Source organism: Manduca sexta, chromosome 18 (genome assembly GCF_014839805.1).
Source record: "Manduca sexta isolate Smith_Timp_Sample1 chromosome 18, JHU_Msex_v1.0, whole genome shotgun sequence".
Taxonomy (NCBI): domain Eukaryota; kingdom Metazoa; phylum Arthropoda; class Insecta; order Lepidoptera; family Sphingidae; genus Manduca; species Manduca sexta.
Window position 1 is genome coordinate 9,939,978 of NC_051132.1, and position 135,750 is coordinate 10,075,727.

At 33.6% G+C, this 135,750-nt stretch overlaps 4 protein-coding genes, 1 long non-coding RNA gene and 2 other non-coding genes across 14 annotated transcripts in view; 1 reads left to right on the forward strand and 6 right to left on the reverse strand.

The window, feature by feature from the left end:
- Positions 1-13,903, reverse strand: part of LOC115439806 — a 14,077-nt gene extending 174 nt beyond the window's left edge. The window contains 9 exon segments of the mRNA XM_037439934.1: positions 1-437; positions 821-919; positions 1,936-2,031; positions 2,419-2,511; positions 2,513-2,535; positions 3,327-3,725; positions 8,182-8,198; positions 8,392-8,515; positions 13,616-13,903. The exon segment at positions 1-437 is cut by the window's left edge and continues 174 nt beyond it. Coding sequence (XP_037295831.1) covers positions 342-437; positions 821-919; positions 1,936-2,031; positions 2,419-2,511; positions 2,513-2,535; positions 3,327-3,725; positions 8,182-8,198; positions 8,392-8,515; positions 13,616-13,859 — 1,191 coding nt within the window. The 5' untranslated portion in view covers positions 13,860-13,903 and the 3' untranslated portion in view covers positions 1-341.
- On the reverse strand, positions 4,056-4,137 carry Trnas-cga. Its single transcript has one exon. It is a non-coding gene; the product is annotated as a tRNA-Ser (tRNA).
- A 6,915-nt stretch (positions 13,904-20,818) lies between the features above and the next one.
- On the forward strand, positions 20,819-52,366 carry LOC115439815 (androgen-dependent TFPI-regulating protein). Of its 3 annotated transcripts, none has more exons than XM_030163831.2 (4): positions 20,819-21,058; positions 49,174-49,314; positions 50,022-50,242; positions 51,038-52,366. In XM_030163831.2, exons 1-4 carry the CDS (start codon positions 20,840-20,842, stop codon positions 51,384-51,386), a joined length of 930 nt encoding a protein of 309 aa, XP_030019691.2. In that variant the 5' UTR covers positions 20,819-20,839; the 3' UTR covers positions 51,387-52,366. The 3 variants fall into 3 exon arrangements, with proteins under 3 accessions (XP_030019691.2, XP_030019692.2, XP_030019690.2); XM_030163832.2 differs by lacking the exon at positions 20,819-21,058 and adding an exon at positions 32,398-32,628; XM_030163830.2 differs by lacking the exon at positions 20,819-21,058 and adding an exon at positions 38,783-39,169.
- Positions 49,811-49,892, reverse strand: Trnas-cga. Its single transcript has one exon. It is a non-coding gene; the product is annotated as a tRNA-Ser (tRNA).
- Positions 52,367-52,523: 157 nt separating the features above from the next.
- On the reverse strand, positions 52,524-110,253 carry LOC115439814 (cell surface glycoprotein 1). 5 transcript variants are annotated; one of them, XM_030163826.2, is made up of 9 exons: positions 110,118-110,253; positions 96,461-96,542; positions 67,250-67,306; positions 61,390-61,526; positions 58,382-58,606; positions 57,204-57,337; positions 56,866-57,042; positions 56,364-56,438; positions 52,524-55,943 (listed from the first exon to the last, which is right to left on the reverse strand). In XM_030163826.2, the coding sequence occupies exons 3-9, from the start codon at positions 67,290-67,292 to the stop codon at positions 53,627-53,629; spliced, it is 3,108 nt and encodes a 1,035-aa protein (XP_030019686.2). In that variant the 5' UTR covers positions 67,293-67,306; positions 96,461-96,542; positions 110,118-110,253; the 3' UTR covers positions 52,524-53,626. The 5 variants fall into 5 exon arrangements, with proteins under 5 accessions (XP_030019686.2, XP_030019684.2, XP_030019685.2 ...); XM_030163824.2 differs by lacking the exon at positions 110,118-110,253 and adding an exon at positions 97,139-97,245; XM_030163825.2 differs by lacking the exon at positions 110,118-110,253 and adding an exon at positions 97,139-97,216 and having other exon boundaries at positions 96,461-96,596.
- Positions 110,254-114,270: 4,017 nt separating this feature from the next.
- On the reverse strand, positions 114,271-126,588 carry LOC115439785 (U-scoloptoxin(01)-Cw1a). 2 transcript variants are annotated; one of them, XM_030163774.2, is made up of 5 exons: positions 126,540-126,588; positions 119,499-119,621; positions 117,014-117,139; positions 116,360-116,470; positions 114,271-115,649 (listed from the first exon to the last, which is right to left on the reverse strand). In XM_030163774.2, exons 2-5 carry the CDS (start codon positions 119,586-119,588, stop codon positions 115,560-115,562), a joined length of 417 nt encoding a protein of 138 aa, XP_030019634.1. In that variant the 5' UTR covers positions 119,589-119,621; positions 126,540-126,588; the 3' UTR covers positions 114,271-115,559. The 2 variants fall into 2 exon arrangements, with proteins under 2 accessions (XP_030019634.1, XP_030019635.1); XM_030163775.2 differs by lacking the exon at positions 126,540-126,588 and adding an exon at positions 126,275-126,364.
- A 5,223-nt stretch (positions 126,589-131,811) lies between these two features.
- Positions 131,812-134,008, reverse strand: LOC119189704. Its single transcript, XR_005112557.1, has 3 exons — positions 133,879-134,008; positions 132,942-133,436; positions 131,812-132,286 (listed from the first exon to the last, which is right to left on the reverse strand). It is a non-coding gene; the product is annotated as an uncharacterized LOC119189704 (long non-coding RNA).
- Positions 134,009-135,750: the final 1,742 nt, after the last annotated feature.

Sequence of the window (135,750 nt, forward strand, 5' to 3'; positions counted from 1 at the left end):
ACGAAGAATCCTAATAATCGATTCAAAGAATCTTCAAAATCGATTCAAGGAATCTTAAAAATCGATTCTCGTCTAACAAATGGTCAAGCAATATTGCATTAAAATTGGGATATATTTTGTTCTTTATTTAATCCAACAGATTTTTATTCAAATTCATTAGTCTTCTGGATCAGATTAAATGATGTTTTGTGATAGCACAATATTAATTATTTTTAATAAATAAAGTACCTACTCAAAAGTATACTGCCGTTATTCAAAGTAACTGACAAATATGTCTGGTTTTTGGAAGTTTGAGCAATCATGGTCGGTATAATCTAACTTAGTTCTAAATGACTTGTGATCTACAATTTGGTTATGATCGGGTTGAGCTGCACGTTTCTCGCGTACGCTCTGTATGGGCTGTTCTTCACATCCACGTCCACTGAGACATCGGTTTCCTGCAACAACCATGAATACATAGTTTATATTATATTTTCACGCCTTTGTCATTGATGGTTAATGCAGAGATGCAGTGAATACATCTTCAATTCATTGGAGTGTGTTTATGCTGGGTTAGAGAGGTAAATAAGACTACTGTTAACTATTAAGACCTATTTTTGATAGTAACAGGCCAGGAAATACATACCTTAATGGTTAGTGTGAAGGTAAGTGCAATTTCACTCTAATGCAAAAAACCAGAAAGGTCGGGGTAATTTTTCATTTTATAGTCACAAGCATTGTAGTGATATAGAAAATACAAGGATAGAAATTGAGAGAAGACGAAAGGAGCTTTTTTAAGGGCAAAGTTCGGTATGTAAGCTGATAAAATCTGAGTATTTACCTCGGGCTCCATGCTCCTGGACCAGGGTCCCCAGCCGTGCTCGTGTTCGTCCTCGTGGTCGTAGTGATGCTGGTGCTGCGCGTGCTCGTAGTATATCACCTAGAAGTCAGACAATTTTTTATTAGGAAATCAGCATGATGCATATTATTCAAACTAGCTAAAGTATATTATCTGTTGTGTTGTACCCATTTTTTATACAATAAAGACACCTCAAAACATATCTCTTGGGGATTAATTGCTGTGTGAGACGCGATTTTAGTCCAACAACAAATCGTTGAAATATGACGTAGATAGGTTCGTTCTTCAACTTTGCAATTTGAAATACAAGAAAGTGAATAAGATTCTAACAAATAATTTAACGATATTACACAAATTCGTCTCTCAAAACAATCGCAATTGTCTCACGTTTTCTCCCATACGAACAATTTTATAAACCGATCATTAGATCAACTTTCATAATTCGATCCGCGTTTTCTAATGGATCTGCTGGTTCATCGTGCAGGTCGGCAGGCGAAAGTTGACCGACAGGTTCATGTCCGGCCTCGGTACTTACACACTGTAGGTACTAATTTATGGGATTTGATAACTGTTTATGGGTCATTGCCATTGTTATGTTTCAGAAATTGAAATTCCACATTCATGGTCATCATTAATCAACACAGATATCATTAACTCCTTATCTTACTTCTTCTTACTAATATTATAAAGGAAAAAGTATGTGAAAACGTTTGGATGTTTGGATATTTCTTAGTAAAGTAAAACAGAAACAGTCGAAAGGATTTGGATGACATAAGCACACGACTGGCCTGTGTCCTGGAAAACACATAGGCTGCTTACAGTCCTATAAGAAGTAATGTATTTTTTTATTTTTGAAATAGATGGCATTGGTTTTATGACACCAGTGTTTTAGCGTCGTTTGTAACGGGAAAGGCTATTCATGCGGGCGAAGTAACACCTAGCTTTTTATTTAATTTAATGACAGACAATATTGAAATCATTGCAGGTATTGTAGGTCTTATTAGTGGGTAGGTCTTATTGGCGCTACCCTACGCTCGTTCTTTGAAACATTCCTCCCACATAACTTGGGTATTTTAGCACTAGATGGAAGTCTTTACCTTTTGTGGTTGTTGGTTATGCTTATTCTTGATATCAATCCAGAGACGGGCTAAGTTGACAGCCAGTCCGAGCAGTGCTATAATGAAGAATTTCACCTGGAAAACATAATATTCTGGTTATGATCAACAATTATGGTAAAAAATCCTTTCACCGTAGGTTCTACAGAATTAATTAACGATGCGTGTGGGATGGTGTTTTTACGGTTTATGGGCGGTCGTATAGCTTACCATCAGGCGAAGCAATAAAAAAAAGATAGACTTCCTTTTTAATTTGGTACTCACTTCCCATATTACTTCAATGACCATAAGGTTATCACATTATTCAGATTTTTTTAGAATATGTTCGCAAGGTTTTGGAAACTAAAAAGATATCATAGTTTCTAAGGGTACGGAAGGTGATATGTGCATGATCATAGCCCCGAAATGGACTTGGAAACAGTTTCCTATGACAGATTAATAACTTGGTAGGTAACCAGTACTTACTTGCAACTTAAACGAGAGAATCTGCAACAGCGTGCCGATCTTGGCCTTCAACACAGCTCCGAGGATGAGCAGCTTAAGGATAGCCTTCTTTTTTCTTCTTCTTCTTGCCTCTTTGTTCTAGAAATTTATGAGATAATTATCTGGTGAAGAATGCGTTAAAAATCTCATTAACTACGATTTTATTTGACCTATAAGTATAATATACTATGGATGCATGACATTCGTTACAGAAGAACGATTTCATGCTCAATAAAATCTCTACAATATGCAATTGATTTAATTTTAATAACTCATGACTGTATGTTTATTGCAATACTTTTCTTGTTAGTAACTTATTTTTTTGTTTAGCTATTATTATTTAATTTTTCTATTTGTTATTTTTGTTAAACATGCCTTTTCGTACCATGCAAAATTATAGTTACAAAGAGCGCAATTATAAAAAACTATGGCACTCTAATAGAGGTTTTATGTAATGGAGTTTATCTTGAGCAAAAACTTTGCTAGTTAAATTCGAAAGATGCAGTATTATTTATAATATAAAGCGACTTTTCATGGTACATTAACTACTTATTGTAAATACTCGCTTATAAATAATATTATTTACCGATCTCTAATTAACTTGTAGTGACCTTTATGCATGCCTAATACTAGCAAGCCCTATAACACTACACTTTAAAATCATGCCACAAACATTTACGAAAATAGGAGAATATACCAATTCGGCTAGTTCTTGGAAGTGTTTAAAATGAAATAGCCCTTAAATGGCTAAAAATATGTTTAATTCAATTATTAAACAATTATATTGATGTAGTCTATATGCGATATTGTTTGTCTATCTGTTATAAAATTAGAAATTATCCTTCGAATTTAAGAAAAAAAAAACTAGCAAATTTGCTTCTGCCACCAACCTGATAGAGAACTTTTGTCAGCCACGCCATTGTCCAAATTCTCGCTCTCGACCGCATGCTCAGCCACAGCATCCAACGCCTCCTGGCCATAAGACCATAAGTCCGTCATAACACCTCTTCCTCTTCTCATTCCGCTTATAGTCTCAGTCGAGTCTCGGACCGTGGAGTCATTGGTTACAGTCGAGTCTTCTTCGTCAAAGCTTCTTTCACCAATAACCCAACTTTGGACCCTGCTTTCGCGACCTTTCTCTTGTTTTTTCTGCGCCTTGAGCATAATTGGATGTAGGAGATGTATTTTCGGTGGTTTTGGCTTCTTCTTCTTGATTTTTTTCTTTTCGCCTGTTGAGATGGTGATGCTGTCGATTTCGGCGCTTTCGTGCTTTTCTTTTCTCCAATGCCCTGATGATAAGATAAATTATTAACTGTGAAAAACTTGACATAAGGAGTCTGTTGTTTTATGATATTGACTCTATGTGTTTTCATAGTTAATGTAACTATTAAAACATAATATTGTGTTATTTATTATCGAAAACGATATCATTATTCATAACTTATTCATTAATTATTTTATATCCAACACAGACACGAAAAGCCAGTTAGTTTAATAAATTTTTTAGAGATCTTATAAATGTCGGGTAGCTGAATATGATAGAAATATGTAAATTTGTGTAAAACTTGAAGAACACTTGTTTCTAAGCACTATGTTAAGGTCAGATAAGTAAAAATATTCGCAGCCGGTAGGATTCGAACCTACGCTCCCAGAGGGAATCTGATTTCGAGTCAGACGCCTTAACCACTCGGCCACGACTGCTATATTCCACAAGCCAAATTAAACCCTCAAGTTTAGTTAGGTTGTGATTCTACTATAATCTTGGGGTTTTAAATTAAATATGTGTGTATACATCTCATATAAATTGGCGATAAAAGTCCAATAAAATTTGCTGGAGCTATACAGTTACTCGACCTTTCATGCTTTACTTAAGCCCTAACGTCTAAAAGGGTCACCTTTCTTCATTAAAAATATAATAAAAATTATCTCACGCGTGATTATACGTTTGCTTCGTGCAATGACAGCACGGGATTGTTTCAAGCAAGTAGTACATACGATGTAGATTAATGTTAGTGAAAGTATTATCTCAATTCATCAATGTTACTTTGTAACAACGGGATGTGTAGACTTGCGTTTTGGTTTGAAGCAATAATCCGTAGTTTTATTTTTCATTTAAGTACTGCCAAAGGCATTCTTAAGTGTTATTGCTGTTGGTAAAAGAAGGTTTATGCAGGACTAAAAACAATTTTTGTATTGACTTTCTAATAGATTTTGAAATTTTGCTTGATTATTAAGATTTTCTACGGGTCATCAAATTTTATTTCATAGTTATATGCTGTACACAATAATTTCTATAGCTTTTCTTGTTTGAAGTAATAATAAAGACGATTTATACGCTTGAGATGAAAAGGTGGGGAATGTTTTGTAAAAGAATGAACAAAAAACTCAATGAATTGCACATATTTTTTTTGTATTACCCGAGATCTGAGATTTACATCACTTTCTTTCACTCATGAATCTTAAAAAAACGTTTCGTACACTCTCTATTTAACAACATAACAAGGTAAAACAAATAAGAATTATTGTCAAGTATGTCCGCATAGTTTTAACAATCATAAAACCTGTCATATTATTTTTTTCGTTTATTTTTATACTGAATTCGGGAAGATTACAATATTTTATAATTTTATGTTCTAAATATAACTTATTTAGTACAGAACCCGTGGCGTGCTACTCATACGTATTTATTAAACTACAAATTCATGAGCGAAAATGATTTCATTTCACCGCATTTCTGAGTAAAAACATGACGTCTAAGATAATGGTCTTGAACATTAAACTTGTTTTTTAATGGCAGATGTACAGTACTTATTAACATAATGTGTACAACATAAAATTATGTTAGGTATAAAAATATACATTAAGATTTAGAAAGGTAATTAATTTAATTGAATGCGAGAAATGATGTTCTAGCTACGCTAACAATTTGCATTTATTGTCAATACAAATCTTTCATTATTTGAATAACATGTTCCAGTCTATTACGGTGACCATGAAATATGACCATGAAATTAAAATGTTAACTTTTTTCTAAAAACTGTAATTTTAAGTTTGTAGTTTCCGGTAAACAAACCTATTTTTACTACAGTAATTTACATCATGGCGACTTGGTATAATGTGGCAGGTTTGGCCGTCGTCGAGGGTGCGAGTTTCTAGGTAGAGGGCCGAGCAGTTTGGAGGAGGGCATAGGCTCTGGCTGGAACGTCACCGACTTACTGCTTTTGACAATAAATATACAGTAAGGACATATAAAATGGATGCCATATGTTTTTTACCTGAAGCTTCTGAGTACCTAAGACCCGACTTGTGTTAGGTCATAACCCTAAAATGCGTTTCCCAAAACAAGCCTCTACAGTCTACACGCAGTCTAATCACGATGGTTGCTATCCAGCAGAGGATTTCATAGTATTTACCAATATCAGATACATTTTCACCAGAGATTTGCTGTCATTATTGGATTGAATATTCATTAACGAAATATTTTTACTTTTACCTATTTAAGGAAAATGAAACCTCGGTCGCTCGCATGTCAATTATAATAAGAATTCTGCGCATGTGGGTCATATGTGAAAGCGAATGCGGTTCGATTCTCTGTCGTGACGCATTACGAATGTTTGATTCTCATGTAAATATTATTGCCTAACAAATGTCATCTAATTCAACATTACAATGGCAAAGAAAGGGTGTTACGTGACTAGATGATGTAGGCGAAGACGGTTACAAGTTAGGGTTGTCATAATATTCTGAAGCCTACTGGAGACAGTTAAGACTTTTGATGTTTTTAATTTTTTTTTCTTGCTCTGAATAGCGAGATGAGCTTGCCGTTCGCCTGATGGTAAACGATACGACCGCCTATAAACAGTAGATATACCATCCAATACCTTGCAATACAAAATATTGTTTAGTATTCCACTGCACTCGCAATCTTGAGACGTGAGATATTAAGTCTCATTATTTACATTAAACTATCAGGGGGGGGGGGGGGGGTCGCAGGGGGGTAGTAAAAGGTAGCGGGACATTTTAAAGGTTTACCGAGACGAGCAGGACGGACTTTATGAAACGAGGTTATGGAAAGTACATTATTTGCGAACCAAAGTATTTTTCATTAGTCACGATGAGTAACTTGACTGAGTAAAGGAATAAGATCAAGAATGATTCTCAATTTGAACATTAAATATAATTCATTATTGTTACGATGTTAATACGCAATATTTGAGTAGATGGTAGTAATTACCCGAATAAATATTTAAGCAGGAAGTTGTAATCACCCGTCTAGAAATCAACTGGTATAAGTATATCTAATTGTTTTCTATAGATACTAATTGTTTGCACCAGAACACAGATTGTTAACGAAAGCAGTGGATCATTTGTTTATTTACATGTTTTATGCAGTAGTGGACATGCCATTATCCGCATCTCGAGTACAACTTACCGTCATGTCTAGTTTTACAAGCTTTCTTTTTGCGTTTTACAAATAGACGCGTCATACACTAACAAAATGGCACATAAATACGGCGCACTATTTGCTATATTCACGTACCTGTACATATAATTACAAATTGGCTCGAAGAAAGAATAAAAAGATGCAGAATACATTCGTTAGAAAAGGATATATATACATCGACGGTTACGTAGCAACGTTAGTGCCGCACTCTGATTGGCCGTCAAGTCGGGCAATTACCTTACTTTCGTCTTGCCAGTATTGAGCTCGGACAACGTATCTATTTAATAAAAACATCTTAGCTTTCAACGACATACAATTTTATTACAAGACCTTGCCAAGTAAAAGTTTACTACAGAAAAAAACTCATTCCTTTGATGTTCGTCTTAAGTGCGAAATATTACGTAAGGAAGATCTTTTCCTTATAAAGTTTTCAAATTAGTAGCATAGTAAAATAACAACTAAACTACACCTCGAATTGATAACCTCCTTTTTTGAAATCGGTTAGAAAGAGACGTTTCTTTTTTTATTTTTTATTTATTTAGGATAACAAACGGTTACACATTATAAAATCTAAAAAAAAAAACTATCTGTAAATGCGCAACCACCACCTTTATCCACAGCATATATAAAAATAAAGACGTTATTAACTTGTTATGAATGAAGAAGTGTCACGTCCTTCAGAAATACTTCAAACTCTATTCAAACCAATAAAACATCAAGTATTTAGACGACAGAGGATGTCACTTTTTATTTCGGCACAATTGGTGTTATATTCCTATATTTAATGAAAGCAGATTGTTTAAACATTTCACTGTCATGCAGACAGACGGACAGACTTTCTAGTTCTTCATTGCATACAATGCTCAGGTTACGAGTGTTGCATATTGATTTCCTATTAGCATTACGATAGCATAACATCAATTTTATAAGGATTGATAACGGTAACAATGGTTGCCGTGTTATTTTAGCCTATTTTGTTTTAATATTTGTACTGGATTTGTTTAATTCATGATGCTTATATACATACTTATGGTATTTTCATAGATTTAAAATTCGAAATACTTTTTAAATAAATTTGCAGATTAATTGTACATAAATATTCCTGATAAGCGGTTTTCATTACATAAAACCAACAGGGGCCTTATTCTCTATCCCGCACGTTATTTTGACAGAGTGTAACAAGCACGTAACACAACGCATCATGTTTAGGACTATAGAAATTTGGCTTACAGAATACCATTCCACGCACATTTCTCGAAGATAACATAACACGGCCGCGTTACGCGTTTACACTATCATACAGAATAAGGGCCCAGACCTATACACAGAAACAAACGTTGTCTGCTTAGAAAATAGAAATTGACTAAAAAGACATGATTTGGGATTTTGAAAACCTTTAAATTCCGCAAGGACTTCGCATGTTTGATATCATTCTTATATTCGACAGTCCTAAGTTAAGGTTTAAATAAGATTTTGGACTATATTTTTTATCATATGACAGCATTAAATACCTCGATATCCTGTAACTAAGGAACTTAGTGAGAGAATTCAGCGTGTCTTCCACTTCTGCTCCTAGTTGCGACGGCATCTCGCCTATAGAGCGTCCCGATGTTACAATTTCTGCGTCAGCGGCAGCTGTAATGAAACAAATTTACACTAAATAAATGCAATAAATATAGACCAATTATAGAATAGTGCCAAATAGGTGTTTTTAGTTAAGTATTTTTTTGAATATATTTGTAAAATAACGATTCATAATCCAAATCAGAATTGTATGAAATTAGATTGAAATAGTCAAGTCTCAACTTTACCAGGGTAAAAATGTTACAAAATGCAACTGTTCAGGTTTTTCCATACCATGCCGTATTACGTATTACTCTTTTTGGATTCGTATGTACAAATAATAATAATATGTTATGCTATGTAAACACTATAGTAACTACAGTAAAACTGTAATTTTTGTAATGATCGACATTCGTTTTTCAAAAATTATAAAATAAAACTCCGAAATTGTATACTTCGGGACAAATGACTAAAAATAAATATTGTATGTGTGAATTAGTATATAAAAAGTTGTACAAAGAAACGTGCAATCCTAGTTACATAATATGGTGCGAACTCAAAACACACGACCAACGTCCGATGCTTTCACTACGAAAACGTAAGACAGGTTTCCTTACTTGCATCCGTCGTGCCACTGACCTTTTCCTTAATTCATTTTAATGTTTTCCAAAATTTCACTTCATTATACATTGACAAGTTAAATTATAAATATTTTTTGTAACCTTTATGCTCGGACTGTAGTGTCACGTAGGAAAAATCACTATGGAGACTTGGCTACGTAATAACATGATTTTGGTATAAATAAATATGCATGTTATAGAGAAAGGTAGAAGAAATACTTAGATTTAGGATCAGATTGTTTAAAAAAAGTGTCTCAACTAGCTTCCATGCGCCAATCCGACAAGCTCAGGGCATAAAATAAAATTAAGAAATGCTAAATTATTTTGCTCAATACACTCAAACCCACGACTTTTGATTTTAATCCGAATATAGGTGGTTACACCACTTTCTCATGTTGACTATTGCATGATTTAATTGTCATTGAAGACTACCTATTGACGTAAACACAATTACTGTTATTGAAGACTTGAATAAATGATCCGTGACTCGAGTCCAGTTGCATTTATCTAAAGTTTGAGCACCTCCGAGTGAAATCGTGAATGGATTCGGTTTCACTTTTACACTGTTTCGCGACGTCGTGTGAACAAACAATGTTTTGTCTTTTCATTATGAGTTATCTATACTTACATAGGAGACGAGGGAAACCTATAGATTTATATCTTTACATAATCTGTAATAAATTAGTGTAATAGACATGTGAGAAGTTCCAGGTGAGAGCATTGTATATAGTTAATGCTTAATTTACGGTCGATTAACTCATCACAAAGATGCTGATAATTTACTGACGAAAAACAATACATCATGAAACTGACGGTTGTTGCAGTTGCTGAAGCAGTTTCTTAGCAATAGTTGACAGCGTTTGCGAGGTGCCTAGATATTTTTTGAATGTTTCATCTCTTTCTTTTGGTTTGTTAAAGATAGCTTACTTAACTAAACACACATTTAACATTTTATGTAAGAAGGTGCTAATAAAGTATTTCTATTAAAGTCAAAGTCCCGGGCGACTGTGTAAACGATCATTATAGCCTACTGATACACAAACACACATGCCCACATACATGAGAGAGCGCACTCCGTTCTACATTGCTTCACCGCAGTTTCCTAGTCACGGCTATAACACCCTGGGGTATTAAACTTTTATGTATTTTCACAATTATAGATATTAAATATTTTAGGAATCAGAATTGGTAAAAAATGTAGTACGGTTGAGAAAAAAATGTTCATCAATAAAAAAAATATTTTATATTATAGTTTTTTCCCGACGTTTCGAAGACTTTAGAGGAACCGGTTAGTACTGCCCTAAATCTATCTTTTGCCGCCTTATTACAAAATAGCTTAGCACTGCGTATAAACCAAGACTAAAAAGTCTAGGTTTGTTACCGTACAAAAGTTAGTTTTCGGACTAAAATTCATTCTTATTACAAATCCAAGACTAACCGAGAATTATGTAGTACCGAACATAGCCCCTGGTTTAATTAGTATCCACAGATTATAAGCTTTGAAATTTAATGTTTTGAGGTTAGTACTGGAGTTAAACTAGGGGTCAGAGTGGTTTAACTTTACTACCATAGATAATCCTCGGATTAACGACAAACTCAGTTTCGAAATAACATTTTTTTAGTCTATAGTTTAAACCTAGTACTAAACTCGGTACTAGTTAGAATTCGTTTTGGAATAAGGCGGTTAAAGTGTATCGACGGCTTAAAATAGTTTAAATATTAATATTATGATTCATAGATAATTTATTTTTAGTAGGCATTTAACAATATTATTATAATCTTTACATCATTTTATGCGGCTGAATTATAAATAAAAAAACAGATAGGTAATATGTATAGATATTTAAAATATAACGAATAACAAATTCATCAATTGCACTTTCGAAATCACGAATCTATTGACCTGTGTAACGTTAATTTTAAAATCGAATTCACGTGAAAGTGAAAGTTTTGGATTACGTATATCGTAAAATTCTTATGTATGTTATGTGATTTCAAATGGATTTTAAATTCAAATTTCCTATGGATAATAATAGATGGAAAGTTATATTTTCTCCGACATTGGTTAAAGCTAGACAAATTTGGCAAATGTTTTGTAAGGATTTAATAATGCAGTACTGTAACGTCGATTTCCTTTTTGAGATTGATGATACAATTCGATTCATTGTCACTGATAACGTTAACTTAAAGTGATACTTAAGCGGTTATAGGTTAAGTCATTTCAAATTCTGAGACGAATTATCTGATACAAATTATGTCCAGCTCTTATAGAGAACTGGAGGCCAATCACCATTGTCGATTTCTATGACAATATCTTCAAACCAATATACCGGCAATATTTGTTATAGTTCTTATTTAGTTGTGTTAGTTTGTACCCGACAACTTTGACTCTTCACAATGACAAAGAGAGATCTAAAGATATAGATTGGAACTGTTGATTAATTTCTGCCGTTACATACTTAGATAATATGCCGACAAAAGCATGTTTTGGTCGCCAGAGGGTGTAAACGGTTCCAAGCGAATTAATTTTATGGGTTGTTAAGTTCGTAGGGAAAGAAAAAGTGTTCAACATATAAATATTTTCTTTAGCAGAAGCAGGGCATTTCAATTGTATAATACTAATTATCATAAATGGATATGGTTTGTAAATACATAGATAAGATTTGTTGCAATAAACAATCTACGGTTGTTTGACTAATATTTAGAGGAAAGTATAAGAAAGAAATTATAGAATCGATGATCATAGTTAAAACAATAATTTGTTGGCAGCAATATTTGTCGAAACGGCGCCGCGCACTAAACTAGTAAATAAATTAACGAATAGCTCCGCACGTTTACGATTCAAGTAAAAAGTTTAAGTTTAACTGTAAAAAGCGGTTTGCTTCACATGGCGTTAAATTACTGACAGAGTTGTGGCTAGAAAACAAGGAAATCTATTAACTTTGATTGTCGCCTCGTTGCGATAAACATCTCGGTGACATGATCCATTCTTCTACTCAAATCGCATTGTAGTAATGATAGTGTTCGGCAATTTTCGATTACATACATCTTTAAAAAGAATTACGTATATATTAACTGTATTTGTAAATTAGAATGATACATTATTTGTATAATTTGTTATTTTTTAAACTAAATCGTTTATTTACAGATTTACTTATCGTAAAAGATACACGATTTTACTTCGCACTTGTTATAAAATTAACCTCTATTTAACATTAAGTACATATTTACTTTTAAAAACCGGATGTATTAAACGGAGTCGTCTGTGTTTATAACCTAATTCGAGTGTACGCACATTACCCTCCTTTAGCATAGCCGGGTAAAAATAAGTTCATGATCAACGAATCAAGATACATAAGTGTTGTGTGAAAGTGCTAAGCGGGCGTGAAACACAGACACTAACACGCAGATCATATCAAAATGGATCGGGTGTGATAATCGCATATAATAGCCGGGAATCTGTACATTATGATATTTTTTTAATACGAGCACGGCAAAGTGACCCTTATGCACCTGATGGTAAGTGTGATGGGGTGCAAAAAAATGTCGTCTGACGAGAGGTGATTACCTCTTGGCAGTCGACATAATTATGCCGGCCTGTTGGAACTGGATATACATAGGCTGATCCCGGAACGCGACATTTAGGTGTTTGGGTTTTGTGTAGTTATATAGCAATATAATATAGCAATTTTAGCAACTTTTAATTTAATTGTAGTGTAATGTCTCTTAGAAACAAGTTGATATCGTCTGTGCCATTCCATGATCGCATCACACTAACTTTAATCTTTTAACTTTGCGTCCAATGTCAAACGCTACAAATCAATTATGAAATGTCAAACGCTTCAATGAACAATGTTGTTAAATTATTATGATAATTTGTGGTTTTTGCTACGCTTTGTCGTAAAATGATAATTATAATATTTATTAATGCCATTATCAACGAACCCAGAATAAAAAAACTGAACATATTCGTACCCTGAAAAGGTGGGAGCTAATGAGTGCACTATAATTTTAACTTACGGTCATTAAAATACGTAAATGTAATGTTGTTTAGGTTATTGTTTAATAAATATAAATTGTACCTATAGTTTGACATTTCAAAAAGAAAATAACGTTGACCTTTACACAATATAATATTATTTACTATCGTTATCATCCCTAGAAAATCTTGCATGTGATTTGTAAGTTTAAATTACTAATTTCCGAAATAAAATACTTTCTACTCATCTATAATTAATTAAATATTGATACCAGTGTAATTACATTTCGTCTATTTCGACAGTTATATGGTTATGGTTATGGTTATAGGCTCCTTTTTCCGCACTTAGCCCGTAAAAAAGTCGGGCCATTGTGCGTGACGTGCATGCCGGCTACAAAGCAAGCCAGCCTAACTCCTTCCAGAAGCGCAGTTTATTTCGACAGTTATAGAAAATAAAGTGTATTATTCTTTTTAGTTCTGTATAAGGTGTTATTTTTCCTCCTTACTGTTTCATTCATTTTGATTCAATTTTCTATATTAAAAATTTAAGATTGCTTAAAATTCGTCACTCACCTTGCCACAAACTCCTCTGAACGTTAATAGCTCGATCCCACCCATCCAGAATACTGCCGATCCTCTCCTTGGCACAACCCCACGCATCTTGCTGTCCCACACAATCCCAAATCGACATTATACTTGGTGCAATATTCTTCCCGAACCCCATGACGTACTCATAAGGGTTGTCAAAGAAACTGGCACATTGTACATTTTGGGCGAGGGCGTAAAATAGAAGGAGCAAGGTCAACTTTCGACACATTTTGTGGATCACAGTCCGAGGTCGCGAATGTACTGGGAGCCTGTGTGAATGATACCTCTTTTATAAGCTGCGAGGGGACTTTCTTTTTTGCCGGTTGCGTTCGACGTTACTCGCGGTGTGGGCTGGTGAGATACTGTGGTGCGTGTTATTTATTATTAAACACAAATGCAATTACAATTAAAGTTTTAGTGACCTAATTTTCATTTTTACGCCTATACAAATAAGGTATTTTTTTAATTATGGCGATGTCATATCGGCCGCCCGAAATTGTAAATTAAATTTTAAATAATAAAACTTTTCGTGTGATTTTAAATCATGCGGAACATCCTACTATGATAGAATATTTCACCGTCATGTAGATTACGTGTTATCATTAATGTGTCAAAGGGAAAACTATTTGTCAAAAATATACTATTGTATAACGAAACTGACCGATTCTAGTTATATCTAAGGGTGGATACAAAATTGTCCTTAATATTTAAATCTTTCTATTCTTTAATAATTAAAATAAAAGTAGATCTAAGTCGTCGCGCAGACGCGTCAACTTGACGCCAGTATCCTTACTGCTGTTACTGTCAGTCGCTGAAATTGCTGAAGTAATAAACATTTCGTACAATGACCATTTTTTTACATTTATTACAACATACATAGATAATTATAATTCGCATTAATATAACATTATAAATTTATAAATTAAATCGTTTAAATATTATATAATTTAAACTAGTCTATTTATAGATATGAAATCGAAAAATGCATAATGCGGATATTGGGGTCTTTATCGAATGTATTATATATATAGCTTGGTACATTTACCAATTCAAAACGGATCTGCTAGATTTTTTATATAACTAATATTCAAAAAAGAAATTAGTATTACCTAAATAAATTAATTCTACGAAAGCTGTTTAAGCATACTCTATGTTCGCGGCTCGGCCCGCGTGTAATAGTTTTCCTGGATATAAATCCTAACGAGTACCTTTTGGAGAAACGTAGCCTTAGCAATCTATTTCCATGCCAAATTTCATCGAAATTGGTTTAGCGGTTTGAGCGTGAGAACGCAATACACACACAGAGTTACTTTCGCATTTATAACGTACCTATATTTTGCATGCAATTCCACGGCTCCATGACTTTTTAATTGTTTTTCAAGATAAAAGTCCGCTATATATTTGCCAATGCCCTTCCCAAGGTCTCAAATTATTTCTATTTAACATTTTATCGAATTTACCGGTTTAAGCGTGAAAAAGTGCTAGACAGGCAAACATACCGATAGCTTCTTTCGAAGTTATAAGTATATGTGTAATACATGTGGATTATGTTAGAGTTTGACGATGCTGTTACAATAATATTATTCTAAATAAAGTTCTTAATCATAATATGATACTATGTTGGAAAAAATGCTCAGATTTTTATTAACATACCTAATTATTAACACTAGCTATTTTTCGCAGGACTGCTCGGGTAAATGTGCTTTCCTATCGTAAAATCCCCACTGGCCACGTTTACTAAATATATTAATCCAGGCCCTGGTCTATGTGCTTAATTTTAGCTAAATACATATAGCTGGTAATGGATTTGAACAATTACTATTAAGATTCATCAACCATTCTCATTTATATTATTAACTTATCTTGTTAGTAACTAGATGTAAAATGTAACTGCAGTTAATCCACCAAGAAACTAAATAATTGCAATAAAAGATGTTGCCAGTCCAGTTCTTTTCATAATATCTTGTTTCGCAGTTTGTATGCGACCAAAAATGCAGCATAACATATTTTTGTGAAATATAAATATTGCAAGAGCATTAACATATTACTTAAATTATTTAAAAAAAGTATTTCAAAATGTATTAATTCAGTGAAAGTTTGAAAATTTGGTGTACAATTTTATTTTCTTTTAAAATTACAAACTAAATCACAATTTACACTTGATAACAGCATTATATATGAAATGTGAGTGAGTGACATTAAATTTGATCGCTAGATCTCTAGAAGGTACGTCTCTTGATAGACGTAAATTAAAGGAAACTCGACTATAGATAATATTATATTAAAGTCTTTATTGTGGATCTGAATTAGTTACGTAAGGCCTGATGCAGACGCCTACGTCTTGTTGACGCGGACTGACTATGAAACGGATAGTTACCGGAACAACAGCCAATTTCGTAATGGTATGTTCAGTGACTGTATTATCCGATTTATGTACTGTCAATTACAAAAGTAGCTGCAAACATTCATAACCTTAAATAGTCTGTATATATCAGCAACTCTATATTATATACCTGTCCCACAGTTGGGCACGGGCCTCCTCTACTACTGCCTTAGTTCACCACGCTGGCCTAGTGCGGATTGGTAGACTTCATACACCCTCGAAATTCCTATAGAGAACTTTCTCAGGTATGCAGGTTTCCTCACGATGGTTTCCTTCACCGTTAAATCAAGCGATAATTCACAAAGAATACACACATAACTTTAGAAAAGTTAGTGGTGTGTACCCTTGGGATTTGAACCTGTGGACATTCGCCTTGACAGACCGTTCCACACCCAACTAGGCTATCGCCGCTTATAGTCTCTATACGTTGCGTTATATTTAATTCTTTTTTCTTTGTGTTGAGTAAAGTATTTTTTTTTGTAAGAACACGTGTGTACTGACGCCTAAATATGCATTAATAGCAGATTGTACACTACATTACTGACTCGCCATTTTCTGAACTACCCTACATACCTATATGCCAAGTGAAATCTAGCGGAAAACAGCAATGTAATTATTCAAAACAAGAAAAACTCGTATCGATAGGCTCGTAGAGATCGTGATTCTATTAATTGTAATTGAGAGTAAATAGCTTTTGCAAGAATTCGATCCGCGAGGTACTTGCTCAATTAATGCATGCATTTATTTACGTCGTTGAAAGAATGTTGGCCTTCTTCTGCTTGGCGCTATGCCTTGGTGCCAGGGTCCGCCTTCCTACTGATCCTTCCATTTTACCCGGTCTTTCGCAATTGAATCCGTTGGTTATAAACCTTTTATTCCTAGGGTCAATCTAATATGGCCATTTTATGCTTGGCAATTAATTATGTTTCCTTAAAATCAATCTAACCTCACCAAGCGGCCTAACAGAATATCAGAGCTGATTTATTGCCAGCATTGCTGAGTTAGAACCATTTTGTGGCAACTTTAATTTTAAATTTTACTTTATTGTCTCAAATAAACTAATTTTCTTTTCTTTCTTTCTCTGCAATTACGACGCGTTAAATCTAAATAAACAAACATAGAAACACTGACAGTTTACACTACAATATAAGCTACATTAGAAATTGTATTTATTTTGTTCATAGAAAGTATGAATGAATATGGAATTTTAAAAATGTGAATCTAGTGAATTTTGACGACTCAGTTCAACTTTACGTTGATTGCTTATAAGTGAAGCTGGTTTGATTAATATTATTTGACTGTTTTGTTATAGTAGTTGACGGGTATTAAGAAAAGAATGACGGCCACTAGACTTTTTGCCGTAAGAGCGGCACCACGATACAACTTAACATCTAAAATTAACACCTAACACGTTTCTTAGTTAATAGCTGCCAGTGATTAGAATAATAGTGACATTTACCCAAATGAAAACAACAAATATTGAAGTTAACCCCACTTTATTTTCCACTAAGCGACATCTGGTGGGATGAACAATTATTTCCTGTTTAGTATGAAATGTAGTTTTGGAATGGACATTAGTATTAATAAATTTTTGTATAATTAATTTACTGGTTTAAAAAATTCCACTAAATTGTATGCGGACTGAAAATATTTTCTATGCGCGTGGTTTGAATCTTTAGTTTCAAAGGAGGCGCATTGCTTGCTCCTGTGAAGTTAGTCCTAATATTGAAATGAAATGAAATAATTTATTTGAACCTGTAAAATATTATACATTATTTAGATTCCGTCATTATTAACTCTACCAGTTTGAAAAGCAATTTTCGTTCACTGCTTTTTTCAAAATCATATATCAATCAGAATATTATAATATTTTTAATAGTTTTGTTAACACATTCTTTGGTATTCAACTAATCTATTTATATGCCAGAAATGTTTATTTGCTGTTTACTACTAAGTACGAGCTCAAGCTACCTACTTAATAATAAATAAAAATGTTAATGTTAAATGTGTTTAGGTATATTAATTAACATCTTTAATTAATTATCATTTTAAGAGAACAATAAGGAAGGATATTTTAATGGTCATTTAAAATTGTATAAAGGCTTATGTAAAGTACGTTATCGACCTCAGACAGGCTACAGGTAAAATGTAAAACCCGAAAATAAGCAAAATTTAATGATTAGCGGTTATTAGCCGCTCCGTTGGGGTTAGTGGCTGCGTATTGGAGCTATGAAATGGGATGTCCAAGGCTCGAATCTCGCGGGGTAATACTTTATGAGGTTCTGAATACTGTTTACCTGGGACTTGATTCTATAAAGGCGAATGTAATCACCCGGATGATCGTAAAAAGTAAGCCAAAAAGTCTGTAAAATATCCTTGAAGAGGTGTTTGGGCCAAATCTACTTTAAAATTCTACAAAAACAACTAGAAGGACTTTTGTTGTGAATATAAATACCTAGTTACTTATTAATCTTTAAATTATGGAATACAAAGTCCAAGGTGTAATTGGCTCTAATAGGTTCATTCCAATGCCAATTACGTGGTCACCTGCAGAAAATTATGTATTAAGCGGCTGTTGTGACGTTAATAATATAGATGACGCAGAAATAATTATAGTTAAGTTTAATTAATAACAATGAATTATCAATTAGTACGTTTTTTGTTTAAGTAGAGCCATCTGTTGTCAATTTTATAAAGTTTCTTTAAGTTATATGTCTTAGATGGCGATGGGCAAATAAATGTTTATTTTTTTTCTTTAAGATACATATTCATTGAATAAAATATTTGTTAAAAGAGATTCGATACCAGTCATGTATTTCTTATTTAATTATAATAAATATATCTTCTATCTTCTATATACTTATAATAAATCTGTAGAGAGGTCAATTCTGTACATGAAATATATTTCCAAAATAACTATCAGGGGGTGATTAGGGATGGATACTGATGCCAAAAATGCAATTAGTAAAATTTTTTGTCTGTCTGTCTGTCTGTCTGTCTGTCTGTATAACCGTTATAGAAACAAAAACTACTCGACGGATTTTAACGAAACTTGGTACAATTATTTGTCATACTCCTGTGCTGGTTATAGTATACTTTTCATCACGCTACAATTAATAGGAGCAGAGCAGTGAAGGGAAATGTTGGGAAAACGGGAGAAGTTACTCCATTTTTTAATCTTCCGTCGCGTGTGCAACCTTAATGGTTAAAGCTACGCAGAAATCATGTATGACGGAAATGTTCTCCTTAAAATTATGTAAAATATATACCACGACAGCACCCCCTCCATTTTTGAAGTCCGAAATCCACTCGGGCGAAGCTGCGAGCGGAAGCTAGTAATAAATATATTTAGATTTATCACATAATTTAAAACGAAAATTCGAAAACCGAATAGATAAAATATGCTACTTGAAATATATTTTAATAGGCTTCGAAATCGGAGATTCAGCGACCAGCTATAGACCACCTCATATTACAGAGACGAATGATTGCGCTGTCTGAAATTTAATAACACGACTCTCAATTTTGGAGAACTAAAAGTTTCGAGCACAGATAACAATGCCTACTATAGGTACTTATAAAATATATATTAGTTGAAATTAAAATAGCGACATCTTTTAATAAATTTAGTCATGTAGAATCATTAGGAACAAGTTTTGCCAAATGGCTGAATATAGAAATTCCGGTTTTTGGCCGTTATATTATTTTTACTAATGTAACGACATTGAAATATCTTTTAATGTCTAGGTCTCATAGAATTAGCTAAGGCATAATTTATTTCTAGTTGGGGTTCAGTATGTATTTACTATCTAGTGTTTGCCTTCTTCTTTATCCAACCCTGTTTGGAACAGGCTGTTCTCATTATTCGGGGCACCGTCTCCTCACTAGTTGTCGCCAGTTTAATCTATCCTGGGTCATCTGGTTATGGGGCTATTTTGAGGTCTCTTTATATTAGGTCACCAGGTCGATGCCAGGCGGCCTCTCCCTCTTTTCTCTTCAGTCAGGTTAAACGCAACTATCTAGTATCTGTGTGTGGTCTACTATCAACCAGAGTAAGTGTAGTGATTACGGATTTAGGAAAGTTGGTGGAATTACCTATCTTGATTAGTGATCTAGTCAAGATAGGAAGGAACTGAGATATTATATACGATGACGTCATTATGTGTTAGTACCCTCAGTGAAAGAATCAGAAGTCTATATTCAGCAGTGGCATACTACTGGCTGTAAATGATAATGGCTGAGTGTCTAGGTCTTTTAGAAATGTATTGTTCCTTGGTGAAATAATTGTAGACATCGCGCAGACCTTTTAACTTTCGTCAAAACCACTACCTAGTACGAAATTGACAGTTACTGAAATTATTTAGCAACTGTCAGTTTCATAGTAACGTAGTGTTTCTCGGCAACAAGTTGACAGCGTCTACTTAAGTTATTAGTGGCATTATTATCTTAGCACTATAATATATATTTATACATTCCTACATAATGCTACACGTTAAGATAAGTAAGAATAGTGATTGCAACTGATTACAGATGATAGATGAGTGATCAACAATTTATCAGGTAGTTAATGCGGCAATGCGTACAACTAAATGTAAAAATCCGATTATAGTATAAATTAAATAAGCAGGAAAATCCCGTTTACCTCAATTACTGAAACAATGTTAAATCACTAACAAACCGGGACGTAATTAGAATATAAATCACTTCAATGACGATGGAAGTAAAGCATTTATTAAATTACATGGATTTAGTTATTGACACTACTGAACTCTAAAGTTATTCTGTAAGCCACAATACTTGTTTCTATTGGACGCAGCGGACGCAAAATGTGCGAATTTGTTATAAATGTGCCTACAGAATGCAAAAAATCCAGGACATTATTGTTCATAAGACTGTTTTTTCATATATTATGTGTGATAGTGTTTTATTCTGTGTTACTCTATGGTGCATACATGGCGTTGAGTATATCCGAGGACTTGTTAAAAGACCCTATGATAAGAGACGTGCGGAATTTCACGGCGTTGTTTTTAACAAATTGGAATTTTGTGAGTACTATTGTAATGTTACTAATGGTGTATTCAGAAACAGGTTTCTTTAAACGAAATAAAATTTTAAAAATACCATATCTATATAAGATAAAGTAACGAGTGGTGTGATAATTGTACGTATTAAAAGAGTATAAAGTTTGTTTTGCTTTAACAATTATAAGGCTTGAGTACCCTAAGAGATCCCCTACTACCCCCTATGTATGTTTCAGGTATGTATTTTATATCTTTTGCTTAAAATTTGGTAGGAATAATATTGCCAATTATGTGTGCATGTATGGCTATCTTCTTCTTATTAGGTATTTAAGTATAAGTACCTGAATACTAAAGATTAGTTCTAGTTGTAAAGATAAAATTATAAAGCCTAACTTTCATTCATGTATTGTGTGTACAATTTTGTTTGATGTACCGATCTACATGAGACGATGTTTACTAACTTATCTTTGGATTCCGGAAGTCATTTTAAATGACTGCACGGATTATTCTTTAGAGGAAAATTACTTAGAAATAGTTTGAAATTCCTAATTAACAAATCATATTCACACTGTTTACAATTTTGTTTATGGTATAAACCCTATTACGAACATTATCCAGGCATAAATGCATGACATTGTTAATCGATAAACGTATATCAAAAGGGATAATTCAGTTTAAAACAATATTGGATTTAAAGTATTGGGTCGAACTAACATGCCACTATATGGTTTCAGTTAGTTTAACGACCTACGATGCGAATACTGCCTTTTTAAGCCGCTTTGTAAGTAGGAATTGTCTTCGATATAAGTATTACATGGAAAAAGTTAATCTAACAAGAATATTCAAATACTTGACGAAGTGACAAAGTAAATATAGGTTTTTATTATAGCAGTGTTTCCGTTTACACCAAAAATACGAAAATCTAGTCATTTAGTAATATGTATATAATTATTTAAGTCCACACGTATTTCCTTGTATGTTATTTTGCTTTTAAGGAGATTAAGTGAGAAATAAATATTTTTCCGTCTAACAAATTAAAAATTGTTTCCAGTTCTTTATAAGATGGGTGTTTGTGCAATTCTCTTTTTAACACATACGGTCAAGTTCAATAGTGAATATTAATTATTAAAATCAGAGGTCATCCGCCGGCATTAATTTCTGGTAGGAACGTAGGTTATATATATTTGACTTTCCTACCTTTGCATGGTTTGGTTACGAGAACTCCGGCATTTTCCTTTATTTACGTAAAATCTATACCAATATTATAAGCGGAAAAGTTTGTGAGTTTGTTTGTATGGCCTCATCTTTGGCACTACTGAAAATTCTTTCACTCATAGGAAGCTACATTATTCTTGAATGCTACTTTTATCCCATGAAAATATTTATCGCGAAAAAATATGTTCATTCGAGCAGAACCGCGGGCAAATCTAAGCTGAAATAAACTATGAATTAAGGATCCATTAGGTTTTAAAATTGGTCTATTGTGAGCTCGGCCAGATAGAAAATGGTACAGTCAATAGGCGTGTTACGTCATGTTACGCCTGCAAAGAATTGTGAGGTCACTTCACCGACGCTATTTTGACCATCTTATTAATAAAGATACAAGGTTAACTTATACATTCCGGCTTTTAACATTTTATTGTATGTTTCGATATTTATTCTGGAATGTTCGTAGTTGAAGTCAATACAAAAGTATGTGTGATTAAAATCAGAAAAGATACAAATGAACCGTACATAAGGTATTAAAGCCCGCCATAGTGACGTACGTGTGTCGCGTTCCGAGATCAGCCTGCGTATATCCGGTTCCAAATGGCCGGCATAATAATATCGACTGTCGGGGGTAATTATCTCTCGTCAGTCGACATTCTGTTGGATTCCACTCCACTTACGATCGGTAGTAGGGTCACTTTGCCATGTACGTAAAAAAAGGAAATACGAATAAATTACTTTATTTTCACAAGACCGTGTTAATTCTTAATAAGAGATGCCATTTTATAAATTTTTTGTTTTAAAACTTTAACTTTATTATTGATCACAGTCGAAGTCTCCTTTACATGCCACTACAAGGATATTTGGTACAATCAACTATTTGTGACCGGCTATCGATCGGCCATTAAATTTCTGTCACTGTTGTGTAAATCAAATTATTATCCATAATAATCTTATCATCCAACTTACGTCCAATACTTTTCTCAATTATAATAGACTTTGTGATTTTCAATAATAAAATTATTCAAAGGAATTTGACCAAGAATAGAATTGAATGTTTACTGAAAAAAATAATTGTTTTTTAATGCTTTGAATGACGAGACGTGCTTGCCGTAAAGCTGGACGTCTTTCTGGTAATACTAATCTTAACTTGAACCAAAAGAATCAAATGGAAAGATACAGAGTAGTTGGAAATACAATCACACTCACGCTTATTATTCCCGAAAAGGTACGGCACAGGCGCAACTTTTTGCACACATTTTTTGCTATGTGTATTTCATCTCATGATGTAATCCAGGGCGTGCCTATAGGCACATCGGATCCAAATTCTAATATTTGGGCTGATATTGAATAGAAAAACCAATATTACGTTGCTGGACCCAGGATTTGAACCCGAGTTCAACGCGGTAGTCGTATATCATTACAACTATGCCACCGAGGCAGTCAGAGATAATTATAAATATCATATTATAATAAGCATTATTGCAGAAACTCTACGTAATTAGAAATATGTACAGTTCACGTCAAAGAAGAGCAGTAAGTAGATAATATTATATCAAGTACTATGCTGTATATAAAAAAAAATCGAATGTTCGCAGGAACCGGTTTATGTCCGCGGTCTGAGATTTTTTTTTTGTCAAGATTGATGTTTTTGTTTTATTAAAGTTCATATTTTGCCTTTACACGTCGATATAAGTACTAACTTATAATTAAATTAATATTAAAAGTTTAATAGTGTTTGACTAAATCAAATATGTAAAGTCAATTATACGATCCTAAAGATATTATAAAGAAATTATAATAATATTTAAGTGTGTAAATTTTTAATTAGTAGAATTCAGAAAAAAAGATCTTATATTTAACAAAAGCTTAAGTTTTCCTAATCTCTTCAATCTTAATTATTTTCGTTTAATCTTCGAATCGATCCTGAAATTTACAAATTTAATTAAAAACTATAAAATATTGTACGTTTACCTAAGATATAAATTTATTTATAGCATTAAGATTTGCGGAAATATCTGTATTTCTATGTACAACTATGTTTCGTATAGAAATCAAAACTGCGATATTTTATCTACCATTGCTGAGGTCACGCATAATAATATTAGTATTAGTATTTGTCCTCTAAAGTGACCTTTGGGGTAACAATTACAATCATTTCATGCATTAATGGACTCGGAGTTTTTATTGTGAAGATTATTTTTTTCTTAATGATGCGCTAACTGCCGGATGTATTTTTGTCAATAAAATCTTGCATTTCAGCATATACTTATACGTAAACAGTCAGTCGTAAATTTTTCGAGATTTGGAAAATTCTAGTGCGGTGTAGCCGTGGGTGCATAAATTATTGAAACCCGAAACTAAAATAATCCTTTGTGAGCGGAAGCACTAGTTTAATATTTAATATATTTGCTTATCATACTAAAGGTAACTTGTATAAACATTTTTGTTTAAGAAATACTTAAAATTTAACCATTTGAATTAAATGCTTGTACATATATAAAATAATGCCTACAAATGTTCTACTTAGAGACATACTAGAGTTCTGGTTACTTGCTAACAACGGTGGCCGCCCTTTTGACCTCAACTAACCTTGAAAATGCTATTACTAAATACGGAAAAAATTAATACACGCTAAACTGGTAACATGATGGCGGACAAACGAGTTTCCACCTTGTGTTAATAGATGGCGCTATGTACATAGTTGGAAAAAGATATATTTTTAATTACTAGTTATTTTTATAAAATTATTTTTAATTTTTCTTCTACCAGAGACGAAGTGGACATTCTACACAATAAATAAGTTAATTGAATTAATTACGCGGTGAACTTTTAAAACCCATACATACTTTACGGACAGTCTAGGCTCTAAATAAAGCACGAAATAGGGTAAAACTATTCTATCTTGGCATATTTATTTTATCTTCGTTTATGTTATTAAACACACACACTTGTCACGGCTTTATATACGAAGGTGTAGGCACTAGGCAGAGTATATGTTTCTCCAGTAACAATTATTGTTTTATTGTCATTGGTTTTGTCCCATTACGTGGTAGGAGCGAACCTATTGCCATATTAGGCACTAAATTCAGATTCCGGGCTGATACTGAAAAGAAAAATTGCATATCACTTTGCTCGATACGAAATTCGAACCCAGATCCTCTGAGCGGTGGTCGTACCGCGCACGCAATATAATTATCTCACCGAGGACTTATTATATATTCTTTAATATTATGAACGAAAACATTTCGTTGCTAGTAGGTTTCCCAAAGGAGTTCAGACGGTTGATCATGAGTTGAAGCAATCGCTATTTCTCAATATACATACACAGGACACATTGTTTATCTGAATCTGAATATATCTGAATTTCTATAGGGTGGCATTGTTGATAATTAAATTAAAAAAAAAACAATGGACCACGTTGTCACGGAAAGTCTATTAAAAATGTAGAAACATTGACTTTAAGTGGGTTTAAAAGAGTTTAAAATAAACAATAGGATGAATGGTTGTGACGCAATTTAGAATTTGTTTAATTTTGACAGCTATAAATCGGCTCGTGCTATATAAAACGAGACTTGCTGGAAATTATGCCATACTGTTTTGTTATAAAATTTTCTTTAACTTTCCGGTGGCAGTGAAGTAAAGAATAATTATCGCAAAATATCGCAATATACTAATAAAATTCACGACACAAACTGGATCGGTAACGGAAATTGTCGTTTTACGAGGCAGTATATCCAATTCTATAGATATCAAATATTCTATATGCAAATTTTTGACACGTTGATTAGTGCCATATTATATATGTCATTCGTGTTCATAGTAAATGGCATTGAGAGTTAATTACGAACTTAATTTTAAATCTATATAAAAATAATTACAATTGTTATAAGGCATTTTTTTTTCATTTTACTTCGTGGCCCCTATAGAACATTGTACCATTGTACCATTTGCAAGCGTACGTATCCATAATCTACACTATTATATCAAGGTGAAGATTTTGTTTGTTTGTCTGAACGCGCTAATCTCAGAAACTATTGCCACAAATTGAAAACTTTTAGTGTTGGATGGCCCATTTATCGAGAGCGGCATTATATATTTTTTTTAGTCTATATAACATTACGCTATGACCAATAAGAGTGGAGCATCAATAAAAAATATTACAAAAACGGGGAAAATATTCCATTTGAGAGCTTCCGTTGCGTGCGCTGCGTAAACAGTTAAAGTTACGCAACAACAAAGAATGACGGAATTGTTTCTTTTAAAAAGTTCTATACTTAATATAGACACTAGAACGAACTATAAGATTGTTAATGATAAAATGAAAAATTATTACAAAAATGAAAAAAAATATCAAAATCAATAACATATTCCTATATTTCATTTAACTGGTTGCCATAAAAACTCCACAAAATTTGATATCCTAGATACAATTATTAGGTACCTTAACTACATAAATAATTGATCACACAGAGACAAATTATAAACATACTTGAGAAAAACCATTAAAATATATTTATTGTTAAATCTAAACAATGGATGTGTTTTTTATATACAATTATTTTAAGGTTCAATTCAACTCAAACTTCTTGAGACAAGAAACCGTCATACTATAATAGTATATTACGCAGAGGTTATACTCTGAGGGTTATACATGACATTTTGTCTTTTAAGACCGTTTGCTTTATTATGAGATTCAATGAGTTTGATGGTCTGAAAGTTTTTATATTTATATTAGCAGCTAGATTAAACATATTTGGATGAGGAATTACATTGACAATTATTGTAAACCCCGTATAAAATTTAATAAAAAAAGGAGTGGTTGTTTTAAATAAAAATAAAGAATGATTAAATTGAAATAAGAAGTTAAGGTTGATTAAATAATAATTATAATGCAATGGGAGCCAACGTTAAGAGATATTTTCTCGATATTCAGGCGCTGAGAATGCATATTGCAGATTTTTTATGTTATCAACTGCCACTTGCAGAAGTTACTTTTGCTATGTCAATGTAAATTTTCGTCTAACTATACAGAACCATTGTTAAAACACATTTTATTAGCACAAATAATAAAACGCGTACTTTCGAAGAGGCAGCGCCACAAAAATTCAGTCGCTTAAGTGTTCAAACATGTATTTAGTAAAAATAAAATTGACGGACAAATATTTGGCCAAAAATGTATTTTTAGAAAAGAATTATAATTTCAACGTTAGGTTCATTTTCCATTTAATGTTTACGATAGTATTTTATTTCACCGTAGCTTGGGGCTTGAAGTTAAGGCTCAGCGTATCCGAAGATACTTCCGATCCAATTATATATGTAATTATTAAGTATTCAGAGTGCTATTTCACAAATTGGAATTTGGTAAGTGCTTTTTGCAGGTTATAATGAAAATCCAGTTGTGTTCCGATATAATATTCGCTTAATTATGAAAAAATTTACTACAGAGGAGAATTTAAAAGTTCTATAAAAGGGGCGCTGGTATAACTATGGAGTTGTTGATTAAAAAAAATTAAGAGCGTGATCAGTTAGTAAAACGTATGGGACTATTCCTAATAAACTAATAAGATAGCGGATAAAATCTTAATTCTACTTACATATCATGTCTGCGGATCGAACATTCATCTTCTACCTTTCCTTATTATATTCCAAATTCAGGATCAGTGCTGCACTGGTTTAACCATATCAAAGAACAAAAGATAATTGTTTAGTTTAAACACGAACATCCAAAAATTTTAAATATCCATGATAATAAAATCATTATATTATCTATTGTCTCTCGTTTCGTTAAAAAAATTGTAAATTATATTTTGTGGAATTGTCAGTATTAATAACTTAAGGTTGATTGTGCTGGACGAAGAAGATATAGCGTGTTTATATATGTATGATATGCATTTATAGTTATTTTCAGCTTTAATGGGCATCTATTCTAATTGAGTTCATATGTATCAAACCTACAAACTATTAAACATTGATTTAGTGAATATTAAAGAGAAAGAGTGATTTTATTTGCAGAAGCATCTTGCCGGGCGCAAAGTAAATAAAGTAAGCTACATATTAATTTAACAAGGCTTTCAACAGAGGTTCCCAAAACTGTTTTTTTCTTATAAACACTTTCAAAATTTTCCTGGTTCCAGTGGACCCCCTGCAGCTAAAATTTCTACCTATTTCCTAGAATATGCAAGTTGTTACACGTAACAGTCGCTGAAATTTTTAAAATATTTGTTGCCTACATTGATTGGTGAAGTCAAGCCAACATTTTAGTTTTTAACTATCAAAACAAGATACATTTTCGTAAACCCCCGCTTAGAAATTGTGAACCCCCATTTTTTGGTCACGCAACAACATTTTTTAGCTATTGAGCTCTGATCTACGCTAATGAGCTCATAGTCTCTTTTTGCCAGATGTAAAATTGTGAAATATATATTGTAACTTGGACTTTTTGGTCAATGAACATCTTAGAAAATTGTAATATAAAAACCGCGACAAAATCCGAATAATTGTTTTATTTCAATGTAAACTGATACTTATTGACTCGTAGTATGTATTGAGCTTGGCTGATAATCATTTCCAGCAATCAATAAGAAGCATGACATAAAGTCTATAATGAAACAAAAATACAAAATAAACTCTAAACAATTCAAGGTAGTTGTTAAAATATATGCAAAAACATTACACGTTTTGTAATTGAAAATTTGCGAATATTCATAAATAGATTTGACTTGTATTGACTCTTGTTTTTATGGAAATAATGTGTGTAGAAACATGTATGTGTTAGAGTCGTAGTGTAGTTCATTTTGCTACCTCTATTTATGGGTCGGTTTGACTATTGTTACGGACAAAATTGTCGACAAACAACTTTGCTCTAAAGTTGCCGTCAACACTAACCGGGCATGATACACTCACTATCTGCATACTATATACGTATGTGGCGGTACAATTAGTGCATATACCACCATCTTGTCAACATCGCCGGAACTGCAAGAGGATCGATGTAGTGACGCAACTACAGTGATATCACACAGCAATCACGATAAATGGCGACGTCGATCCTGAATCACGCTTGCACAATTTGAGCGACGCGTTGCATATATACCACATCCGAATAGGAACCGTCGGAGGGGCCGCGGCCGGTCAGGCGCAACATCTGCCTGACTGGGAATCTTCCCCCTCTATAGAGGAACGCAACCATCTGTTCCTCTACAGTTGGCGTTAACCTTTACGATGCTAAACGTACAAGCACACGACCGTTGCAACTTCAGAATTAACTAGAAGAGGTGACAATTTTACCACATCTTTTGACTATTACTATAATTTACAAAAAATAACGTGAACGTCTAAATTTTATCTGGACCCCACTCTACTTACAATAAGGTGCAATGGTGACTTCAAAAAAAACGAAATAAAAAAAATATAATTTTAACTTAAACGTTTTTCTGCCGCGTGATGTTTTTATAAATAGACAATGTTATAAGACAATTAGTGTTTGTAGGCTTTGATATAAGTTTCGAGAACAATCCATGAGAAAATTTCAAACGGTAGTGATTTTTTTTTTATAAATTTAAGGAGCTTGGTCGAGGTAGTGACTTGTTAAGTACCAAGTTTAGTTAAAAAGACAGGTGTTTATATTTAAATTAAACTGCGTCATAGGCATTTAAGATTGAAAAGCTATTTACGAGCGACTCACATTTGTACGCATAACCTACCAGCTGCTCGTAGGTAGCTGCAATATGATCTTGCTATGTTCCACACAAGAAAAACATTACTTAGTCACAGCTCGGAGTCAGGTCAGTCAGTGGTTTAAGGTCGATTGGTTATGTGATACCCCCGTGCCTCGGAAAGCACGTAAAGCCGTTGGTCCTTCGCCTGATCATTCTCCGGTCATGTCGGATAGTCGTCTCACCGAACTATGAGAGTGAAGAAACAGAGAGTGCACCTGTGTATTGCGCAAACACTTGTGTGCCATAATATCTCCTGTGTACCTGGTTGATCTCCGTTGAGATTGGCCGCCGTAGTCGAAAATTCGGCTAGGAGGATTCGTTCATTCCGCACAAGAGGCGACGCGTCGACCACAGGTTTAACATCGATCATACGACAATGTTGATGCTGGTCGCTATGCTGCGCTAATAGAATATGCGTTACATGAAAATGGGAACCGAACTAGAAATAAACATCAAAGTACTTAAAGTTGAAAAATATATTTATTTATAAAATTATAAATTATCCGATTATGTTAGGATAAAGTGGATATAGCGTGGTTTGGAACGGCTCGAGTTGTCGTATAAAAGTGGGTGAATCGTCTTAGGGATCCCTTGATTCGAAGCTACGGGGACTTAGAATTAAGGCTACGGCAGAATTTATGTTGCTCAAGTAACTCTTATTTTTATTATAGTGTAGATAGAGCTTGTCGGCAACTAGATCGTTTGCGCAATGCCTTATGAAATCACACATATCCATGCTCATAAAATATATTTTAAGATATACCCAAATTGTTATCTCTAGTTAGTATAAAATAAACATTTATTAAATTTAAAGGTCATGTTTTCTTTTTAGAGCTTTTAAATAAAAGCTTGTTTTAAAAATGTTTTTTACCATTATTATATTTTTTTATTGATTTACTTTGACGTTCGGTTATTTTGAAGGTGCTCTAACAGCGGATCGGAGTATAAGTTCAGTGTACTCAGTACTTGCTTTGTGTATATATATAAAAAAAATCGTCTTAAACAATTATGATAGTCTACCGTTAATACACTATAAATAAAACGTGGGAAAGGACGCACAAAAGAGTTTGAATTTTTTTGTACTTACTCCACATTAGCTACAGGTAGAGTGATTTACTTTAGTTTTGAGGACATCCAAACTCGAAACAAAAAACGGTTGCCAAACTCACAAATATTTTTTTGTTTGGAGCGAAAATCGTAATTGTTGCTGTTGTATTATAGCCGTATAGCTTTAAGATTTTCTTATTATCTAAGTAGATACCTAGTAGTCATGAGCGGCAATCGGTTGAACAAGTTTTTAATTTTTTGCTTTGTTTTTTATTTTGGGTAAGTTATGTCCAGATATAAAAAGAAGTTCATCGTCTCAAAAAACTCAATTCTCGCATACCTTTTTGAGTTTTTGACGTAAAGATTGACTGACTACAGATTCCCTGTTTCTATTATCTTCTCCCAATCCCAAACCTTCTATTCCTTATATTCTTTAAAAAACCCTTTTACAAAATTCTCAATAGTATAATTACCATACGTTAACAACAAAGTGTAAAACAAGCTCTCTCAGGCGGTCCTCCTGTCTAACTCGCGTGAAATTAATAAAAGTAAATAAGTTGTTTAAAAAATATGTTTTATAAATACAGTTATATACGGTTAATTATACAGAATGACTAAAAATACGACATATTCTTTTTAGGAGCATTTAAGATTTATTGAAGTTTAACATAAAAGACTTACAAATCAAATAAGATTCAAACTAAAACAATGTTAAAGGGATAAGTCAATCATGAAGTTTATGAAAGAGTCAATATTCCTAGCTAAGAACCAAACCTATTAGTTTTGATAAAAAAATATCATTAGTATCATTGCATTCAATGGTGTCGCTAATAAAGATCAAATTCTGACATGCGGCAAACTAAAGTAAAGGCTAATTTTATTTTTTAAATTATATCTTTACAGACATTTTGCAAAGGTTGAGACCCCACTAACTGATCAGGAATTTTTATTATTTAACTCTTTATAAAAATTAGTAAAAGGTCGTAAGATCATTGTTTTTTGCAAAAATGACCGTTTTTTAATCCAAGGTTCCTTTAACACCTGCAAAATAGAAAAAGATTATAATAATGCCTTATATTGCCTCAAACATCTTTCCCAAAATATATAACTGTTGTTGAACTATAAATACCTTACGTCACATAGCAGTCAACCTGTATATGCGTTTTTCGTGTTGCTTTAATTATATATGGAAGTTCGCTGTTGACGATAACTCGTTTCATAGCCAATTTAAAAGTTTAGTATTATTTTGAGTTGAGCGAGGGACGAAGGACGTATCGATATATTGTATTAAAAATAATTATAAATAAAAAAAATAATTAACCAATGTATTTGTAAATAATATGTGTATTTTATAAAACTATAATCGAAGTTTAGGTATTAAATAAAAAATAATTAAAAGAAATGGAAGACATTGAATGTGGCTACGTGCCGAAACGGACAACATTGCAAAAATGTTTTTTATTTTTAAGAAGTTTAATACATTTATTTTTTTGTGTGCAATTTTATGTTGTTGTTGTCTATGCTGTATACATTTTGTTAAATAATTATGACAATGAAAACGATGTGTTGAGGACTCTGTGCGTTCATTCTTACGCATTTGGAACCAACTGGAATGTCGTAAGTACATTTTTGAATCAATCTGTTTAAATAAAACTTAAGTATTACAATATACTTTGTGTTTTGTCAATATTCACATTATTATATTTGCAAAATATTTCCACGAAGACGTAGCAATAACAGTTAATATAAACTCTTACATATGGTAATAAAACACAATAATTATTATCCCTCGGGATCTTAGCGCATGGCTTACAATGTGACTGTATTAGAATAACAGTAAATAAGGTGTTATAATAATATGTTTTATATACAGTTATATACGTTTAATTATACAGGAAATGATTGGAAATATATGAAATAAAAATAATTAGGACTTTTTTCTAGACCTGAACTTTATTGAATCAGGCAGAATTTATCATAATAATTATATTGAGTCCGATATAGTAGTCAAGCCGATATAAACAAAGTAATCGACGTTACATAATATAATTAATTTAAATATTTTCCCAACTATTCTGTTAACTAATACAATGAAAACAAAATGGTTTTGTTACTATGATGTCAAAAATTGTTACACATCTGATAAAAATTGTAAAAAATGGCCACAACGTGTTTGTTAAATGTATTTTAGAGGTCAAAATTCTAATGACTAAAACAGCTCACTTCCCTAGCGTGAAGGCCTTTCCGTATTAAAATTTGCTGTTATAAACATCACCTATAAGAATATATATGAATAATTTGATAATTAAAAACAACATATTCAAGTATTTCTTCCTCTTTAGAAATTCGGTAACAAATAATGCTAATGACAAATTTAATATTGAAATTAAATATGTCCCACCCGTGACCATGAAGGCTGCAAAGTCTTCGAAACGTCGGGAGAAAATAATAATATAAAAAACCGCGATAAAATCCGTTTAAATAGTTTTTATTTCAATGTCTAACATTCGCGTAAACATAAGAAATCATTACACAAATAATTTACATCTTGAGTGGGATCACATTTTATCCCGAATAACATATAATTATTTTACATCTATGAGCAATATCGCACATTGGCAACGCGGTGAAGTTAAAATTATGAAGATATGAATGGCATTGAACTTTGTTTGTTTTGCTAAGAAATTAAGGTGTTAGAACCTGTCTTATAAAGTTCAAATGAATGTTATTCTATACCTAAAGTATTAGATAGCTAATGTAGATAGTATTTACTCTTGATTATAATTTATTTGGCTGCATAGTTGACGGCCTCTCTTTTGTATTGGGTCGCCTTCTATTAACATTTTCGTAAATATGTAAGAACTTAAGGAAGTATGTAATGTAATAGAAGATTATGATAGTTTTAAAGTTCAACAAACAACCTTGTATTATTTAAATAATACAAAACATGGTGCAGGAACATCACGTTGTTCCGACATATTATTTGGAATTAAATGTCATTAAATCCAAGGAACAAAGCTAAGGTAAAAGTAATCTCAAATTACACACAGCGGAACGTAAATGCGTCAGTTGCGCCCCTGACTACCCCTTCAGGCATAAAAGGCGTGAGTTTATGTGTCTTATATAAAAAGTAGTATTTCCTTGTAGTAAGACCTTGAAATGTAAATCAATATTTGTGTATAGGTAGGTACTTGTATAATTAAGCGGCGATAGCCTAGTTGGTTGTGGAACGGACTGCCAAGACGAATGTCCCCAATTCATATCCCAAGAACACAAACCCCTGACTTTTCTAAAAAAAATATGTGTGTATTCGACGACGATGTCGTTCATGCTGAGTTAGCATTGATGATTTTTTGGGCAACCGGACACCTATTATTGTTCTCGTGAATGTGTGTAGGCTAAGGAGTACGCGTCCTAGTGCTAAAATAATTGTATCCGAAGTACCTGGGCCTTAAGAGTCGCGTTTTGGGATTAGGCTGTGTATATTCAGATTCAAACGGCCGGCAAATTTTTCCGTCTGTGTTTTACTAGTCCCGCGCTATGTTCTATATAAATTAACTCAACGCTCTATAATCGATAGACAAAACAAAAAGAAAGACATTTTGAAGGATTACTGATTTTGTTTATCCTGCACCACGATGAAATTGCTTGTATAGTAGTCTACACTCAGGCTCATGCAGTTTTCTATCCAGTCCGTTATTGTATCAACTAGCTGCTCCGAGGCTGGTTCAATGGCAGGGACATTGCCCAATAGCTCGATAATTTCATAATTGCATTTATTTGGAATTAATGTTTGCTCGCGGCTTCGCTCGCTTGAAGTTTTCCGTTATGAAAGTCCCGCTATATATTTTTCCGGAATAGAAATAGCATATAACCTTTCCAAGGTCTTAAACTATCTCCATACCAAATTTCATAAAAATCCGTATACTAAATTTTGAGAAAATCGATAACATACAGACAGGCTAAAAAGGGGACTTTATTTATAATATGTATAGATGGCCCAGCAGTCTGAAATAATTTGTTTGTCTAATGAAGGAGCTATTTATCAGCTTTTAAAAACACATTTAATCCCCGAAGTGGTAAGCAAAGGAAGACCAGGATAACCCTATCACAGTAAAGACGAGCATATCACTACGGGTGCAAATTCCAAAGTCCGAGCTGATAATAATATACATTGACGGTTGAAAGGCTAATTGACTTAAGCGACATTTTTATCCGACACTAAGTTTCATTTTTAAAATCAGCACTTTTTTCTATGTTTTTTTAAAATAGTTAAATTTTTTGAAAATATGTGTCGCTTAATGAACTATTATTACGGGCTCATTGACAGCGACATTTTTATCCGACACTAAGTTTCATATTTAAAATCGGCACTTTTTTCTATGTTTTTTAAAATAGTTAAAATATTTTGAAAATATGTGTCGTTTAAGACAAATTAACCTTTCAAACGCCTATATTGATTTACTTGCTTTTGCTCCGGCTCCGCCCGCGTTAACTTGCATTCCCCAGATATAACGTAGTCTATAGGTATTAAGGGATTTAGTTCCTGTATAACGCAAGAATATTCAAATACAGTTGAGTTGTTTTTGGATTTATCCATTACAATAAATATATAAAAAATCAAAGGTTTAGATAACGGAATACAATAATTGTTTTAGTTGATTTAAAAAACTATATTGTAGAATATATTATGACATCTTTATTCCTCACTTAGAATTCACTGATAAACAAATTATATATTAAAACAAATAAACGTTTAATTTCAAGTCATCTGTATTTTAATATAACCACCATATACATATCTTATCAACTAATGAGGATTCATTGACATTGTAATCACCCCATCAATGCAGTGTTGTCAGGAATTAAAACAGTCCCGGAGTTTAAGGAATTTTAATTATTTTAAAAAAAAATTAAAGTATCTAACAGGAATTGTATCTTTTTAAATGGCTAGTAGCAAAGCCTAGAATAATAAATCTTCTGTAAGGTTTAAAAGAAAACTATGCTGATTGATTCATTACGAGATCTTAAGATTGGGTTCGTTCATTGAAATCGGCTTTATACTATTACAGATTTTTTTGGTGCAGTATTAATAAAATTTGTTAAACACTGCTTATCACAAAAAGACAATAACTATTTAAAAGCCTTTTGTATAAACTTATTACTTTTAATATAAAGCAATTAAACAGACAGCGATGTAAAAAAATAAGTTGTTTTTTCTATAAATATATTTGGAATCCTTGCCAAACTAGTAATAATTTATTATGGATTTGTATCATATGACAACTATAGCCAAGGTCAGGCCAGAAATAGTTTCATTACCATAATAAAGGTACTGTAATTATGTATAATAAACCAAGCTTACTTGGTTGTAGTATTTAATAAGTGTGATAATGATTATCGTTCTATGCAAAAGCGTGAGCATGTGTGTTTAAATATATATATCCAATCAAACTGTTTTATCAAAAAAATAATATTTTTATGTCTTATATTATTTAAGTAATTATTAATGAAGTAGGCCTCAGTTAATAACATACGCCCTAAATTAAATAGTTAAATTTTGCTTAAGTTTTTATGATACTAGACTTATTTTAAACTATTGAACGCAAATTAAAGCATTCTATTCTGAGCGTTTTTAAAGGAGGTTAAAATAAACACTGGCACCAGTACTTTACCGGTGGTAGGTCTCTCATATGTGAGAGTCCGCCCGGGTAGGTACCACCACAATGTCTATTCCTGCCGCAAAGCTAAATAGTGTAGTCACTGCTGTGTTCCGGTTTGAAGGAAAAACATTAAAAATATTTTATAGGATGCTTATTATGTAAATGGGTAATAAAACTTAATGTAAATTTTCGTTAAAGAATTTTAAGTTAAATAACTTGTTTTTAAAGGACACCTAGTATGACTTAGGTGTTTAGCACATACATTTTAAATTGCAATTACAGAAAAATAGAATAAACCTTGTTGTATAATGCACATGAGACATGGTCAAAACGATTATTTGCAGCATTTGTTGCAAGGTTCGCCAACTATAAGATCAAAGTGTAAACCATATGTTAATACGTAGTTTATATGTTATGCAGTTTTAAAATGCGAAACTAGCTTATCTTTAAAAAATAAAGGTTCCAGATATGACATATTTGTCTAAAATAACATTATAAAATTATCTGGTTCAATAGAGCGCAGAATTGGGTTTCAAAGAAGGATCTTGGGCTAGGCCTTTGCCCTATATTTGGACATTATAGGCTAATACAATACAATATTATAAAGAGAAAAGATTTGATTTTATAAATTTATTTGCAACTATGTATCGCTCGTGCCTCATACGTTTCTCGCTACAAAAGTTCCTAAAGCAGGGTAGGGAGCTAGTATTTCAGCGCCATTTTTTTATATAATCATATTAAAAAATTGCATTATTTCCAAAATAGCCTATATGTTAATAAAAGATATGGCCTATCTGTGTTCCAAATTTCACCCAAATCCTTTCAGCTGTTTACTGTGTTTACAAACAAACATTTGCACAAACTTACACATATAATATTAAAAAATAGTAAAATCGATTAACTTAAAAATCAATTACACTATTTTAATTTTTTCTAATAGAAAGGTACATTACCCCTGAGTGCTATAGGCAATTTTTTATCCTGGAAATGAGTGTTAATGCGGACAAAGCCCCGAGCGAAAGCTATTGCTACATACCAGTAGTTGTCGCTTATTAACAAGTCATGTGACTTGCTTATCTGACGTCAATATTCCTTAAGAATTCAATGACACAATTTACTGTTTATGTTAAATGCCCTAATTATACCACTTAAATTAAGATCCTGTTTCAACACGGTGTTATTTGCATTTTAATTAGAATCATTTTTTGTATCTTTATTGTTTGAGGGTTCGTTCAAGATGCTATTAACAATTCATTGTCTTGTTCTAACAAAAGGCGGTTTATTATAATGATAATGTTACTAAAAGCTATTCTGCAAGAGTGTCATAATAATAATTATTTAGAAAATCGTATTTAATTGACTTAGGTTAGTTATAATTACGTATGTACAGTCAGCCTCAAAAGTAGCTGCACAGTTTCACAACTTCAAAGTACCTACACATTGCCTTCAACCGAAATATTCTTATTTTTTTTTAATAAAAGTAAAGTAAAACCTTTAAAGCTTTATTACAGATAATAAAAAACGGTTGTTGATATGGGCACAAAAATTTATAGGCGATTTGAAATTTTGAATTTGTTTAGCTACTTTTTTGCTGACTGTACATGCCCTTAGTTTCTTATTATGAAATGAAATTCCAAGCTTCCCAGTAAGTTAGTTTTCATAGATATTAATTATATTATATATCTATACAACATATAATATAATTATTCTAATTTGATATATAATATATAATTTTCGTCTACTCTCTTCTATGTATGTATTACCTATTAGTGGAAACTGTGTTGGATTTAGAACCTTCATTTACATTCTATGCCTAGATTTAAATTATTTTACGTTATTTATTTTATAAAGAAAAACAGTAGTAAATATTAATTAACCTTCACACTTGCAATTAAAATTTACGTGGTGCTGTTATATTGTTAATTGAGACGATGTATTTTTTTAACTAAATCATTGTGTAATATATTTGGCACTTAACGGAGATATTATTAAGTTACTAATTTAGCAAGGTTATTTGTAAAAAAAATTGTGCATAAAAATTAGGGAGTACATACTTTTTTCTGGCAACACCGTCCCGATGCATTGCTATGGCGCGGTTGTAATAATTATCTATTAATTATCGGGTAGTCGCCCTTATTATAATTTGGAGAGTGGGCGTCTACTTATTGTTAAGTTTTATTTTATAATAAATTTTATTAAAATTTATATAAGTTCTAAAATCAAATGACGTGTAGTTAGCGAAAGAAATGGATATCCTATTCAAAGATCACAATATATTCTATAATGTTCTATGTTTTTTAATAACGGAAAACGAGAAAATTTTCGATAGAAACGATGCAAGATTGTATTGGAAAACCGTGTACCATGTTTTTTCCACCGTTCACCATCTTTATGTGGCGCTTTTTGCCGTTGGATTGGAGTTGGATAAACATGATGATGTCGCTATAGAAAACTTGCGTAGGTTCAGAGCCGGATATTTGACTGGGTGGAATTTTGTAAGTAAATTTTTGTACCTACATACTTTTAGTTCACTATACAATTATACATTGCTGTGTTTATTTGATAATTTTAATTTATTTAAATCAGATAACAAAGGACCCGTGATGGAAATTTTATAACAAAAACAGTAATTAAACTGCTATATATTTAAATTACGATGTTTTATCCAGCACTAATGGTAACATGTACGTAACAGTTTAGGATATAATGGTTTAGTAGCAATTCCATTTTTCATTGCTAGTGCTAGGATATATTTTATATCCCGGATAGCGATCACCGTATCTAAGGTGTTAAATCATCTCTCGACACTCGACATTCTATTGACTCCACTTAAAAAAAAGAAAATTGTTGCTTGAGGCATGTGTGGTAGAAGTGCAGGGCCCTTATTCTGTATGATAGTGTAAACGCGTAACGCGGCCGTGTCATGTTATCTTCGAGAAATGTGTGTGGAATAGTATTCTGTAAGCCAAATTTCTATAGTCCTAAACATGATGCGTTGTGTTACGTGCTTGTTACACACTGTCAAAATAACGTGCGGGATAGAGAATAAGGCCCCAGGGCTGTCACTTTCCCGTTTGCCTATAAAAAAAATTGAAGTGTTGCTCGCGGCCAGTGTGATACCTATAAAAGTGCCATTATGTACTTTATAGGAATAAGATGTAGCCTACATATATGGTAATATAGACCATTTACTACATGTATGCAAAATGTTATCCAAATACATTTAGCGGTTGTGCATTTAATCTCAAAACATTCAAACATCGAAATATGTTCACAACGTTTCGCATCCATAATAATATAAAGTAAGATTTTATTACATATACAAATTAACTAAGTATTGAGGAAACTATTTAATTTGTACGTTTTTGTTTATATTTTTTGTTGTCTTAATGAGGGTACATGAAATAATTGCTGTATTAATTAATAACAATTCGCTGTAGTGGTGATCACGATGCGGAAAGTTGAATTAAAGAAACCGTATTGTGTTCCTATTAATAAAGTAAAATACATCTTGTGAATACAAACAACTTTGAATCTCAATTAAATATTTGCAAATCGGTTGTCTTAATACAAACATAGCTTTGCAACAATATAACTATATTATCGAATTTACAGATTGTAGATATTTACTATGAAATCGCGTGGTTTAAGGGGGTATGTGGGATGGCCCTTAACCACACCCTACATGACTGTGGTGCCTATATTATTACAATCCTCCTCCATTTGATGCAAGCTCGAAAAATAAATACTTAAAGCGGACAATAGATGTTCGACTAAGTACGCGTAAATGTGGCTTGATGACCTTTCCGCCTGTGTATTTCTTCACTACCCGCAATTTAAAATCACCGCGCAAATATTTTCGGCAAGGAAACCGATTTGGAATTTTGATCGTAGCTCGTCTGGGCTCGTGCTGCAGCGAGACATAATTTTGTTACAATAAAAGAGTTATCACAAAACTTCTCTCATACATGTATCCTTTTTATTTATAATAGATGACTAATTTCAAGAGTTTCTCATGCAATGGCACAGGCATTCGTAAATAACTACGAAAATCGACATTCTCTTGACATTACAATACATCCTGCATACATACTGGCTGATCTCCGTTGAAATTGGCCGCCGTGGTTGAAATTCGGTGAGGGAGGAATCAATATGAACAAACAGTCCGCACAAATTTGTAGTAGTTGGCGACGTCGATCCGAGTAAATGCGAGGTTTTTAAAACAGCAAGTTTTAAACTCGTATAACACAGACATCACTACATAGTATAAAACAAAGTCGCTTTCTCTGTCCCTATGTCCCTTTGTATGCTTAAATCTTTAAAACTACGCAACGAATTTTGATGCGGTTTTTTTATTAGATAGAGTGATTCAAGAGGAAGGTTTATATGTATAATAACATCCATTAAATAGTGGAGAAATACTGTTATTTTGTTATGTTATACCCGTGCGAAGCCAGAGCGGGCCGCTATGTTTTTATATACAACGTTCACAGTTTTCTGTAGTGTATTTAGTATCAGCATTGCACCCGTGCGATGCCGGGGCGGGTCGCTAGTAAGCACTAAGTTATTATTCTAAGCTCGGTAACGGTAACGGCGCGATTTACAGGTTTTGTTTATAAATTTACTTTTCTATACACACATATCATCACGCATTTATTCCCGAAGGGGTATGCAGAGGCGCAACCAGGGCATTCACTTTTCGACAAATGTATTCCGTCCCATGATGTGATAGGGGCGAGCCTGTCGCCATATCGGGACTAAAAATCCAGACTCCAGGCTGATACTGAGTAGAAAAACCCAAATATTACTTTGCCAAACCTTTCGAATCCAGGACCTCAGAGTGCTCTCGTACCGCGCATACAGTACAACTACGCCACCGAGGCAGTCACTTTTACTTATACTGTAACTTTTATATATGCATTAAACACACGATTAACAATAAATAATTAATAATAATATCAGCCCTGTTATATACTTGCCCACTGCTGAGCACGGGCCTCCTCTACTACTGAGAGGGATTAGGCCTTAGTCCACCACGCTGGCCTAGTGCGGATTGGTAGACTTCACACATCTTCGAAATTCCTATACAGAACTTCTCAGATGTGCAGTTTTCCTCACGATGTTTTCCTTCACCGATTAACAATAATGTTAAGTATATAAACATTAAGTAAGTGCCAAAATGAATGGGTGTCTACAAAAATAGATAGGAATGTATCATCGAGTAATATAATAATAAATTAATAATATAATATAATAATAAATTAAGTAATATACTACGTAAGGAATGTATGTTATTACACGTACAAACGATATTCGTGGACGTTGATCGCGTCACAATATTTTCCGCTTCCTGGTGCTTTAAATAGGGTGACATTTACCTGCTTTATATATTTTTCAGTTCACACTTAAATTTATCCTTTTACGTTAGTCTTATAAAATAAGCAGCTTTGTTTGTTATGTATTGTGACTTTTTTTTATCGCGGGGGCGAAACGCGTTGTCGCTACCACCTTTCGGTATGAATGGAACGGGTATGAACATAACGCGATTTCTTCCACAGCCTAGGTTTTAAAATCCTACATAAATTTATCAAATCATTATAAATCATGCGACTTATGACTTATGTATCAAAATTAACACTATATTTAGTGAATGGGTATTATGTTTATAGGTGTTTTGTTTTTAAATATAACTGGAAAGAGCGTTTTTTTTTTGGGTATTGGAAGCAGCAGTCAACACCGGGGGAAACTCGCGAATGGTATACTAGAATCTGGAGGAAAGATAGGAGGGAACAGCTGAGAAGGAAGTTTGGGGGAAGGATAAGGAAACCTCCTAGGATGGCAGGAGAAGGCTAGGAATTGTTCCCGAGCTCTTATAGGCCGCAATATGAATAGGCAACCATGAGGTACACACATCTAAGTGTGTGCCTAGGGCCGCGACAAATTTCCACCCGTGCATGGGCGTGCATTCGGTGTGGAGACTGGAGACCGAGCGCACAAGTGGGAAGGGCGTGTAGGTACAGCTTCAAAAGTGAAAGAAGCGTCAGACATGTTGCCAAAAATTACACTACAGAGTTATTATAAAACCGACTGTTGGACTGAACAGGATGACAACGACTGCACAGCGCTTAAGTAAATAAATTTAAACTAGTTATAATTATAATTTAAGATATTTCCTTACAATAATTATAAAAATTGTTTGAATAAGTTTTAGATTGGTTAGGGTTTTCGCAAAAAATATTTCTTTTTATATATACGACGATATTCGTTGGGTTTAATATTAATAACAAGTTTTCCGCACGTAAATAATAAAAAATACCTACATTTGTAGTTTTTACGCAAGAGACCCAATGGTATTTAAAAAGTATAAACATGTCATATATATAACAATAATAATATCAGCCCAGTATTATATTGTTGCCCACTGCTGAGCACGGGCCTTCTCTACTACTGAGACGGATTAGTCCTTAGTCCACCACGCTGGCTTAGTGCGGTATGGTAGACTTCACACACCTTCGAAATTCCTATAGAGAACTTCTCAGATGTGCAGGTTTCCTCACGATGTTTTCCTTCACCGTAAACATGTCATACCTTTACAAATTAAACGAAAATAGTGTTCCGCTCACATTCTTTTACATTAACATGTGTGAAGGACATGACGTATTTGAACAAGTATGAACAAAAATGACAGCTAGTACCAATTTCTGTAAACATCTTTAAATTACCCCAATGCTAAGTAAAGGTTCGCATACTATAGTCGTAACAAGTCACAGCGCAGCAACGCATTTATTGCAAAATTGCACCAAATCACACAAAAAGACGCGACGGGTTGAGTCGGATGGCAATAATTGATTCAATCAGTCGTTGACATGACAAAGCAATGGATAAGTCTGATGAAGAGTTGTATTTATTTAACATACCTGAGGCAGGCCGCAGCGCAAAAGTACGCTTAGCAAGCCATTTGATAGTGCATTGCGATGCGATGCGGCCCATCCTAATGTGCATGAGCCTTTTTTTGTAATTTATATCTACCTCTTAATATAAAAAAAAAAATCAATGTAGGAACCCGCTAACGATCCCGCTGACGTTGGTTTATTTGTTTTTTTTTGCTCAAAAAAGCTGCAATTAGTCAACTGCCATCGATGATCAAATGATTTTTCAATATTTTTGACAAAAGGTCGTTTTTTTTTTCTGTAATCGACCCACGTCAGTTACCTCTGCCGTTCAATAACAAAGCCGTAAGAAAAAAATATCCATCCCAAATCTCAATACATAAAAAAAATAAAGTGTCTGAGCGTAATGACCTTTGGCTCGCTAATTGTTCAACAATAACCCTCTGTACATAAGGTACAATCTGTTTTGTTGGTGACAGGATATTTATGTCCGCCTGGATAGTGACCACCGTGTACAAGGTGTAAAACCGGCCATAATGCCCCACATACTGGCCACGAACAGGCCGGCATAATTGTGTCGATTGTCGGGGGGTAATCATCGTGCGTCAATCTGTAATCTATTAAACATCGCTTCACTTATTTGTGGAGTAGAGCGACTTTGTTGAACCTGTTTAAAAAAATATGTGTCATTTACGATTATAATTCTCACCATGGCATTAATAATTATTTTGATGACCTATCTCATTGTTCACTTACATCATATAAACTATTTATATAAAACAATCTACTTCGTAAGAGTTCTTTGTAAGTCAGTCAGCCGATGTTCCTTCTATAGTCTAGATAATAAAATTCTTAACGCTAATCTATTGGAAAACAACGTACAGAACCTGTGTCAATAAAAAATTGCATATAAATGCCCTTAACAATTTATGATCTCAATTTTTTTTATACTTATATGGGCACAGCATAGTGACCCGCTGCATCTGATGGTGAGTGGAATGGGGTCCAATAGAATGTCAACTGAAGATAGATGATTACCCCTCGACAGTCGACATAATTATGCCGGCTTGTTGGAATCTGCTATACACAGGCTCATCCCGGAAAGCGACACACTTACGTAGGCCACTATGGCGGGTTTTACTACCTTGTGTACAGTGGTCGCCATCCGGGCAGATATGATATATATCCTACCACCAGCAAATCACTAGTTTCAAAGTTTAGAAATTCATATACGAGAGTTCATGGGTAAAGTTACAATGTACATTTCTACCTCAATGGGAAGAACTGTATATGGTAGACAGCCAGTTTGTAAGAGAAGCAACTGTCTCAGGATGAGTGCAGTATGCCGTGGACACGTCACGTGTCTAGTCTAATTAATAATCTGTACATGGTGCCACGCGTACATTGGACTCGGCTTGACCTTTTGATAACATAGACAAATAGAAGACCGCTGATAAGGTTGCACAACGCGTGGAATGTCATGCCGGACCTGATTATTGCAGTGTGATTACGATTCTGAAATTAATAGAATAAAGTTGCTTATGCTCCCGGATTCGTCTGATGAGTTAAATATAACGCTAACTTCATTAATTTCAATCTTTTTGATTGATTCTGAAAAACGACGAATCGGTTATGCTTATTTTTGGAAGCCGATTGAAGATAAAGATTGGGATTGTTTATTGAAATCGGCAGAAAGCCTCTATCTTTACTATTCTATAAAGCTGAAGAGTTTGTTTGTTCAAACGCGCTCAACTCAGGATGATATGATACATTTATTAATAGGCAGATATTATTAATCCCAAGTCCTATAGGCTATCCTAGGAAAGTATAAAGCGGGACTTCATCCCGAAAACTCTTTCAAGCTGGCGAAACCGCGAGCAAAAACTAGCGCACATATAAAAATAATAATATGTAATGACGAGTCGTTAATATGAAACAATATAATAAACAGATCTCAGGTTTTAACCTTATAATTATAAAGTTGATACTTTTAATATGATGCAGAGGACTTTCAATCATGGTCAGAGTCATTCCGACGAATATATAAAAATATCACGTTGATCATTGAAATAAAAAATATAAAAGCTGTGTTGGATCTGGTTTTTATACTCTGATCTGACAACAATGAGGAAATATAATATTCTGTAATTTTCAGAGAGATTGTATAATATCCAACCTAAAATAGTCCTTATTTATACACTTGTTTAAAAAATATAATGCTAAAACTAAGGAAAAAAAATTAAACACTGCGAAAAATCATAAAAGTGACATGGCGAATTGCAAATTCATAATTTATAGGATAGACATATAGTTCAATTTCTATTATATCTAGCTTCTATTTGTAGTTCTTACCAACATTTCTCGTACATTGACCCTACAACCTGTCGCTGACCTGCCGTCATACGATCATCTTTTATTAATACAAGCAGGCTTATTATATCAACTTTACTCATGGAACATTATAATAAATTCTTCGTTTTATATACTTCATTCAAAGCTGCTGTTGGGTGTGGAACGGACTGTCGAGACGAATGTCCGCATGTTCAATCCTATGGCACACACATCTGACTTTTCTAAAATTATGTGTGTATTGTTTTTTAACTGTGAAGGAAATCATCGTGTGGAAACCTACATACCTGAGAAGTTCTATAGGGATTTTGAGGTTGTGTGAAGTGTGGTGGACTAAGGTCTAATCCTTCTCAGTATTAGAGGAGGCCCATGCCTAATAGTGGGACAAGTTCACTTGTCGGATGGTAATTCTGTTCGTCCATACAAAAACAATGCTATACACAAAACCCGCCTACAGTTTATTTATTTCGTGTTGCATGACTTTCATGGCCTATTGTTCTTTACCCTAATAAATAAACTTCTTAAACAGCTACTAATGTAAGTAAGACAATTATTTAAAAACAATTTACCCCTATTTTAAACCGATATGGTGCGTAGAGTAATTAAGATCCTTCTCCAATCAAACCGCCTTGAGCATTCGTTCCATACATTTATGGTGAACAAGCTACTGGCGAGAATATGCAAAGATATATGAATAATAAAAAAAAGGCAGTATAAGGTATTTTGGAAATTGTAAACGATCAATATATTCCTTATTAAATAATGTATCTAAAAGTGGTTGCAAATTAAATTGATGTATCCTTTAGAAGGAGATGGGCGAAATCAATAATTTTAGTTTTTATTATGAAATTAATCGAACAGTGTCTACTTTATAACAAAATTTAAAAATACAAAGTGAAAATATTGTACTATAAGAAATAGTTCTTTTTTTTCTATGTAATATAAATTTCAATTAGATAGGTTCCAAAATACAATTAGCGTGCCGATTTATTGGAGGTACCGCCTCATGTTTGACGTAAAATCGAATACTTGCTCCATAGTCCAGTGTGATGATTGGAATTTTATGACACCGGTCAAAATGCATAGTCATAACATGATCTAGTCACGTTTACTGATAGAAGTACGGAAATAAAAATTAAACTATGCGATAATTGTATCTGTTTTTATTTATTTTTGATAAGATATGACCTCTAAACCGCGGACATTAAAGTATAATGTGGCGAACGCTTTAGCGTTTTAGATTTATCAGAATATATTAAAGTGTAAAGTTTTGCATTTTTCGTTAGATAAAATTGTATTTAACATTATTTACGTTAAAAATCACATTAGATTACTTCGGAATAATTTATTCCATATAAACTTTAATTATGTTTACTTATTGAAAAAATCCGTTTCTTTTTGTAGTTATATTTCTATGTTCTATTATAATGGAATTTGTTTAAGATTTTTTGAACTGACTGTTACACATCGTCATTGCCACACACAATGTTCATTTTTGAAAAAGATTTACTTGTTGCTTTATCAGGCGAAACGACCGTAAAAAAATATTTCTGACATTTTAATCGCTATTATCATGACCGTATCTTTATACAAGTCTCTGATCACGTAAATACAGTCTGAGAGACACGTCGTAGACTAATAGATAACGCTGACTGAAGGGTTGTGACCCCGGACCAAGGTCACGGATTTCATTCCGCATGCCATTGTCACGTTTTATTATATCCTACTATCTTTTACCTGCGGCTCCGTCCGCGAGAAAAAGTTTTTCCGATATAAATATCTTGCTGGGATTAAAAGTAGCCTATAGCACTCAGTAGTAATTTAGCTTCCTATTAGAGAAATATCAAAATCGGTTTAGTAGTTCCTGAGATTTGCGCTTTCAAACAAACTTTCAATTTTATATATTAATTTAAATATGTATTTACAAATTAGTTACGTTTATTTATTTGGAAGTGGTCTAAGCATCGTTTTAGCTTTGAGAAATATTTGTATATAGCATGAATTCTTAGGGATAACAGCACTGTCTAACAAAAAAACTACGTGCAATCTCAAAAAACGACGTGCAATGAAAGTTTGCTATTTACCTACGATGAGAGAGGTTTTCGAAGTCCTAAAATAACCTCCTTCCTTCTCTATTTCTTATTCCTTTCCTTACTCCTGGTAGCTTTTTCATTATTATTCTTATATTTTGGATATTTAAGAACAGTGCAGGGCACTTAACATAAAGTAATTTATTTTCTTCTTTGCTAGCCTGTTTTTAGACTGTTCTTAATAAAAAGTATAATTTTGTCACCTTTTTTATTTAAACGAGTTAAAAGTCAACCAAAAGAAACATTAATTAAAAGATTGTTGCGTTGAGATAATAGGTGATTAACTTGTGTCATGTATGTAACTCCGAGAATTGTGGAGCCTTAAAATTAAAGCATATTCTTATTTAAAATAACTGCGTAATTGAACCGCTTTCTGTTGAGCGATTTGGGCTTGCGCATATTTGCCATGAAACTATAAAATATTTAGCAAAGTATTTATGCCAACAGATCTTTTATAATAATGGCTCTTTGTACGTTGTACCAATTAATATCTATGAGTATGGAATTATTATGTACAAGTTAATCAATGTTTGTCATACATTAGCTAAATGTAGTCATATAAAACGTGGAAATTCAAGTTTTTTGTTATGACTGGTCTTTTTTTAGCACTGTGGCATTAACACGCTCCCCTCAGCAAATGACCTTGTGCATTTGGTCCCTCCTTACTGCATGACACCTCTGTAAAATGCTAATCGCGGTTGACTACGAATAAATCATTTCAATCAATTATATTGTCTTTCTAATAGCAATGGTTGGAAATTATAACAATGTGTTATTTAAATAGAGATGCATGGAATCATTTATTTTATTTTATTTTAGTGTATGTGGGAAGATTACGGTTAATTCTACAAAATAAGTTATAACTTAAATAATTATGTGCCAATTACAAGCTTCCACATAATTTTAATCAAATTAGTCACGTTTTCATTATAAAATTAATGAAATATAATATCCACATTATAAAATAATTAAAACTTCAAAATTAATGATAGGTATTGCTTAATATCTTTATATTATTCTATATGGGTTATAAATTTCAAATAGATAGCTTCAATAAACTACGAGTAAATAAAATATCGTTTTGTTACGAAGACCGCCTTACGGTGTACTTTTTAAGATAACACGAAAAAAAAGCAATTAGGGTAAACTCATGGTATTTTTTTATTCCAGTGTTTCCAGACAGTGTTCCTCACTCTCTCGCTCACATACGATGTCCTGGAATGGCTGGACCGACATGAAACAGAATTGGCCAAGAAGTTGAAATACTACAGAGATGTTTTGTTCTGCGGTCTAGTGTTGCCGATGACTATGGTGAGATACCAATTACTGACCTTTTTTATTTTCTAAGATCAAAAAAATCATTAAAGTGACATCCTCACAAGAATTAGTAATCACCTAGCGATCTTACCCAGTATTTAAGTAACTTCCTCGACTTAAAACGGCAAGGCACTCTCACAGCAGTGGGACATAATATAATACAGGGCTGATTTATTATATACTTCTAACCTACAATGACCTATTGAAATAAAAGTATTTACAGATTTCATCGCTGTTATTTATTATATTATTTTCTCCCGACGTTTCGAAGACTTTGCAGCCTTCATGGTCTAGGGACGGACACTGGCTGTTCTATTTAAGAAGCGACAATGTTGAATGAATACCATGAACAATAACATCGTATTATAAATCTCGTGAAAAATTTACCTGTAATGGATTCACCCACGGGGCATAAATACACTCTCACCATCCAAGTACAAGGTTAATTAGTCACGTCAGTCAATTTAGAATGCCCAGCAAAAAGTAGTCTCGCAGCCGGTAGGATTCGAACCTACGCTCCCAGAGGGAATCTGATTTCGAGTCAGACGCCTTAACCACTCGGCCACGACTGCTATATTGCGCAAGCCAAATTAAGCTCTCAACTTTAGTTAAGGTGTGACGAGGGTAAATTGTACTATATTATGAATATAGTCCTGGAGTTTTAAATAAAGACCTAATATTTATAATACTCTTCATTCCAGTTCATTTCAACAATGTTCTGGACTGTCTTCCTGATCGACCGTGAGCTGGTCTTCCCTGAAGTGTACGACAAGATCGTCCCTTGGTGGTTCAACCACTGCGTCCACACCAACATCGCCATCGTAGTTCTCCTGGAAACCCTCATCCAGTCCAGGAGATATCCCACCAATCTGAAGCTGGAAGTGATCATTAATGGGACGGTTGGAGTGCTGTATGCTATTGTGTAAGTTACCTCTTTTTGCTTTGAATGACGAGACGAGCTTGCCGATCGCCTGATGGTAAGCGATATACCGCCCATAAACAGTAGAAAGACCATCCAACACCTTGAATTACAAAGTATTGTTTAGTATTCCATTGCGCTCGCCATCCTGAGATATGAGTTGTTAAGTCTCATTATGTCCAGTAGTTACACTGACTGCAATGTCCTTCAAACCGAATTCTGATATGACATGGGCCAGTGCCCATGTAGCAGCATGACATGATAGCAAAAATAGACATTAAAGGTATTCGTAAGATGACAAAGACCGCCCTATGCAGGAGGTCGAAAATATTGACATTTACAAATTAATTAACAAATATATAGATAAACTCAGTGCATAAAGTTGCTTTGTTGGGTCGTCGAGCGATTTCAAACTTTGACTGATAGAAAACAAATGTTGTTTTAGATAAGTCTAATTACATAGCCAGCAGTAACTTTATAAAGTTATGTCTTAGTTAATTCGATCGGCTTTTTGGTATAGTGACAGCGTATAGCAGCCATGAGTCGTAAGGTTTTGGGTTCGATTGCCGGCACTGGTATGAGTTTGTCTAACACAATTTTCCCGAGACTTCTCTTAAGCCGAGCCTGAAAACTAAATAACATCATTTTCAAAATGATAAAAAAATGTGTGTACCGATGCCAAAATGGAGCATCTTGATGCATGAAAGCATCTTCTTCTAACAAAAGATGCTTTAATTTTGAACATTTTATTAACTAGAACTTTAACATACTTGATCCCATGATAAATTTTGTTTTCAGATACTACTCTATCTACTTCTTCGCGCACAGATGGCTGTATGGCGTCTTCGGTATAATGACATGGTGGCAAGTCTGTCTGTACCAAATCCTCATCTGGGGCTCGTGTTTCGTCTTCTACTTTATCCAGTTCCCCATAAACAGACTGTTCCATAGAGAAGAAGATTCCATGACGAAAGATGAGGTTACGGAACAGAAGAATGGAATATCAGAAGTTAAGACTGTGATTCCTGAAGTGAAACTCAATGGTGAAGAGAAACCCGCTGATCCAGATTCAATGCCTTTCTCCAACAAGTCCTGGAGTTTAAAGTATAGGTCTATGAGAAGTCAGATTGAGAATTCGAGCCTGTGATATTAATGTTATGCAGTTAAGTTGTAGATTTCGAGACTGATGGTCTGTTCGTATCCGCAGTTACATGGTTTTATTGTAAATTATCAACGATTACTATGGCAGCCTTATAATATAATTGTGATGAAATTATGAGAATACTATGAGACAATTATAATAATTTAATTTTGGTGGGCGGTTGAATATTTGTCTCCGATTGGGTAGCGACCATCGTACACAAGATGTAAAATCCGCCATAGTGGCACACGTGTATGTGTCGCGTTCCTGGATTAACCTGTATATATTCGACTTTAAACAGGCCGGCATAATTGTGTCGACTAGTGAGGGATGAACTTTTCTTGTCAGTTGACATTATCTACACCCCCTCTTAGGTGTTATGCAATCAGGTGCAATACGTTTAATTTGTTGTGACCTTATAAAAAAATCATAGAGATCAAAATAAATATTGTTTTTGGGTTTGTTATTATAAATTAGGAATATATAGAGTTCAAGTATGTCCATTTATCTGATAAATGTCGTGAATAAGGAACGGAGAATAAAGTTCCATATTGGATTAAAACTTTTCTCATATTTATTTTATATAAACTTGTAATGAGTAAAATTTTATCCATTGAATTTAGTTCAGGAATTGAAAGATTATATTTACTTTTAACAAGTAACTCGGTACATTCCAGTTTTAAGATTATACTCAACCTTAAAAATAAAACCTAAAAATATATTATATAAATGTATTATGTATGTATTATATGTATACGCAATAATGTAATTCTGATGTTAGTTTTATAGTGACAAACCTTTTTTGTCTTTAACCGCATATTCAAAATATCACTAGAACTACATGTTTCCAAAGTAGCAGGAAAACGAATTACAATGCAGGGTGTAGTAACATTTTATGTTAATGTAGAAAAATATTATTTTAAGGGTTATGTATATTGATAGTCATTTGTTTTAAGAATGCAATAAAATTGGTAATTTTATTTCACTACTTGTTTGTTTTTTTAAAACTTTATCGACGTTCGAAATATAACTAATATTTCGTTGGATTCCTAATATAAGTACTTATCATTACAATTTCCATAAGTTTTCTCTAAACAAAAATTAAGAATGTTAAGTTAGGAAAAATCAATACACCAAAGTAATTTTTATATTATATTTTACAGTTTTTTTCTTAATATTACAAATGGTTTACATACAAAAATATGTGTTTATGTTATTTTTACATTAAAGTGTTCATGTACCGGTGAAAGAAATTTTGGAAGTTTTAAATAATCTTACCATTTGCAACGTGTCACAGTTATTATGGTAATTTTAATTATTGTGTATATTGAATATAATCGTTTGAATGCCAATAACTGAAGGTAAATTATTTTGATGTTGCCAGATAGTGCCGTAAACAATCAATTGTAAATATAGTACTAGCTTTGAGCACGACTATAGCGGTTATTCTTAAATTTGATGTTTAAAACCCAATATTTGCTGTTGCGTTTAAGCATTATTGAAGTCTTTTCACAATATATTCATATGAAATAACCAGAATATCTTAAAAATCGCCAAAATTTCTTTCGCTTGCACATCGGGTAACCTTTGAAAAAAGGCTCTTATCCATAAGGTAACTAAATTCATATAAAAACCTTACGATAATATTTTAAATTACATTGGCAGTGAAATAATAATTTAGTTTAATATTTACCCTTACTTGTTTGCATATATCATTTCTTTTATTTCAAGTTATAAACAAAAAGGTAGATAGAAAAATAAATTAATTAAACGGGCATTTTGGGTAATTAACACTTATCCAGTATCTATTGTTATTCCATGAAAGAGTATTATAGAAAAAGCTTGTTTTGTATTAAATATTTATCAAAATTATTTTGCTATTTATTGTGGTGCTAACAAAATGATAGCAGTAATTATCTTCCAAGGAAGAGCAGCAAATTCGTTAAATAGTTGTCCATTTGAGTGATCAGGGTAAGCATTAAAATAAAAGATTCAATTTTCTACGAAAACCTATGGATTATATAGATATCAATTGTGATTGCAAATATTTTGGTTCGAGATGAGAATTGAATAAAGAATAATTTTTGTTCTATAAATAAAGTAATATCATATCTTTAATGAATTGAGAATATTTTTAGTCTTACATTACGCTATAGATATTCTGCTCCCATAACGTATACAGCCACAGTTGCAATATAATCGACAGGCTTTCATCGATTCTTTCAAAGGTTACCTTATCATCACATTTAAAAATCACCTAAAAATTGCCTGTACAATGTCCTAGGAAATCTAGTTAGAACATCGTCTTGATAGACCAGTCTTTGCGGCTGTAAATAGTATGAAGACGGCGTCCTAATATTTACATGGGGACGTTTCCTGACTTGGTAGGTACTCACTTCTGACGCCGAATACTGCGGGTCGGCATTCTGGAAGTTACCTCGAAATCTAGCGAACGTGTAATCTCGATCGGCTGACACAAAACCGCTCGGGACTCTGTTAATTGGCAAATTTGGAGAGAGCGCTTCATTGTATCTATCGTCGAAATCGTTTTCTACTGAATCAGCGAGATTTTGCTTTATTGATATATTTTCGGGAATTACTGGTTTGCCCGTTGGGCCATAGGGTTTTGATACTTCAACTTTGATTTTTGGTTTGTATGAGTCTGATCCTTTAGTAAAGGGAATAGAGGTTGCTAAGTACGGTTTTATGTAATCACCAGGTGATAGCGTGGATTCAAGTTTGTCTCTAATAGCTTCATAATTATCGTTGTAAACTCGCAAAACTTTTGTCGCTAACTGCTTTGCCTTTTGCTCATGAGTTATAAGTTCTGCAGTTGTTGTTTCCGGTTGCTGTGTCGTCTCTACTTTTGTCGTTGTATGAGCTGCTGCTGTTGTTGACTCCTTCTTTGTTCTATCATAGTCTATGTCTTCTTCGTCATAATACTCATATTCCTCCTCAACAACTTGTCTCAGTTGTTGTGATGTGGTAGGTTTTTCAGTGGTGACAGTTGTTGTTGGTTTTGTTGTTGTGGTTGGAGTCGGCGTTGTTGTTGTTGTTGTTTCTCTAGTTGTTGTTGTACGGGTTGTTGTAGTAGTTGTGGTGCGGGAAGTAGTTGTAGGTTTGGTGGTTGTCGTGGTCGTTGTAGTAGTGGAAGTGGTGGTGGGTTTAGGGGTGGTGTTTAAGGGAGCTGTGAGATCTCTGCCGGCGACTGGTTGCAGCCCGCGCGGCAGGTACGGGCTACCACCCCTAGACGGTAAAAAAGGACGCTTTACAACTTTGACTGTAGGCCTAACTTGTTTGACCTTCTCTTCTACTTCTTGCCTCTCTATTCTTTCTTTTTGATCCTTTTTATCATCGTAATCATAATAGTAGTCATCATTTGGTTTCGGAGTACGTTCTTCTTTATTTCTCTGATTATAAGAATATTTCTGACCTCTGCCAGTAGGCGGAGGATTGTAATATTCATCTTCATAATCTATTGGTCTTTTAGTCTTTCGTCCTTTGCCTCCCGGGCCAGTGATAAGTGGCCTTGAAGGTTTAAATTTTTCCTTTTCTACTGGCTCCGCTTTAGGTCTTTGCTGTATGGCGGCAGACTTTGCAGAAGGCAATGATTTACTAGTGTCATCGTCTTCATAGTCGTAGTAATAATCATCCTCTGCCTTTGGGGGCGCTTTTGTTGTAGCAACTGTTACATATTCATATTTTCCCCTTTCATTAATCGGAACTGGTCGTTTAACTTTTGGGGGCATTCTGGGTTGGCTGAAGAGCCCGTGACCGTTTGGCTTGACTAGTCCTTCTGGTGCTGAGGGTGTATCTTTTTTGTCTTCTTGAAGTCTGTCGTCATTTTCGTAATTTCTTTCAGGTTTAGCATACGGTCTTTCATCTCTATTTCTATAAGGCCGTTCTTCTCTGTATCTTCTACCTTCGTTTTGGTAACGATCCTCCCTTGGCCTGATAGGTTTTTCAACAACTTCATCTCTGGGTGGACGTCTCTCTTCTCTGGGCTTTATTTCATCCCGAGATCTGATGCTATCACGAGGTCGTAATTCATCTCTTGGCCTGATTTCGTCTCTTGGTCTTATTTCATCTCTAGGCCTTATCTCATCTCTGGATCTTGAATCTTCCTTGGATCTGGTTTCATCTCGAGGCCTTTTCTCGTCCCTTGGCCGTATTTCGTCTCGTGGTCTTATGTCATCTCTGGCTCTAGTTTCATCTTTTGCCCTGATGGGTTCTTCATCACGAGGTCTAAATTCATCTCTTGGCCTGGTTTCATCCCTAGGTCTGTAGTCATCTCTAGGTCTTTTTGGTCTCATATCGTCTCTAGCACCATCTCGCTTTCCGCCTCTTGGTCTGTCTTCATCTTCGGGAGTGTACCGGTCATCGGGGGGGTAGCGGTCATCATCTTGGTCTCTGGGCCTAGGACGTCTACCAGGCCTGAAACCTGGTCGTCTGTCAGCATCTTCTTCATAAGGCCTCCTTTTTCCTGGGCGTCTATCATACGGCCTTCTTTCTTCAAACGTATCAACTGGTTCTTCGTCTCTGGGTCTTGGACGTCGATCGTACCTGAAATTGATATAAAAAATATGTAAGCGAAGGTGATTTTTAATTTACTTATATGTACATTAGTATCAAATGGATAATTTCATGTGTTAAAACTTTGCATAATAGAAAAATAAGGTAATTCATTAATACATATACAAAGCTATGTTATTTTTTTTCTTGAAATGAATATATTGATTTGCCACTCTCTGTAAACAATCTACGTACTTATTGATTTCTTATGTTTACGCGAATGTTAGACATTGAAATTAAAATAATTTTCGGATTCTATGGCGGTTAGTATTTTATTTTTCTCCCGACGTTTCGAAGACTTTACAGCCTTCACGGTCACGGGGGTGACAGCCCCCCCCTCGCGATAGAATCCGAAAATTAGTTTAATTTCAATACGTACTTATTTTGATATCTGTCACCAAATGTTCTTACCTATCATCCTCATAGTCGTCTACTGGCCTCTTTTTCTTCCCTGGTCTCCCACCAGGGCGAGGTCTTGGTCTCCTTCTGAAAAGTTGTTAACTCAGATATATATTTATTTATTACTAGATATGTGACTACCTCCTTGACCAACTATGCCAATGCCAACTGCGCAGTACGACACGGTTTGAAGCTCTCGAGTTGGGCAAAGTGATATAAGATTATTCTGCTTCGTATCAGCCTGGAGTCAAAAATTTGTGCCCGATATGGCGATAGACTCAACCCCTATTACAACATGGGACGGTACATATAGGTGATAAGTGGGTAGCCTGCATGCACCTCTGCCTATCCCTTTGGGGGTAAAGGCGTAATTTGTTTTTTTTGTTTATTTTTTTACTAATATAAATATGTAATGTGGACTTTTACTTTAAGCCTTTTAGTTACATTAAAGTTACATCGTAGGTTTTCGTGCAAATTTTTTTTAAATTTGCAAATATTATGTTCTCTACTTTACCTATCATCGTAGTCGTAGTCATCCCTGTAGTAGTAGTCGTCATCGTAGTAATCATATCTGTAGTGTGGCCGCCTTCTGGGTGGACGGGTGGGCCGCTGCGTGGTAGTGGTTGTAGTTGTGGTGGTAGGTGGTGGCGGTGGTGGATCAGTAGACGCTGCCTTGTAGAGAGCTTCGTTTCTGAAATAATTAGTGAACACAATTTAGGAATAAGGATAATAATTCCAACAATAATTTAGATTGTTTTAAAAGTAGATATTATTTCTTTCGTTTTTATCTCGGTAATATTCTATCACCGGGTGATGTTTGAACGCAAAATGATATTCAAAAGTCATTTGTACCTGTTGAAATAATTTGGTGAATTTTTGCAATCAACTTCGGAGACGAAATGGCAGATGAACGTCTTCTGGTCAAAGGCGGTGTAGTTGGCGCAGAGGAAATCGTATCTAGTGCCGAAGAGGCAGTGGTGATACACCTGTAAAAAGGCAGTTAGTTATTCTTATAAGTCCAAACAATAAATGTAGGTACATGACACGATAATAACTGTAGAAGCAGTAGTATTTCTCAGTTTTATCAAAGAAACCCCTCGGCAGTTGACACAATTATGCCGGCGTGTTGGAATCTATATGCACAGGCTGGTCACGGAATGCGACACACTTACGTGGGCCACTATGGTCGCTATCCGGGCGGATATAAAATATACCTTACCACCAGCCAACCACTTTGGAACATATTTTTTTGGAGATATAACATATTGAATGTAACAATTACAAATATTTTGCTATAATCTACTTTAACACTTGCGCATAAAGGTCAATTACGGTGTTTGTAAAATAGAAATTAAACAAAACTCATAAAACAAAGACCAAATAAATTATACCAAGCAAATTAAATATCATATAAGATAATGAATAACAAAAATACAATGATATATTAAATCAATTCCTATACAATAACCAAATATTACACAAGATATGAATTCGACCAAAGGGACGGACGATCTCTCTTATTAGCTAGTTTGCAACAGAGGTCGTCCAGTATGAAAATGAATCAGGACTTTTCAGACCGGTTGAAGCATCTGCCTTAACGGGAATCGGCCTTGAATGCGAATTTATTCCAATGTTTATAGCTAAAAGTTACATCACTGCTGACCTAAAAGAAAATGGACCTATAACATCAACCTACACTGACCCATGTTTGGAAAATTTCAGATAAAAATCAAATACGACCCAACTTAAATTAACATCAGCGACATCGATTTTCATTTTGTTGATAATAAAATTGCCAGTTGATATTGACCTGTACCAGCTTACATAATAGGGAAGCACTAGGGCTTCAGTTTTAAAGGGCATCAAATGCAGTTTAATCTGCATGTCAGATGCCATGCCCCATAATTTAACTCAAATACATCTGTAGGAACATCAAGAAACATTACTTGAGGACTAAATGTCCAATGAGAGAAGAGTCCCCCTTATACGTACACTCAATTATCAGTCCCAAGCTTGATAAAAAGACTTACCTGACATTTATGTGGGACCGAAGCGTAGAACCCATCATGGAGTCCATCACACTTGAAGTCCATGGTTTCCGGAGGAGGAACGGTTTCGTAGAAGGGATACCCGGAGAGGTTGTACCCGTTCAGCTCCCGGGGAAGGTTCGGGTCGTGGATATAGTCGATCTGCGGTATGCCTGTCAGTTTGCTAGTCGAATTCGACGCATCGCCATCTTCCGCCGTAGGCTCCGTCTAAAAATGATGATTTATAGTTTGTAATTTTCTTAAATTCTGGTATCATGGCATTTTATATTATGAAAGTGAATGATTTACTTCAGCTACGCTATGATCATGTTTTGTCTCGGATGATGTAACCAATAATTAACATTTAAATCAGAAAAAATATCATAAACAGTAAATATACAATCTGTTAAGATGATACAAGTATTCAATTCATAACCCATCTTCCAAAAAAAATCCTTCACAGTTTCCACATTCTCTATAAGCCTCATAGCTCACATTACAATGTTTAACGTTAACAACAAACTTCAGTAACAATTGTGAAACCATAAATCTAGCTGGACAGTATAAACAGATTGTGCAAACGTCAGGTGTGGCCCGACAGTTGATCAAGGTGATTTGGTCGTTTCCTCATTCTGCATAGCAAACATTTAACTTGGGGCCATTAAGCCCAACTTGTTTATCTCTATGTAATATTAAATCCTTACTTTTGTGTGATTTTGGTTAAAAACCTGACATTGACAGTCAACAGAGTTTATTACACTATTTAGGAAGGTTTAGAATTGAATAAGGCAAGTTGAAGTATAAGGAGCTTATATCTAAGTAAGTGTTGCTCGAGGGTTTGGCGCGTTAAAAGCCTTTCTTTCTACAAAAGTCCCTAAAACTCTGTAGGATGTCAGCCCCATCTATATATATAAAAATGAATTGCTGTTCGTTAGTCTCGCTAAAACTCGAGAACGGCTGAACGGATTTATCTTATCTTGGTCTTGAATTATTCGTGGAGGTCTAGGGAAGGTTTAAAAGGTGAGAAAAATTCGAATTGCCGGGAAAATCCTCAAAACAGCATTTTTCTATTTCCCATACAAACGTTTTCTAACTAATACGTAGAGTCAATTTGAGCTTTATTGCTATTGTATAAAGTTCACTGTTGTCTAAGCAATGTAGGTGTGTTCCTAACATCAAAGCAGTGTGCGTTGGAGCACAGAATATAATAATGTAATGTCGCGTTCTGAAACTCAACAAAAGTGATATCGCGGACCCGACTAAATTGAACAGTCACAAAATTTAATATATCATTAGTTATTTGGTTGGCTTCACGATATTATTTCTTTTGTCTTACTTTAAAATGCATGTTTTCGTTATGGACAATTTTTGAGCTACTTTTGCATATCTATACTTATAATAAATCTGTAGAGAGGTCAATTCTGTACATGAAATATATTTCCAAAATAACTGGGGGTGATTAGGGGATCGATACTGATGCCAAAAATGCAATTAGTAAAATTTTTGTCTGTCTGTCTGTATAACCGTTATAGAAACAAAAACTACTCGACGGATTTTATGGTTATAGTATACTTTTCATCACGCTACAATTAATAGGAGCATAGCAGTGATGGAAAATGTTGGGAAAACGGGAGAAGTTACTCCATTTTTTAAGCTTCCGTCATTTCGTGTGCAACCTAAACGTTCCTTCGATTTCACCAGGATCCCTTCATCAGACCCTGACCGGACAATCGGACCACCTGCATACCACCATAAATTAAAAAAACATCCCGACAAATTGAGCACCTTCTCCATTTTTGAAACCCGAAATCCACGCGGGCGAAGCTGCGGGCGGAAGCTAGTCTATTTCATAAAAACGGAATTAAAACTTTATTATTTTGTATGGGAGCAAAATTATCTAAAATTAGAGAAAAATCAATTAAATGTCGTGTGGCATGATGCTGGATCATGTGGTAAATTTCATCCGAATTCATTCAGTTGTGTCTGCTTTTACTTCTAACAAACTTATAATTAATATTTAATCATTAACACAAACTTTCACAAGATAGAATTCGATAAGATAATAGTTTTTTTTATCATCTTCGTTAATATGGAACTCGAACGCATTTCATTCTTGTGCCATTAGTTAAAGCTGGGCTTTGTCAGATTATTCATTTTAGTAATCATCTATTTATATACATATTATAAAAATAATATGTATTCTCTTGAACATTAGACACATACATATTATAATTATCTATCTTCGTGCTAATCGATTAATCATATGTTTGTTTTATTGGATTTAACTAAATTTAGAGGTTAGCATCGTCTTTCAGAAATAGTCAGTTTCTCAATTACTTCATAATATAATTTATTGACAACTGGAAACAATCGTGATCGACAATCCTAATGACCATTCTAGGGCACCAGAGATCAACAGATACTCAATATGTCAGCTAGAAGAATTTTATCTCAATAAACATGTTATGATTTATGACTATATTCAAACAATTTTGTATAATAATCAAATTATATGCCATAAACCTTGGTCTCGTATATCGATCAAAATCCAATTATATTATAATAATTTTCCAATAAACCCCGCTAGATGTCTCTACACGGCAATATTTTAAACGTATGAGGAAAGTTGGAAACGAAAGTCGTGTGAATGAACTTCCTACATCATCATAATGATGAAGGGGAGCGGAGACATAACCTAACACATGACTTGAATTTCTTGTGTATCAGAAAATGTATGACGTTTAGTGCTATAATGTAGTTAAATAAAAATAACCCTTGTTCGTTAAAAGTATGTTTCGAACATTTTCGACTTTATATATGTAGAAATTGAAAACATATTCCGTTGGTTACCTATGTAATATCGTTCATTATAATTATAGAAATTGAAAATAAGAGTAAGTTATTAATTTGTCAATATTAATCTTACGTTAGAATAAATAAGTGTCTTATAGACTTTTAAACAAAACTGAAACTTCCTTGAGGAACAACAAATGGATGCTGCTTTTATATACCTGGGGTCCATCTTCAGTCTCTGGCACCTCCTCGGGCGCAGGCGTTGTGGTGGTGGTGGTCTTCGCGAAGATCAAGGAAGTCGCTCTCGCTGCCGACGTGATGGGCAGCTCCGAGGCCAAAACTGTGAGGACTATACCTAGAAGTATTTAACAGTGGTTTTATTGTAAATTTCATGTAGGAACAAATTACTATTTTCTTTAATGGAAACGTGGTCGCAGTTAGTGATATTAATTGATGGGTTTAACGCCTTTGTTTCAAATGTTTTGGAATGGAAGTACCGCGCATGAAAAACAATTACAATTTAATCTCAAATATATATAATTATAGACATAGTTTTTCTTTGTATTGTTTTAAGGCCCACTGTATACTTAATATAATTGCAAAATCCACTTTAATTACGAAACATAGATTAGCTATGTTTCACAATAATATGTAGGTATGTATTGCGTGAAGTGTTCGCACTTGACCGCAGTTTTTTGTCGTAACTCGCAACGTCAATATTAGCACGAAATGTACTCTGAACGATTTTTCTGCTAACACAAGATTATTGACAACTAATTCTTAGAATTAGAATAAAAACTGTAATATATTATTAATATTGATGATGATAAATTGAGCAATGGCATGTCAAGGTGGTATATTTATTAACAGATCTTGGTTAACGAGTAATGTTAAAACAATACGTTGAAAAAGAAATATTTAAGACGTATTTCTTATCCAATGTGTAAATTCGGACGCAGTTTAAAGTATTGTTACAATATTTGTGAGTAGTGTTGGTTCATGCGTTATTGAGCCACTAATTTATAACAGAGAGACAAACCCGTCTCCTTATAAAAAAATCACAGGTCATACCGATGAATACAGATAAAAAATGGGCAGAAACTGCTTTGAGAGTTATAATGGATTTCGCCTGTCACAACAGAGCTGAAATTCGACTGCATTGTATGTAAAGGATCTCAATTTTAGATTTATGTTTATTTCGTATTAGACAAGAGTTAATATCTTCTCAGCAGGCAACAATGTAACAATCATCACGTTCCTATTCCTTGACCTTCGCTATCCTTTCATTTATGTTCTTGTATTAGCCGGGCTACACGGATATCGTAACAACACAGTTTGTACTTAGAGTTAGTTATCGCAAAAATATCCGCGCGGAATTTTTTTATTAAAATTGTCTAGTAACGAGCGTACTGCGAAAGACAAAGTGCTGATGGTTGCGACAAAAACGCAACGCACAGTCCACAGCGAGCTACTCCTTATTTTAAAACTTGGTTATTATTTTAATAGCACAAACGGAACATCCCATAACGGATCAGGTGATGTAATAAATTGACATTATAAAATAGCTAAAATTTAAATGTTAGCGGTGAATATCCTTGACTTTTGAAACAAATGCCTCGGGTAAGAGGCGCCTCACGCAGATCTGACTAATTTTGCGATGTATATGGTTTAAATGCAAAATAATATGTATCAAATTCTTGCATATTTATGCATCATTAACCATATGTATATGGAAATTAGTTGGCAGCAGTTTCGGAAAATTTCCAAATTTGATTCGTGTAGCAATTTTGGAATGCATTTTAAAACAACTATTTTAGGGTAATTTATTTGAAATTATATTATTGTCTACAACATTCGAAAGCTTCAGTTTATTTTTTTGGATGTAATCATTAAGGATTACTCCTCTGTCTATATCAGGGATGTACATATATCCATGTTATAAGAAGGCTATTTTTTGTCATAGCAAGCAATATAGCTTTGTCGGGACGCCAACAAAGCATTTGGTTAGAAATATACAGGTTCGATTGAACAAAAATTGGATACACTTATTTTGCCATGCTAAGCGCAAAAGCGGTACGTCAGGGAAGCCTTATTTCGAGATAATCGAAGTTTTGTAAATATATTTTTATAGTTTTGTATGTAAAACTTAGACAGAGAAACTCTTTTAAGGTTTTTTTTAACAAGTTCTAAACAAGATACCGTTATTTAAGTAAGTTCATTGGATAGGTATCTCTTTAAGCTATTTGACGACATAAAAATCAAGATTTTGTTTTTTTTTAGATACCGTTCTTGAGCTTAGCACGGCAGTATTAGACATACATACTTAAATATCTGTAAGTATTATAATTATTTGTGTAGGTACTGAGTGAGAATTCACATTATATAATTGGTTTGATGACGAAGTTGGTACTTAAGCTATTACCGATTTTATTATAAGTGAATAAATAATATCGTCCTCTATTTGCTTATTTATCACGCTTTTAATAATTAAATGAATTTTAAAATACGTAACCGGAATTTTCTCGAACGCCCTTGACCAAGTGACTTTTGTTAGTCGATTAGATTTTCAAATTGAATATATTTTTGTGCAATATGGCTATGCAAATGGCTCATTTGAAGATGCTTTAAAGACTAAAGCAATTGAGATACAATAGTCGTTTTTAACATCATTTTCTATATAATAAGGAATGATGTTTATAAGGCCTTTTTTCGGGGGTAATTGAAAGACATTTTTGTCAAGTAAGTATATCGCAGAAAAAAATTGACTTTATTTTTACGATACTTATCTGCTTGACCTCAATTCCGCCAAAGGATCAAGGTCTCTAGATGTGGTTGTGAGGAAAACCCACGCAAGTCGTCTTGTTACTAGACTAAGAAGCCCGCAAACAAGTCGAAAAAAAGAATAGGAGAATTATGCCCACTAATGTCTTTATTTTTGGTTTGAAACGATCTTCTTCTATATTTGGAGTGTTTATCAAGCTAACATAAATAGTCATTTTATCTCTACCAAGGTTTTAACCTAATGCAGATTAAATGCGTCACGTGCATAATTTACAAGAATGTTTAACATTCGGAGCTGTTTTTGGCGCAAAATGTCGCGAGTGGTAAACGGTTCTCGAATTATAATCAATACAAGGACATCAGGAAGGCTTTGGCATGCGTACGCTTGTGGCATACTGTGAAATCTGTCACTTCTCGTTAGATCTATAGATAGAAGAAATAATAGAAAATTTAAATTTTGCTGTAACATGAATTATGATGGGCGAATAGTTTACTACCTACCTACCTGCCTACGTTTAGCAGTAGACGGCGATATCTGGATTCATTGTATACTTAATATCAACGGTTGACTTAAGCGACATTGAGTTTTATACATTTGGAATCAGCACGTTTTTCTCCGTATTATGAACATATATTTTATTTTAGTCTCAATTATTCGAAAAAAATATGTATTTAGTAAATTTGCCTGCCAGCCGACGTCATTATCTTCATTTTATTAAATTCGTATACAAGCTCCAGTACGTGTATGAAACGCGTTAAATGTTTTATTGCGCACGCGCACTTTGTGTGGTCAGCAGCGGATCCAAAATTTCATATGACCATTGCTTCCCAACCTTCCTTACCATCCTTCAATAATCATCGGTAACAAAATAAAATAGTGAGACGTCCGTCAGTCTAGCCAAGTTCCCGCACCAAAAAGGTTGACAATTAATAATAATTTTGACTTCAATGATCATTAACTAAAACTGGTTTGTCACCTGTGATAATTTTATACATATTAAAATGTTCTACATAAAATCATAATCTAATTCTTTTATTAAGCGGTATAACCAGTACGGCAACATTAACTATAAATTTTATGTATTTTATTTCATGTAGGAAGTTTTGTATTAAATACGCATTTGTCAATTTATGTCTTATAGTTTTGTCGCAATTAAGTTTCGTGTTAGGTAGGTAGATATTTGGCAGTTTTATTGACAAACTGTATAGTTTCTCTTTTCGTATACCGGGTGGTTACGTAGCGTTTGGTAGGATTAATTTATATACCAATATATAAAGCTGAAGAGTTTTTAAGTTTGAGCGCGTTATTCTCAGGAACTATTAAACTGATTTTAAAATTATATTCAGTAAGTGCAATTAGCAAATTTATCCCGGGAAAATATAAAATGGGACTTCTATCCCAAAACTTTTTCACGCGGGCAGAGCCGCGAACAATTGTTAGTATTATAATAAAACTAAATAGTGAAATTGATACCCTGCACACGATGAATAAAAGAACTTAAAAACAAATTTAAATATATGGTATTTATATTTTGCTACTAAGGTAATAAAAATTTAAGCACGTATTTTGCTAAAAATTTACTTTTTTTATTTGCGATATTTTTCTAATTATAATATCTGTGATATTTTAATGGTCACATTGAAAGACACTTGTTATTTATAAACAATTTTAATTGAAAAAATATTTCACAATATTTCATAACATAATTTTCATGTATATTCATATTTTTAAATTGGTAGTTTTAATGCCTATAGAATATAAAATTGAAATGCCTTATACTCATTTATGAAATGTGACACAAGAAATTGAGATTTTTGAATATCTCACATATTGAAGATTTATTTGGTTGTTGTCATTACCTGTATAAAACAGTATTTAATATTAAGCTATTAACCTTTATGACAAATCGCTGACGTTGAAATCCTTGTATGACGTAAGATTTACACTTGTACTTTTTGTGGTCTTATTAATATGTTACTATTAACAAATTATCTCAAAACTATGTATCATTGTGAAGAACCTTTAACATTTTGAAGTATGAGTCATTAAAAAGTAACGTATATTTCAAAAAAAGAACATGTCGAACAAATCCTGCATAAAACGAAAGGTTGGTTACAATGAGGAAAAAATATGGTAGGAATATATTTTTCTTATTTCGACGACTGCATTTGCATTTGTAGGGTTGCGTGCCTCAAAATGAACTCTTATCGGATCATTTTGTTGTCCGTCTGTCTGTCGAGAAACTTGTTCATAGGAACACACAGGGGAATCAAGATGAAACTTGATTCTACGGGTCATTTTAACCGTGAAATAATTAAACTTGTAAGTCAACGAAATCCAAAAATATAACCGTTTATGTCACATATTTTACGATTTCACACGGTAACCAAAGCCTATAGGGCACTTCTTGTTGACCACGAATCATTAAATTTGGCAAGAAGCAATGTCTTACGGCATATGATAGGAAAGATTCTGAAAACCGTAAAGTACTTTCAGAATGAAAAAAGCGTATTTACTATTACGAACTTTAAGTTCGTAATAGTAGTACTTTTATTTGCGGTTGGTGATATGACCATGTATTAGGCATCGAACGGCATTTATGTTTGTCAAGTTTGAACTCATATACTCAGATAACTTGCTTAAAAGTTTGTACGGAACCTTCAATGCGCAAGTAAATTCGCACTTGTCCGGTTTTTTTATTCGTTAATGGTTTTTTTTATCTTTCTCACACATCACCGTACACGAGACGATTGTTAATTATTTATATGCAGCATGAAGTTAGCTGCGACTTCGTCTGTAACTTACAAGGAGTATTTATATGATTTTTATATTTTGTGAGAGGTCAATTTTAACATCAGAATGGTGGATTAGCTTTAATACAACAAAAATTATATATTTTTGTTAAACGTAATTAAACAAGTTTCAGCGTTGTTCGTGGTCAATTTCTATTGAACAATGTTTATAATTTATATGTACTATAATCAAGAATGAGAGTAAAGCGCACTCTTAATAAATTAATGACCTATTTCAAAATTATTAATTTGTGGCAGTCGTCGGAAAACTAATTTTTGTTTGCTAACTTTTTTTTGAAGTTGCTATAAAATTGAGCTTATTAAAGATAGGTAAATAATGAAACCTATAGCATGAAAAAAAGGGAAAAAACTAAAAGGTCGCAAACAGAAATTGGTTGTTTGACGATTCCCACAATTTGGCAATTTTGGAATGGGTCATTATTTTATTGAGAGTGCGGAAGTATGTTAGTGTTTAGTTCTGAAAGCAAAAGAAGAAATACTTACAGAATATGCTGACAGAGAGCCATCTGTGCCGGGGCCGTTTCATTGTGCCAGACCGACCTGTAAACAAAGAAAAAATATTTGTTTTAGTTATTATCTCTACTAAATAACTTGCTATTGCAATATTTTTTTCCGCTTGTTATAATATCACGGGTAATTCCATTAAATTAAAACTACAGCTAAGCTAGATTATATTTCTTAACAACACAGACTCAAACACCATTTTGTAACATACCACAATCGTTTGCCCACGAATTAAGTTTAGTTACTATTTTGCTGTCACTTTAAATACCAGAAATACCCTACTAGCCGATCTTATCCCAACATACCTAATTCACAAGCATGTTTATATTCACCTTACAGAATTCTCAGTTAAAAATATTTTGCAGTTTTACTTTGCAACAAACTTGCAATCAACCCGTCATTTTATACAGTTAAACGATGCAAATAATATTTGGAATGCAAAATTTCTTTGTTATTTGTGGCCAGGACAGTTACTTTCCTTTAAAGGACCCCGCTGTGCGGTATCGCGTGACCGTTTCGACTGACAAAGTTAAAGAGTTGTTTAAATATATTTCGACTCGATAAGAGTTGTTTTAGTGGTTTTGCAGCACTTTTTGGAATTAACTGTAAAAGATTATTGTGAAATGTTTATTAAAATGTTTCTTTGCAAGGCAAAGGCATTTTTAAAAGGCAAATGTAATAGTATGTCATCTAATTTTCTAACGCTTTATTCGCATAGTTCATACACCACATGACTATAAATTTAATTGAAAATAGCATAAGGTCTCGCCCAGACGTCGTTAATTTGTAGCTGAAATATTTTTCAATACGTAGGCACAAATATACTACTATGAATACACAAATATACTGATATTGTTGAAATTGCCGCAGCAATTTGCGAGTTCCCTAGTTGACTAAACTCGACAGCGTCTGCGCGACGCCTCAAAAAGAAATAAAATTAGTTTGTCTTACAAATGGTTCTTCAATTGCGATTAGATGCAGATACGCAGGATCCTAACAAATGCCATAAGTACATAAATAAATTGAAGATGTAACGGCGTATTCCTTTGACATACAAAATTGCGAAGATGCTTATTTAAATATATATTCAAATATTTTGCGTTCACCCATTTAAGAAATAAAATAAGACCTTGCTTTATTCCGAGATACGCCGCTCGAATCGTGACTGGAAACTTCTCGTTATAACCTAATAACTGAATATTGAAACACTACAATTACCATACGTTTTACTTTCGAAATACAAGAATGTAAAGCTAATTAAGGCTAGAAAGGTAATATGTGAGAATAACACCGGAATGGTATGCAGTTAACGATATAATATACTAGGGTTTGCTCGAATCGTCGCCCGCGTGTTAAGCCTTTTTCGCTAAAAGGTTCTTAAAACACTAGTTATTCTCAGGGAAAACTAATTTGTCTTTAAATACGTACATATGAAATATATACGAATAGCTAACATATTTAATATGTAGTTAAATACAAAAAATAACACCTTTGGCTGTTATAAATTACTAGCTTTTGCCCGCGGCTCCGCCCGCGTTATAAAGTTTGTCGGGCTAAAGTTTTCCGTTATAAAAGTCACGCTATATATTTTCCCGGGAGCCTATGTTCTTCCATGGGTCTCAAACTGTCTCCATACCAAATTTTATCCTAATACGTTGGGTAGTTTTTGAGTTTAACACGTTCGGGCAGACCGATGCAGCGGGGGACTTTGTTTTATGATATAATTTTGTAGAACTTTTTAAGAGGAACAATCCCGTCATACATTATTGTTGCATAACTTTAACCGTTTACGCAGCGCACGCAACAGAAGCTCTCAAAACTAATAAATTGTCCCTGTTTTTGCATCACGTTTCATTACTGCTCCGCTCCTATTGGTCATAGCCTGACGATATATAACCTATAGCACTCCAGGAACAAAGGGCTATCCAACACAAAAATTTTTTTTTCAGTTCGAACCGGTATTTCCTGAGATTAGGCATTACTGCTCCGCTCCTATTGGGTATAGCGTGATGATATATAGCCTATAGCACTCCACGAACATAGGGCTATCCAACGCAAAAATAATTTTTCAGTTTGGACCGGTAGTTCCTGAGATTAGCGCGTTCAAACAAACAAACAAACAAACAAACAAACTCTTCAGCTTTATATAATAGTATAGATTATAATAAGTATGTTATAACATCGATTTTCAAATACATTAAGTCGAAGGATGGAAACAAGCATGTGTGGGATCGACGGGTCACCCGATATCAAGTAAACAACGACCATGAACACATAGGAATTGAATTGACCTATAAAGATATATTGAACCTAAATTAATAAATTTACTTGTAAGGGCCTGTTATTTATTTATTGATAAAGTTACTGTTACTCTCACAAAGCTATGTCGTTTTGTTGGGACAATTCTTATTGTTTTTGCATTATTGACGTTTATGTTTTGTAATTTTTTATAGATTTTAATTTAGTTGTTACTTCTACTAAGTAATAGATGGTATTTTAGCTCAGTATCACCTCGGTGTCAGAAATTTGTGCCCGATGTGGCAATATCACATCACATTGTGTGGCAAAATATATAAACGAAATGTAGGTGCCATGGTTTCACCTCTGCCTACCCCTTGGGATGAAGGAGTACCTATTTATATTTTTTGTTACTTCTATAATTCATGAAGGCCCTAGCCAAATACTACAATGCTTTATTTGTGGATCCGATGTGATTTTTTCCACGCTTGGAATATTAAGACAATCTTTTTTCAACTTATCAAATATAGATACCTATTGATATTAACCGGTTACAGTTCCAAGTTCGTTGCGGATTCTGAGTAAAAAATCCAATAACCCATCAGGGAATCGAAACCGTGACCTCAGCATAGCAGTCATACCGAAATATATCTTCATTCCGTGCCAACTGGCCAAGTTGTACCAGGTTTTATAACGATTAACAATTCAAACAAAGCGGTGTAATGTATAAAAAGTATATCGAATCAAATCGGATTGGAGGGCGTTAAACTGTAGTCGCTCCTCGGCGTCCTTGCAAGTTGTTACTTTTACTACAATTTGTGATTACTTATGCGTCATATAGATGGCGCCACGTGTGTGTATCGCAAGGTAATGGAGGCTATCAATCATTTTGTAGACAATTTGTTAGATATTGTAAAGATACTGTACGTGTCGTCGCCTTCCTGAATCTAAGCCTTTCCGATGTTGTTTAATGTTTATATTATGATCATAATATTATAGTTGTTAAAGTTATTATATTATGACTAAAGTTCTGGGTTCGAATCCCAGGTCATTTGTGCCTGATGTAGGGATGGGCTCGCCCCCTATAACATAATGGGGCGAAACACATAGGTGAAAAGCTTGAAAAGTCCTGGTCACATCTCTGTCGACGTCTTCGGGAATAAAAGCGTGATGCGTGTATTATTATTGTTAGTTTTATCTGAACTACAGGAATAATCAGCTCGATAAGGTTACAGGACAAATAACATTGGGTCTATAGCGTTTCGAACTTTAAGAGTCTAAACAAAAGATTCCTTTTCCCTAATCATCTAGAACGAAAATTCTTCCACTATTTATGGGCATTGGAATATTAACCATCAATCTACTGCATATATTTAAGAAACAAAGCAAGAAAACTTCAATAACTATACTTTCAATATTTCGAAGCTCTATATAAATTAGGTTAAAATTACTTACTTAAAAAAATTATTAATGCGTATAAAATGATTGATATAGCGCAAGTGAAATCGGTTACAGCCCCAAGGTCAGGCCAGACCTAGGCAATGCGGTCACTGTGTAACCTACTCGGCAAAAAAGGAGAGTAACGCGTTACTCCATTTACAGGGTACTTGCAATCGTGTCAGGAATACCATTACGTTGACCAGTTACTAGTTATGTTCGCCTGGTACTTGGAAGGAAGAAAGAGAATAATACATTTACTGGTGGTCTCTCATATGTGAGAGTCCGCCTGGGTAGGTACCACTGTAATGGCTATTTCTGCCAAGCAGCAATGTTTAGTCACTGTTGTGTTCCGGTTTGAAGAACATTTTAGCCAGTGTAACTACTGGACATAATGAGACTTAAAATCTCATGTCTCACGATGGCGGTGGAGCACGGTGGAATACCGAACAATACTTTGTAATTCATGGTGTTTTTACTGTTTATGGGCGGTCGTATCGCTTACCATCAGCCGAACGGCAAGCTCGTCTCGTCATTTAAAGCAATAAAAAAAAGACACTGGTTATCTTAGCCTGGTACTCGGAAGGAAAAAAGAGGAAAATATGTTGGTAAATTTATAATTAAAGTATGTAAATTAAAGCGGCGATTTGTTGGTATTGGAACGGTCTGCCGACATGGAGATCCGTGGGTTTAAACCCAAGTCACATGTCTTGAGCTTTTCGAATTCTTCGATGAAGATTTTGAAGGTATGTGAAGTCTACTAACCCGCACAAGGCCAGCGTGTTGGACTAAGGCCTAACACTTCTAAGTAATATCTGCCCAGCAGAGGGATATTATTATTTATATTATATAAATTACAGAGTATTTACTTAAAAAACTAAAATAGCTTTAGCTTTTTTGCCATATAATACAATTCATTTGTCAGCTCATTTGTTTGATAAATCACTACATCGAGTTCAGGACTCAATCTCGCAGAGGTCATCAATAGGTAGGCAGTTTGTAATAACTTAGTTAACTAATTTCTGCGGAGCATACGAACTATAAATCATTTTTTAAGCCAGTGAGCGAATAGTTCCATGTTAATAAAGCCAAGCCACAGGAGAAGTAATTTAGTATTATCATTGTAAGTTGCTTTTTATGGTTCACAAATAGAGCTATGTAATGTTTTACCATAGTAAAAAAATAATTCTAATACAATTATTCGTAAAACGTTAACTATTGCTACTTAATTATTAATATTGTATTTTCATTTTATTGCTGTCGAAGGCAGATGAGTTAACATATAATGTAAGATAGTATTAATATCGATTCATTAACTGTTTATTCAATAAGTAACGTATTTTATTCGGTGGTTTTCGTAACGCGTATTTTTCCTTATACCTACCGTGAATTTTATAGCTTACGTTTTTGACTGGAATTTCAATTAAAATAATAATCAAACCTGCATCGAAGATCGTTCAGCCATTTTCACGTGACACGCGAACAAATTGACAGACTCTGGTACAAAGGTACATTACTATAAGCAGATTGCAATCTTTAAACAACTTATACGAGTATAATAAAATACATTATTATATAGTTCAATTGACCTTTTGTTTGTGACTACAGGAAGGTAAAGTTTTCTATAATCACCGGTGTAGGGTGCGGCCAATATTTTTATTCGCCTTAATCAGGTTTCGTCCAAAGTGGTTTCACTTTTATTAATTCTATTATGCATATGCGAAGTTTACGGCATATTTGAACTGTGACAGTGTTGAATAATTTAAAAGGTTTTTTATGTGTTTCGATGATGTCATTTGACAATGCGGTAGATTAAATGTCTTCATTATTTTAATTGATTATAATCAAAGATAGCTGAGTAAAATATAAAGAATTTTGGCTGTATGCTGCGCTAAAAGGGAGAATTTTAACAGTCAAGTTAATTTTTATTCCAGCAAGGGATTAAGTACGGGTGAAGTCGCGAAGAAGCTCGTAATGTATACCTAAAGTCGTTAACTGTGGTATTTGAAAAACAAACATCTGGAACACGGAGTGCAATCAATAATGTTTGGATCGTATTTACAGGCACAAATTACATCCATAATTATAATATAAATACAGTTCAAGGCAGGTGCATGAGATATCATTTTGTCACTGTCAGTAATTCTAAAAGCCAGGTCAACAATATTTCAAATCGACGATGTTATGCACATGCAAAGATATTTGGTTAATACGCAAGTTTATTTGTAGGTGTGTATATGGCTTTACATTTTATGGATTCAATTTTTTTTGTCGGCTCTGTACATTAGGACTTTATCGCCAACCTTTTGCCATATCTCTGTCAATGAAGACAGGTGGTCGACTGGTGTGTTTACCAAGACTTTAACTTGAAAAGTGCACCTCACTTCGGTATCAAGACATTGTGTATGAGACTTGACATTAAATATTCTTTAAATAAATAAAATATACTTTAAAATGTCCTATGTTTATTATAAGTACACGCCTTTAATTTGTCCAGTTTTTCTAGGACATTCTACATAAAGATCGTGAGTTATTTTATCGTTTGTCGGCAAACTAGCAAGTCAGTTCTATGTTAATTGATTTCAATATCCCATAAATACTCACAGAAGGATCATTAATGCAATTCCTTCAGAGATATCTTTGTTATACTGGGTCATGTTGGTACAATGAAGCTACATATATTTTTTTAATACTTAACACTTTACAATAAAATACTTGAATCGTAGATGTAAAATAAAAAAGTCTAAGTTTAGAACAAAATGAATATCAAACAAAGTAACATTCATTTTATACACTCTTATGCCATTACTGCTACTCTAAGAAAATTCGCAACGGCAACATCATACTTTCAATCACAAATATACTCACGCACATGTTATATGCGCAACAAACTAGAAATAATCAAAAATCAGAAAAGAAAAAACCGGGATTTTTGTTGTAAATATTCGTAATTCACGGATAATTTTTTTACAATGTTCGCAGACGTAAAGAACGCGTACGTGTTTTCATTTATGAACGTAATGTCAATATGTCCCTGTATTCAGGCACGGTAAAGTGACCCCACTGCACTTGGTTTTAAGGTTACAAATATCCTGCGTCCACCAAATAGAGACAGAAGAGGATTTTTTTGATTTTTGCTAACTTAACTCACTATAATGCAGCCTGGGTCTTCATCGGATGTCGTTCATCATTGTGTTACTCAAATACTCTCTAGGTCTATTTCTTTATAGAAATAGTAGCTTCTCACTCCTTATCAATTTAGTAGTAATACAAACCTACACGGCGGCGATAGCCTAGTTGGGTGTGGAACGGACTGCCGAGACGAATGTCCGCAGGTTCAAATCCCAAGGGCACACACCTCTGACTTTTCTAAAAAATCATGTGTGTATTCTTTGTGAATTTATCGTTCGCTTTAACGGTGAAGGAAAACATCGTGAGGAAACCTGCACATCTGAGAAGTCCTGTATAGGAATTTCGAAGGTGTGTGAAGTCTACCAATCCGCACTAGGCCAGCGTGGTGGACTAAGGCCTAATCCCTCTCAGTAGTAGAGGAGGCCCGTGCTTAGCAGTGGGCAAGTATATAATACAGGGCTGATATTATTATTTATTATTTACAAACCTACACTACATAGTCCCTTCGGTGTCGGCGTTTTTCTATTGCGTTACAAGAAATGAACCGTGACTGAATTTCAACTAGTTATGGTGATTCCATAACATAGACAATATATTTATGTCACGTCACAGTACAGTTATGCAACGTGACGGACAGACCGACGTGCTCTGGTTATTGTACGTGAGACCTACATTTCTAGCCCTTGTGGGATATGCTTAAGAGCTGACCATGATGGAGGGTTGAGCATTTTTATATTTGTTTATAAATTTTACCATGTTTCGATTAGGTGTATAGAAAATACGAACGCATAAAAATACGCTATAAACGTATTTATTACAAGAAATATTGAAAAACAATACTTCGTAATTCAAGATGGTGTTTCTACTGTCTATGGGCGGTCGTATTGCTTACCATCAGGCGACCGGCAGGCTTGTCTCATCATTCAAAGCAAAAAAAAGAAGACACCGCCATTGTCTAATTATATTTTGGTATTATTTGATATATAAACGAGGATCTAGTAAGTATTTACCCCTAGATTTCAGGAATCTTTAATCTCATAAATGTACAAATAAAATAAATACTCATAGAAGTTATTTTCGCATCTGCAGTCTCAGTGAAGATAATGTAACCTCAATTATTGGAGTCACAGACTCTGTGGGCCTTACTTGCAGTCGCCATTCGAAACACCTCAAGAATAATAAAACATAAAACTATTTTTATACTTATAGATAAATATATTGTGTTATTTGCTTTGTCTTTTTTATTCAAATGGAATATTTATGTTCGCATACATGAATCGTAATTCCGCAATGTGGTTGACATAGCATGAGGAAAATTGTGATTCCTTTCAAATGACCTAACGTTGGTGTCTTCTAAGGTCGATCTGATAGTGGATTGTTTAGAACATGGGTTCCATTTCAGATTAAATGATTTTTAATATGTTATATAGGTCTACTAATTGTGATGCCTACTACAATTCAAAATAGAATCTTTTACAGACATATCTTTAGAATTACTTGAGATATTAAATCTTCCACACATCCTTCAGCTAAAAAAATGCGTTCTATAATCTGATTAGTAATATCTATTACCGATTTCTTATGTTTAGGCGAATATTAAACATTGAAATAAAACTATTTACGGATTTTATAGCGGTAATTTATATTGTTATTTTCTCCGACGTTTCGGAGACTGCAGCCATCATGTGTGCGGTCAGTCTGTTCCGTAACAAAATAGTTTTATTTTAATGTCTAACATTCGCGTAAACATAAGATATAATTATACGAAACATATATTTTATTTGCAATATCATTAGTCCTATAATGTTATAATTACTGTTTTAAAGGCAGCATGATGCTCCAGAGGCCATATATTCATTAATCTCTTCGATAAATTATGGCTGACATGCAATTAAGTTAATAGCGTCAACTTTCCGCAGATCGGTATTTATTTTATATATATACCAGGGCCTTTATTCTGTATGATAGTGTAAACGCGTAACGCGGCCGTGTCATGTTATCTTCGAGAAATGTGCGTGGAATGGTATTCTGTAAGCCAAATTTCGATAGTCCAAAACGTGATGTGTTGTGTTACGTGCTTGTTACGCACTGTTAAAATAACGTGCGGGATAGTGAATAAGGCCCCTGGATCCACACCTATCAGTGCAGTTTTAATTACAAGACGCATTGCTGTGCTAAATATGAAGTAATGCTCTATGACGGAGTTCAGGCTGTACTTCTACAATACATAACAAACGTTTACTTAGTTTTTGCTTCACTAAAACAAAACTTCTTTCATATTTCGATGCTTGAAAGGCAATCATATCTAAGCGACAAATATACTGAAAATGTATTCTATAAATATTTAGAATTGCCATATTTTTCTGCGTCATTTGATCTAGGTTGTGTAGGTCTAGGACAATTTTAATATCATTAGGCTATATCTTTATAAAATAAAAACTTTAATTGTTATGAATTTTCATATTAAAATCGAAACTTTAAATCACTCTACTCAAAAATTTACTGATTGTCACTTAGATCTAATTGCCTTCAAGCGTCGATTTATATTTATAAACTTACACCCACATTGTCTCATCTCTGCATCACCCAAAGGTTGTCTGTTAGAAAATGCCTCAGGCTTTAAGTTTACCTGTATGCATCTACTGTATATAACGTTTAAATAAATAAATAAACTTCCTTAATAATAGCTCTATATATAATATTATGATTTATTGCTATGGCAGAGTGTATAAGCTGTGATTTTTTTTAAATAAACATAAGCAGAGAACACAAACCCGACGCGCATAACTAAACGGATTTTTGTAGCGTTTCATATTAGGTAGGTTTTCAGAGTAAATTCCAAAACGCTCCTTCCTTTCCTATTCTCTCTATTCCTTTCTTTAAGGCCAGACACACATCCATGCTTATTCTGGATTTATAGGAAGGAATGACTTAATGTCAGGTGATATATTTGTTTGTTTACGGGCTGTGTATTGCAAATTATAATAAATATACTGAATGCATAAATAGTACATTATAAATCTACGGAATTGCTAACTTTGATTCGCAAGCAGAGAAATCCAAACTTCGGTAAGATTTTGAATCGACCATCGCAGAGTTATCTGGGATTATATATTTGTCTCATCTAGATAGTTCGGTAGACTCAAATTAAATCACATAATTCGGTGGATAGAGTAGCATTGGCGAAGTGTTCATATAAACCGATTCCTGCGGGCTTCCCTTTCGTAATTTATGTAAAATCTAATTATCATTAAAACAATTTGCAGACCACATTTATGCATCCTTATATTAGTACTTAAAATTTCACCCTTCGCCACTGTAGAGCGATTATACATTTGTCTTATCTAGATAGTTCGATACCCACAAATTCTATCACATAATTCGATAGAGTCCTTGGCTATAAACGAAGCCGAACGCTGTGTGATAGCTAAGTGATATTAGGATAATGCAATAGAAACGCACACATATCAATCTATCTGTAAGCGCGCCGCTCGGCTGCTCACTTTCACTCAACGCGCATCGGGATAGATATAAACACGCTAACTCATGTGGTTGGTGGATAGCAAGAATATTTTCGCATTACAAGTCCCAGTATGATAGATATCAAGAGGTTTAAAGTTCGATTCTCGTAAAGAGATAAGATTATAGAAGCTATGAATATTTCATTTCAATTGTTACATGTGGCACCGAAAATTAAACCTAAAATTACTTAATTTTTTTTTCGTTGTCTTACACTGCGCTCATCACTCTAAGAGACAAGATATTCTCATAAAGCCTATTAAGTTTGACTATAATGTCCTTCAATACAAAATAATAGTGTTTATGTACGATGGCAAAATAAAAGATGCAGTGATACCTATCAACCGAAACAGGCTAATATGTGAGATTACACATAAATAGGTTGTAATGACATAAGTAATCTGATTAATACGATAGATATGATGTACTAAATAATACTACTGGTATCTATAAAGATTTCTTCACTTCAAAGAAAGGCAGTTAGTTACTTAACGTTATGAGACAGCAAAAGATGCCGAGATAGGGATTGTACAGACGGATATATCGGTGACAGGCGTCGATTCGCGATTTAGGATCAACTAATGCTTAACAAGTTACATTAAATTGTAAAACATTCGTCAGTTTTAATGAAATTTCAGAGGTATAAATAAAAAATAATTTTGTGTAAAAAAATAATTTGATATAAAGGCATACAGACATACACACTGAGAACTTCGCGCGTTTAAGGTAGAAGAAAATAAGCAAAGAAGACCCATGGGTCATCCATTGAAAAGAGAACACTAGAGTTTCTTGCCCGCTCTTCCCTAGTGTAAACTGCTTTCTGAACTGATGTTAGGGTAAAAAATTTACTGAATCTAAATAATGTTTCACATTTTACAGATTAAAAAAAATAATATCATGTTAGGAATTGTTTGTACTAACTACTGCCATGTTGCCTCGCGTGTTTCAACTGAGTGAGTGAGGATTCTGATGGAAAGGAGTAAAGGCGATTTTATTTTGTTTGTAACGTAGTTTCCTATGTTTGATTCTGTACATTATTTTATATGTAACAGAAAACAATATAGAAAAAATCTGTTGAATTATCATGAAAATTAGAAAAAAAAAGCAGCTATTCATATCCTCTATCTCTTTTTCACTCACGTAGCGTTATGGCCGGTGATACTTAGTGACGTCACAGTTTGTTATTACTATTATTTACATCGCCTTTCACCAAATTTAAAAAGTTTATACCTTATCAACTACCCTATTGGGTGTGCAAACATTTCGCACACTATCCTCATTGATATGTCAAAGTATTCGAGGATAAAAAAAATTGCAGTTACTACTTATAGAGATAGCAATCGATTGTAGACGTTGCTCATCGTTTTTACTTTACGTCAAGTTTCAAACACATTTTATAAAGCAAACGCTCGTAAACATAAATTTATTATTCGAAACACGCCCAGTGCCTTTCAACGTTCCTTGAAACAAAGAATTCTTTGAGAAACCACATTGTATCAAAGTATATTTATTTGTTTTATTTATTATAGAAACCGCTTTGAGTGAATACTGATGAGGGGCATAGATCATCAGATAAAAATATACAACAGAAATACAAACTATTACATTAGGATAATTCCATCTAAGTCTTATAAATTGTTAAATCGCGCAACTAATTTTGCTGAAGCAACTGTTACAAGTGTAGTGTTTTTCGGCAACAAGTTGACAGCGTCTACGCGATTCCTTATGTATGTTATTTATCAACATTATCAACATTAAAAAATACTTAACAGCAGTGCCGTCGTTTCTTTGCGTTGCGATGTTATATTGCATAGCTTTGGTGTTTGCTAATCTTTATAATTAAGGTTAAATCAAAGGTAAACATTACATTCAAAAAAGTATTGTCAAATCAATAATATACAGTAATAAATAACCAACTGAATGTTTATTACATAGGAAGTTAATCACGAGACTGTTACACACAACTATAACGAACATAGAAAAGAAACAAGTTTTCATGCCATGGATTGAACTGGACCATGGATTATGAAGGCTGAAATCTTCGAAACATCGGGAGAAAATCGTATTGTAAAAAACAGCGATAAAATCCGAATTATAATTTTATTTCAATATCTAATATTCGCGTAAGCACAAAAAATAACTACAACGAAAAGAAATCATTTTAACTGATAAATATTTAAAGATGACGAAATAGTTTACTTAGTTGAAAACTTGCTCTCTTTTGTACAGACTTTTTAGTCTATTTGGAGACCTAGTTAGGGTTTTTGTGTTATTTTGGGTCGATACCAACAATGGGCCGGTCTTTAATTTAGTGTCATAAGTCCATTACAACATGGCGAAAAGTATTACAATAGTGTTCAGACCAAATTTACTTTTTTAATTCAAACTTGAAACTTTTTATGACATTTAAGTTGGTTTAGTAATCTAATCTCGCATCTTTGTTTATGTCCATTATTTTGTACGATACGACTTTATCATTTACATTATAGGGTTGATTGGTGATATATATTCTTACATATTATATAAAGTCTCCTGCGTCGTCTGTGTGAATGCAATAAATTTAAAAACTGCCGAACGGATTAAGATGACATTTGGCATGAAGATAGTTTAAGACCCTGGGAAGGACAAGACTCTCGGTGCCAGATCATAAATGTATGTAAAAGTTAGATTAATTATTCTTTACGCCACCTATGCTCTCGACATTTTGACACAACTAATAATATTGCCAAATAGCTATTCAATTAAAATATTGCGTAGAATAACAACAACTTTCTTTCGAGAACCTTCTTGCATTCCTTTTAATTACAATAACAAAATAAAAAAGTCATTCATAATGGTTTCCAATTTCCAAACGCAATATCCTTAAACAGTAAAACAAGTCATCAATTTGTTTGTTTCCAATTATAATTATATAAAGGCTGACTCAATAAATCATAATATAAATGAAAGTGTGACAATGGAAACGCGTAATTTTACGCAACCGTGGAATGGAGTCGTTGCGAACCGGTACGGCGCAAACCGGGCGCGGCGACTAGTCGACCTAATGATACCGTTGCAAAAATGCAATTTAATATTGCACTCCAGATAATTACACTTAATTAGTCAACGTCGTTTTAGATTTTCGTGATCATAATAGAAATATATATCTATACATGTTATAAATGAAAGTCTTCAAAAGTCGTGTGTTTGTATGTGATAGATTTGCTCAAAATCTGCTCAACGGATTTCTCTACGGTTTTTATTAAAAGATAATGCAATTCTTCAGGAAAGTTTAGGTCAATAGTACATTACAGTATTAAAATAAATTTACTGAAATATTACGATTACTGTTAAGAGGTTGCATGATTATAAACAATCTCGTGGGTCGAGTTTTACGCGGGAAATACTTTGTGACACTGTTTTTAACACGGGCGAAGCCGCAGGCACAGCTAGTCATAATATATTTTTATATATTGCCGTACAGGGTCCACAATTATGTAGGTACCTAACAAATTTGCAACATCAATTCGACATAACTGCAAAAAATTGAATTGGATAATACGTAATATTGAAGCTTTTTTTGACACTACGTTTGTTACCCTGGCAAAGGCCGGCTTATACAAACACACTGGACTTTTGGGTGAGTGCTTTGGGCGCTGGCAACACTTGAAAATTATGCGACCATGTTGAGAGCAACTCATTAACGGGTTATGAACCTCGGCTCAAGGCTGTCACTGGGAAAGGATGAGGTATCAAAGATAATGGAATGGAAGCTGTATCTTTATGATAATTCAAAAATAAGTAGTGGGTTATATTTTAAATACTGTTTCCATATTTGATTCGTCTGTCGCGTTGTATTGAAAAGTAATAAACCATGTCCATGCGTTTAGCAAACTAAATAATTTTACTTATGCATATGTTTTTTCAATTACCCAAGTAATTTTTACAATGATACAATCTCATCTCAAATCATTTTCTTTCATATTATGACTCCCACCGTAAAAAATTAAATTGGATTATTAAATCAATCACTGATTTCGCAAATGTTGAATAATAATAATTATCGTGTACAAAACAAAATAAAAAGTGACTTAATAATGTTTTGTATAGGTACTTGACTTAACAAAAATATGTTCGTACAAGGCTTACGTTGTTTTATTTATTGACTCCAAAAACATATTGTATATGTTTATTTACCATTTTTTCTTCTTAATATAACTCAACGTTACCTGTTTCGAAAAATTTGGCAACATATCCGATGTCAACAGGGTTATGTGTGCGGTTAAGCAAAAACTTATTTACTTAAACATAGACGGTTTAAATGGCCATGAGCCAACATGTTTAAATATGTTTTGTAAATATTTTAAACTATTGACATATTTCGTTTTACATACGAATATACCAGTCAGTCATAGATGTAGCTGAACAAATTCAAAACTTCAAAACACTTCTACACATTAATTTTTATCGATTTTTTTTTCTTTTTCTAATACAAAATGAATAGTTTCAAGTTTATTTTAGTGAATAAATAATATTGTTGATACAGAGACAAAAGTTTAAAGAAGATTTTAAATTTGTTCAGCTACTTTTGTGGCTGACTGTACATTACATATCCAAAATATATATTATTGTCCTTTAACCTTGATGGTATAGAGTCGCAATTAATGCAATCACTTTTCGCCTAACGATTGTCATAATATATGTTTTATAGGGCAGATGCATCTCGCCATATCGGACATAAATTTCCACCTTGGGATCTCACAAACCACCAGTTTTGCCGCAGAGTGATGCTTTTTTTTTGTTATCTTAGAACGCAGACGAAGTCATTAACAGCTAATAGCTAGCAGATATGCATATTGTCCTGTTTGTCTCCGCGAGCGTTTATTACTACCATAAATGTGAAAGACTGTGACGAACTGAATGCAGAATCATTTATCCGGAATAGAATGTTTAGCACATGTATAGATCATATCTTGGATGAAAATAAATATAAACTGTACTCAATTTATTCCGAAAAAGATGAGAAACGCGTGCGAAGCAACACCTAGTATTAAAACTTAATAAAACACTAATTTTAGTTGCCAGACGAAGTTATTTCCCAACAGACTCAAATCAATAAACTTACTTCTTGTTACCGACATTTCAAGACTATTATATCACACTCTTATAAAAAGTGCATCCGGATTCAAATCCCAACCTCGACGCCGGTGTCGAATCTATTAGATAGACAAACAGGACAGGAAGTATGTTGTACATTTATCGATGTAGTGTAAAGTGTTTGTTACATAAAACTGTTAACACGTTGTATAAGACCGGGGTTTGTTTGTGGCTTTATATTTTATTAAAAAAGATAATAGATTAATGCTAGATGTAATAGACTGATGATATTTGAATGTCCAGTTTTTTATACAAGTAATTCATGCAACGATTAATTTGCTCGGTTGATGGTAAGCTATACAATTGAGTGCTTAGAATGCGGGAAAATACACGTCACGATGTGGTTTTATTGGTATTGGTTGAGAGACTTACACGTGACTGACATTGGTCTCTTGGTCAATCACAAACATTAAAATAAAACGATGTCAACTTACAACTTACTTTTGGCAAATTCTAAGGGGGTTTAGTCATAAAAAATAAAATCGTCCAAAATTATAAACTACAAAACTCTACACTTAACTTTGGTTAGCAATGGTCTTTACCCTAAGAAGTAAGTGGTCTCATTAAACCCAATGAATACATTAGCTAAATAAAAGTCCTTTAAACAATATAAAAGAGTGTTTAATTATTATTTTTAATGTATAAAATAGAAACCATGCCATTTAAACAATAAGTTTCATTAACTAAAAGTAGCAAATACATCTATATTTCACTCCAAAGTGTTGCTTCAAAAATACATTCCAAAGCTCGTGTCACGTGGTTCCCGATATCACAAATTGAGAAATCAAATGAATACTCTCTGTACGGTAGTGTGGCTGAAGAAAACCCAGTTCCTAACAAGGCCCACCATTATTGTTTTTTTTTTCGTGTTGTAGCACAAAACCTACAACGATTTTTGTTAGTTTCCTTATTTTCTATATGCAGTGATATGCTACAATTTCATTATAAACTTTTTTTTCATGAATATTATTTAAAAATGTGCAGTCAATGGGTCCGTTACCTTACTATTTATTTTCCGTAAACATTCACAACCGAGCAACCAAACAATATGACATTGTAATTTAATTAGCGTCTACGTAATCTCAGATAGAACTGGGTAAAAAGGTCACCGTCGTGACATAATAATTCACACTTGAAAATATATTTTACACAAACGCCTTTACGAGGTGGTTAACGCGTCATTAGGGAACTTATACATTATGTACGATTCGAATCGGACAAAATCGGAATAGCGGAAATTTGGACCGAATTTAGTTATCAGGTAAAATTAATATATCTATACTCTAACTCCACTCCATTGGAACTCAGATATTACTCAGATACTTATTAAGCTTTTTAATGTTATTCAGATATTAAAAAGCTTAATAAATTAGAATATAACTACTCATGTTAAAAGCAAGGATTTTATTCTCTGAATTTAGTTCGAATAGAGTTTCTTAGAAACGCTTTACCTTGCAAATCTCGGATGGATATCGTCACAACATTTACCAAATTGTCAGATAAAATGATTATATGGCCTCAAAGGATGCCAGTAAATGTCATATAAATAATACGATTAAACTCAAGATATGATTCTAGATAAAATTTAACAGATATTGTATGAATCTTTATGTGTGTCACCATTTTTATGATTCTACGGAGCCTGATTATCTGGTCTATAAAAATATTCTTAAACTTCTGGCTATATAAGGATTTTAATACAGAGATTAGGAGCATTTTATGATCCGCTAAAATAAATTTATTTTAATTTTAGATAGATGTATATAGTCAAAGGTTATAACGGTATTTAAAATTCTTAAAACTGATTAAAATCATTTACAGTTTTGAGTTCTAAGATTATATAGAGCGGACAGTGGGAAGATTGTCATACCAAATTTTTGCGCTTATTTAATGGTTACTCAATTTACCCTGAAATAGCGAAACATCAATGTAAAATACTGCATATTTTTTTCCATATTATGATTTGCACGTTTTTAATGCGAATATTAGCATATTTTCTGTAAATTTATCATTATGGAATTATCTAAGGACGCTGCGATCTTGTCATACGGACATTTCAAATAAGACTTATTACCAATTGGTAATAACTTTTGGTGCAACAATTGGGCCCTGATGTCCGGTATATAATTAACTATATTAACTAGTTTTATATCTGCATTATACAGACATATGGGTAAAGCTACATTGTTGAGTAAAATGAAATATATTTTATGTGAACTTAATTATTTACTAATCTCTGGTAAAAAACATATAAAGGAGTGTTGGACTAACGGTCAGTTTTAAATACTATTTAGTTAATAACTCATGCTACCTTAAATCAGTTAAGATATTGTAATTATGGCCCTTGGCTATAATGTATGAGGACAGCAGTCAGTCAACTGTACTAGAAACTCTGTATGTGGTCAGCATTGCAGTCAGTAGTTCGGAAAATTATGTATACATAGCTTACATCGGCGGCGATAGCCTAGTTGGTAGTGGAGCGGACTGCCGTGACGAATGTCCGCAGGTTCAAAACCCAAGAGCACGCGCCTAAGACTTTTGACGTGTGCTTTCTTTGTGAATTATCGCTTGCTTTAACAGTTCAGGAAAACATCATGAAGAATGCATACCTGAAAAGTTCTCTACAAGGATTTCGAGGGTATATGAAGTCTGCCAAGCCAAACTCGGCCAGCACGATGGACTAAGGCCTAATTCTTCTCAGTAGTAGAGGAGGTCGGTGCCCAGCACCGGGACAGTATAATACAGGGTGGATATTATTATTTTAGCTTACATTGGGATGATTAATCCGTAATCATTGGTAGTTACAACAGTATCCTATTATTATATACTGTACGCTGACAATCCTGGATCGTGTAATATTGAGGTTTTCTGCTCGGTATCGGCTCGAAATCTCGAATTTGAGCCCAATATCACATTATGGGACAAAAGTATCTGGCTAAAAGACGGTGTAGGTACTAGTTGCGCCTCTGCCCACCCCTGCGGAGATAAAGATGTGATCTACGTGGAAAAACCAAGTAAAATATTGACTTTAGTAATTTTATTTCATAAAACTGTACAATTTTATTAGATTTTAATGTGAGTCGTATCGAGTACGTAATATTATATTACTCCTTGACATCATTAATATTCACTGACAGCATAATGTAAGTCACTAGGCCAAATAAAGAGCAAGTAAAAGTTTTAGCAACGGAAATAAAGCTGTCTGTTAATCCGAAACGTAATTCCCATGACATGTTACGTGAGGCCTGTGAATGGCAGCCTTTATATCGAATACAATGAGCATTCATATGTTACTCGTGGCTAAACGTGTCTGTTGGAGTTTTTGTCTCTATTTATGATCAATTATAGCACAATATTTTATGTACGTTGGGATAGTATAATATATTTTTATTTAATTATTAAGTACGTAAAGAAAAGCCTAACTACATTTAATCTGACAAAACCCTATCTATTTACTTTTTAAGAACAAATACCAAAAAGGTTTTAATACGACAATTAAAAATTCTTCCTAAATAAACATCACATATAAGCTCATAATACATCATGGGAATAGACATTATGAAGCCGTATGGATACTCGCGTCTCTACCTAACCTTTCAGTTTTGTTTTTAGTACAATATTCTTAATCGCTCATTCAAACATGTAAAAAGTAGAATTTTACCTGAGTATTTTTACGTAAGTTTTCAACAAACGATGGTCTTCAACCCGATCATGGGATTAAATAATTTTAAAGCCTTAAAAAATGTTCTGTTTAGTCCATTTTTACGATTCGATAGCAGCGACTGAGATAGTTTATCGAAAACGGTGGTTAACCCGGCCAACTTACATCAATCTTCTTTAGGAAACCCGATTCTTGGTAATTCTGACAATATGAAAAAAGAAACTCGATAAACTTACATAAAGGATTTCCAGATATGGAAAACGATTAAGTGTCTTCTAATTAGTATCTTAATGGAGAAGATCCATGTGTTAATGTTTTCATCTTTGTGTAGGTCATCCGAAAGTCACACTAATAAAAATATTTTTTTGTTGCCAAAACAGTTAATGCACTGCAATGCAATGCAATATTCACGCTTAGAATATTTAACTTATCTTTATTAATCGGTTTTGAGTTAAATAAACCGTAGTACTGTTATATATAATACTACGAAGTGTGAATAAATTAATCATGATTGTAACTTGGATAAGAATCTAACATATTCATTGAACTATCTTAAATCTTTTAAAGAAAACAAGTCTATATATTATTACTGTTTTTATATTGTAAGGTCGAAAATCGCTTAATAATTTTATAACTGAGATAAAATTTGTTCTTCTGACCTAATGAATAATGTTTCGTAGGTGGAAAATGTTCATCAGTCCTTATTTTGTAGGAACGAACATCGTTCGTATGTGAGAGTTAATCTGTATAGGTATTGTCAAATTGTTTATTATTGACATCAAATGGAAATAATCGAAGCGGGACCATGTGTACAAATTATGACATCCAAGAATTACGACTAAACTGTAAGGTAGGAAATTTTAAAAGAGTTACATTGTTTAGTAGGAACTAAACATTACGATACTACTTCCTAGCTACAAATAATTATAAATAACCACAGTATAGCACTCCAGCCGGTCATCAAGATGATAAATGACGTCAACAACGTATAAGTACTATTTGTTACGGATTAAAGGACAATGTAGCCTGTGCAAGTGAATATTAATCATCATCATCAATTCAGCCGGGTATCGTCCACTGCTAGACATAAGCATCCCCCATTGAGCGCCACAGGGATCGGTTCTGGCCCGCCCTCATCCATCGGACTCCGGCGACCCTCACCAGGTCGTCGGTCCATCTCGTGGGGAGCCTGTCTACGTTGCGTCTCCCGATTCGTGGTCGCCGTGTGTCCTTTAAAATGGTTCTTATTTCGTTTTCACAAAGAACTATGACAGAAAAGACTTACCTTGTTTTCACGACTAGTAATTTCATACCATTTTGGGGTAGGTCCCGCGTCAGATATAAGATAAACTCTTGTTATTTTAAAAAAATCCAGCTTTGCTTAGACGTTACAGAGGCAGGAAAGTAATTAAGCAACAAGGATTAGGCGTTATTGTATGCATATTACCAAATGAATCATGAATTTAACGTACCTATATAAAGTATAAATTCGAAAGTTGTTTCATTTAACCTCTTAACTTTGAGACCGATTAATCAACTTTAGGCATGCAGTTTGTGTGACTGCGTTAAATGTTTCCAAGGTAACGCTAAATGTCTTTACAGCTAATTTACTCGATTAAAGAATTTCAATAACGCAAACATTGGCAAAAACTGCGACATACTATTTATTTTTATTTATTATATTTTACTCTTAAATGAATGCGATTGATTGGGAAAATGATTTAATGTTTAATGTTAGAAGTAAACAGTAGCTACTGAACGGATTTGGATGAAATTTAGCATACGGACAGTCTATGTCCTGTATTGATATATACACTACATTTTGTCCCTTTAATTTGCTATCATGGGAAATATTTGAATTTTAAATAGATGGCCCTGGCTTCTTACACATGGCGTTATGTATCACTAAAGTCATTTAGGGATTTTTGGGTAAGAAATGGAATGAAGATTAAGTTTTTTTTTATTTTGTAGGGATGCCTGCAGTCGACATCGGAGGAAACCAGCTAATGGGATATTGGAATACCCCAGCCTAATGACTGCAGTAGCCCAGATGAGTGTGGGGAAAGGATGGAACCTTCTGTGATGGGCGGAGGGGGAAAAGAAATGTCTGCTGGCTCTTATAGACAATGTAGGTGGAATTACTTTGTATACCTTTACTTCAACAATTAAACGAGCAAACACAGATCATCAGTTCTAACTTATCTGACTTAAAGCTGCAGAGATAGCCGGCCAATTACCAGGCTACAAAAACCTTATCTAAAACATAGATGTAACTATAACAAGCGAAGTAAGATCCATATAGATCTTCAACAAATATAAATGGGTACCTATACAATTAATTTAGGATGATTAAATTTACAAGGCCAAATAGCGTAGGAATCAATTGATCACGTAATTCCATTCCAGCGATACCAACTGCCCGTTTTACAAAAATACAGGTAAGAACACATGCAAAAGTTAACTACCAATATGGCCTTTTTATATTACATAAGAAGCACTTCTGTCTGTATTTATGTGGGATGACCTAAGTAGTTGCGTAAGGCATTGTTGGTTACATTGCATAATTATTATTGCCAAGTCATACGTACGGAGAGTATGAATAAAAATGATATTATTTTTTTATGCACAATTTTCTTATCGCGATGGTAATTTAATTTTTTATGTATTTTTTCTTATCGTCAACATCTTGTTGTGTTAAATTTTGGTAGTTTGGAGTTATAATACAGTTCTTTCTTTCATGCAGCTTCCATGATTATCTCTACACCACCCTAAGGTTGACTAGTAGAGAATGCCTATGGCATTAAATCTACCTGTATTCTTTTGTATATGAAATGCTAAATAAATAAATAATTTCAATACGTTTGTCCTTTCTAGCATCGTCCAGCTGATGATTTGGATTTATAGACACTTATATACTATTCAAAAATAAACATGTTGGCTAAGATAGATAAAAATAGCCTTTTAGCTAATCTGTTAAATGATTGTAAAACCGGTATTTAATAATAACCAATGTGACAGTTGTTATTATACTATGGGTTTATAGAGTATTTTTAGAACTCAGTAATAATGTTTCGCGAATGAGTGGTATATGAATGCATTAAAACAACTTTTGGATATAGGATCAAAAGAAGTTTATATGAGAATCGAACTAGCACGCCATTATAGATGCCATCAATTAAAACATACCAACAAACAAGTTCTCAATATTAATCAATATTGTTTTCGTTGACAATGTACCAGGAGCGCATAAGGCCGGAGAATGTCTGCGTATGCGACCTTACACCAACCGGACACTCGGAGGTCGCCCGCTGTGCGCTAGCGTCGTGTAGACACGACTTTAACTACGAAAGTGACACCTCATTCATATGTCAAATTAGGTTTTATGTGGGTGGTATATGACTATGTCAACATATCTACCATTAACAGGTGAATATAATTTTGTTATGAACATTATAATATAAACAGAAACTTTAACCAGATACAAATATAATTAAAATGCATAATATACTATAATATACATCGTCTATCAGCTGTTACAGAATATTATGAGATAAGTACTTTTCTTTCGCTAATAATTACTCTAACATTAGAGCTACTAAAATATATCATACCTAATAATGAATAAGTAAAATCTCTTTTATTGTAACCCTTTGCAAAAGTGTTCAAATTATAATGAAATAAAAGACATATCTGTAATTTTCTCATATCTACATACCTCTGCCGCGACCTTTCGAGACTTTATAAAACAGTGCAAAAATAGTCATACTTAAGGACGTGCGGGCGATTTTAATTAAATGTATTTATTTACCTTTAATAGCCATAATCATGTACACATTCTACACCAGTGAAATATTGAAGCTGTTTTTTTTTTAATTTTTAATACTGATGCTGCTCTGAATCTGAACTTTGTGACACCCTGTATAATTTGGTCTGTGTATAGAACAATCCTGATTTCGGTTTCCAGGCTGGGCAAAGCTTTGTGCGAGTTTTCCCATATACTTCACTCGGGACTGAATCTCTCAGATGGAGTTAACATCAGCCACCAAAACTCGCCGAAGAAAGCCTTATGGTTTGGCGCGGGTTTTCTCGGTATTACAACACATACTCACCGTATGTGTTTGCTTGCACGGTGCTGTACTCAGAAGCGTCGATATTGGATCGTAAGACCGGTGAATTCAACATAAGCGATCAGTTCAATAACAATAAAGGTGGTAATTTGTAAAAAAAAGTCAAATGGTTTCCGCAACTTTGGATAGAATTTGTGTTTTTACAACTCGACACATATATTTTGAGCTCATTGTTCTGTTTGATTAACGGTTTTGTTTACGATAGTAATTCATCTATCATATTCGGAGTCCATTTTTAAAAATAAACAATGTGCTTATTTTGAGCTTTGACACACCTCTCTACAAAAATCAGTTTAACTTTAGTCGTTATACAATAGCAACGAAACAGACAGACGTCTCTAATCAATATAATTTTGTAGATAATATAATAATTAAAAAAAATTGATGTCGCAACATGATGCGATGCTATTGAGGATATTTGTATCGTTTAGATAGATTACAAGCAAGGTTAGAATAATCAGAAATGTGAATATAATTAAGACCCATTATTTAGAACTGGTTTGTCAGTTTATTGACAGGTATGTGTGAAGAATTAATTGACACAATACCAATTAACAAATGGCTAAAAAGTAGAGTTAATCTAATGAAGAGTACGACCTTTCAGATCAATGATATTAATATAATAATGAGGTAGATATTTTATTAGCTCGTGCAATTTTAAGATTTGAACTTGTGCCAGTTAGGACTTATCTATACATTGCATAATTCTTTGCCAATGTATTCAAATGCGTATAGGTTCACAGGGAAGACCAATAATGCCAAAATCGCACTAACGCCCGCCATTTTGCAAAATGCCTTCTAATAAAAACAATACATTTTTACGATATCGAAATAGTATCACAAATCAGAAGACTCATCAAAAATGTATAATCGTGAATTCGCCACCGTTTCATCATAATAAGCAAACTTTTACAAGACAGCAATGAAAACGAAATCAATACAAGCGTATCCAATCGATTAGTTGTTTGCAACCCGAGGTCGATTACACAACTGCTTCATATTTAGTAATTTATTACAATTTAAATGTTTGTCGCTAAGTTAGACTGGTCTTAAGCTTGGAGTAAGCCACGATACTACACACCGTACACTTGTATGTGTTGTGAAATACCAAACAATGCTTTATAACATTGTAGCCAGTGTAACTACTGGACATAATAGGACTTAACATCCGATGTCTCAGGATGGCGGGCGCAGTAGAATACCATACAATACTTTGTAATTCAAGGTGTCGGATGGTGTTTCTACTGTTTATGGATGGTCGTATCGCTGACCATCAGGCGAACAACAAGCTCATCTCTGTGGTATTCTGTTTATCCGACCTCACGAAAAGAGTGCATCTAATTGCCTTATACACGGAATCTGGTGATATCTATACTGAACTCAAATAATAAAGTCCAAGGAAGAGATATCAATTTAACATAAAAAATATTAGCAGACGTCCTTATCTTCGAAGGGTTAGGCAGTAGCCCAACATATTACCGAGATAATATTCATCCCATGTGATAAAAAAAAACTATTAAAAATCAATTTTGAACTAAGAAAATATGTTACTACGTACTTTACAAACAAATAATTACAACTTGCATATTATAAGACCGAGGTAGCCGATTTGCGACACAGAGGCGAGTGGGTCAGCGCGCACGCATCGCGCACTTCGCTCGGCTACTGAATGACAACAATTGTAACCACGCAACTATTGTGCAATTAAAAATTGCCTTATCGGCTTTTTGATACTTTCACGAGTTTTAGAGTTCAATACGTATGAGGTAACAGTTTTTATAGTTGTTTTGGAACCGGAAACTATAAATTCTGTATCAATAATAGAGTTTCAAAAATACCAATGTAATAAAATAAAAATATTTTTATAAACATTTAAATTAATGAGAACTCGTGGTAATGCAACTAAATCTCATGTACTTCTACGAACATACGATCGGTGCCATTCATAACTATTAATATGCCGCGACGTTACTATTATCAAACTCGAACGATTAAAATATATTAACTTTTTATTTTAAATTATCAACAGCAACATTTATTTGTCCTATAAATTGTTCTAAGTAACCACATTTTGGTTCCAAAACGATTATAAAATCACGTTGTAGTCACAGTCCGACATGCCGGGGTCGATTTGTATATATCCAGTATGAGGGTTCGGTATAGTACTATAAATTCTAAAGAAACGTGGATTGTGTTTATCGTTCCACGTTATATTGAAGGTTGCCCATAAGGTCCTCTTTCGCGTGTCAAGATATGAATTAAAGGGACTAAAATAAGTGAACTATTTGGAAACGAAGATAAGCCTTACGGAACTCTGGATCAGTCATTACTGCTCGAACTTCATGATAGTCTTTAATAGCTCAACAAAATTATTTAATTGGAAGTAATTGCAGTCCAAAAATAACAAAGACCGATTAGCAATTATGGCCAGTTACGTCCAAGTTATGGAGAGACGTTTAGTGTTGTATCGCTACTGGGCTACAGCTGGCATCATTTGGAATCTTAATTGCTCAAATAGAGTTTATGAGCATATTATTTGGTATTAATTAATTATAACTTTTAAAAAAATCTCATTTCACTGGTATTTATTTATTTGTATATGAATGTATATCGGCAGGCTTAAACATCGTGAGGAAACCTGCGTACCTGAGAAGTTCTCTACAGAAATTTTGAGGGTGTGTAATATCTACAAATCCGCACTAGGCCAGCGTGGTGAACTAAGGCCTAATCCCTCTCAGTAGTCGAGGAGGCCCGTGCCCAACAGTGGGACAGTATATAATACAGAGCTGATATTATTTTATTATTATTAGGCTTAATGCCGAAGGCATTCTTTCCCAGTCTACCTTAGGTTGGTGCAGAGATAAATAAGGTAGGTGCATCAAGGTAACCTAATATTTAATGATACTAATAAACATACATATATAAAAGTACATAAGTAATATTATAAATACATTAAATGCAAATTATTATTTATATGCTTAAGTTCCATTTATTTGGAAGCCTTTTTTATGATCTGAGTAAGAATATCAGTCACTTAATGATAAGTGCTTCATTCCTGTCCATTAGAAATATAATGGAACTTTGAATTGAGCTTTTAGCACTGCAAGACATTAGATCTTCAGTCTTACAATTTCCTGACATTACATTCCGTACAATAATTTTCAAAATAGAATACGACAGTTCTTGCACATTCCTGTTTTATCCAAACACTAGACAAAATGGGACCTCTCCAAACTGGTTCGGGAGATTACCTAATAACCAGTGTTTAAGATCCTTCAACAACAGGAAACGGGAACAATATATTTTTGGTAAATACAGTCCTTTAAGGCGGGGTCAAATTATCAACATTGTTTTTTTTACAACAAAGCGTCATCCTATGATTTGAATCGCTCTTTCTACGTTATTTATCCTACTTCATCTTAATAGGTCTTAGCTTTAAAAATTACATTCAAACGTTTTTTTACCTCAAACACCGCATAATAAAATATAAATATATTATGACATTTATTGGTATTAAGAAGATTTGTGAATTAAAATAAAAGATTTAAATTATCGTCCAAAAACATACATGTTTTACATAAAAATACTGTTCAAAGTTTTATGCGTTCTTTCACCTAACTAAAGATGAATTAAAAATACCCATATCAGAACATTATGTCATAAAAAAACCAAAGACTCGATATCGTCACTATTTTCTATGCCTTTGAGTTCGTAATAAGCGAAAAATAGATAACCTATCTTCGCAGCGACTTTCGAAGAAATTTCTAGCATGAAACGACTAGAGATTAGACTCTACACACTATGGGATTTATTGGTAATAGACTTACGGAACAAGAACGAAAACAAACCCTTAAGCTATTTAGTATAATATATATTAGTCGTAAATATAATAAATAATAATATCAGCCCTGTATTATATACTTGCCCACTGCTGAGCACGGGCCTCCTCTACTACTGAGAGGGATTAGGCTTTAGTCCACCACGCTGGCCTAGTGCGGATTGGTAGACTTCACACACCTTCGAAATTCCTATAGAGAACTTCTCAGATGTGCAGGTTTCCTCACGATGTTTTCCTTCACCGTTAAAGCGAACGATAAATTCGTGTGTCATAGATTTTAATGACTACAAGGATCTTAAACCAATCAGATTCTTATGAATTTGAAACCGCAAAAACTAATATATCGGGAAATACCGCGATCTTTTTGTTTTTTGTATCCTATTTTTACTATATCATCGGTCTCACAATAAAAACTCGATAGATGACTTTGAAATACCTATTTGATTCAATGATGTTAAAAAAATGTATAATTTAAAAATCTGGCGTGTTTTTAATAGGATTTATATGTGATCGAAGTGATGAAAGTCGACCGCATGTTATGGGTAGGAACAATGTTATTTTATTATTATCTCTATTCTCATTATTTTATTTCACGCTTTCATTTGAAGGCAAGTGATGAGATATTTTCAATTAAACTGCCAATTGGTATTTCTATTAGAATTTCAAATGCAGAATTTAGATAACTCATTCATTGAAAGACGCTGAGCTTCGATATCATAAAAATGCCATTCTTAATACTACTTGGTAATGTGATTGTATTGGAGCGATCATCTATAACATTTCTATACGCAGACATACATATACTCACGCCCTCTATCCGCCAAGGGGCAGGCAGAGGTGCAATATGCAAATAGTAGAAGTATTCTAAATATAAATTTAGATATAATATATTCTTCAACCCTTGTTCTTATCTCACTCCACTTTGGGATCAACCTAACACACTATTTCAAGTATATACACAGAAATTAATTATCTAGATACCCTAATGTTTAATGTTTCATCCTCTCCCAGTAACAGTCCTCAGCCGAGGTTCGTAACCCGTTAATGGTTGCCCTTAGCATGGTCGCTTAATTTTCAAGGGTTGCCAGCACCTAAGGCGCTCATCCAAAAGTCCGATGTGTTGTATAAGCCGAACCTTGCCAGGCTAACAAACGTAGAGTCATGAAAAACTAAAATAGCTATATAACTAATATAGCGCATCATAATATTTTGATTGAAAAAAAGCGGCGATAACCTAGTTGGAAGTGAATCGGAGTGCCGTGACGAATGTCCGCAGGTTCAAAACCCAAGGGTACACACCTTGACTTTTCTAAAATTATGTGTGTATTCTTTGCGAATTATCGCTCGCTTTAATGGTGAAGAAGACATCGTGAGGAAACCTGCATACCTGAGAAGTGCTCTATAAGAATTTTGATGGTTTGTGAAGTTTACCAATCCTAAGGCTTAATCTCTCTCAATAGTAGAGGAGGCCTGATATTATTATATGTATTACAATATTTTGATGATAATCATGTGCTAATAAAATGGACTAACACTTATTTGCTTTTTATATTGCATTAAAATATTTACACAAGTGCCATTATAAAACAATTACAAATGACCTACTAAACAATGCGATCGCATTTAATAATTGCGCAAAGCAAACAAAAACGTGTTTCATAACACTATTTAGAAATTGGCATGTTACAATATCAATGAGGAATTTGAAGTAACGTCCTTCATACAAATATAATTTGAATATGATAATTTGAATTTTAGAATGTTAAACATAACATCAAAATGTCGGAAATATATTAAAATAGTAAAAAAATCCTGTGCTCCGGCCTTCAATACTATTGAGAGGGGATAGGCCTTCCGTACAAAGCGTTTATTGCAAGATGGATGACTACATACTCAGGAAAATGTTAAATGAACTCTCGAGTAAGCATGTGACGATGTTATCATCAAATAACAATGAATACACACACAAGCTATGGAAATATATAAGTATAAGTTGTAATTAAACCGAGTACCTTCGACTCGTGAGGCCATTCTCATCCGTCACTATATGACTGCTATAAATATTTCTATTAGAAATAAACCTTTTTAAAAAGAATACTTACCAAAATTCTTCTTCAGCTTGAACACAAAAAAGTCACAAAATGTTTAAAACTTAATTCATCACACACTCACATCACATTGTCTCTAAAAAAAATCACCCGAAATAATAATCGTAGTAATAGAACAATATGTATATAGCTACAGCATATAAGGCGAATTTTATGTACAAATAAAAAAAGTCTTGGAGAAACTTGAGCAAAATGCGGGCAAGACCCTGGTTCGGTTCAGGATTTTGCATTTATTTTTTTTTTATTTTCCTGGAAAATGTAGGTTTTTTTTTCAATTTTTTTATCCTTTTATTATTAGTATATATTTCAATACATTTTTTTTATAAGACAATTTCTATCATGTATTAAAAAAAATAAACTAAAAATATATATGTAGAAACTAGGAAGTCATGTGATTGCAATATGGAAAAAATAATATTCTATTTTTGTTCCACGCGAATAGATAAGTTGTAAAATAAAATACATAAATACATATATTGCCAAAGACTAATATACAAATTCACAACACGAACGAAGAACGTAAATTCATCACAAAATTGCAATATTACAAAAAAATAGAATGATAATGTGGAATTTGCTCTACCCCTATCCCTTGCCAGCACAAGCCACGAAAAACTATTATACCAATACAAAATCCGAGAAAAAAAAGTAGAAAACTGAATAAACAATTACATGTAAAAAGATTTTCACTTCGCGAACACTTTCATATCGGCTGACGAGCGCAGACTAATGCGCGCGCGCTGGTGGGAGGCACCACGGTCTGCAGGAAAGCGTAGTGTTGCTAGTTTATAAAAAAATCCTACCATTAATTGACAGTTTTATACACGACATTGACATTTGAAATAATTATATGTTACTATAAATAGCTAATGTTTCTTGTTGATAAGTAAATGTTATTGTGTATTGTTTTGAGATGTATTATTATACAAAATATTAAAATAAATACGAGTACTTTGCTATTGATATAAATATTAGAAAAAAAAAATTTAGCTACTTTAAAATCGTTCGAATATTTACCAAAATATAAAAAAAATATTTTCAAAGATTAGATACAGGAAGATTTTAAAAACTTTACTTAAACCTTTTAAACCAATTAAAATAACTAGAGAAATGAATACTGATTGCTTTGTCAATGAAATATCCATCCCTATTTATATACGTGTCTCTACTCCGAAATAAAATTTCCTTTGACTATACTCGATAAATATCAAAGATTCCTAGAGTCAACACCATACAATCAAGTGATATTAATCATCCATTTTAAGGAGATTTTTTTTTACTTGGCAACATTAAATCGCGTGCCATACGTGTGAGTTCTCATGTTGCGTGAAGCACGACCATTCTTAAAGCACTTTTAATAAATATGTAAAATCAGCAATGCTTGCAATTCATACTAGAGAATTTTGCAATGAAACGTATATAATTTGTCAGCCATAATTTAGATGCAACTGTAACAGACATAAATTTAGTACTAGTTAGTTATATAGTAGGCAAAAAATATGCGATGCATGTAAATTACAATTATTTTATTAAACTTCCAGAAATCAACAACTTTAAATTGCCACATTTAACGTTTATATATAAATCGGTAGTAACTTATTTTTGTAACGCTTGCGCAGCTTTTTTGCCTTCAATTTCTATGCACGATGAAAATGCGAAATAAAGATCAGTGACGTATGGAATATACCGGTCTTCAAATATATTAACATATTTATTCCTGTTCGAGTGAAATAACGTGACTTGAAATCCAATTTCCTTCCTAATTACAAGCAAAAACGAACGAATAAATCAAGGAAACTGTTCGGGAAGGAAATTATATGCGAACAACAAACTCGATAATGTAGTTTTTGTAGTAATGCTTAATAGGTCATGCGTGTGCTCATTTCCCACAACGGAAGTATAGTCGTAAAATGGTAATTACACTGAAAGTAAATACGACACTATCCTCCATGACTGCGTGTGCGCATAGGTAATAACCGACAAACATGGAGAAGCATTAGCAGATCTAAAAACATCGCCGAGAAGTCTGACCCGAAAACTTTCCGTGTACCACCATCGCGACCACCCCGACCACTCTACCAAGAGTGTCCGATTAAGAAAAGAAGAAATATGATCAGTCATTTTTTTTAATATGAGCACAGCGAAATGATCACACTGCACCTGATGGTAAGTGGAGTGGGGACCAATAGAATGTCGACTTACGAGAGATGGTTAAACGCGTGATGTTGTGTGAGCCTGCAGCTTCACCTACGTGAAAAAAAATCCCGGATAAAAGTCCAGCTTTATATTTTCCCTGGATAAGTAATCTATAGCACTCAAGAGTAAAATAGCTTCCTATTAGTGAAACAGTTTTAAAAATCAATTTAGTAGTTTCAGAGATTAGCCCCTACAAACCTACAAACAAGCAAACTCACAGATTTTATCTGTTTATAATATTAGCAAATACAGACGAAACTCATGACGTGGCTACCAAGTTTGAAAAGATAAGCAAGAATAGTTGCAAACGCTAGCCGCGAGTTGCTTAAGCAAATCAAATGTAATTTCACCGCATGCATCAAGGTTGCTGTTTTTTTGTTTATAATCAGAAAAACTTATTAGACTCGCATTTGAAATAACTCCGCTCAGTGGCGTAGTTCTATTACTGTAGGACTGCAGTGTCCTAGGGTCTTCGGTTCGATCTCTGGGTCGGTCAAAAGATTTTCCTACGCAGTATAAGCCCGGAGTCTGTAATTTATGCCCGAAGTAGTAGTAGGCTCGCCCCTTATTACATCATAGGATGTGATAAGCGGAAAGTGGGTGCACCATGATTTCTTATGTTTACGCGAATGTTACACCATTTATCGCGGTTTTTATATAATAATTTTCTCCCGACGTTTCGAAGACTTTGCAGTCTTCGTGGTCACGGGGCACTCTAAGGTGTTGGTCATCCAAAAAGTCAAAGTTACAATATCTACCTACATTTTCTAATTATACAACTTTTAAAATTTTAGCTGTTGGTGGTCCGATCTACGCAGATCAGAGTAACAGAGTGCACCAGTTAAAAACTTGACAGCGAAATTGTTAATATTAAAAACGTTCATTGTTTTATTTAATAATTGTATAATGCGACAATAATGCAGACAGAACGCACTTTCTAGCAGTCGCAGTAAGTTTACTGACCTTCGCGATTTTATCGCATTCATACTTACGGAAAGTTACACTCGATAATTATGAACAAGAGTGTTGACATGAATGTTATGCTGGAGGCCTTGAAAAGGAATCAAGTATTATAATTTACATTACCTATAATTATATTAATATTCTTTAAAGTATTAGCAGCAAATAAGGCCCTTATTCACTAACGTTACATACATAAGTACAGAGCAATATTATAATATTAAGTCCTTCTCAGTACTTGCGACATGACAGCCTTCGCAGTGCATAGTAAGAGAGGCGCTGAGTTAATATTAAGATAGAACTTTATTTCACTTGACTATCACATAAACAAAGCTGAACAAAGTCAAAGAAAACTATGTAATTGATGCTATTTGTTAGTATAGTATTGTTTGTGAATACGAGTTTTAATTTATATTTCAGATTGTGTGTATGTGTTTGATGAATGCAGAGGTATTATTAATGTTTGCATCCAGCCATGGTAGCTAGATAGCTTACAAGAAACTATGTAATATCTGCAGGATGTTTTATCATATACCAGGCACATGTCCTGACTCCACGCTAATACTGAGTAGAAAATTCCAATATCCGTGCCCGACCCGGGATTCGAACCTGCGACCTCATATTGCGCGGCACGTTTAACGCGCACGCAATGAACTACACCGCCGAGGCAGTCTAAAACGCTGCTGTTCAAATGAAATCATTAATATCATCTCCTATTACCGCTTGAAAATAAATACTAACGAGTCCTTATTTTTCCTGCGAATTTTCTAAATAAAAAGAAAATGACTAACAATTGCTGGTTGATTTCTGTAAACTCATACTATTAGATATAACAGTTAAGTCATTATAAACACAAATGTGTGCGTAATCTGTATGTAATCCATTACGTGGAGTTTTCTCTTTTTGTTCATTTTCGATTTTGTTAGCGGAGTTACTCTTTATATGACGTAATTTATAATTAACGAGCTTATGTTCGTATATTGTAACGTTAAAGTGACGTAGGAACCGATCCTGCTCAGCAATGAAGTGAGAAGTATTATTATTTATAATAGTTTGTGATTTTCAGATGTGTCTCTGGTGTGTTATTTATTACATAAATAAAAATAATATATAAAGGGTTCATTTAACCAGATTCCTGCCGGCTTCCTTTTATATAAAATTTATATACAATCTTATTATCATTAGAAGGATTTGCATACCGCGTTTACGCTTATTAGTACGTATATGTTGTGTCGGGTAACCTTTCGGAAAATTTCACATTTTGCCACTGCTGTCCAGGTATCTCGTTTATCACATTGTTAGACATTAGTGCAACTAAACTCACTGTACTTTGAATCATTCGATGGCAATACAAATAATAATCATGTTTCTAGATTAAATCATAATGAATTTTGTATAATAATTTTCAACGACTGCTTATCGGTCGAAATATCGCCATATTTGGATATACATGTCCATTAAAAAGAAGTCCGTTTCAGTATATTTTTTAATAGACGAAATTCGAATAATAGTAAGACATAAGTTTCATACAGATTTATAATTTAAATACACACCCACGCGGTTTTATTTCAGAAGGGGTGGTAGAGACGAAAGCTGCTGCACCCATTTTCCTCCATAATAAATCCGTTCCATGATGTCCAGTGATCAAATTGCAGATAAGAATATTTAATAATGAATATAACGATAATTACAAATCGGAATCTTTGCTGGAATCACCCGTGAAACTTTATTAGCGGCAGGGTGTTGTGACGTCACGCTGCGTGATCTATATAGTAAAGTTAGTAACTATTTGAAATTCAAGGAACGAGTGCGTCCGCTATAGTTTTGCGTAACTTAGTGAAAGTGCCGCGGCGCGCCGCGAATTTACGCTAAAACGGAGTAATAACTTATAGGAATTTAGATTTTGGAAGTAATGTGTTTTAAATGTATATGCATTTAGACTATTTTATTAGTCACTCACTATATATACGTAATGCTAATCAACGAGTAATATCATGAGATGCGGGTTACTTATTATATGGTTGTTCTTATAAATGCTTGGATTTGGCCCGGCATGGCCTTTCTAACCTAATGCTGTGTCAAGTTGCGGTTAGTAAAAAACTGTCAAAGGATGAAATAAGGTGCAAGATACTCATGACAACTATATCTGCTAATTATGTCAGTGATGATATAGATCTTTACGCTTCAGTGTCAGTTAAGTCATATTTAAAGAAATATAACAAAGTAGAGCATTTAAAGATTTGTTAGTACTGACTTCATGTATCAGTACGCACTTAATATGGATTTACTAAATTTTTCCTCACTGACATATCTCGATTAAATATGGCTGATTTAAATAGTTATAAATTTACGATTATCATTTCGATATTTTTTATTTATTCATTATTTATTTTTTAAGTAATTTATGTTACTTTTTTTATTTTTTCACTTGGAGAATTGTTCTTAAGGAAAATGACATTTACTTCTGTAACATAGTTAGTTTAGAAGTTAAGGGACTTTAATTGCTTTTTACATAAAATACTATACAATGAAATATATGAAATAAATACATTATTATTATTTTTTGTAACAGTTAATACAATTATCAATTGAACATCAGTCAACATTCCCGACAATTATTCCACTTTCCCCATCAAGATGCGCCTGTCATTGGATCCTATTGTAATAATCCGTAACTGACAACACTTTTCATTGTATTCACGCTCCGATTGGTCGGTAAAAGCGTGCAGATCACGCGATTGTCCTATTAATTTACAAGACGATAGCTTCTTATCCTTAATTAGTAATCAATTTCAAATTTAGAATTAATATAATTATGATTATATTATTATATGAGCAGTTGTGATTAGAGGCTTTTCTGCGTTACGTACGAATTGTCTTCAGTGTGCGCACTCCCTTATCTCATTACACCGAAAATTTCTTTACGTTATAAGTATTTTAAACGCATAATAAAAGACTACTGGGAAGATTCATGTATTGATATTTTTATACTCCTTGTGCTATTGCAATAATGTAAATGTAGTGGCAACAAGAAGTATTAACAATATTATTTATATCCTGAATATTGGTTAGAAAACTTTGAATATAATTTACTAATGGAACCAAGCTATTGTTAAATAGGAGGTTATTTTAAAAAAAAAATCACACCAAATTTCTACCAAATCTATATTCTTCTTCTGCTAATTGATACGAAGAAAATCTAAAACCTTCATTTAATGAGTCGAAATGTAGGCAATAAATATTCAAAAATGGGATAAATTTAAATTGGTTTGGATATTAATTAATCAAGATTCTCGGAGATTTATTAGTGAATATAATTTAGAAGGTGGCGAAATCAAGGCTAAAAGACATAAACGCGCTACGTAACATCATGACGTCATTCCATTCCAACCTTTACCAATTCACATGAAATTGTTATATTTTCCATTTAATATTCACTTTTTAAACTAAAACGTTTGGTACCATGGCATTAACCAGTTAAGAGAGACCCAGTTATAAGTTATAAAAGTAAGTGCACGGAGGTCATAGCAGACTGGTGCTCACACAAACAATTATTTACTTTCACTGAGCCAGAGTGTTGCACAGATCGGTATCACAATTCCATTGCACAATATTGTTTAATAGAGTGAGAAACATAATATAATTTTCGGTACGTTTGTTTTGAGTATAATGCTTGGGTGCGCGTTGATGTCTTTTATACGTAATACTTGTTGATATGAAATTGTAACCTGCTATTATATTTTTGTTTGTTTTGACTTTAATTATTTGTGTTTTTTGGATTCGTATATCGAGACTAATAGTTAAAAATTAAATTAGATATCTTGTTGGGATTCTAAATAATATCAAATTTATGCAAATATTGGAATGAAGCTGAACATATTATGTATATATAATTTGAATTAAAACATATTTTTAATTATTTTCCGCATAAAAATACAAGAACTAAATCCCAATCTCAAAGCCTTCGCGCAATTCGAAGAAACGCTTTATTACGGAGACGACCCTCGAGTTATTTTGTAATAACCTTTCTTGAGGAAAAATATGATATTATGACAAACAAATAATTACCTAACGTATGATGGATTTTAGACGTCCTCAGACGTTGTAATATTACTGTTATGTCATTTATTATTTGGATACCCTTCACTCACAGAATGGAAATACAAAAAAATTGTATGCGTGAAGTAAAGCCTCACTTTTATTAACCGACTTCAAGAAAAGGAGGTTCTCAATTCGATTGTATTTTTTGTTTACAGAACTTTTGACTGGGTAAACCGATTTTGATAATTCTTTTTAATTTGGTCAGGTTATAATTTATTCGATGGATTTTTATGTGATTGAAAAGCCCTAAAATCAATTTATATATTCATTCACTTTATAAACTTAAATGATGGTAACGACCATGTTTTTTTCAACCAATGATCCCCTTCAAATAAATTTCATTTTACGACAGTACACCGTTGGGTTCATCGTATTGTGTCCAATTAACAAAGGTCACTTTTAAGAAAAATCAGATCTCTATCGTGCGAATTTATGCATTCCAAAGGTCGTTGCTCTCATGGGGTACACCTCTGTTGAAACTTGTTTATCCCAATGGTTATTGGTCCTTTAATATTAACATAAAATGTGCTGTTTGTTTGTCTATTTATGTAGTATGCAAGTCAATGAACTAATTTAAAAAAATATTGAGCAGTCTAGAGAGCAAATAATGTACCTTTATTTATTTGATAATAGAGTTCATGTCGGTGTTAATAATTCTCAAAACAGGTTTTATTCTAGAAGTTTCTTTGTCGTGGCATGTCGAAACAATAGAAAAAATATTAAAGTCCCTTGATTCAAATGAAATGAATTTGACAATGAGAAGGTACAAGCAATAAGTAGGTATTAAATAATTGTGAAACATTTTTATAAAGTTTAATATTAAACATAACTGCGACGCGAAAGGAATTTTCCGAACAATTTCTTGGTTATGGAGCGGTTTGGTGGGCGTTGTCATTTTACTACATATAAATATAAAATCTTACATAATATTGCAGTGGGTAAATCTTTGAAGGTAACAAGAGAATTAACATTAAATACTCGGAAAATATTTTAAAAATAATGCAAATGGCAGTCGTGGACTTTCATGATCTTATGATTAAACTTGACACGATTACTGAGCACGAACTAAACACACTTACATAAAAACTTATTTGTTTAATAAAGAAATATTATGTACTCCACAGCAACTATATATACTACGAAAACAAAATCAGCCTACAACTGACAATAATAATAACAAAAAAAAAATTGAATTTCGAACACTGAACTAAAGCGTCGTCCATCTTTGCCCTTTGATATGTACAGATAAATTTGTCGCATCATGCCTGATTAAAAATGTCACTATTAATGACTACAGAAGTTAACCTTGGTAATTCGATTGGCAAGCGTCGACTGGCAGTCATAAGGAGCGTGTTTCAACACTGACACTTCGTTACACAAGCGGTTGCGACGGACGCTTACGTAACACCACGCGGGCGATTTGACAAGTTTTAAATGCACTAGGTTTCGTATACGAGTCGGCTTGTCGATATTTGCGTAATGGCCTATTTGCTTTCCGTTCAGCGGCGACAGACTTGGTTATTATCTGTACTTGTATTGAATTCTTACGCTTAGATCTCAATGCTGATGTAAAATGGGTGTGTTTTGTTGACGAATTTTCTTTCGCTTGCCTCTATTTCGATCTATGTAAGTATAAACGTTTTGAATACATTTTGCAGTATGCATTTGACTTTCTTTTACGACTGCTGGAATCCTTCATGTCAATTCCGTATATTCCCCTTTTAATAATTCACTTCCATAGAGAAGATGTAATCCCGAGAAAACCACTTTAGGAAACCCATAAAATCTCAGCTTAGGCCTAGGTTGAGATTTTATTCCGATTGGCATCCATGGCCTACAAGTCCATATAAGTGTGGAATGCTAAAATCGGACCGATCGGAATAAACTTTGATGGCTATGCTCACAGGTTAGGGCACTTACTTTCAATAAATTTAATTATTTCAGCCACAGAACCAGAACTAGTTAAAATTAAGAAATTGAATTCTCTTTGAAATTTAAAACTTGTTTATTAACTATCAAATAATCAACATAAAGAAAGGCTTATATTTGATAAGATAGTCATATTTTTACACTGTTATGATTGAATTTAAATAAATATATTTTTAGTCACTGTATTATCACGCAATGATACCTATAAAAACTGATGATATTCCCCTGGCATGTTAAGGCATGCTATGCAGCTAAACCATGCGCTACACGTCTTACAATTTCCGATAATTACCCTACAATATCGTACAAACCGGGACATATCAATAATGGCATACTAATGCTTAGCGGCGAGATAGACAAAGACAAACAAGACACAAACTACCGTTGATAAATTTAATCAGACCAACACGCATACGTAACCTACCTTTGCTTCGAAGGGACAGTAACAACTAATAATGAATGTCGTAAAGATTCTAAACAAGTCTATGTGCATTTTAATAACCTTCGTGACGCGGCCAGCGTGTTAATGACTTAGAAGCGAGATATCGTTGGTTCGATTTCCGCATAGGGACATGTATTGTGTCCATAAATATTTGTTCCGCTTCGGATGCATCGATAATGTTAGGTCGAGCTCACGCGACACTTTAAACAGGGTAAGGCACTTCAAACGATACTAAAACGCAAAATAAATACGATGTATTTGGACACAATGTATTTCAACATATAAATGTGCACGTTAAAAAGCGCAGCGAGCGCACGTCCAGGATGTCCCATCTGTACAGGCCCTTATAATATTATCATAGCGCTAAGAAATCTAATATCCAACAAAAATGTTTAATTTTAACTTGATATTACAAAGAAATATACCTATTTAGTCTTGATTTATCAAGAGCCACTTAACGTCAGAGGAAGCGAGACAAAATATGGTATAACTATGATAGACATATACAACGTTTATTAGTAAGGCCCTAACAATATTTAACAGATTAGACAACGGTTCAAACCATACAATATTAAGTTTAGCATGAAACTTATAATTAACTGTATAACCTTTAAGTTGTAGACTTTTTACCTCCTTTGACCTATAGGCAACCTCTTGCGAACTATACTATGCACAATAAAAACAAAATTTTATACACGATTTGAAAATGTCTTAGAATGGTTTTTGGAAAGATCAAAATGATGCCTATTGGATTAGAATGTATACTAGCACTCATAGATTTTTAACAGCATGAAATGATTATTTTAACATACAAGGTCAATTTCACATTTTGTTACTAAGAAACCATATATTTTTCTTCTTGAAAATAATTAGAATAATTTAACCGAACTCTTAATGTAAAATAAAAAAATGTTCGTATCGAACAATAAAAATATTAATATAAGTAAATTTTAATACTACACGCCCTTATACCACTACTAGTACTCTAAGAAAATTCGTCGCAACGGCAACAACACTCTTTCAAGTAGAAATACGCTTATGTGGTTTTATTCATTAACGAAATATTAAATCGACCCTATGTAGGTATTAAATAAATATTGAAGCTAATAGATTTATATAGTGGTTACCAGACAATAAGATAGGTTTTCGCGCGTTTTAGCAACCAAATTAGGTCCTACAATACTTAAACTTGAAACAAACATTTCTGTATCTCACATATATCTCGCTTCAGAGATCAAACCCGTGACCACTTAATTTACAAACGTCATTAATCTTTGTTAAACATAAGCTTTAAGATTCGTATTAAACATAGAGGCTGTTCTTAAATTAATGTAAGTAAGCATTTGACGAAATAATTGAAAAATTGTTGATAACACTTTGAACTTTACAGTCATGATGCTTCTGGGATACCCAATGACAGTTACGAAAGCAATAACAAAAACCACAGCCTAAACAAATGTGAGTACACGCGGAAATGTTTGCCCATCGCCGAATCGAATGCATCTCGTTTGACCGGCGCAGCGGACGCACGCCGAGCCGCGCACAGCGGGGGCCATCAAATGTTTTTGTTTATTACTTTGAGTTAATACATTTGGTTGGAAATAATACCAACAAATATTATAATTATATATTGCTTTTAATTATAATTTATCAGTGAGTCAGGATGTTTGAGTTGAATAATGAAATGAACAAGCCTCTCACATGGAACAAATCGACACAACTCCACACAATTTGATTACTTAAAGCACTGCATGTCACAAAACTGTACTGGTTATTTTTTAAATATAAGATGTTGACCTTCATAATGGCCAGTGCACTAAACATACGTTTTAAATTCAGAATACTCGTATAAAATATTTGAAATTTAAACAAAATAACTTAGTATTGCAATGTGTATATCTTAGCAATTAAAAAGTTTTCTGGAGTGGAGACGGCGTCTTGGCAAACGTAAACGGACGTATCTGGCGCCGTCTGGCCAGATGAAACAAGAGAGCCGCGACTGGATGCATCAAGCAGCAGATCGGACTGTATGGCATATCTTGAAAGAAGACTATGTCCAGCAGTGGACAGCAACGGGCTGATGATGATGATGAATTAAAATCACTGACTTGCCATTATCATTGAAAAGAATCAAAAGTTTAACACGGTACAAACTCCAATACGTAACAACATAAATGTGATATTTCGAATAAATAAAATTGAATCCGAAACCGAACCTAGAACCTAACAATTCACAACCCAATTACAGATGGAGTCATATCAACCTCTCGGTTATATCACGAACCGTCCAACAATGATATATTAATTGCATTGTTTAGTCAAAATAACAATAGTTTGTGTCGTTCACGCGAATGGTGACCTCTCGACAGGCTTATAATTGGTCAATACACCATTCAAATGTCCTAACAAAACAACTTTATTGCCCTATCATGGACATGGAATTTTGTAACATTCAAAGAGTATTTTAAGAAAAAAAGACACGGTTTTTATACAAACAAATGACGCGACCAACATACGCAAGCGGGTGATTCTTAGTAACAATCATTACCAAAAGCAACACTAGAGCTTTTAATTACAGAGCAATACGTAGTACTGTCATCGTAGCAAAAATGTCTTTATACAATCGTTAACGCTAAAGGTAAACAGAAAAAGTAATACTGACATATCCTATCGATAAGTCTATCATTAGAATATGTCTTCCCAGAAATAACGTGTCAACGATTGTTGAAAGGCTTATTAGCTACGACCTCTGGAGTGGTCTCATCATCCTTAAACATTAGGCGTTAAGTTTCATAATGCACAGTTTTATAACTGTAAACTAATAATATTAGTAACTGCTAATATTATTATTAGCTGTATCTTTTAAACTAGGACCAGGATTTTCTACGCTCTTTAAAGCTTTATAAAGGTTGTAAATTAAAAACTTAGCTAAATTATTAATTCATACTTATGTGCAGGCGCAAACTATGTAAACTAAAAAAGAAAGAAAGATTTTATTAATGGGACAATAACAGTTAACATGTACGATAATAGAAGAGAATAACAAGACATGCAAGGAATGTAACATAATTGTACAAACAATGGATACCATCATTCAGTTTGCTGCAATACCAGCCGAACTATGTATAATTTTCTTGGATATGCGGGCTAAGGTAGACTAATTAAGCTTAGATCCTGGTCTACAACCGGTCTTTAGTCTGAAAGCATCCTTATAGTGGTATGTTCTATAATGAGACGGTCCGGCGAATGCCTGTTGCTGTTGAATATAGGCGCCGCAGGACTGAATTTAAATACCTTTATACAAGGTCAACCAGGCTTTCGGGTATGAATGGAACTAAATGAAGCAAATTATGGAGTATTTTTAGTCAAGTCAAGCGGCGATAGCCTAGTTGGGTGTAGAACGGACTGCCAAGACGAATTTCCGCAGGTTCAAATCCCAAGAGCACACACCTCTGACTTTTCTAAAAAATCATGTGTGTATTCTTTGTGAATTTATCGTTCGCTTTAACGGTGAAAGAAAACATCGTAAGAAAACCTGCACATCTCATAATCCCTCTCAGTAGTAGAAGAGGCCCGTGCTCAGCAGTGGGCAAGTATATAATACAGGGCTGATATTATTATTATTATATTAAGTCAAGTCAGCTTAAGTTCGTTTAGTCCAAGGACAGTATGCATTTGTATCTGAAAGAAATCGCTAGCATATCAAGGATTTATTGAAGTAATGTGAGGCTATAATTACGATAATGCTGACGATGCTGGTCGAGGCTTTAACGCTAAGTAACTAAAGTGTTATGCTGATGATGTTTTTGGAAAAGAAGATAATATAAAAGAAGAATGTAGAGACGGTTAAGACAAAGAATTAGATCGAAAAAAGTTTAAGAAGATGATGATAAAGTTTGATGCCGATTTCTCAGCCAAGTAACCAGCGCTTTAACAATCCGAACAAAAAGCGACCCGATTACACGAAGTGCAGTTACCGAATGTTACGAAAAAATTATGTAATTAAAAGTTTGTTGTCTATACCTTGACACAACACTCACAGTACGTTCATAGACAAGCACTTTTGATTACCATAGAGGTCACTCGCGTTTTTATAAGGTTTTGTTTTAATAAAAACGAGAGACGTGCGGCCACGTCGGAGGTTGGCGGGCACTGCTGCCGTTCGCCTGTTGCCTCGACTTGATGGATTGTTGAGGTGTGTTTTGATTGGTGATTAGGTATTTGGCGATTTTTTGTCGCTGTATATAATTATAGTAGTGCTGATGGTTAAAAAGTGTGCTAAGGATATTTACCTTAAATTGTTCATAGATGGGGTCATATTCTTGAAATAGACTTGGACATATTTATGTAAGAGCAAATAATCTTAAAGCCATAACTCTACGTATAGATCACAGTGATTTTCTACTTGATAAGTAATACGCAGTCAACGGTGAATAATATGTTAAACTAGAACTCAAAGAATTTAATACTTTAATGCAAGTGAAACAAAATTGATTGCAATAGGTATCTGTTTCCAGCATCAAGAAACATTTTGAAAATATGGTTTTGTTACAGTATGAACGATGTTTTACCCAGTATAATTACTAAATATTATAAGACTTAATATATTTTACTTAGTGTTACAAGTGCAGTGATATGCCACAAAGTACTTTATTAAAAGTTCAGTTGGTGTTATTAGCGCTGGAGCGATCATGAAATTTATTACCAGAAGATCAACTTGCTTTTCGCGTCATTTAGTTGATAAATATATTCATGGATGAACAGTGAATATGGAAGACGCGCTAGCATAAGTGATAGATTGCATTATCACTAATAGAATCCAAACATTGTTATAGGAAATACAGCCATCGCTTATTGTTACAAACCTGACGATATTCAAAATCCACGACGTGCGACAAAAAGTCGCGAAAAACCTTTACACAATCATAACCAAAGCCTTACATCGAAGGCACACACAAACACTAACACACACAAGGCACAGAATGCACTGCCCATACAAAATATTTCCAATCGACGACTGGTTGTTACTGGATTTGGGTGTCGCGTAACGCACGGATCTTGGCTTTGCATTGTACTTTACCAGCTTAGATAATTAAGGCAAGTTTACATTAAAAAGAACAAGAAAGAGGTAATGCATTTACCTGGTTGTAGTAACAATTAATAGTATAGTTCGTTGCTTGTATTGGTATTAAAACAACATTTTATTGTGGTAGTTGATGTATATTTCAGACGCATTCAACTTGTGCATGGAAATTGCGACGCAGCAACAAGAATGTTAAATAATACTTAGTGCGTGCCACGTAAAATAATAGTAAACGTAAAATGTTTGCTAATACTCTATCTATTGGCCTGCCCTTTGCCCTAAAGAGATAATATATTTATAAAAATAATTATACAATATATTCTTACAAATATTGTTTTCATGCTTGGGTGTAAATTACAAAAAATAGAATTAGGTATTTTTTTTAATTATTTCATTTTAAATAATTCATTCCCATACATCAGTCTGCCTTGAGCGTCTGTCTTCAACCTTATTTTTGGAAAGCCTCTGCAATAACGATTGCATCTGTCGGATTAACGTCCATAAATAAAGTAGCTTTTACATATTTTATTAAGCGTCATTACAATTACCACGAATTATTTTAGTTAAACGCAAACAACATTACTACGAATAGTAAGGAAATGAAAATTACGATAGTGTCAACTCATTTATTTCGTACATAATTTTAACATTAAATATGTCAAACTATTTCAGTCAAAGTGCTGTTCATAAATAATACGTTTACAGATAACAACAGTGACATAGCAACGATATTCTATCAAAGCATGGGTGTAGCAAGAGGGAGAGGTTTAAGAGTTCAATCCTCCTACTCCCGCTCGACTTTTGGATTTCTTTCCCGCCTAATTAAGTCTTCTACCTAATTGTACCATATTCTATCAAAATTGAAGTGGATTTGACAGTCAAATCGAATTTGTAGGATTTTACGATCGATAAGTAATATTTAAACTTCTATTCCAGTCAAATTTGAATTATAAATTAAATTAAATAAGCCCAACAACTCTACTCCCGATCCGAATCTCATATTAACACAAGTAAAATTGTTGCGATCACGATTGATATTTATTACTACACATAGATTCAAAACAAGAACGCGTGATCGAACCGGTGATCGAACCACGCATGCAATAAGAACTACGGCACTGAGGCAGTCATTGATCTCATCAAATCGACATGAACAATTTAATAATATCTTTAAAGGGCGCACTAACGGAATCTTGCGGGAAGTGACAGGAAATGAAACTCCGGCGCCGACTGACAGCAATACTGCTGAATAATCGATAAATAAATAAATGATCAGCTTTATTTATCTATCGATCAATCCAGAGAATACACCAATCAAAATAGGTCATCTTTACCATATCAAAATCACTTAGCGTGATTGGTCCATTTCCGTCATACGAAGACTGATTGTGATATTTTATTGAAATTTCCGTTATAATTTAAAGGACAACCTTTAAGTGCTTCACCACTACAGCGGTTTTTATCAGCAGTATAATGCGACTCAGTTTTGTACATTCAAGATCTTAATAAACTTCCCTAAGTACATTTTTTTTTAAAAGAATAGGGATACATTATTTACACCAATAAATAAACTGAAAAGTTTGTTTGAACGCGCTAATCTCAGGAACTACAATACCGATTTTCAATTTGTTCACTGAGAGGAAGCTTCACTCCTGTATAGGCTAATTTTATCTCAGAAAACATTTTCACGCAGGCAGAACCGCACGCAAAATCTATTATAAATATGGGAAACATGGTGTGAAAAGATCTCATTTAATTATCCATTCTGAATATTGTAATAGGCTCGACATTTCACAGTAACACTAACATGTTTTTAAAATCGATAAAATTTTTACACTTAGTACCTCAAAATAAAGCTCTAATAGTATGTTTTCTGACACCGAATAAAAATGTCACAAGTCAAGTTATTGTCAAGATAGTCATTAATTTGTCGCGTCAGTAGTCACTGTAACGTTTTGTCTTCTTCTTCTGTCTTTTCTGTCAATAACTTCGTATCTTTTCCGTCTGGCTGTCAGTCTTCGCTTGTCATTCTCGTGGTAAGAGTTTTTGTAGCCCCTGGAACGAATTATTTCGTAAATAGTTTGGAATAGGTTAACTTAATGCGTAAACCTCTAAATTATATTAAAATATTATGTTTATTTAATCTGCTGCGTTTCTCACTTAAAATAAATTATATACATGTTGAGTTTTCGTAACTCGGGCTTACATTGTAGCTATAAGTTATAATGGTATATAGTTTTATTGTAATGGTAGTGTTAAGTAGGCTGGAGAACCTAATATGTAAATGAATAAATAAATAAATTGTCTGATATGTTTCGGTTTTTGGTAGCTCTTAATACAGTGAGAAGCGTTGCACAGAAACTATCAGTTTGTTGCTGAAAACACTTATAGCCGATTGTTATAAATGATCTTAATCTCTGACGAATACCGAGCGAAAATGAACCAATCAGAATAATGTTTCACATCCTTACAGATGGGCTATTTAGGTTAGGTTAGGCATTAAAGTGTAGTTAGCGTTTGGGGTACGTTTACAATCGGCTATATGCTAATATAAAGCTAATATTTACTTTACTAACTTCACAAATTTAATTTTATAGAAGTGGAGTGTTTTCGACAACAATCAGTTTTATTAGACTAATGTTTCACCCCAACAAATAAAGAGCGTGCGTACGTCTAAGCAGTGGCGGCCTTAAACAACACTAGGCTCGGAGTAGAGCAAAAAAAAATTCTTCGGTTGTAACAGTTTTGTCAGTAAAATCGTAAAAAAAGTCCCTTAAAGGCCTCTGTATGAGCGGGTCTCGGCCTTGCCCTGTTTTCCTCCAGTGCAGTCCAGTGCATCTACAGACGCTAACTATAGTGCGACATCTAAGTCACTCGGTAATCCTCAACAAATTAGGAGTGTGCTAAATATACAACATACCAGCATTGTATAGTATATATTCATCTTAGTATTTATTGTTATATAAAGTTAGTACTTTTAAATGGATGTTAAAATAAATGAAGTTTGTATTTTAATATTATTATGTAATATGAAAATTACTACAATATCCAGTACGAATGCAAGGTATTATATAATAATTATAGGTACGTGAAACGGATATAAAAACATTTTATTTGTGATACAAGACAGATAGCGCCTTAATTGTTTCTTAAAAATAATCGAGTTATACACAAACAATTACAATAGAAAATAATTTTCTAAATCTTAATTAAATAACTACATGCGTTAATTATTTATATAAAAATTGTACTCTGATATGGTAACTATGTTTAATATAGCAACATTAATGACTAAAAATAAAAGGTTTAAACGCAGCGTTTTTGTATTTTAAAAACGCAAGCGTGAAAACGACCTAAGATTAATACTTATTACTCTTTATAATATAATTTTAATTTGTAATTTATTACAGTTTCGCCAACTAAAAGTTATCACATACGATGCTTAGTGACTTTTTTGTAAAATTGTGGTAATGATTTTCAACTTTAATAAGTCAGTGGTAACTCGCTCTCATTTATACTAAAATTATTTAATAATTAGGTCAAAACAAAATGGAAAAATTCTACTGAAATTAGTCAAATGATTCCCGGTTTTAAAGTAGGATTATTTATCTTTATCTTTAAGTAGGATCGTAGCTTCTCTACAAGTTGTCTGGAAATCCAAACAATCAAGCTACTATTTTTGTAAAATATTATACAACCATATTATATAGACTATTTCATCCACGAAGACGCGCCGCACTACTTTCCCTAATCGTTTACAGTGTGCGTGAGCAGCATGAGTGCACACGCACACTACGATGTATAGCGTCGAGGCTGAAGCTTGAATCAGTCCCCTTCCCCGCGACACCCCACAACACCCCCGCTCATAAAGCGGTGGGGCGCGTCTTGTTGGAAGAAATAGCCTATAGATGGCAAATGTTCTATAATTGGTGTTACGTAGGTTTGATTAATGCTACGCTTTAGATAAGTATGAAAATATAACAATTAAAATCGCAGTATAAAAGTAGAAAAAGGCAGTATGTGCTTTCTACAAAGCGAAGGACAGTATAAAACAATAACAGAAAAACTACAATTTAAGAAATATTTTCAGAAGTTGTGAAGTGCACAACCTTTTAATTAATACATGCAGAAAAATGTAAACTGCGTAAATATCCAACGAATGGAGATAAAGTTACATTATATCCATTATGGGTAATGGAGAAAATTTTATATGCTTGTTACAAAATTTACAATTTGTAAATGCCGTAAAAATATTTTTATTTATTGCAATTTGGAGATATGTTGTATGTTTTGTAAATTGTTATAAAAAATAAGAACTCGTAATATTAATGATATTTTTACGCAGTTTTCTAATCTATTGAAAGTGCTGAGTAATAAATAAACTACTTTTTGCCGGCGATGTAGTTCCCTTCTTCATCCTTGTACAGGTCTTCGTTTATCGCATAATAAGATGGCGCGTTTTGGCAGTCCACCTGAAAATATTAAATGTACTATGAGATTTTTAATTTCTTCGGTCACGTAGTCGTATTATACGATTGCAGTACTGAGGTCTTAGGTTCGATCCCGAGATGAGCAAGGTGGTATTGGGTTTTTCTACTTAGTATCAGTCCGGAGTCTGGAATTTGTGCCCGATATGGCAATAGTCTCGCCTTCTATGATGTCATGGAACGGAATACATACGGCGGGAAGTGGGTGCACCAATCACGCCTCTGCCTACCCCTTCGGCGGCGAAAGTCGTGAGTGTGTGTATATTTTAAGTTTCTTATACCTATTGAAAACAACTGCGGAACATTGACCTTCCCCAAAGATTTCCAGATTGATCTATTAGAAGCGGTGGAGAAGGGATTATATATATCTTTGGGGAGGCCCATGTTCAGCAGTGGACTTCCTGCGGCTGATGATGATGATGATGATGATTGAAAACAAGTTTTAACTTCAAGACGGCCATCTTGAATGGCCATACTGTGTACTTCTTGTTCCCATCCCACTTAATGGAGGGGTGGCCGAAACATACTTACAACCATGTTATACAAAGGACTTGATTTTAACCAACCATCTGCTTAAAGTCAACTACTAACAACAGGGAATACAGGCCCAAATGGTGTTAGAAAAACCCACAGAAAGCATTTCTCGACCTTGAATTCGAATCCAGGAAATTTTGTACCTACAGTAGCTATAATACCTTGTAAAAATAGTCGCACACTCTCGTCCTTTGGTTGAAGACTGTTCCGATGCCGCAAAGAAAAGAGTACATTTGGTTACCGCCAATGGACGGCACGCACCAATGCCACACCTGGAAACAAGCACATAACCCCTATAAAACTCTAATAGTGGTGGGTTATTATATAGTTTGTCAATAGCAACACTTATAATGCATTAATATCCCATCTCATGATACAAGACCATTGGAGGTAATTAGATGCTTAATAGCAATAAGGTTAAAGAATATATTGCTATAAATATGCATCAGGCGTTACTTAATATTCATACTTTTCGTAAACCATGCCTATTGGTAATTAACTTATTAATGTTTTCCAGCAGGCTTAACAATAAACAACATATAGGCATTAAAAAATAAATCTATCAGTTATAATCGTCCAATGTATAGAGAACACAAGAATACAGTCTTAGTTATAATATTTTTTTTTACGTACGGGCACGACAAAGTGGCACCGCTGCACCTGATGGTACTTGGGCCAATATGGCGGGTTTTTACAGCTTATGCACGATGATCGTTATCCGGGAGGAGATAAAATATATCTTACCACCAGCAAAATCATGGCTATTTCTTTTGACGGTCCGGTAAAATGACTTTAATACTAATTATTTTGTTTACCTGGCAGCTCGTTTCAGGGTCTGCGTAGTAGCCCGGTATTTTATCATCGCAGGTGAAGGACAGGCCCTTGGGCACTTCGGTAAAGGCGGGGTAGTCTTCACCAGGGATGAAGTCTTCTAACGCTTGCTGAACATAAGGAATACAGATAGATAGATAGATAGATAATTCTTTATTGAACACCACATAAGTAAAAGAAAATAAAGCCTCTATACAAATTAACTATAGCTAGTGCAACAATAGGCGGTCTTATCGCTAAGAGCGTACTCTTCTAGTGATGTAACGAATGTCATTTTTTGAACATTCGCGAATGCGAATGCGAATGCGAATATCTGCTACCGACATTCGCGAATGCGAATGCGAGTGTTTAGTTTTTGTTCAAATTTGGCGCCAATTTTCTTTGATGATTATTTAAATTTTATTATTATCTAAGATGATAATTATCTAAACATTAAAAAGTTATGTAAAGACTGATAAAAAAATTATAGAAGAATTTGTTTTAGTTTCTTTCTATTGCTTTTAATTTCTTAGTTGCTATTGTGTTACAAGTTCTAATGAGAATTACATTTTTAAGCTTTGTTAAAGTAAACGAAATAATTTTGTTTATTTTTAAAGTTTAATATTCCTCTACTCAAGTGTAATTACTAACTTAAAAACATGGTAAAAATAGTTAATTAATTGGTATGTTTTAAGAAAGAGAGGTATTTTTCTTTGAGAGTCTATAATTTTTTGTTTGTTTAGACTATATTTATAATTAATTGTAGAAGAATATTGTTTTAGTTTAGATTTTGATTTTATTAACCTACTATTACACACACACAGTATTACGAATATTATCTCGGAAGGGATATGAAGAGGCGCAACCAGGGCACCCACTTTTCGCCAATTGTGTTCCGTCTAATAGTGTGACAGGGGCGAGCCTATCGCCATGTCGGGCACAAATTTCACACTCCGGGCTGATACTGAGCAGAAAAACCCAAATATCACTTTGCCCGATCCGGGATTCGAACCCAGGACCTTAGAGCGCTGCCGTACCGCACATGCAGTAGAACTATGCCACCGAGGCAGTCTACTATTATCTTCAAATATTTTTTTTTCTGATATTGACATTCGCAAAACATTCGCAGAAATTTTGCGAATGCGAATGCGAATACGAATATCCAAAAATATGCGAATATTCGCGAATGCGAATGCGAATGCGAATGCGAATATTCGTTACATCACTATACTCTTCCATACAACCTAATACTAAAGCATTTCATCATATAAATAAGTGAAGTTGGATCCGAGAAAAACGTCCCTCATACTGGTTGTAAGAATTTTTTGTATGTGCGCCTACAGCAGCGTCGCTAGCAAAGGTGCGGCGTGTAGCCGCTAGGTGCCGTTGCTTTAATGTTTAACTGTTGAAAATGTAAATAATTTATATACTTTCACAAATATTTTAATAATTTTAAATAGCATTATTAAAATTACTGTAATAATTACAAAACAATACCTATTCAAAATTATTGTATTGAAAAAACAACAAGCCTTTTTCATGGCAGATCCACGTACATTCTGTCATATCTGATATTTTAATGAAATTGAAAAATAATCGACACGGCACAGCGATTTGTAACAATTAAATTCTTTTCCACGCCATTTGCGTGATTAGGCTAAAGAATAAATTCAATTGTAGTATGATGATTGTGTTTAATTATGTGATCATTAGATATTAATATAAAATGCTAACAAAAGACAAGACAGCCGATGAGTAAGGCAAAGGTACAGCGGGAATAGCAATTAAGTGTTTTTCTTTGCTTTGAATGATGAGATAAGCTTGCCGTTCGTCTGATGGTAAGCGAAACGACTACCATCTTACCCAGTGTGGTACCTACAAAGTCGGACTCTCAAATATGAGGTACCTACCACCATTTTATACAAAATAAATGACGAGACTAACAAGATATCCGCTTGATAGTAAAAAGGGCTACCGATAAATAATAGTATTACTACTCAGCTTTCGAATAACATAGTATTAATTTTGCAAATGTTTTGCCATTTCTTTTGTTTCAATGTGTTCCGATATGATGAACAAACCACACGCCTACGTACTTTCCTCTCTTTTCGAGGTGAGTGCGGACTGAGAAATTAGCTAACGGCCGCACCGTTTTTAATAAACAATCCAACTGCTTCATTCGACCCATCTAGAAAATTAACCAATGCGAACAAAGTATTTTTGACATGATTTTAAATGACTTATTTTGATTGATTTATTCTTAATATCGGATCGAATATTAGAATTGGTATCATCTATATATAGGGCCGTGATGCTGTCAACAATGATTCAGAAACACTTCACCAATATGAAACTGACAGTTGCTGACGTTACAGTGTTCCCGACAACAAATTGATAGCGTTAACACGACGCCTTAAAAACCTCAGTTAAGGCTCCTAATTTCTTTTTGAATCCTCGTTTAACTTGAAAAATAAAAAAAACATAACTTACACTCAATGTCTCGTGGATTAAATATAGGAATATCGTTAAATATCCCATGTAGCTCAGATGTAGACCACATATCCTTCGCTGACACGTCATATTCTGTATCGTTCTTTCGGCTCTTAAAGTTATCTGAAAATAAAAATATATAATTTCAATTTGTAATGCAATTTCTTATACGAGTAAGTACTTATGAGTGTAGAATTTTATTTAGGACGTCTCTTTTTGCTCTTTATTCTGTAATATGATTAAGAACAAGTCAAAATGTGGTTATGTACTACTAACGTATGTATTTTACTGAAATAATATGCAAGTTTAGACTACAGGGGTCGTCGACAACATGCATTTCCCATAACGTTAAGTATTGTATAAAGTCATCTTGTCTACCTACATTTCAAGTACTAACATCCAAGCCAGAGCCCCAAATCCACTTATTACATCACATGAGAAATCTCACACGTAACTAGATTTTAAACCATAAAAACACTTTTGTTATGAATGATAATTTAATTTTTAACTAATAACTACGGATCTATGAATATTTCGAAATCCATATATTTATATTAAAATCCTTCCTTAAACACATGATTCCCACATGCAACGGTTTGCTTACTATTCTGGACTCAAAAAGCAATCGATCAATCAATCTGTATCAGTATAATTAGTCTCGGACAATTATAACGCGGTTACCTTATCCCCAATCAGTCAAATAAACAATACTTGACAAAAAGACAGACAAATGTGTGGAAAATATAATAAAAAGCCCAATAATTTCCTGCATGAGAGAATATTACAATTATAGAATGTAAAAAACTCTTTGATTGGAACAATGTATTCGTTCTTTATATTGGTTGGTAGCTGCTTGGCTATTTCCTTTCTCCCTATAACCGATGTCTAAAAGCTATGATGACCACTTCAAGTCGCGCCATATCCTGATCTCAGTCAGGCTTATAAAAAGAACGAAATAAGGTACATTATTTTTTCTTATATCGTATGATACAATAAGAAGTAATACAACAATAAGTGTGTAAATCAAAATGTTTCTAAATGCAAGCTTTCAAATATTTCGCTCTTACAAAACCAAATTTTGTATCACAACATCAACTATACAATATAAGTAATATAACTATGTATCCTTAATGAAACCAGCGCGAACCACAGATCAAACTCTTCCGTGTGTGGCCAACTGACCTCACTAATTAGACTGAAATACGACTCACATTGCAACCGGAATCGCAGGAACAACTAGTTTATACCACAATTTTATGATAGATGTCGCAAGTGTGTCGAAAAAGGGTCACTCTGAAGATACCGCAATAGTTATTGTGTTGTGATTATATCTTTTCCCACATAAGTTAAGCAATTTGCGAACATCGAAATCTTGTAGGTAGTTTGCGAACGCGTTCTAATCTACCATCTTGACTGCCCGGGTGTGAATATTAGGGTCCCGTAGATGCAAGAAAAACGTCACTATGATTTGCTTTGTCTATGGAGTTATCAGTGGCGTGATGTATTTGGGGCCGAGGGGTAAGTAATCATGTTTTGCGGGACGGCAAATTGCGTAAAATAAAACCTTTATTTTTTTACTTTTTTTGCATGTTGTGGCTACGGAGGGAGGGGAGAAGCGTTCATGGCTCTTATTTCTTGAAATTACTATTTTTTTTGCTCGCGCCACGACCTTGGGCGGTAAATTTTGGGTCCGCCCAAGGCTTGAGGTACTCACGCTACGTGGTGTTCGGACTGATGACGTGCGCTCTGTATGCGTCTTTAGCGTGCTCGTATTATGTACTGACAACTGCTTCGCGTTCACAGTTGGTAAGAATGTGTTATAAATTATAGTTGTCGAAGTTTTACAAAAAACTTGCAAAATGAATGTGAGCCATTTGCCTATTTTTTAAAATATTTACTGTATACTAAGTTTGTAACATGTATGCTTGATAGAGTGCGAGGACGATTTAAATATGACATGGAACGTTAGCGAGTGAGCGAGTGAGAGATATGCGGATGAGCGAAAGAGGTTGTGTGTGGGTATACAGGGACAGGACATAATTTTGAAAATATGGCGTACAAAGTGCTTGTAAGTTTTAATTCAATGATAAAGATTTAAAGAAAGAACACTGCTTCAATCCCACCTTCATATTATATTATTTACCATTATTGTGAGACCCTTTCCAATACATTTCTTAACACTGATCGTAACAACATTACAATGTTACCGCTGCGCTGGCTTACTATGTATTCTGTATGTCGCGCCTGGTCTATTGTCGGCTATTTGGCAACGTATAATTTCACTTTTTTCTCACATCCACTGTCAACCCGCTCGTATTAATTACACGTAATTGCTTACGCTACAATATATGTCCTTTGTTACATTGTATTTGTTTTTGTCACCGTCGCACGAATGCTCGTATCAGTTTCCTAATATTTTTGGGCTAGAACCAAAATTCTTCTACATACCTAACTGGTATATTTAAAAATATAATCCTTAATTTCAATAAAAATATTTAAAGTAAAAACTAAATATCAATAAATACTTCGTCTTCTGTTATAATTCAACCTGATGTTCGTAAAGAATTGTTCGGAACTCTACAAGAAAATACGACGCGTACTTAACAGTTTTTAAGACATAATTACTTCATTGTTAATGACTGATGTCAAGTTATTAAGGTAATGATGATTATCTATAGACAACTAATCGTCAGCTTCGAACCTTTAGCTTGATTGCAGTTAAATTTATCTTGGATCACGATAGCTTGGAAAAATTTGCTCCAAAGATGCATCCCATTATATCATAAGTACATGAAGTTTGACATAAATTCATAGGATTATCATTAACGAACCTTTGGATACTACCAAATAGACACTACAAGTTTATAATACAACATTAATTATTGTAATGAAATATTTAAAATATAGTCTACTTTTATTAAAAAATTACATATTAAAATTTTAACAAAACAATTTATAAGAAATTTTAATTTAAATTTTTGTAAGCCCTCTAAAATCAAATCCTAGTCTATAAAGCGTGATGCACATCAATCAAACTGAAATTCTATACAAAATAATAACAATTATCTTTTAAAACCACAAGCTTTGATATAGGCAAGACAGTCATCTTATTCTTATTGTCCCGAGCAAAAATCTATGCAAATAGATTGCAAGATACGCGATACTGGTAACATTTCATAACCATTGCGGTTTGTGACACTAGTTGCAGGTCGCGGTTTTGCTTAGATTATATATTTCATCGTGGGAACTCTCGGTAATATTTTAATTGAGTTGATTAAATAAGGAGCATATCCTCTCACGGCTTTCATGGAGTTTTAAGGATAACTTGGAATATATTAATGACTTTAGTGTATAAATTGTGTTCCTTATTGTGTAATCATAGACATTTGGCATTCTTATACTGGATTAAGACAAATAAAAGTTGGCAATCGATTATAATATTTAACAGAACTTTTTGTATGTGTCTGTATCTCCTATTAAATAATATTTGAGAAGTATTTAGCAACGACCAAATAATTATTATATTTTATATATGTTTCTTACATTCCCAGTAGCTACTTTAGTAAAATAATTGATCCGAAAAGGTTGTTTCTAAATTCTACAGGTCTTCTACGAGGAAAATCACTCAATGTAATAAATTAACAAAGAATTAAAGTCCGCCAAGCAAGGACGTTCTTGTGAGAAAAGATTGTGATATTACTAAATAATCCACATTATTACAAAGATTCAACAATTAGTGAGTGCGTGCTTGTATGTTTTAGATAAATTTCAAACTTTTTTACAAACAAAATTACCTTCCTAAATAAGGAATTGAAACGACTGTTAGTCATTGAAACTATTTTGGGGATAATATCGCGGTTTTTTGTATTATAATTTCTCCCGACGTTTCACACACTTTGGAGCCTTCGTAGTCCGCCCCGTGTCCACGATGCAGTCTTCGAAACGTCGGAAGAAAACTAGCAAAATAGTTTTATATAAAATAAATGTTTTTATAGCATACACCCAATTCCGTTGGCTCGCTATAACTTTATTGCTGCTATTTAAAACTAATCTTCACTTCCCACGAGATGAAGCAATGAGTACAATGAAGAATGTTTGAGCATCAATTTACCTTCGCTTTTTGTTGCGATAAATTTTTGCGACATGAAATTGTGACAGCTTGTTAAGATTTTGAACTCAATCATACTTTACGCTGTATTTTATACCTGTATTTTTAGAGATAAAATCTTGATATCTTTGGTAGTATGCTGAGTCTCCATGATACATTAAAATTAATTGCCTTTTGAAAAAAGACCAGAACTAATTAAAGGATTCTAAGTAACAGTTCAAATTTAGGTCTTTCTCTCATGAACCAAGAATCACGGGTTCGAAGGTTTCTTTTAATTAACTTATAAAATCAAAATAGATTATTAAATTCGAAATAGTTTATTTGTATTACTGTGCATTTATTTTGAACATTTACTAACTAACTTTTAATAGAAATATCGTAAGAGATAAGGAAATGGTCATTGTAACAAAGCAATACTCTCAAAACAGGCTCAAATAAAACAGGTCAGTCATTTTTAAGCCAGCATAAATCTACATTATCTTAATTTGATATAAGCTTCAAAAATTTAGAGCCCGATTTCCCAGCATTTATCTGATAACAGCATGGAATACATCCCAAGCATGCATGACGACCTAAAAACTTAATCGAACAATCAAATGATTATAAAAACAACACCGACACGGTTGGTGATTTTTAAGGTCATGTACCATAATATTGCTGGGCTTAGGACAATTAGCACCTGCGGGGTTTTTCATAATGACAAATATTTAAATGGAATTTGCGGTCACAACGCATCCACTATCTATTAATATTATTTATATACCAGTTTTTTAAAGTAATTTTATTCTGAATGGCGAGGTATTAAACTGTTTTTATTCATTCGATATTTGTGCAGCCCCGGATCTTAAATTTTTTTAAGGCGGGGCAAAATCTGAATAATGCCGCCCCTAACCGCCTATATTTTTACTAATAATTAATTTATGTGTGTTATATACTGGATGTCTTAGTAGTCAAAGTTGCGTTAATGATGAGATGTGTATTCGTCTGCCAAGTTTGAATTTCCCGCCCTCTAAATTCGCCGCCTGGGGCACGGGCCCTGGCTTGCGTGCGTGTGATATACCTTAATTTCTATAAAACGTTGTAAAAACAATTTAATAAACTTTTTGAGTATAAAATGGCTTTAAAAATCAATGCCTTATAGTTTTACAATACTATATCGGTTAACTGTCTACAGAAAATCTCGTGACCGTGGCCAGAAAAATGCTTTATTAACCGTTAAACTGCAATTTTCCAATAATGTAGAAGCATCACGGATATGTACACACACGAACTGGCGTGTGAATCTTTCTTCCTACAATCACTTCCTACATTACTGTCGATACGAACGCGAACATACCGAAATCCTTACTTTATCTGATAATTAATTTAAATTATTTTATGTTAGGTATATTCTATTTAATTGATTTTTTCTAAGGTCATAGTTATTGTTGTAACTAGATAGCGTTTGAGTACTTGATTTGTTTTAGTTTTTAATAAATTACAAATTGTAAACTTGAACTTTTTTGTGTCACATATTTACTATATTTAGAAATATTATTTTCATTATATTACATTTTTTTTATTGTTAAAAAAAATCTATGAACCACACAAATAAAATTAGTTACCTACTAAAGATTCAGGAAATATAAATTAAAGATTTCTTATGTTTACGCGAATGTTAGACATTGAAATTAAACAAATTTTCCGGATTCTATCGCGGTTTTTTGTTTTTTATTTTTCTCCCGACGTTTCGAAGACTTTGCAGCCTTCATGGTCCGAAGGTCCATGGTCCTTCAGTCCCCCCCCGTAACCATGAAGGCTGCAAAGTCTTCGAAACGTCGGGAGAGAAATAAAAAACAAAAAACCGCGATAGAATCCGGAAAATTAGTTTAATTTCAATATAAATTAAAATTTACAAATCTAACGTACAGCCCTAGCAAGTTCATTTAATGTTACGTATTCTATTCAAATTGCTTTACCTTAACATTCCAAAACAAATCCCCTATTCTACTGGAAATTTATCGACTCTACATTTATCATTTTTCCGGAATTTTAAAATGGCATCTCTATTTAATAGTCTTCTGATCTTTATTTATTAACTTATAGTATTTAATAAACTCACAATTAAACTAACAAGTCTTAAGCAACGTACATTATCATAATGAAACTGCCGTAACGCGCTAAAAAAATAACTCCGGCCACATGTGAACTGCGTAAGCCATAGCTATTTCACATGATTGTAAGCGACGGAAAATCCGCGGCGTAATTACCTCGCAATGTGACGATGCCCTAAACATTGCGTGCAGTTGCGCGTGAGTTTATACAATAGTTTCAAATGATTTACTATTTATTTATAAATTATAAGTATTTTGAAGTAAAAATAAAAATTCTTTTCATTATTGTGTGCGATGTTAAGATTTTGGTTTACTTATAGTACAAAGTGTTTGTATTATTAGCATGTACAAAAAATGATTCGAAATACATAAAATTATAATACAAGTAAGAAATAATCTAATATATTAAACAATTATGGAAAATTAACGAAACCTCCATTTTTTATATGACAATGGTATTACTAATGCAACAACAAATTCTTAAATAAGTATTATTAATTTTGCAGCTAACTTTATAGTATAAAATTATAGATATGAATTTAAATAAATAATTAAGCCTTAAACGAGTCTCTTACCGATTCCTTCAAAAGTAGGAGATATCCCAAATCAGTCGTGATTAATAAGAAGAGCAACAAAAGTAATCTAAATGAAAAAGAAATGTTTCTCTAAAAGCAAAAATAATTAAAAATTATATTTTAATTTAAAAAATGATTAATAAGAACCGGAAAAATTTATTATTTTTTCTTATAACAATATTCAAATTAGTACAATTATTATAATCTTGAAACTTTTTTCACTTCCTACTTTATTATCACATATCACTATTACTATAATACATACCAATTATAAACTAACACGGAATGTGAATACACACTGAGTAACGACAGAATGTAACTGAAATCGGATAGCGCAAACTGTCTCGTTTTATACTGAGCCGTAAGAATCGTATGGATATTCCCATTACAAATATTACTCATGTTTGTTAAGCCTCGTGTGGTCCCGCGGCTACAAAATTGTTTCTATAAATTAACCTTATAGGAGCTAGTTGTTTACCACCGTTGTCGGACGAAAACACAATTTAGTCAGGCTTTTATCGCTATTGGTAGTTGATAATTGTTACAAAACACGATATATAAAATAATTTATCGAGTAAAATGAACCTTTTTACCTGAAATTATTATAAGAATTTATGGTTTTAATAAACAGCTAATGAGATGCTAGTACTATTTGTTTTTGACGGAAAATTTACTCATTACGTATAAATACAATAATAGTAATGTAAAAGTTATTATGTCGTCGATTTGTGTTATTTTCCAAAAATAAAAGATATTTTATTTTTTATAATTTTTCCTTATCATAATACGACAAGAAATACATCTGTATAGAATTCTAGTAATTTCTGTATTTGTTAAAATATTTTTTTTTACAACTTTACTGCAAAAATAACTCTTAATATTATAAAAGTAAAGAAAATCTTATCCATACTATTATTTGAAGCTTCCCACGCTCGCGCCGGTCACCGCAACAATCCGATTGTAAACTTCAGTGTAGGCATTTTTGTACGCTGCATTTTACACGAGAAAGGACCGATGGAATGGCGAACAAAAATTGGTTTATATTTAGTCTTAAGGAGATTATTGAAGACATAACATGCATTTGTAACATGGAGACATTAATTTACGGTTTGCCGCCGCACTCTCCTTACTCCATCTACCTTCTAAAACCCGTCACGACTCTTCCCATTGCTACCAAATGATGCCTTTCAATTCTTTTATAAAACCAAGTGACAAGACCACCGGAAAAAAACCATAAAACTGTTAAAAATTACTGTTTTGTCAAGAAATACACTATGTTTTGCTGCCAATCGAGTAAATTTCTTCCCTCTAAAAGTTCCCCCAACATTTGTTCGCTCCAAATCTCCGCCAATTTCGTCGAAGAAACTTATTTAGGGAGGAACTCTGCATCTAGCAACAGTCTCTAAAAATTTCGCAGGTCACAAGGTTCGCCAGCTGCTACAAATGTCATATTAGTTCGTCAACCGATACTCTATTTGAACACTATTTCGCTAGCATCAGGCGTTGTGGAATTGGTTTACCATGTCCGTATAGAAGACCGACTTTTTCTCTGCGTAGGGGACGTTTCGACAAAGTTATAATGGGTGACGTAATATTTTCACCTAAATACTAGATAAATTTGCTGTATTTTAACAACTAGCCTTGCTAATACTAAAATTAAACTATTTTTCGGATTTTATTGCAGTTTTTGTATATTAATTTTCTCCCAACGTTTCGAAGACTTTGCAGCCTTCCTGGTCACGGGGAGGACTGCCTCTAGCCAAAAATAGTTTAATTTTTATGTCAACATTCGCGTAAACATAAGAAATCATTGCTAATACTAAATAAATAAAACCGTTTTTTTTTAAACTATCATGGAAATTGGTTACCATTACAATGTCAAGCAAACTCATTCTTACCTAATGCCATTAACAGGTAATAGTCATAATTCATCATTCGGTAATTTTATTAACAATTAATTGAAATACCAATAGGTTATTAAATCTTTTTTTTCGTACACGACAGGTAATGTTCGTTGAATGCTTTCACGTTATGAAAAAAACGATGCTAGTTTTTTTTTTATAGACACGTGGTTGTTAAAGGTGATGGATGGGTAGTGTGTTACTATTGTTAAATTATTACGTGCATTATAAAATATTGATTGTTTGTTGAATTTGTAGAAAATGAATGTTTTGCACTACACTGATTTGTTTGAACTTCCTCGGTGGTGTAGTTGTTTCCAGTACGACTGCAGTCCTGAGGTATCGGGTTCAATCCCTGAGTTGGACGATAGGCTCAATCCCTGTCGCATCAGGGGACGGTATACCCACGGCGGAAAGTGGGTGCCACAGTTGCGCCTCTGCTTACTCCTTCTGGGATAAAAGGCATGTGTGCGTGCGAGTGTGATTTGTTATAAATTAAATGGGATATGAGATAAGTTTCTTAGAAGATATAACATTTTAAATGTTGTAATTTACGATTTTATTAATTTACATTATGCATTCATCATATTTATTTTACAAATTAGATATACCAATAATAAATTCCGATCAATCACATGATGGTTCTCAAGTCGTCTTAAACATCAGTACGAATTGGCAGGCTTCATATACCTTGACAGGGGCGGCTGCGGTCGCAGACTAGACACTTCAACGTCAGAGGAAGCCCGCAGCCGTCCCTAATGCGCCGAAGAGGGCCACCGCGGAGTTTTAGCTGGTAGGCCGTGCATAGGTTTAAGTTGTATATAGGGTTAGGGACTCGGCCCGGCGCGGCGGTCGCCCGAAGGTCGTCATCAAATCCGGGCGGCTCAACGCCGGGCCGTAAGGCACGGTTACCCCAGCATAACCGCTCAGTCGCCCCCCACGAAAGCTGGGTTGTAGTAATAAGGGACTTTCTCCGCGAAACAAAAAAAAAAAAAAGAACTTCATATACCTTCGAAATTCTCCAGAGAACGTCTCAAGTATTCTCACAATGTTTTCCTTCATCGAGCAAATGATAATTCACAAAGAATACACACATAACTTTAGAAAAGTCAAAAGTGCGTGCCTTTTGATTTTAAACCCGCGGATATTCGTCTCGGCAGTCCTTTCCACTCCTAACTAGGTTAACTTAAATAAAATAATCTAAACGTATTTTCCTTATCATTTATAAGTACATATGTGTAGGTTCTATATAAAACAGTACAAAATCATTTTTTTAAAACCAAACTTTATTTAAATGTTCTAAAAAAAAAAAACTTGAAATTGTATTTCATCTCAATCAATTGAGGATAACTGCTTTATAATTCCGTTGTAAGATTCTACCCGAACTTACATCCAAACGTTGCAAGTTTAATAAAAGCTCGTGACAAAGCTTTAGGCTCGTAATCATGACCTCAGCATAGCCTAAAACTGGACCATCCGAAAGTGGTCCGTTCACCGACATAGCAACGTGGGAATTGTTCCGAAATGACCGACTAATGCGATGTGAGTACTAAAATGTCAATTATGAATGGTCTTGAAGGCAGCGCATCGAATATGATGAAGCAATGCTAAGGAATCCGAAGGCATATGACCTGTTACTTTGTCTATTCTCAGATGAAAGCAATAAGGGTTGTAGTTTGTAAATGGAACTAATTTATAGATAAATTATAATTCCTATTATTATAAAATAAATGTAAAAAAATCTTATGTTAAGAACCTTGTATGCAAATGTCCCCCCTGGCAAAGGTCTTTTCTAAGTTCTCATGATAATTATCAAGTTAAACAGGTCGCCAGAGCCACGTCAATCAAAGATGAGATTGAGTGCTAAAGGTATTTATATCTCAATAAGTATGGGTCTAAACGAAAAGAAAGTCACCGACTTAGCCCATCGGATTAGCAAGCTGAAGTGACAGTGAACAGGGCACATAGCTCGCAAAACTGATGGCCGATAGGGCATGAAGGTGCTGGAGTGGAAGCCACGAACTATCAAGCGCAGCATCGGACGTCCACCCACGAAGTGGACAGATAACCTCATAAAAGACGCAGAAGGTCGCTGGTTGCGGGCCGCTTCCAATAGGTCGATCTGGAAATCTTTGGGGAAAGGCTCATGTTCAGCAGTAGACATCATGCAGATGATGATGATGATGATGAGTGAAGCCACATAGTAGTAGTATCATTCAGAAACATCGTCATAGTAAACGTGTTACAATTTCTAAACAAATTCACACTCACATATTCCAAGCTAATTGCCAAATCTACCAAGTTTAACGTAAATATTATACCAATAATCTCGAACAAAGGCTTGTTAACAAATTATTAGTGTGATCCAATTGTTAACAGAAAGTGGTCGCAGGCGAAGGTCGTGTGGTCGCAACCTTATAGTATGTTCCCACAATTTGCTCGCAATCTTAACGATGAGCTTGTATTGCGACCAAGGTATTTTGATACATAAAAACTGTTTTGTCATTTTTTCTAGTTAGGATCGTATCAAAAAAATGTTGATATAAAGCATTTAGGATATGCATTTTTAGAGTACGAAATATATGGATACGGCTGTTATGCTTAGAGCTTACAAAGAAACTTAAACCAAAAATATAATCTACACTCTAAATACTTATGTGAAAACACAAATTTGTGCTCAAAAATCTGTAATAAACGTTCGTCACTAACCAAAACGACTGCTTTAATTCCATTAGGAAAACAAATTTTGTATTTATGAGTAAGAAAAACAATCTCGTTTTTTAGTTAAGTAGGTACTTATAGCTTCATCTAATTTCGTAGTTACCGTTTAGTTTAAATAAAACTGACGAACATGCCCATTAGATTAAATATTGGATTAAAATAATAACTTTAAATAGGTAAAATATATTCAATAAAATCATAATTCAACTGCAAAAATCATCACGAAATAAAAGAAAAAAATCCACAAGCATCAAGAAGGTTAATCATAATAGATCGATATATAGGCCTCAATTACCTAACTTGTAATAACAGGCGATATCTGATGATGGGCGATGTTACCAAACATCTAAAAACAGTGTGAACAGAGTTATTACTTAATAGGCTTATTTAATAATTACAGGCCTGGGATAATAAATGAAATGACCGTAGAGCCAATTGAATTAAGGGAACTATTATTAACGTTTCAAAAATAGTATATACTAGCTTTTGCTCGCGACTTCACGCGCGTGAAAGAGTTTTCCGGGATATTTTTTTGCGACTTACTTGATCTGTATCGTTATATTATGACCAAATTATACAAAATCAGTATCAATTTTAGCCTTTGTGTTAAACTGATATATAACCAATATTACTGTAAAGTTTCATTCAAATCCGTTCATTAGTTTTTTCGTGAAAGAGGAACAAACATACATCCATCCTCACAAACTAGCATTTGTAACATTATGTAGGAAGGATACCAAAATGTTATGTTTTTGACATTAATAAAGATACTTTATAAGTTAAATATACCTATTAATTTACACAACAATTCATATTCGACTTATGTATCTCATTCCCGTAGGCCGTTGTGTCAAAAATGAGATTAAAAATAATCATGTTGGTAAAAATAAAAAAAAAACACAATTTATGGTTCCCCTTTATTTATCTTTTAGGATTATTGAAAATTTTCACTGAAAAAGACTTATATGTTATATATGATTCAATTTACACAACAAATAGATTATAAAACCTTCTAACAGTGAGCTCGTATACAATAAATAGAATACAATAGATACATTAATCACATATGATTTTTTGTATTTAAAAATGGGTCCACTTAACTTTTGAAGTATCTCTGTGTAGTAAGTTTATCTACTTTGCCTTATTCAATTGTTGAACAAGAAAGCCAAATAAGATTAGATTACATAGATTTACAGTCTAAAAGAATCCAGACAGGAAAAATAAACAGATCACATCATTAAATACAATTTAGAGCTACTGAAACATCTTTAAGAAGAAGGAAAATGCATTTTATATCCTTGAATTTGTTTTATTCATTGTTTATAACCACGTGTCTACAGGAACAATAAAAAACCGTCACATGCGCGAACACTCGCTGTTTTTCCGAGATCTGCAATGAATATAAATTGATTAATAGGTCTTTAATTAGTGGGAAAGAACGTATTTAAACATCATTCATTAAAGGATCTGTCTGATTTCTCGTATAAACATACTTCGTAAGTACCTACAGTCAGCCATAAATGTAGCTTTTTTTATTATTGCTTTTAATGAGACGAACTTGCTGCAGTAGTAACACTGGCTACAATGTTCTTCAAACCGGAATACAATAGTGACTACACACTGCTACTTGGTGGCAGAAATAGACATCGCGGGGCTACCTACCCAGATGGACTCTCACATAAGCTGAACAAATTCAAAAGTTTCAGATGCTTCTACACATTGCCTTTAGTAGGAATATTCTTATATCTCGTCTTAAATAAAATTTACTTTTTGAATTTTTATTGAATGAAGAAAAAATGATTGTTGATAAGGACACAAAAGTTTAAAAGCGAATTGAAATTTTTCATTTCTTTTGTTACTTTTGTAGCTGATTGTACTTAACGACCGCCACATCCAACTAGATCCCATTTTGCTAACCACGAGGTGCAATGAGTCACTTTACCGTGCCTCTATAAAAAACTTAATAAAGTCAACTTTTACGGAAGTGCGAGCAAAATCTAGCGCCACTTAAAATTATGTTTAACCTCTGTAACATATTTACTTACTTATATGACGTATCGGCGGAACAGGGACTTAGCCTATATAGCATATTACTTGCTTCTCGAGTTCTGTAAATATTATTCGATGGCATTGGTATCACCAGGGGCAGAGGATGGGCAGCTGCTCTCCTGTCTTAGATTCAACACAAATACACACTACTATGTATGTGCCCTTGTGTGCTTTTGTTGAATTAATGGGATAATATTTATTAAAATTATCACTTTCACACCAAGGATCTATATTTTATTATTATTTTACCCATATTTCATGGTGTTATGTAGTTAATAAGGTTTATAAGAAAAGTTCAAAATGCCTGATAAAATGCTTAGAGCAATAAAGTGTATACAGTTTTTGTTGCTCTGAACATTGCATAAGTGTTATCTGTTGTTTCTTGTTATTTCATTTCAAAATACGGTCTCTGTCATAACATACTAACAGCACAGGACAAAAATATCCCCAATTACTTCTATCTAGTACTTCTCTCATATTAGACAAGGATCCTAAAAGAGCAAAACAATATTAACTCAATAATATTTAAGTATATGGACTAATTTTGTTTGTTACATATGGGTATAAATCTAATTCCCTGTAGAAATATAGAATGCGACACTGACCTATCAAATTAGACAACCTTATAAAGGGTCAGTGGCGTTTGACATTCAAAGGTTAAGCAATTTTGGAACATGCTTACGATAGATTTCAAAAATATGAGTGTCGCAAAAGCAAAAATGGTAGGCAATAGGTTCTTATTGTTTATTTATATTGAATTATGTTATTTAATGACCTACTTATGCCTATTTTAGTATATAATCTTATTTCAGAGATTATTTATAAATTATTGAAATGATTTTTATGATACCAAAAATATCATACACCATAACTTTACTAACACAATATATTTTATAATTATTTTCATATGCACTTGGCTTATGCTAAACTTACCTCCGGATAGGAGATTTAAAAATAACATATAATAATAATAAACGTTTATTATCAAAAGGTAAGTAAGTAATACTGACGTGACAGTTCTGCGAGATTTGAACTAAACTGAAAATGTAAACTGAACTTCTATATCAAGATTTATGATTATTACAATTTTACCATTATAAATATTTTCTCCATTGTTTATTTTATTGTATTATTTTGAATAATGCTATAAGATTTTTTTGTTTGGTCTACATAACTGAATACAAACAATATAATGTGCGTTCTCAAATAATTATTGTTCTATGTCCTTAACATTTTGAATGTGGGCACAACATGCTTAGTAGGTTAAAGTGCAGTAAATACTGTTTTTTTTTATTTTAAATATACTTACAAATTATTCAAAAACAGTAAAGTACAGAAAAACAAAATAAACAAAACAAAAATAATTTAACATTAGGAGATATATTAGTATTATAATAACTAAGATACGTTTTTGTTTTTCATGCAATTACACAGTCCGTTAACATCAAAACAAGGCAAGTTTTAGAAGCCATTATTCGATATGGGTTCTGTATTATAACTATAGTTATTTTAAAAAAATATGTAGATATACAATGCAGTTAAAAAAACACCAAAAATAATACTAAATTTATTTATATAGGGTCATTTAGACATTGCGTTTCTATATTAAACCAATCACTAATCTTCTTAAAAATAATACTTTACAATAAGTTACTGAAACCGTAGACATAAAATAAAAAGTGTAAGTAAATTTCGTACAAAATAAATATTATTAAAAATTATTTTTAATTTTACACGCTTTAATGCTACTATGACTACTCTAAGAGCATTAGTCGCAGCGACATCATGTTCGCACAAAACTACAAAATTATCAAAAAAATAGAAAAGGTCAACCGAGATTTTTGGTGAAAACATTCGTTAATCATCGATGATTCGCGCAATGTTGGCAGAGGTCAAGACTGGAAATTGGTTTCATTCTATGTTGTTTCTTCTTCTTCTGTATATGTACGACTGAACTATTTATTTATCCAAAATTTGGAATGGAAAGGTCCTACTGGAGTGACTAAGTTTTACTAAGATTACTATCTTTCTCCTACTAGTTATACCAACCCCGAACAGTGTGGCATTTCAAAAATAGAGATGCACATATATTATATGTCAACCTGTTAAAAAAAAACAATATATCGATATCAACAAATGTCGATTTATTTGAACAGCGGTTTCCTAAAACGGCCGAATCCGGGCATCGAACCCTTATCCTGCCCGTTTCTAATCACTGAACCGTGCTGTTACGTGAACCCATACGTGCCAAGTCGGTAAAAAGGGGGGTAATAAGTTAGTGACCCTCCATGCGTGCTATACTACCGGTGGAACTGTAATGCTCTGGAATATGCTCTACTTTAGTGCACGTCATAATTTTTTCCAAAAATCTATAAAATAGTATATTTTTATAGGATTATTAGCAAACAGTTTTATAAACATGCACCTCATAAATACAATGTTACATGTTATTGATTAACTCTTAGGCACTATTTGTTTTCGAAACATAAAATTAATTCATAAATGTGTATCTACAATGCTTTATTAAAACAAAATATTTAAAATAAGATCGTAATGTGGAATGGAGCAAATATCATACCGTATCCTCAGTATCGTAACGATAGAACACCACATGCTACAGGTGTACACGCACACATACATGACTTTCATATACAGTATGTTGTTTTTGTATACATCACCCTACACTACTTCCATGCGCAGTTCCGCTTGAGATATTTTCGCAGTGGCCTTTAAATGTTTAGCTCCCACGCTTTATTTAAAAAAAAATAAAGTACATGCATTGTTCAATTTTTTTAAGGGTAATTC

What these genes read in the sequence shown, in the direction of transcription:
- LOC115439785 (XM_030163774.2), bottom strand. Translation starts at nt 119,588, where the DNA reads ATGACGTGTCAGCGAAGGATATGTGGTCTACATCTGAGCTACATGGGA. An exon ending in TAATCCACGAGACATTGAGT is followed by an intron (nt 117,140 to 119,498) that starts GTAAGTTATGTT and finishes CCTTATGTTCAG; the next exon opens with CAAGCGTTAGAAGACTTCAT. An exon ending in TGTGCGACTATTTTTACAAG is followed by an intron (nt 115,650 to 116,359) that starts GTATTATAGCTA and finishes TAATATTTTCAG; the next exon opens with GTGGACTGCCAAAACGCGCC.
- LOC115439814 (XM_030163826.2), bottom strand. Translation starts at nt 67,292, where the DNA reads ATGAAACGGCCCCGGCACAGATGGCTCTCTGTCAGCATATTCT. An exon ending in AGACTGAAGATGGACCCCAG is followed by an intron (nt 58,607 to 61,389) that starts GTATATAAAAGC and finishes CATCATTTTTAG; the next exon opens with ACGGAGCCTACGGCGGAAGA. An exon ending in GACGACTATGAGGATGATAG is followed by an intron (nt 55,944 to 56,363) that starts GTAAGAACATTT and finishes TATCAATTTCAG; the next exon opens with GTACGATCGACGTCCAAGAC.
- LOC115439815 (XM_030163830.2), top strand. Translation starts at nt 38,921, where the DNA reads ATGGATATCCTATTCAAAGATCACAATATATTCTATAATGTTCTATGT. An exon ending in TAGTGTTGCCGATGACTATG is followed by an intron (nt 49,315 to 50,021) that starts GTGAGATACCAA and finishes TCTTCATTCCAG; the next exon opens with TTCATTTCAACAATGTTCTG. An exon ending in GGAGTGCTGTATGCTATTGT is followed by an intron (nt 50,243 to 51,037) that starts GTAAGTTACCTC and finishes TTTTGTTTTCAG; the next exon opens with ATACTACTCTATCTACTTCT.